The 144,179-nt window shown below is 38.0% G+C and overlaps 2 protein-coding genes and 1 pseudogene across 4 annotated transcripts; 2 read left to right on the forward strand and 1 right to left on the reverse strand.

Moving 5' to 3' along the window:
• Window positions 1–69,160: 69,160 nt before the first annotated feature.
• Window positions 69,161–121,461, reverse strand: MTX2 (metaxin 2). Of its 3 annotated transcripts, none has more exons than XM_036421504.2 (10): window positions 121,185–121,461; window positions 101,174–101,221; window positions 100,160–100,206; window positions 83,182–83,254; window positions 79,833–79,909; window positions 78,329–78,421; window positions 77,782–77,820; window positions 77,262–77,387; window positions 75,196–75,272; window positions 69,161–69,615 (listed from the first exon to the last, which is right to left on the reverse strand). In XM_036421504.2, the coding sequence occupies exons 1-10, from the start codon at window positions 121,222–121,224 to the stop codon at window positions 69,432–69,434; spliced, it is 804 nt and encodes a 267-aa protein (XP_036277397.1). In that variant the 5' UTR covers window positions 121,225–121,461; the 3' UTR covers window positions 69,161–69,431. The 3 variants fall into 3 exon arrangements, with proteins under 3 accessions (XP_036277397.1, XP_036277398.1, XP_036277399.1); XM_036421505.2 differs by lacking the exon at window positions 121,185–121,461 and adding an exon at window positions 108,828–108,979; XM_036421506.2 differs by lacking the exons at window positions 100,160–100,206; window positions 101,174–101,221; window positions 121,185–121,461 and adding an exon at window positions 85,437–85,461.
• LOC118709444 (40S ribosomal protein S29-like) lies at window positions 91,415–94,989 on the forward strand. Its single transcript, XM_045575291.1, has 2 exons — window positions 91,415–91,628; window positions 94,978–94,989. The coding sequence occupies exon 1, from the start codon at window positions 91,440–91,442 to the stop codon at window positions 91,608–91,610; it is 171 nt and encodes a 56-aa protein (XP_045431247.1). The 5' UTR covers window positions 91,415–91,439; the 3' UTR covers window positions 91,611–91,628; window positions 94,978–94,989.
• A 19,026-nt stretch (window positions 121,462–140,487) lies between the features above and the next one.
• Window positions 140,488–140,587, forward strand: LOC118710090 (annotated as a pseudogene).
• The last annotated feature ends 3,592 nt before the right edge of the window (window positions 140,588–144,179 follow it).

A 144,179-nucleotide genomic window follows, 5' to 3' on the forward strand; every position in this document is an offset into this window, starting at 1 on the left:
ATTAAACATGGTCAGGAATTAGGGGAGGGACACCATGAGCTGCGAAACCACCTTCCCTTATGTGCACTAAACTCTAGACTTGTATCCTGTAAATATCTACCATGTGATTTTGGTTGTTTTTTTTGTTTTGTTTTGTTTTTTTTTAATTGAGTTCAGAGAGAAAAGGAGAGAGAGAAAGATAGGAACATCAATGATGAGAGAGAATCATTGATCAGCTGCCTCCTGCATGCCCCCCACTGGAGATCAAGTCCACAGCCCAGGAATGTGCTCTTGACTGGAATTGGAATTGAACCCTTCAGTCCACAGGCTGATGCTCCATCCATTGAGCCAAAGTAACTAGGGCACCTTGGTTGTTTTATATCTACCAATGGTAAGAGCTTATATATATATATATATATTTTTTTTTTCAGAATAAGCTCAAAATCATTAATAACACCTGCTTTTATGCAGGCTTTTATAATTTTAAAATTCTTGGCCCACATTATTATTAATAGTAAAAACCTGTCATTTGTTGAACACTTACTTTCTCATAGTAAATTACCACTTGTGATGTGCTAACAATGTGCTAGTCCGGGGCTAATACACATACAGAGAGAGAGAGAGAGAGAGAGAGAGAGAGAGAGAGAGAGAGAGAGAGAGAGAGAGAGAGAGAACGAGGTTTGTATTAGTACCAAGTTTTTTAGATCGTTTTAGGAATAAGGAAATATATAAATAAAGTAAAATAATAAACACATACAAAACTGAAGTGCTATCTCACATATGGACTTATTTGACCTTCAGAAGACCCTGATGAAATCATAATTATTCACAGGCAACAGACAAGAATGTCAGGGCCCAGGGAGAGAGTGTCTGTTCCCCACCTATGAACTATGATAGGATTCTCAACTCTGACTGCCTGCACAGTGCTCTTTACAACATTAAGCCAATAGAGCTTGAGTGAAACTATTCATAAGAGTATTTCTAGATTTGCCTACCTTAGATAAACTCAGCTGTAGTTTATAGGATCAGGAGTAACTGTTCAATAAATCCTTGCTGGGTTAGGTTTTTGTTTTGTTTGTCTATATTGTTTTGACATGAAAGAGGAGGAAATGAATGAATTAGAGTACAGTTTAATCTGCCCTAATTTAAAAATTCAAAAATTAAGTGACTTAATTTCATTGTACCTAAAAGACTAAAGTAGGAAGAGCAGGAACTGGAGGGTCGGGGGGCAGTGCTACTGTCCTTCACATGTGGCTTCCAGTCATGACCATTCCCCAGCCAGAGGGAAGGAGAAGAAGAGATGTTTAGGGCAATCAGCTTAAAGATCCATAATTCATACAATCGCACTGCAGTTTACCTCCTATTGGCCCAAATTTAGTCACATGGCCACAGATACTGCAAGGGAAGCTGGGAAATCTACTCTCTAGCTGAGCAGACAAGAGCCCACCTAAAACTCAGGGGGTGATGTTACTGGAAGTGAGGAGGGGAAATGGCAATCAGGAGGGGAGTAGCCATTTCTGACACAGGAATGTTTTGACATGTTCTTTCTTTAAGCAATCAGGATTTGAAGAAAAAGTTACTGATTCTCAGGCAGATCTAGGTTTTCTGGGGCCTAAAGCCTACACAATCCAGGAGGAAGTGGTGTGCGGAGATCATTTTCAAGAAAATAATACAAAACTATCAAACTCTGGAAATGCTACAAAAACGTATGACCTTAGGGTCACATTGCTGGGGTGCTCGCAGGGCACTGCCTGGTCTAGAGGTTGAGCAGCTTAAGCCTCGTTAGCTTCAGGTTAAACCGGTTTATGCCTGTAACAGCTGCCTTTCTCAACAACTTGTTCCTGCAAATTTATGAACACATAAAGCTGTGACTTTGCCTCTGAAATAAGTGGCTGAGTCAGTGTCGGAGACAGCCAGTGAGATTTTCACAGTAGCCAGCTCTGTCAGCCTGCAGCCTGGCACGCCAGCTGGTGCTGCAGAGGCCTTCAGTGAGCCACACTGACCAGTCTGTCTCTGCCGGCCATAAATGAACACAGCCAGAACCATGACTCATAAAAAGCAAATGGTGCCCTGGCGGGTATCTCAGTGGTTAGAGTGTCGGCCCACATACCAAAGGGTAGCAGGTTTGATTCCCGGTCAAGGGCATGTGCCTGGGTTGTGGGTTCATGCAACACCCCTGGTCAGGCACATGCAGGAGGCAACCAGTTGATGTGTCTCTCACACAACAATGTTTTCTCTTCCACTCTCTCTGAAAAGCAGTGGATTTTGCTTTCCAGAGGAAGTGGAAAAGCAGAAGAGCAAAAGGTGATTGTTTGTTTGCTTGTTTGTTTGTTTTGTATAATATAAGCCGAACTGGAAGAGCTGCATCCCACTCCTGACCAGCACTGTGGCCTTTGCAGGACAGAGCAGCTATCTGCTACAGGCCTCAGGTCCAAAATCAGTAAAGTGAGGAGCAGAGCGGGACCCTGCTCGGACCTGCTGCACTGAATGGAAGATTCTAGTGGAATCTTAGTGAGATGTGCCCTGACCTGCTTCACCTCATGGGCCTGAGCCCAAGGAAAAATGATCTAGCATGAAAATGGTCACTTAAGCTGAAGCCGGTTTGGCTCAGTGGTAGAGCGTCAGTCTGCGGACTGAAAGGTCCCAGGTTCGATTCTGGTCAAGGGCATGTACATTGGATGCGGGCACATCGCTGGTAAGGGGTGTGCAAGAGGCAGCTGATAGATGTTTCTCTCTCATCGATGTTTCTAGCTCTCTATCTCTCTCTTTTCCTCCCTGTAAAAAAATCAATAAAATATATATTTTTTAAAAAAAATGATCACTTAACCATTTGCCCAGAGCAAATAACTAAGTACAGCAGATACCAGTTTATTTAATAGGGGAAGGAGAGCTGGTTGTATCGTCCACTCCTCCTGAAATGCAAGCATCTCCCCTGGGCATTTCCAACCGTGCACAGTTCAAAGGCTCATTCGTTCACTCATTCATTTATTCCATGAAGATGTATTTGCTATGTGCTTTATGTAGGTAGGCCCACGGATGCGGGAACAGACAAGAGAAGGGCACACACACACAGTGAAGGGTGGGAAGGGCTGTGCCAGGGTTGTGCGCAGTGTCCTGGGAATGGGCACGTGATCCCGGACTGGGAGGGGTTGGAGGTGCTACATCAGGGAGGATATTTCATGTTAGTCACCGTGAAGTTTATTTCTCTCCTCAGCTCACCAGGCTGGAGCTACCTCTTGCTTTTCAGAGTAGCAGGTACACCAGCCGCATCCCCCACATGGCACTGGGTATAGCCTTACCTTAGCCCCTGTGCAAGGACACTAATATTTATTAAGCACCTATTTTAAGTCAGTTTACATACACTTTTATTTAAAATCATTGTTTTAAAAACTCAGTGAGAAAGAATATCCCTATTTTTTTAGATAAGAAAACTGAGGCTTCAAAATTATAAAGCTTAGGGAGTGTGTCCAGGCTCACATACCAGGAATGGTGGAGTGAGGGTTTGAGCCCAGTAGTCTCTGACTGCAAAGCCAATATACCATCAAATTATCAGACTTACTGGTACTTTGCTTTTGCCTCACAGAGGACAGGTGGCAACTATTTGTTAATAAGGTGACTATTTGTTAATAAGGAACTTTCTGCTGCACCATCAGCCTCACCGGGCATTTCTTTGTGGGCCTGGTTTCTCCTGGTTCAGACATCCCTAGTCAGCATGAACATGTGGTGAGCTAAGTACCTTAGCAGCAGTCATTAAATAAAGATCAATTGATAACAACTTTGATCTTAACCACATTTAATAAAGAATTTTGGCAATTAAACATTCCAGAACATTGTGTCAATAAAAGACCAAGCCTGCTGGTAAACCTGTGCTCCACACTTTCAGTTCTGAAGAAGAAAACCATGAATATTGGAAGTTTACACACACACACACACACACACACACACACACCAATAAACTGATTTCTGTGTTGACTGGCAGCTATGTGATTTAATTTGGCTAGTTGCAGTGATACCAAAAGCAAATTTTCTTTTTACCAAATCCTATTATATATCTTATTACTGGGGCATGGAAAAACACTACCTAGTATTTCTTACTTAGTGTTCTTAGAAGAGAATCATCTATCTTCCATTCTAAACAAAAGCAAGTAGGCATGTTTTTTAGTTAATATTAATATCCCAGCCATTAAGCTCCATGTGCAATGATGGAAATAATATATAATAGATTATTGAAAATAAATAAAAATATTTTCCATAGCCCACATGATATATATACTGTTCTCAGCACCAGTGTTAGAATAACACAACTCAAAGCTAAGGATTTTGTGTCTATGCACAAAACCCAGTGGTTCTTTCTTTTGACACTTTTCCAAATTATCTTTTTTTAATATATTTTATTGATTTTTTTACAGAGAGGAAGGGAGAGAGATAGAGAGCTAGAAATGTCGATGAGAGAGAAACATCGACCAGCTGCCTCTTACACACCCACTACCGGGGATGTGCCCACAACCAATGTACATGCCCTTGACTGGAATCGAACCCAGGACCTTTCAGTCCGCAGACCGACAGTCTACCACTGAGCCAAACCAGTTTTGGCACTTTTCCAAATTCTTATCTCAGCCAACTTCGCATTAAATATTTAAATAATTTATTGTCACAGTCACACTTATATTGGAATCAAAATCATTTTAAAAAGTAAAAATGCTTTGCACTCTCTAAGATTCAAGATCCTTCAAATGTTAGAAACCTAACATAGACTGATAGATTGAAATTTTTCACATAAAAAATACATATGTGGTGATGTAAGCCACAACTAGCAGACCAGAAATAGCAGGATGAATTGAAGAAGCCAACTACAAAGATAGAACCCCACTAATAATTTAAGCAAAAACAGGTAGTTATTTCCCAGTTTATTTCAACATAAATAGGACCTTTTAACTCAAACCCAATACAGTGTAATCCTTGCCTAGATTTCATGAAGAGAAAAATCACTCCACTTATGCTTTTTCAGGCATGGGCATTTTTATTTACCTTCTTTAATGAACCCTAGAATCATAGATATCATGTAGTTCTGCAAACTAACTTTACAGTTGAAGACCTAAGGCAGAGAGAAGCAAAGTGACACATCTAAATTCATAGCCCATTGGAAAAAGCAAGCTGAGATTCCAGTCCTTCAGATCAGGTTCCTCGGCCTTGGCACTATGAATGTTTTAGACCAGATAATTCTTTGTCATAGGGGGCTTGGTGTGTCTTCTTATCCATTGGATAATGTGCATCTCCTCTGAGCCTTTTATTTGTGAATAAATTGATTCCAGACTCTCAGCCATCTCTAGTCTACTTCGTTTGATAGTATCAATGTGTGTGATAAGATATTTATCAACATCCTTGGCTCTACTCACTCAGTGCCAGTAGCACCCATCTCCCCGTTGCCACAACCAAAAGTTTCTCCAGACTTTGCCAAATGTCCCCTGGGGGGAAAAATCACCCAAGTTGAGATCCACTGCTCTAGACTAACCTTGATTTGTCTACTGATTCCTCAATCCAAAACCAGCCCCAGGTATGTCCAGTCTTGCTTTAGGAGTGTTCATGGCTGAGAAGCCAGGCTTTTTCTTGGGAGGAATAGTGGTATGATGGAAGGAGCACATAGGATCAAGCACCTGGCAGATTCGGGGTTGAATTCTGGCTTTGTCACTCACTTGGACAATATTCTTAATTTCTCTGGTCCCAGCTGCCCCTTTTTATTTCCTTGGTTATAAGTGGGAATGGCAATGCCTGCTTCCAAGGTTAAGTTTTAAATAAACAGCCTGTGAAAAACCATGACTCAGTGCCTGGCACCCAAGAAAAGCACAGTAATGTTAACTCCTTCCTGCTTTGATACTTCTACCTTGAACCTTCCCAGTAATCACTGTACCAAAACTACTAGAAAAGAGCAATTATGGTAGTGCCTTGGTATAGATCTTGAAGGCTCAGGTTTGGAAAAGCTAGTCTATAGTGGAGAACTTTATGACCAACTTTTCCCAGAAAATCTCAGTCTCCTCAGAGAACAGTCTACCTGAATTCTAGCTATTGGTGAAGCTAAGCCAAGAGGTAGACAACCAAGTAGCTGGGATCAAATTGAGAGCCAAGGGGCAGAAACATGCAAATAGGTAAGATTCCGGCCCTGAGTCAGAGGCCTGGTAAATGAGTCCTGGGTGAATTTTTCAGGGTGGGGAGGAGGTTGGAGATTGAGTGACTCCCCACAAATTACAAAGATCTTACTTCTCCAGCAAGTCTTTCCAGAACAGAAGTTCCTTCCTTTTGAAAGCCTTTGTCAATGTTAGAACTTCAAAACATGTTGAAAACATGACTACCAATTATCTTTCATGGAAAATATCTGGAAAAACTTTACTACACATGGCAAGGCAACATGATTCTCAAAACAACTCTTTAGAAAAATGATTAATGTTTAGTTAAAACTTCCAAGTCTTAAATTTTTATTTAGCTCATGATGTCTTATTAACTGTTGGATAATGTCCATCTCATTCTGAACCTATTATTTATGAATGAACTGATTCCAAGCTCTGAACTATCTCCATTCTACTTCTCTTTGCAGTACCAATTGAAAACATGTGAATAATGAAAAATAAAAATTAATCATTTAATTAAAATTCTTATGTCCAATTCATTTTCATTGCTTTTAAATTTTAACATTATATTTCAATATATTTAAAATGCCATGTACTTGAAGATATCTATAACAGCTTTATCTGTGATAGTACCACCAATCAATAACAAAAACCTGGAAACAACCTAAACATCTTATATGGCTTGAATCTTATATTGATGTCTTAGCCCCCAACACCTAAGAATATGACCTTATTTAGAAACAGGGTCTTTGCAGATGTAATCAAGCTAAGATGGGGTCTTTCAGGAGGCCATAATACAATATGACTGTTTTCTTTATAAAAAGAGGAAACTTTGACCCAGATTCACACAGCACAGAAGGAAGACTACGTAAAGAGACACAGGAAAAATGCCACGTGAAGATAAAGAACTAAAATGATATCTACAAGCCAAGGAATTCCAAAGATGTGCCTGCAAACCACTCAGAAGCTAGAAAGGCAAGGAAGGATTCCCCCACAGGTTTCAGAGGGAACATGGCCCTGCTGACACCTTGATTTCGCACTTGTAGCCTCCAGAACTGTTTTAATTAAAATAAATTTTTGTGTTTTAAGCCACCCAGTTTGTGGTGCTTTGTGTGGCAGCCTTAGGAAACTAACACAGTGTCCAATAAGAGAGGAATTAATTTACAATATATCAAACTCAGGAAATAGCTTATGACCACTAAAAATTATCCTGTAAAAAGATTTAATGGATAAATGTTTATTATAGGATAAGGAATAAATGTTATAGATGATGAAAGAATAGGTCATAAATGGCATGTACTCTGAATGTAATAATATATCTGTTACTGGGGTGATACATTGCAAATATTAAACTCATGTATTGAATTAATATATCCCCACATTAAAGCCTGTCCACTTGCAGCCTTTTCTTCCCAGACTAACCCAATATGTTTATTGTTCCAGGGAGGGAGGATCTATTTCTAAGTAGCATGGGTGAGGGGTGTAGTCAGAATAAAGAGGCTGTGGGTTAAGTAAGCCTCAGAATCACTTTTATTTTTTCTTTAATGAGAGGTTCGTTTTGAAAGTCAGACAAAGTTGAAGGAGAAGAGAGTATCTAAATAACAAAATGCTCTTGTTGAAATATCAAAAGTGAGCCATGAAGACCTAGTTTTTTTGAGAGAGGTTCCTACCCCCCAAGAAGAAGAGGGGAAGCTTGTCGGATATGTGGGAAGGAAGTCTGAATTGAAGGAAGGCTTTGGCACCACCTCTTTTTTTGGACTCTCAAAGCTTATACATTGGCCAACACCAAACCAGAAGCTGCCATCAAATAAATTCTGGGCCTCCAGCATGAGCAGTGAAAGACAGGCCTCCCTGACTCACCCTGGAGTCAGTGTGGCTTGGATGGGACCCAGAAGTTCTTGCATCCCCCTAAGGGAAGACACACATGGTAGCAGTTGAGAACCAGCTGGGGGCCCACCAAGGTGAGAAGCAAAATGGAAGGGCTAGCCCAGCGGCCAGAAGAAACTTGTAGCAGAGACTCAAAGGGCCACAGCGCCAGGAGTGGCACCAAGTTCCTATGGGGGACCCCTGGCCTTGTCCACCCAGACAGAGGCTATCCCAGCTGTGGCCTCAGTCACGGCTGCCAGCCAACACTCACCAGGAGGCCAGTTACAACCCAGAGGAAACCAGCACACCAACAATTAAATCAGGGACAAGTAAGGATCTAAGAGGCTCTAAAGACTCGAGGACTCTCCTGCTATCTCATATCTCATACAGCCAGATCCTTTGAGAGGAGCGGGACAGGAGCAGGCCTGAGAGCCCATTCTATCTGAAGCATCTGAACATCTATAGAGACTTCAAATGGTTGCCTGACTAAATATATCCATTAGCAAAAATCTAATTTTTCAAATTTTTCTGCTACAAAGAAAAATGAAAATTTGTGAGGAAGATCAAATTGGTCTTATGTAAAGCATCTGAGTATATTATGAGAAAATGTGGGACCCTAATACATGGGTAAGTAGATAAAGATTAAAAGGAAATACTCAAAATAACAATAACTTATTTTTTAAATATTTTACATTGTTTTAAAGTTTTTTTCAATCCTCACCCAAGGATATGTTTTTATTGATTTGAGAGAGAGAGAAAGAGGAAGGGGTAGGGAGAAAGAGAGAGAGAAAAGAAAGACATAGATCAGTTGTCTGTCTGATCAGGAATCTAACCCACAAACTTTTGGTGTACGGGATAATGCTCCAATCAACGGAGCCACCGAGCCACCAGCCAGGGCTACATCGTTTTACAAAAAGAACATCATGTCTAGCCCCTGTCTCTGAAAAACTTTCCACAGTTGCCGCATACAGTGTATTTACATTAGGAATCTAAATTTTTGGAAAGTAAAACTCATTCCAGTCAAGTCCTGGTTCTCATATAAAGGCTTCAATAAAGTAAAAGATGCAGGGGGGAAAAAATTTTTCCTTTTTTAGTCCTCAATTCATTCAACTTTCCGAGTCGTCTGAGAATGAAAGAGGGCAGAGTAATAGAAATAGCTCAGAAAATCTTCCCAACATCATTCATTCCCACTCATCTGCTGATAACCTGCAGATATCATTTGTGAACAGCAGTTTTTCTCAGCCAAACATGTTCCCAAGAGCCCGTAGAGCCGCCACCCAGGTCCTGCCCCACATCTGCGACCACTTTTCCCTTCACACACTTTTCAGAGCTCACATGATGTCTCCCCAAAGTAATTCCAACATATGTGAAAGAACTGTCCGCGTGTTTTTGTTTCTCACGTCTCTCTTGCTCAGAAGGAAGGCCAGCTGTCCCTTGCAGGTTGCCTGAGAACAGGGTCAGTCTCATGACTGGAAGCGCTCGAGGCATGTGGTTTGAAGGGTGCGATGACAGGGCAGTCTTCCTCCCCAGAAACATCTGCTCCCTCTGTGCATCAGGTGCCCGGAATCTTAGCATCAGGGACTCATTCCACTGGTCTTTCAAATGCCCCTGCTTTCAAGAATTGCTTCTTAAAATGAATCCACTAACCAGCAGAAATAACACCTTCAACATTTGTCAGCTACCACTCACCCACGGTTGATCAGCCAGCTGTGTGCAGGCCCCAGAGGACAGGAGCCAGGGTAAGTGCTGAATAAAAACAGAACCACCCAGTAAGTGGGGAACAGAAGGAAAAAGAAATCTAGAGATGACTACCTCACTCTTAGAAAGTAATCACAAGAACAACAGTTACCATTTTAAATGGCCTCTCTGTGCTTGGTACTTTAATACTGTACCTTATTTAATTTTCATAGCAATCCTTTGAGATAAGTATTTTTATCTCCAGTTTACAGATGATTAAAATGATGCTCATCCCCAGTCAAAGCACGTATGGGAGACAACTGATCAGTGTTTCTCACATTGATGTTTCTCAATCTCTCTCTCTCTCTACTTCTCTTTCTCTCTTTCTCTCTCTCCCCCTCATAGTACCCCCTACCCACCCCACTTTCTCTCTCCTTCTCTCTCAAATCAATAAAATATCCTTGAGTGAAGACTGAAAAAGTAACAACAATGTAATTTTCTCAAGGTCATCCAAGTTGTGGAACTGTGGTTGGAACTCAAGCCTGCTGATTCTAAAACCCAGGTTCTCTCCTCTATTGTGTGTGTGTGTGTGTGTGTGTGTGTGTGTGTGTGTGTGGTGTACAGGTACACAGACACTAATGGTAGATTATTTAAAGCAATTTGTTAAAAGCATCCACCCTGGCACTTCTACTTTTTGAATTTTTCTAAGTTATCTTAAGGGGAAAAATCATATATAAATACAAAGATTCTGCTAGAACATTAAGCTACTTAAGATACTCTAATATTCAATGCTGGGTGATTAATTCAAAACAGTATGTTATTCTCATACAATAAACCTGTGAGGCAACCATTGAAATGATACAGAAGGTAATGGAATGAATCTAAGAGTTCACAGTATGTTGCTAAGTTTGTTCATGTGTTTGTTTTCAGCATGTGTTCTGGTTACTATTGCTACATAGCAAAGCACTCCAATTATTCCATTTTGTTTTTCTTAAAAACTTGTAGGTCAGGAATTTCCGCTGGGCTCAACAAGTCAGTTCTTACTTGAGATCTCAGGTGATTGCAGTAAAAGGAAAGCTCAGTCATCTGAAGGCTCGCCAGCCCAGACTGGATATCTAAGTGGCTGTCAGCTGGGAATGAGCTTGGGCTGCAGGCTGCAGTGCCAACACGTGACCTCTTCATGTGGGTTGGCCTCCCTTACAGCGTGGGGGCTTCAGGCGGCTGAACTGGTTGCATGGTGACTCAAGGCTCCAGCACAGGTATCAGAGGAACAAGGCAGAGCTGAGTGTCCTTTTTGACCTAGCCTTGGAAGTCACAAAAGAGTCGCTTCCACCACATTCTATTGGTTGGTTATAAGTGAGTCAGTCCCAAGCCTACTTGGGTACATTGAGAGAACAATGAAAGGAATGTCAAGTAATTTGCTACCATTTTTAAAAGCTGCCCTAGCATGTTACTAATTTCTCTAATATAGTTGTATTTTTGTTAAGTTGATGTGTGGCAGGCAAAAGATTATAAGGACATAAAGAAATTATTACAAGTGTTCTCTGGAACTCAGATGAGTTTCATTTTCATGTTTTTTTACCTGAATTTTTATATTGAATCTTTATAGATGTTGTGATCAGAAACAAATCAAATAAAAAATATTTAATTTTAAAAATTTGAAATGAACTCTTAAATGATATTTTATCTCCATAGTCTTCACTAGCTAGAAACTTTCCCTCATATATCCATCTTCCAAAATCACCACAGAGCAATCTATCAAATCTATAAAACCCTTGGGTACAAATTGCACATGAGTTCATACTTGTTTCCTTTCACATTCATGTCAGTAAATCTCTGTGTCTTAGACCACCAGTTACCTGACTTGCCTAGCAATCCATAATGAGCCTGAGACCACAGTCAGGGAAGGATGCCGTCCAGAAAGTAATCATGACCAAAGCATCCTCATACAACTCCTTCAGGAAAACTCACAAGGACCCCCTAGCCACACTCTCCTGAATATGGCAATTTTTTTTGGCAGCTAGTAGAAATTTTTCTCTCTCGTGGAACAAAAGAGAGATCTCAAATCAATTAGTAACATCAGCTTTGAGATTACTGGGGTGGAGGGGGAGCGGTGGAGAGGGTGAACGGGTCAATTGGCTAAGTCCACCAAAAATAATAATACTGCCTCTCAATCAAATGTGTGGTTCATGACTGGGATGATCCGTTCATTTAGGCCTCCTTCAATGCCAATACCAATTGCTGCAGACAGAATGAACAAATGTCTTTTATTTTGTGCATGGAGGTATGTACTAGACCAAAATATTCACAAAAGTCTCAGAAGCTGGACCGTATTACTGACCTTTTCTTATTCTTTCCTTCTCTCCTGAAAACACTATTAAAAAACTAAGGTCACCAGCTGGTGCATGCCATCAAGAAGTAAAGAATTTATGGCAAGAGTCCTATTTAATTACAGCTCAAGAAACTGATCCTATGGTTTTGCAGACCTTATTTATAAATTTTATTTATATCCCCAACTTTCAGGAAAGCAAGGTCTATTTCACAATCCTGCCAAAGGTCAGAGATCTGCCCCTGATGTTAAACATTAAAGGTGTTGTATAACATAGCTAAACAGATTACAGGCTGGTCTGCAGACATGGTTTTCTTCTCCACACAACCACAGCTCTTCTTCCCTGACAAAGGAGAAAGAGCTCCATTCAATACACATCTCCTTCCGGCCAAGAGGACCTGTCTAAAGAGTGTGTACTTAATTCAGACAGCCGTGGGGAGCCATTGAGGGCTTACCAAGAAGGAATGACATGATCTAAAGTATACCTTAGGGGGATTAAAGCTGAAATTAATAAAATAGAAAACAAAACTGCATAAATTGGAAAACTGATTTTGTGGAAAGACTAACAGAATAGGTAAAACTCTCCAAAGCTCGATTAAAAGAAAAAAAGAACAAAACAGTAAAATTAGGGACATGAAAAAAGGGGCATAATAACAAGTTCTAAACAGGCTAAAGTATTCTAATAGGATATTACATAAAAATTATAGTGACATGTTTGAAAACCTAAAGAAAATTCCTAGAAAAATACAAATGTTTCTATTTGATCCTAGAAGTAACAAATGTGATGAGACCATGTATACAGAGAGGTAATGATGAGCCTCTATTGGATGAACCCAAAAGACATTTTTGCACGGGAGATTGTTTATATGGAATAAGAAAGAACTGGGTGAAGGTAACTCTTATTAATATGGCCTAATTGAGTGAAAAAACTGATTTCATGCCCAGGAAACCCCAGAGGAGGAGCTCTGAAGTGGAGCTGAGTGTAATGGGGACCAAACATGTCTACCCAGGGATTAATCTACCAGGATGATGCCCTGGTATGCATGAGGAAAATAGATTAGATTTCTTTTTATATTATTTTAACTTCTAGACATTTGAGTCCTTTTATGTGTAAAATAGATTAGTGCTATAGTACAAATATACTGAGTATGTGTATAGAAGGGTGTATACTCAATATTTTTTCGGTAATATAGATGAGTAACCAAAAGCATTTAGTGGTCTATCCACACATTAGGACACTCCTCAGCAACAAAAAAACTAGGAAACAAACAGTCCCAGTTGAGCACATTGTAAGGCTTATATTACTAAGAAGATGCAATTTCAAATTCTGTGACAAGTACATAGATAGTAAATAACAACAGCATTTTTTAAACAAACAATTATAAACTCTAGCAAAAACAAAATATTAAACGAAGTGGAAAAACTTATTAAGTTACACTACATGGTTCAATACATGAACAGCATTTGCATATTCATAATTATTTAAACACAATGCAAGTGATGGCATAAATAAAAGTATTGAGTGGGTGAAGACATAAGAAGGTGTTTGCATTATGGGACAAGGCAAAAGAAAGGTAAAGTTTCATCTTCCAAGTGAGAAGTCCATGTGATCGATCGTGTCTGACTTTGGAAAGTATCTATATGAGTATGAAATAAGATAGTAAATCCCAAGAAGAGGACCATTATGTTTGCCCTCAAGGAGAGTAGACACTCAAGGAAGAGAGATGTACAAAATTTATTTACCATAAATAGGAGACCCAGAGCACATAGAAACTAATTCTGCCTGTGGACTTCAAAAAAGACTTCACAGAGAACGTGGGGCATATTTGGGGGAACTCCCATTATCCACTGTCTCCTTCTCTTCATAGTGGAACATACTCCCTGCACCCTGTCTCCACATTGGGTTTTAACTGAGCACGAAGTCACCGGAGATTCCAGCCTCCCTTCTCTCTAATTAGGACCATGTAATTAAATCCTGCAGGAAGTAACTGTGATGCTTGCAACTACTAGATTATAGCCTTATTTTCTACTAGAGGCCCGGTGCATAGGATTTGTGCACTGGTGAGGGGTGTGGCCTGCAAGGATCAGCCTGCTTCGGAGAGCAGCCACTCATCTTGGTCAGCTGAGAAGCACTCCCCCTGTGGGAGAGCACTGACCACCAGAGGGCAGCTCCTGCATTGAACATCTGCCCTCTGGTGGTCAGTGCGCGTCATAGCAAGTAGTCGTTCTGCTGTTCGGTCACTGGGCTTTTATTATATAGGATTGTCTATGTTGCCCTTTCCCATGGGCTGAGGTGTAGGTGTTAGTAATATTTTTAAAGATCTATTTAGAAAAATATGAGAGCTCTACAATCAATCTTTACACATACTAACTTACTTTGAGTAGCATACCGTATTTTCCGGCGTACAAGACGACCCCCTAATTTTACAGTTAAAACATAGGTTTAGGCCTATATTCGCTGTATAAAACTACTCCCCACTTCAAAGAAAAGACTTATTTGCCGTCAAGATCTGCAGGTAATTTTTGTGTAATTTTGGTCTTTTGCCCCCGATTTTCGGTTGACTTTTTTTCATTTCAAAAGTCGTCTTATACTCCGGAAAATGCGGTATTCTCAAGAAAATACAGGGGTGGACAAAAGTATGTTTACAGTTATGAATAAGTGAAACTGTTTATTTTTGTATCATTATTTATTTATTTATTTATTTATTTATTTATTTATTTATTACTAAAGGCCCAGTGCATGAAATTCATGCACGGGGGTAGAGGGGTGTCTCTCAGCCCAGCCTGCACCCTCTCCAATCCAGGACCCCTCAGGGGATGTTTCCTGCCAGTCTGGCTGCCCCCTAACTGCTCCCCTGCCGGCCTGATCAACCCTAACAACCTCTGCCTCAGTCCCTGCCACCATGGCTTTGTTCAGAAGGAAGTCAGACATCCAGAAGATGCCTGGTCTACCCGGTCTAATTAGCATATTACCCTTTTATTAATATGGATTGTATTATTTATCTGTATTCTATAAATCTACTTTTGTCCACCCCTGTATTTAAAAACAATAAAAGTTACCTGTACAAAGTTGTTTCCAGCAATTTCATTCATATGAGCTTTTTAAAAAGCCCAATTAGTAAATAGATAAGTAAATTGTGGTATATTGTTATTGCTATTATAGATATTACATAGCCATTAAACAATAATGACATATGTGAAGTTATATGCAACAATGTTTAACTGAGACCCAAAAGTGTCAAATAAAATCTAAATTATTTTATTTACTAGTTATAGTCATTTAAAAATTAAGTTTCTCCATTGAGCCGGGACCAGTTTGGCTCAGTGGATAGAGTGCCGGCCTGTGGACTAAAAGGTCCCGGGTTCGATTTCGGTCAAGGGCATGTACCTTGGTTGCGGGCACATCCCCAGTTGGGGGTGTGCAAGAGGCAGCTGGTCGATGTTTCTCTCTCATCGACATTTCTAACTCTCTGTCCCTCTCAATTCCTCTCTGTGTAAAATCAATAAAATATATTTTTAAAAAAAAAGGTTTCTCCATTGAAAAGTATCAGAAGACATATGCAATTAAGTGGAGTTTAACATTAAATGGTTCTTCGTCTTTTTTCTGTAAAATGTTGACATGTAGAATAAAAAATTAATTATTAAAGTTAAAAAAGTACTTCTATCCATTTGTAATCACCTCAAACCTCAGAGTAATAACTTTCATAAGTGCTACTTTTTGTCTAATGTGTGCCAGCAATTCTGCCAAGCAGAATTGCTGGCACACATTAGACAAAAAGAGCATGGTAGAGCCTAATTAAAATCTAGTTCTGCCTCCAAAGTTCTTACTAAAACATCTTTTAATGAGGATCAAAATAACCCATCTTCACTAGGGAAAATATGGAAAGGCACAAATATTATTTAAGAGAAAAAAATCTATAATTCTACCATCCAAAGGCAATCACTCAATATTTTTACAAATTTCATTTTAATAGTTTTCCAGTATATTTTTTCTCATAATTGAATTTATAGACCATACATAATTTCATTTCCTGCTTTTTAATTTAACATTACATCATACTCATAAGCTTTAATGGTAGCATGATATACTATTATATAGATATTCCATCATTTAATTAAACATTCTTGGATGCTGCCTGATTTTTTCTATTATAAAAAGCACTTCAATAAACCTCTTTATACACAAATCAAGCTTGGCAAGAAAATCAATTAAAAGATGAGTGCTTGGAATAAAGGGCATGAGAATTTTTAAGACTCATATTGAATATTACCAAATTTCTTTCCAGGAAGGTTATATCTATTCAGCAGTGATTGAGAGCGTTAATCTTACAACATCCTTCCTGTGACAAGTATCATCTTTGAATCTGCTAACAGATAAGTGGAAATTTAGGCATACCATTCTTGTTTGAACTACAGATGGAAGTTGCTTTCTCACATATTATTTTTAAAATGCAATATTCTTCTTCAGAGGTTATGCTAATTCCCCTGAATTATTCCAGTGTTAGGCACGTCATGAAGCAATCATAAGCCCTTGAGCTTTCTATTACAACATGCTGCCTCCTCAAATAAAATGCATCTGCCATCTTTAGTTCATTTATTCACCAACCCATCCATGCAATCCTTAAACAAACGTGATAGAAAACATTTTGACAAGTATTGCATCTTTTTTATTTTTTTTTAATATATCTTATTGATTTTTTTTTTTTTACAGAGAGGAAGGGAGAGAGATAGAGAGCTAGAAATGTCAATGAGAGAGAAACATCGACCAGCTGCCTCTTGTTCACCCCCTACCGGGGATGTGCCCACAACCAACATACATGCCCCTGACCGGAATCGAACCTGGGACCTTTCAGTCCGCAGACTGACGCTCTATCGCTGAGCCAAACCGGTTTTGGCAGTATTGCATCTTTTTTAAAATATATTTTTATTGATTTCAGAGAAGAGGGAGAGAGAGAGAGAGATAGAAACATCAAAGATGATAAAGAATCATTGATCAGCTGCCTCCTGCACACCCCCTACTGGGGATCAAGCCCACAACCAGGGCATGTGCCCTAAACTGGAATCAAACCTGGGACCCTTTCAGTCCACAGGCCGACATTCTATTCACTGAGCCAAACGGGCCAGGGTACAGACTCTCTCATAGTAGGATGCCTTTTATGGACCAGTCACATTTTATTTGGTCTTTAAAGAAACTTAAGGAAAGTAAACCCAAAAAAATAACCCTCCTCTTTTGCTTTTCTTTGTCTCTCTCACCTCATTTCAGAAGAGTAAAACATATTACCAAGAAAAACTGTTTTTGAAAACAGTGGATACTAAGCAGTTGGTACAACCTATAGCTATGTAATTACAAGCTGTGTAAGGGGCTACCCAGTTGTGCTGATATTTAGTTATTCTAGATTCTCTTGGAACCAGCTCCAAGCCTTGAGGAGATCCTAGTTCAGAATCTTTCTGATAGACAGATAAGTAGATAGGTAGGGTAAAGAGTTTATAGGAGATGATGATGATGATGATAGATAGATAGATAGATAGATAGATAGATAGATAGATAGATAGATAGATAGATGATAGATAGAAAGATGGCCTCTGAAATATCAATAAATGATCATCTTACTTTCTAGTTTAATAGCTGTCATATCAGTCTCAGCATGTTCCAGGGTTGATCTCTCTGTAAACCCACCACCTGCCTCAAATCTGCCAGAGAGAGCAGATTGGTGCAGGCTAACTCTCCTTAATCCATGGTCATTTCCTCTGCAACATCATGAAAGCATTATTTATATTTATGTGCATGTGTGCTGGTGGGGATAGGTGGGTTGGCAAGTATTTTGTAAGCCTTAAAGTGCCACAAACCAATAGGCCTTCTAGCCTTGTACATGTCTTCAATCCAAGCATGTACACATTTGTTCACTTAGCAAATATAATGGGTACTTAGCATGTGCTATATTTAAAACATAAAACAAGAAATAAAAAGGATAAGGTCACTTTCCATGTGTAAGGTCTTTGCACAGTGCTTACATTCTAAAGGAGAAAGACAACATGAGGAAACAAATGTATAAACAAGAAAATGTCAGCCTATGATAAACATCAATAGCAAGATATAGTAGAATAACAGGGGTGTGTGGCCAGTTTAGAACTCCTTAGTACGGATTTGGCATTCCGCCTGAGACCTGAAGGGTGAGAAGATGCCTAAGAAACAACCATGATAAACCTCCAGGGATGAGGGTCTCGGGCAACAAAGAGAATGGGGTCTGGAAGACACAGAGGGTGGACCAGTGTCGCTGGAATAACATAGGGCTGGGCTAGAGAAGAACAAGATGCAGGTTGAGAGGAGGAGAACTTATCTTCTATGAGATCCTGTTGAAGGGTTAGACTTACCTTTAGGAGCTATGGGAAAACTGAAAGGCATTAAGTGTGAGGGGGACATTGGGGACAGACACAACCTGATTTATATTTCTCCTGCCTGCACGGCTCTCTCCCTCACCTCATTTTTTGCTGAAATATAACCTGGCCAACAAGACCTCCTCTCAGCACTTTGTTTAAAATTGTGAACACTGGCCCTCTGCCTTTACCGCTCTCATCACCCTTCTTCTGATCCCTTGAAACTGCTTGACTTTTTTTTTTTTTTTTTTTTTTTGAGAAGTTTAAGCGTAGTGGTAAGATTTATAGGAGTGAGAATAAATAATACACCCTTGGGTTCTAGGGAGTGGGCTGGCTCTAATAGCAACTGCCTCCATCTTTTCTTTTTCCAGGACACTTAGCACCTTCTAGCACACCATGCAGATAAACCCAATTTGCCTTTTATGGTCAGTCTCCCATGTGACTATAAGTTCCAGGAGGGAAGGGATATTTGTGTGATTCACTGAACCACCCCAAGAACCTGGAATGGTAACTGGCACATAGTAGGACCTCAGTAAGCACTTACTGATCAAATGAATGTTTGCCCTAAGGAGAGTAGACACTCAAGGGAGAGAGAGTTTACATGATGACAACAATTTAAAATAATAAATAAGTAGCATGGTCATATTTCAAACCATGCTATATAGTTATTTATTACTTTAAATTATGATGATCTGAGTAATAATAAAGGATGATCTGAGAAAGCCACACTTTCTCCACAGCAATGGAAGAACTTGGATGGGACACTTCAGTGCCTGTGGTCATCACTCCATTCAATCGAGTCAATGGCAATTTTCTTACGGTATAAACAGCCGGCTTCTTCAAGGGGCCAAGAGCTGCCATGTGTTAGTCGGTGGGTCTTTACTCGTGCTGGCGTGTCATTTTACCTGGATTCTCGCAAGGGCATGAAGCAATGTGCATTTTATTGCTTGTGACTTCTTGTGCCTTACCATATAGTCCTGCTGCCAGTAATAATAAAGGGACCACAAAGTCTATTCATTTGCTGGAATGCACTGTTCTGTATTTTGCAGATGTAGCTATCAATATTGCTGCATAAATTCACAGAGGTATAAAAGATATCTAGCTACTACAGTTATGGAAGCTTCAGGCACAGATAATATAGAAAACTTGCAAGATTATTATATTTTATATTTATTATATAAAACATGCTGACAAGTTCTGCTTTTGTACCTCATGATTACACATATACTAGAGGCCTGATGCACAAAATTTGTGCATCTGGCTTCCCCTCTGGCACCCGGGACCCAGGCTTGCCTTGCAGCCCTGGCTGCGTCGAAGGACGGAAAGATGTCCAGTCTAATTAGCATATTATCTTTTATTATTATTATTGATTCACAAGTAAGCCAGGGTCATAAAACAGGATGAGGATGACAAAGGAGCCACAGTAAGGGTCACAGACAAGTAAAAGATGGACACCTAAGAGGTGTGGTCAGGACCCTCCTTCTGTGAAGGCCATTTTGTTACCCAGGGCCTACTTTTTTCCTCTGTGAAAAACAGAAAACGTTCTTGCCATGCCTCAAGATTTCTGGAGCAATCACCCTATATAAAATTATAATCCACTTCAGGATCCCAAAGAATTTCATGAATAGAAACTAGAATTTTCAGAAGAGCACCATGAGGGTTCTGGTCCCAAAACACAGCTACTGATTTGTTAATCACAAGCATTGCTCCACCTTCCTAAGAATCCTCTGCCAGGGGTGGTGGCTGCCCAAGGCCATACCCCTTGTCTTTCCCTTGAGAACCCCCCCCCCCCGTTACTCTGGCTTCCATCCTCCCTCAGCCACAGAGGATGAGTCGTGGTGGCCACAATGCTGGCCAGTGAGACACAGCATCTTCTGTGGGGCTTCTGAAAAGATCTTCATCACTGGGAAAGCGATCTGAAAAGAAACAACCTCTTCATGCCTCTTGGTTGTTTCAGTTGAATGAGGTTATGTCCACGCAGTGCCTGAGAATGCGGCACCATCTCACACACAAAAACAAAAGACAAGCTGGCCCAGTTTGGCTCAGTGGATAGAGTGTCGGGCTGTGGACTGAAGGGTCCCAGGTTTAATTCTGATCAAGGGCACATGCCCAGGTTGTGGGCTTGATCCCCAGTAAGGGGGGGTGCAGGAGGAAGCCAATCAATCTCTCATCATTGATGCTTCTATCTCTCTTTCCCTTCCTCTCTGAAATATATATATATATATATATATATATATATATATATATATATATATATATGTTTTAAAGACAAGCTGGAATGTTGAAAATGGCTCAGCAGAAATATAGGAGAATATAGGTTCATGATGATGTCCCACACTGTGAATTTTCTCTCCTGAAGCCACTCTGCTTCTGGACTTCTTGATATGTACAATATAAGAATAAAGCTCTTTACGGGTATAATGATGTCATAGGCTGGATAATGCCCCTAGAGATGTTCTGAACCCAATCCCTGGCTTCTGGAAATTTAAGTTATAAAGCAAAGGGGCATTAAGGTTGCAGATAAACTCAAGGTTGCTAATCAACTGATGACTATCCTGGATTATCTGGTGGGCCCACAATAATTACAAGGGTCCATAAAAGTGGGGGAGGAAATCAGAGAGAGGACCAGAGAGATGGCAGTGTCAGAAGGACTCAGCAGGACATTGCTGGGGTGAAAGACCCACAAGCTAAGGAATGTAGGCAGCTTCTAGAAGCTGAAAAGGTATTGAAACATATTCTCCTCTAAAACATCCAGAAAAATCACAGCCCTGCTGACAGCTTGACTTAAGCCAGTGAGACCTATGTTGGACTTCTAACCCACAGTACAATAATAAATTTGTCTTGCTTAAAGACACTAAGTTTGTGGGAATTTGTTATGGCAACATAACAAATTTGAACACTAATGTGATGACCATATACTAGAACTTTATTGACCAAATATAAGCAATTCTTAGAGAGGAAGGAATGTTATTAATAATTTGAACAGAAAAATAAGGGTAAATTGCAAGTATCCTGGGAACACCTCACTTTATTGTTTATATCACTATGAATTGAGTTTTCTGATATTTGTGGCCCAGAATATCCTAATTACAGTGAACATACCAATGCATTCCATATATTGGCATATATTCATTTTTTAAATGCTTTAATTTTAAGACATTAATTTCAATACACAAGCATAGAGCCAACATCACGGGAATTAGTAGTTACCTCAACCAAACACCAGCTACACATGTGAAGGGCACCCTCATAATATGGTGAACCCAATCCCAAAGTCAACTCAGAGTGTGGAGGGAGGGAAAGTGAGGAAGAACCAGTCCCCACTTTCAGAAGTTGGTCATTAAGTCGGAAAGGCAAATGTCACAGAAATTAAGTGCTTGATGAGCTGATTTATAGAAGGAGCTGTTTCTTGGCAACCCTCAGAATGTTCCTATGCCAAATTGTTTTATTCCCTAAAAGCCAAGGGAAACAGAAAACTAGTATTCTCACTCCCTGGTATTCTCATTTCCAGAAGACAGGGATTGTGTCCTTACCACTAAACACAGTGAAAATTCCTTCCCCAACATGAGCTAAAAGAAACAGAATGCAAAGGTTCATCTTGAAAAGCTCGGTAAGAAAGGATTTGGCGCATAAAAGAATGACAGTCAACTGTTGAATGCAGAAAAATATATATGTATATGCATTAGAACCTCACTTAAAGAAACTCTCTTTAATGCAACTCTACCTCTATGCAAGCAAGTAAGGATCAGCAACGGAATGAGCTTAAGGGAATTTCCCTTTGGCATTTCAGTGGAGAGCAGCAGCAGATTTAAGAGGCATACAAAACCTGAGGGAATTAACTGAGATTATCTGTCTATGAAGTAATGCAAGAAGAAAGAGGTAAGTTCAGGGGCTCCTGCTTGGGAAAGGAATTCCATTTCCTGGGATCACTGAAGCGGTGAAAGCCCTGCACACAGAGCCATCATTCTGGGGAGGGATCAGAGGACCCGGCTGCTGTGGCCAGTCTGGGCATCCGTGGGAGAGTGACTCCACTTACCAGCACCATTTCCTGCATCGGGAGGAACAAGGAAAGATGAAGGGAGAGTCTGTTGGTTTAAGATGTATATAGGACGAGACTCAACCTCCCATAAAGTGACAGAATCTGTTGGAAATCACATATGACTTTTTCTTTTAATTGATTTGTTCAGGTGTATTATAAAATGCTTGGAGAAAAGCCAACCACCCTTTGAAGACAGAAGGCAAGTTCTGCAAAAGACTAAGCAACTTAGGGAGCACGCTGCTGAGGCTGTGAAGCTGGGTTAAAGAATACGTAGGTAGCCCATGCAAAATAGCATTTATAACAGAGCAAGCATGTCCATGGGGAACAAGACACCTGGAATTTGGCGTTTGATGTGCCTCATTGCTGTGAGAGAGGAAGCCAGGGAGCATTAAGGATATGAATTTGATTGGTAGAGCAATTGAAGATCTGGTATAACCAAGGTGTCTAATTGAGTCAAAATGGTCCCTTTTATCCAGCTGAACTGCCACGTGCACCACCACAAAAAGAAACCACAGTTTCCATCTAGGTAATGACTTCTTCACTTTCATAAAGAAAAATGGCTCTACTCCATTCTGAACCTTCCTCAACCCTCCATAGCTTCCAACCATTGATCAAGAGCTATTAACTTGCTCCTGCTTCTGAAGTATCCTTCCAATTTAGGCTTCTCTCCTTCCTTCTTTCTCTCTTTCCTTCCTTCCTTCCTTCCTTCCTTCCTTCCTTCCTTCTTTCCTTCCTTCCTTTATTCCTTCCTTCCCTCATTCATTTTATAAACATGTGTCAATATCCCAGAGTGCCAGACTCTAAAGGAAACTAAATAAGATAAGTCTGATTCACATCTCCTTAGGCAACAAAATCAAAAAGATCATCCCCATTTCTTCAGACTCACCTTTTCCACGTTTTGCCCCATTGCCCTCCAAAAGTCACCCAGGGCTTTATCAACAACCTCATTGTAGGCTTTCTTTCCCCATCTGATCTTCATATGGGTACAGTGTAAATCTGGCTCCAACCCCAATTTGTCTCCCCTACCTCAGAGACCCAGTTAGATCCTCTTCTGCTCTGCAGAATAAAGCAACACCTCACTTTGGTATTGCTCTAACCGGAAAATACCCTCCCCAACCACTTCTACTGATCAGGTTCATCTTAGGAGCCAGCTCAAATCTTAAAAGATCCAAAAAGTTGCCCTTGGCCAGCCCCACTTAACGCATCATCACTCTCATTATCTGTGATGTACTCTGGACATATGCACATTTTTATCTTCTCTTGATCAGACGTTGCTATTTAATTGTCCCATGGTTCTGTGTTTGGCTTCTGCAAAAATTTTCCTTTTATTTCATAATCTCAAAGTACCTAGTACAGAACTGTATTCATAATGCATTTAAAATTTTGTTCAACAAATATTTGCCTCATCATTAATTAAATGTGGAAAAAAAAGAAATTTTCCTCTTCCTTCCCCAATTGATCAAAGTGTTCTATTTACTCATTACCATAACAACAGTGATATTTCAGACTCTCACAGGCCAAAAACAAACAAACAAAAAAAAAAACGCCAAGAGTCATGTTGAGCTCACACTGTCTTCTATGCATCCCCTATGACCATAGCCAAACGCTACTGCTCTGCATGCACCACATTTTCAGAGCCATATTCTTCCTCTCAGTCTCCACAACCAAAGTGTCAGCCCCAATCCTGTCTACTCTAATGTCAGGAGCCCATCTTCAAGACTTGGAGAGAAAATCTGTCCACCTCATCCACCAGACTTGACTCAGCAAGTAAGACAACTTGTTGAGTTGGCAAGTGCATCTCAAATGAGGAGCACCTGGGACAATTTCACTCCCATGTCTTCACTTTACATGGCACTTTCAGGAGCAGCCCTGAGTGGCAGGTACTCTCACCTGTGGCCTTTGGAGCCAAATGGGTCTAGTTTTGCAAGCCAGGTCAGGCACTAGCAAAGAGTGTGAAGTGGGTAACATTACTTACCCTCCCTGTGTCTCAGTGTCTTTATCTGTGAACTGGAGATAATACCACCCGCTTTGCAAGGTCAGTGGGGGCACTAAATGAGACAGCCCATGCCAAGGTTGTCACTTTTTAACACGAATGCCCTTCCCTCTTGCCCTGCTCGGCCACAGCACCTACCCTACCCCTGCTCCTTTGAAAGTGTCCCAGTGGCTTCTCTCTGGCACTGGCCACGGTTTTATTTTCAAGTATCATGAAGTCCAATCTAAACCACTTCAGCAGAAAGGGAATCAATTGGGTCACAGCTGAAAAGTCTAGGGTAAGACCCATATCAGACACAATTGGACTGGGCTCAAGGTCTCCAGGACGCAGCCTGGGCCGGGCTCTGCTCTCCTTCGCCTGCTGATGCCCTTCTCAGCTCCACATGGTCCACAAGGCTGTAGGTCTTCCTGCCTCCCAGGTTCAAGACCAGCAGGAAACACCAGCCTTTTAATTTTTTTAAATCTTTATTGTTGAAAATATTACATATGTCCCCCTTTTTCCCCTATTGACCTCTCCTAGTCCACTCCCACCCCCATTCGAGGGCTTCACCACCTATTGTCCATGGGTTATGCATCTATACATACAAGTTCTTTAGTTGATCTCTTCCCACCCACCCACAACCCTTTTAATCTTGACTTTAAAAAAAAAAAAGGGGGGGGGGGGGTTAGATGAACTGGGATTGGAATAACTTGAACCATGGACCCATCCCTAAGCCAATCACTGCAGTCAGGGGATACAAGCTGGATTGGCCAGGCTAACAAGCCACACCCATGAGAGGTACCACGTTGCTGCACATCCTGAGTTTAGGAAATCTTCAGTTAAGATGGCAGATCTCAGGTTTGAATTGGGGTGGTCGTTGGAGTCCAGATTGTTAGTGTCTGTCTGAGGGCCAGGAGAGGGATACTTCTGAGCAAAGAAATGAAAAGAGGATTTGGGAGATCCCAGAATGACTTTTTGCTCAGTCAAATTGTGTTGATTTGGGTCATGGTTAAGTGCACAGCTTCTGGGCTGACTGGGTCCAAATCCTGGCTCTGCCACTTCCTAACTTGACAAGTTATTTCTCTGAGCTTCTGTTTCCTCGTGTATGGAAAATTATGAACAATAATCGTCATCAGCAAGTAAAAAGCTTATGACAGTGTTTGGCTTTGTAAGTCCTCCGTAAGGCTTCTCTGTTAATGGAAATCTTAGGAAGAGAGCGCCCACAACCCTGCCAAGGGCATTAACACTGAACCAACCGCAAGTGGGTGACTAAAGCTACATATGGAACCCTCTTTGGAGAAACAGTGAGCCGCTGAGTTTCAGTGGCATGCTGAGTTTCCAATTTCCCTGTGATGTAAGCACAATAACTCTGCATTGTACTGAAAATGTAATTACAATGCACTTCAAATAAAAATCAAAAATCAAAAAGAAAGGGTGGTCATTGAACATCCTACCCCCAAGTGCCTTTGTTTACTGAGTTCTTACATGGACGGGCATCTAACATGCACTTCATTAAACCAGGAAAGCTAGGGCCAGGCTAATTGCATACCTGGGAGCAGGATTCATTACACAGGCCCCTTAATCAGATGGCGAGCCTGAGTGATTCCCCTTGGAAGGTGACCTGACTAGTATCTGAAAACACTCAGATGTCCCAGCCAGGTTGATGGAGGGCAGGAAATGTAACCTTTGACCAGGCAAGTGGTAACAATGTTGCCCTTTCTGCAACCAAGAACCAAAGGAATTAAAATTGAGTCCGTCACCAAGCAGATTGCATTTAGGGTCACCTATAAATCTCTCAGAAGCATTTACCAAAATGTTTACTTTTCTTAGTAATTTAAAACGAATGGGGCAAGCCTTTGTACCAAACATTGAAAACAGAAACTTGGTTCTGTCTTCCTGGTCCCAATCCAGCAGTCGGTCTTCACTTCCTCTCCGAGCACTCGGCACTGAGCACCTCCTCCACATGATAATGATGCTGCAGATTACAGTTAATTCCTTCACAAATTAGATATGTTTCTGCCCCTTCCGCTGAAATGATTCTTCGGTAATATACGTATGTGGATGACACTGAATTTTGTACCAACGAAAGCAGAAATGACGACAATTTGTTTCATGTAATTTGCTTTACATCTCCCTTTGTTTTGCACTTCCCTTTTAATAACATTCAGATTGTGTTTTCTGCAGTGCCACCAAGAATCTGAGTGGGACGCCAGGGACCCAGTTCTGTGGTTTTCCCTGTTTGCAGTTATGCTGTTTACTCTTTGGAAGGGGGTGGGGTGTCGTGGAGGGAAATGTTCTTTTACAATTAAAACCAAGCAACTGTAAGTCTAAAAGCAACTCAAACCCAATTTTCAGCTTTATCTTGTAGCATAAGGTTTGATCAGTCCAGGGTAAAGATGTAGGTGGAATTGCAACTGACTTCTGACCTTTCTTTCTCAGATGCTCAGCATTGACCAGGATTACTTAAGGCCTGATGCAAAGTAAATGCAGCTTTCAGAATGCTTCCTACTTTGACACTACATCATGTTATTCTTCTCAAGCAACGTATTGATTTTAAAATTGGCTTCCTGACGTCTAAGTAATTGTCAATTTTTTTAATGGAATTCCTGCTTGCTGCATACCCATTCCTTTTTGTGTGTTTCCCCTTCTCTGGTGAGGGACATTTTGAATTTCTCAGAATCGTTCTTGTGTTCTTCTTCTTTTATTTTTTTTTATTTTTTAATCCTCACCTGAGAATATGTGTGGGATTTTTTATTATTATTATTGATTTGAGAGAGAGAAAGAACATCGATATGAGAAACATCAATCAGTTGCCTCCTATACACACTGTGACCAGAAATCAAACCCATAACCTTGTGGTGTATGGGACAATACTCTAACCAACTGAGCCACACCAGCCAGTGCCATTCTTGTGTCCTTAAGATAAGAGTTGACGTAAACCAATGGAGTTCTGACCTAACCCCAGGAACTTTCTCTGCTTCTCCACAAAGAGCACCTCAGCTCTCCCTGTGTTCATGCTCCCCCTGAACATTAATTCAAAAATCCACGTAGCATTGGTCCACTTGTAAGAGAGATGATTCTTTGCCCTCATCGAGCAAAAATTTCTCTCTAGGCTGTGCCTCATTGTTAATCGTCCATTCAGAAGTGTTTCTTGAGTGTTGGCAACATCCTCCTTAGACCCTGGCAACCACTACCCCTGTCCTGGGCTGCACAATCTGGAGAGCTTGCTTTGGCCCATCCCCCATTTTCTAAGCCATGCTCTTGGTACCCAAGACCCCCAAATCCCCTGTCCAAATGGCCCTGGAGGAGGAGGCAGAGACTAGCTGTGGCTGGGTAGAAGAGGATAGAACCTCAGTGAAAGGCTGGATTGTTCAAGGTTGGGAGAGAAAGAAGGGTGGGGGGACCAAGGTCCACGGCCTCCACTTGCAGCTTTGCCTCTGGTCCTGCATGCAGGGATTGGATGGTGAAGGAGAGGGACTGTCCCAGCTCTGCAGAGCCTCCGCCCCAAGTGGGGAGACAGATGGGGAAGAAGTCATTGGAAGGGTGATGAGTTCTGCAAATGAGAAGTACAAGGTGCTTTGAGACCCTCTACTGGGGGACAGGGAGCCAGACTTGTGTGGGGGTGAGTGGAAGAAAGTAGAGATGTCTTCTGTGAGAAGTCCTACCCACAATTTCCTGTGTACTCAAGCCAAAATTTTCACACTAGCACTCAAATGTGCAATATCAGCAACTTTATTAGCATAAGTCTAAGGGGCTAAAGTAACATTCTCTTTCAAGAAGTCTTTTCCAATTTAATTCACTTTTTTTTTCAAGTTCCCCTTAATTGACAAATATACCCTTTTCTCCTAACAGCTGCTGAGTAGTGTCTTAAGAGCAAGATAAGATCCATTTTTAAATACAGAAATCCATTTTTTTTCTCATAAACTGTAGAGTATAAAGTCTGCACCTTGCTACCCATTCAGGTGTCCCTTGACTCCCAGCTCTATGACCTTGGGCAAGTCCCCTCATCTGTGTCCTGGAGAGAACACTGTCTATCTCAGAGGCTGGCATGAGAGATAATAGGATGAAATATTTAAAAGCAGGAACCACAGAGCCTAAACTGTAGAATGAGGTAGGTTTTGGTAATTGTTAGTCATACTTCTCTGTTCTCCCATTAATCTTATAAACCCAAACTAGTTTCAAAAACTATATATATATAAAATTGATTTTTTACAGAGAGGAAGGGAGAAGGATAGAGAGCTAGAAACATTGATGAGAGAGAAACAACAACCAGCTGCCTCCTGCACACTCCCACTGGGGATGTGCCCGCAACCAAGGTACATGCCCTTGACGGGAATCAAACCTGGGACCCTTCAATCCATAGGCTGATGCTCTATCCACTGAGCCAAACCGGTTTTGGAGAGCCCAGCCAGTATGACTCAGTGGTTGAGCATCCACCTATGAAGCAGGAAGTCAGGGTTTCATTCCAGGTCAGGGCACATACCAGGGTCGTGGGCTCGACCCCCACCCAGTAGGGTGTGTGTAGCAGCCAGCCAATCAGTTCTCATCATTGTTGTTTCTATCTCTCTCTCCCTCTCCCTTCCTCTCTGAAATCATTTTTTTTTTAATTTTGAAGGAGAAATAAAGAAATGCTGATTCTTCGTTCTCAACAATACTCTGCTTCACTTTAATGCTAAGAAGCCATGATTATGTTTTCTACAAGGATAGATACCTAATAATAAATGCACACATGCCTATTTAGAGAGAGACAGAAAGAGAGCAAGAAAGCTGCTCCTTCAAGGCAAACAAAAATATGATTAGGGGAAAATATCATCATTCAGATTTCTGTTTTATTTGCTACTAGTTTTGTAGACAGAGAAATGGATTCCTGACCTGGAATGGCAGATTTGGAAAGAAACCAAACAGAAGTCATTTGGTGTTGCCAGTGGTAAGGGCTGTAAACAAGTAAGCAGATGTGGGAGTGATGAGCACCGTGACACCACAGATTCCCTGCGAATGTGAACACTCCCTCGCCTTCTGTTGTTGTCTGGAGTGTAGATACTCCGCATGCCACTCGTTCATCTTTGTTCCTCACCAGCCTTCTACCTTCTAGACTCTACCTCTTAGTTTTACTAAAAAGCTTTCCAAAGATGACGGTCTGGGATAAAGAATCAAACCCTGGAATTATCTGAGCTCCGGCAACACGGAAGACATAAAAATCCACGGCATCATAGCTCTCAGTGGGTTGATAAATAGCACTTTTATCCTCACCTTGGGTTTCCGGGGTGTTATGGTAATGTAACATGCCACCTTTCTTTATTTACTGTCCCTGCCTCCTTTTATTTATAGGGACTGACAAAACCAGACATCTATATTTTTTGTTTTGTGTGGTTTTGCAGGGAAGGTGGATCTATCAATGCACTGTTTTCAAAATAATGTAGTAAGTGCAGCCTAATAAAGGTTTTTTCTAAAGGCAGTGTGACTACCTCCATAAAGTAAATTTAAAGATAAAAGCTGTTTGGAAGTCTGTTTTGAGTTGTTGAAAAACATAATGGATGCAATAAATAAAATGTTAGAAAAAATTTTTATATAAAAACCCACATCTATTCACACACACACACACACACACACACACACGTCCACTTTCATACCCCCTTTCTCCCCGCCCCCCCCCCACACACACACACACATTCAGCTGTTTTCACTGTCTTCTGGACAGTTTTCATTCTATGCATGCATTTCACAAAGCAACTTTATTTTAAATGCCATTAAAGGTTTTGCTTTCCGAACTTATATCCCCAGTTTTCTACCGTACAAACAAGTTTTGTTCGTTTACTGTGAATCTATATAATTTAATTACTATTAATGGCTTCAGTCACAATGATTTATATTTTGCTAATCACTGCCTTCTAAAGAATTCAAAGTTTTAAAAACAGCACCTTGGATAGCTCATAAGCCCTCCTGGGGCAGTGTTCCGTTTTTACAGACTGGGAAACTGAGGTTCTAAAGAGGATAAGGGACCAGCCAGGGTTATTCTTAGCAGATCCAGGACTGCAACCCCAGACCCAACCACGGCTTTCTGCCCAAGCACAGCTGCCTCCTGACAGCCCCCAGCATCTCTGCTCCGTCCTGAATGGATGCTGCAGTGTGGGGAGGTCACAGAAAGATAACGTCCTACTGCTTAGTTTTCCCAATGCAAGTGGACCAGGCAGCCGCTACCTGCTTCTAAAAAAGGCTGGTTTGAATGGTACGATCCTAATCTGACTACTCAGAATGTGATTACTTTTCTACTTTTGAAAAACTCTTCTGTATTTCACGGGAAGCTGAGCCCGGGGTACTAGGTCCCACACAGTTGCAGTCCTGAATATCGCACGGTAGCGCCGGAGGCTCTGTGAAGATGGTATGCATCTTTGTGTAAATTTTACTGCATCCAAGTCACATCAAAGGACTGGGCCAGGCCTCTCCTGGAGGTAGCTCCCGGGGGTACCTCCTGGTGCTTTGGGGTGAGACAGGGGCCTGCAGGGAACTCAGAGCTACGTGACTTCTTCAGAGACATGGAGTCAAACCCAGAAGCCAAGCCGTCTATACACCAGCACGATCCTGGGCAGCTGGATCCCACGCAGGAAAGGTTTTTCTCTGGGCTGACAGGGCTCGTGCAGTTCACACAGTCACGGGGCACTGGGAGGGCAGATGGCAGCAGGGCTGGCAGATCGTGGGAGTGCCAGTGGGTTGCCATTTCCTTGAGGGCCAGCTGAAAGAGTGGTCCTCCTTGCTGGGGCTCCCGCCGCCCAGCTGTCAGCCAGGGAGCCGGGAGCACCCGCCCCACTCCCCAGCTGGCCAGGAAGCCATCCTGGGCAATAATTTTTTGTAATGGCTGAGCACAGCTGCCTTTGAACTTGACAACCTGGTAATCTGCACTAGAAAGGCCCGGATCCCTTTACAAATCCCTCGAGCCCCCAGCCTGGCCATTTGTTTGACTGGTTGCTCTTAAAGTTTCACATAATTTTCAACATGTTAAGCCACCACTTCAAGAGTATTATTGAGTCTGAAGGGAAAGGCAGCCCTGAGCATGTTTTCTTTGCCACTTTGCCCTCCTCCTTTTCTTTCACAGCTCACCCACCGGGGCTGGCAGGCATAGCATTGGTCTCGAGATTCTGTGCTGCTTTGCTCACTTGAAGGATCCATCTGCTGAATATCTACAGAGGAATCAGCGCTGGAAGAAATGCTGTAATAAACACCTACGTGCCAATGTAGACGACTCTTCATGAAAAATAGTGATACAGCGTCATGCGTCCTATGAGAGTTCACAAACACACAGATGGCTGCTCCAGAACAATCAAGCGTTTGTCAGGAATGTTAGACAAAGGAAGTTTTATGTTCACTCACTATTACTGCTGCCAGCACCATCCATTTAATACAGAACTTGCAGATCCAAAAAGTCATCTTATTTCTGCTTTATGAGCAATACTGCACTCTGTGTGTGCTCCTGGAAATTGACATATATAATCATATGCTTAAAAATAGGCATTTCCTTCTTAGTCTTTCACACAACCAACATATGATCATAACTATTCCATGAATCATATGTATATTTATTAAGTATATATAATCTACTAAAGAAAAGCAAAAATTGTATAAAATATGATCTAATTAGGACTCCTGAATCATTTCAGAATTTTTAAGCTATTCTTATTGTGTATGTTTTTACCACTTCTAATTCTTTATGAATTTAAAGGCAACAAAACTTATCTGAAGTCTGATGCAATAAAAAATATGTGGAATATGTCAGAATTGTGTTTTTCTTTTTTTAAATGGTTATCATTTTTTTGGCACTTCCTGGTGCTTTATAGATCTAAGGCATTATAATCTTTTATATTCTATCCAAACTGACAACTCGCTTTGTGCCCAGTATAACTCTGCTTGAAGAATTCTCTAGTGGTGAGTATTTGGCAGCATTATTTTTTATCTTATGTACTGATATTTATGACAAGACTGAGAAATGTGCAGGATAGCCAAATTCCTTACTTAGTCCATACACACATTTTATTCCAAAAGAAAAGTAATGTTTTTGCTCAGGCTGTTTTGCAAAAGACCTAAAAAGGGAAACATTATGCAAAATGTGTTACTATTCCTTTGAGTTTGGGGGGAGAGGTATAAGGGATTGTAATAAACATATATAGTTATATGCTTAAAATGGGCATTTCCTTCTTAGTTTTCCACCCAAACAACTGATCATAGGATCAGTTTTAAAATAAACTAGCAATCTTAGCATAAACTAGTTTGTGCTTCTAGTAGCATCTTAAGTTTGAAAGTTCCAGATTGAAAGATAACCTTCCTAATCATCTTTTTCCCGAAAACATTTGTCATGGTCTCTCACTGTGGAATCCTGGGGGAAATGAGTACAATTTCCCTGATCCCCTTATGATTGCTAGACCTTACTTTTCACAGCCCATGTTCTAAAGGCATATTTGTCTTTTTTCTTTAACTTATCCCCATCAGGTATTGAAGAACAGAAATTGTCCTCCAAGTAGACAACGTCAAGGTAAAATGGTTTAACAACTGACCATACCACAGGCCAATTGTTAAGCTAGGCCTCCCTGCCCTTTTTACTCTGCTGTTAGGACTCAATCCAGAACCTTGTTTAAAGACACAAGTCAGAAGGGTGGTCAGTGTTACTTTGATTACTGTATTTGTCCTGGTGATTGAAGGGGTAAGTGAAAATGAGGACTATTTCTGGAGCCCTTAGCAGAGAAATTTGGATTGTACTTCCTATGAAGAAAAAATGTGTTGAATACCGAGGGGCATTATATCCTAAACTGACAACTCTTTTTGCTAGTGGCTTTTTGCACAGCAAATATTTACTAAGGAATCCTTTAATGATCAAAGGGTGGTTTTTTTTAAGTGCCAATATTCTCAGGACTCAACAAGTTCTGACAATTACGCTGTATTTATCCACTCGGGCTGCCATAACACAGTATCACAGAGGAGGTGCCTTAAATGACAGAGATTTTCATTTGCACAGTTCTGGAGGCTGGAAGCCCAAGGTCAAAGTCTCAGCAGGTTTGGTTTCTTCTGAGGCCTTTTTCCTTGACTTGCAGATGACTACCTTCTCCTGTATCTTCACCTAGTTATCTCTCTATCTGTGTTGTTTGTGCCCTAATCTCTTCTTCTTATAAATACACCAGTCATATTGAATCACAACCTGCCAATATGACCTTTTACCTTAATTATTTCTCTAAAGGCCCTTGCTCACATTCTGAGGTACTGGGGGTAGGACTTCAACATTTGAATTTGGGAAAGTTACACAATCCATCCCATAACATATGCTTATGAGAAATATGAGGTAACTCTTAAGTGGTAATGTTTGTTTGGTTATTCTTAATGTTCTTACATTTTAAATGCAATGGTGACACTAAGTCACTTATCCATCTATGTGGTGCGGAAAGACACAAGACTTAAAATTCAGGCAAAGTTTAGAAGATTTTCCTGAGACTATTAGTAGAAGTACTTATCCTGTAGCTGTGAGATACAACATACGCCTGCTTGTAACAGTAAGGGGTCCAAGAGAAATTGCAATTTACCTGACATGTTTATATGTAGCCTAGTGAGGTCAAAAGAATATTGTGGTAGAAATCAAAAGGGCTGAGTTTTACCCTGATGAGAATTGCTCAGGGCACTTGTGGCTTCTTTCCTCAGTAAAGGGTAGCAGTTAAGAATAAACTTCTGGATGAGAGAAACCAAGATGGCGACATAAGTAAACACCTTAAATTGCTGCTTCATGCAACCACTTCAAAACTACAACTAAAAGACAAAACGGACATCATCCAGAACCACAGGAAGGCTGTCTGAGTGAAAATTCTACAACTAGAAAGAAATGGAAAAGCACACTGAGACTCACAGGAGCTGCAGAAGTAAAATGCAGAGGTATGGAGGCGTGTGCAGGGAAAGGGCTGGCAACTGAGGACGCAGTTGTCTTTTTCAATGGGGAGGGAGACACAAGCTCCCAACTGCTCTGAACTCCAGATCCATGAGTGACTCTGGGGACCCAGACTTATATGGGAAGAAATTGGACTGTCTGGCTTTGGGTGGAACTCGAAGGCAGCTTTCTCTCAGAGGTGCTTATAGAGATTACCAAGGGACACTAAGACCCTGGGCCTCTTAAGGCAGGGCTGAGGATCAGCCATAGCTGTTTGCTCTGCCCTGTTGATTCCCTGAGACCCCGCCCCATCCAAGCTGTGCACAGAGTCTTTTACATATGAATGGCTTGGCCCTTTGCAATCTAAAATTACCTAACAAACTGCAGCTGGGTCAGAGAGTGCAAGAACTTCCAAAAGAAGGCCCAAGGCCCCACAGCAGCTTACATTGCTTCACAGCTGGGCCTTATCTGGGCACCTCTAAAACCCAAACAAAGAAGAGGAATCTGTAGATTTCTCTGTAGCTCCTGCTCGATGGCCTCAGGCAGAGGCTAAATTTGCACCTCCTTGGAGATCCAAGAGCCAATGTACCCAGTGGTCAGAGTGGGACCATCCATATTACAACTCCTCAGATCCATAGGGACACACTCAGGGGGCAGACTCAGTGAGCACCAAAACCCCACTGAAGCAAGTCTTGCCCCATAAGGGTGTCTCCAGCACAGCTGAACCTCACAGCCAATTGGCATGGAGGTCAATTCCTCCCAGTGATACCAACAACAATCAAGGCTTAACTACAATAAGACTGTGCACACAGCCCACAAAGGGGTGCACCAAGAGTGTCCACCTCAGGTAATTGGGGAGGCTGAGCCACTGGACCCTATAGGATACCTAGCACACAAAGCCACTCTATGAACACAGGGAAGCAGCCAAAATCCAGAGACAAAGAAAAAAGTCACAAATGACAGAAATGGAGGAAAGCAAACTACTTGATATAGAGTTCAAAACCACGGTTATAAGGTTTTTCAAGAATCTTCTAGAAATCGCCGATAAATTTAGTGAGACCCTTGAGGATATGAAAAAGGACCAACAATAAATTAAGCATACACTGACTAAAATAAGAATAATATACAGAGATCCAACAGCAGACTAGAGGATTGCAAGAATCAATTCAAAGATTTGAAATATGAAGAAGCAAAAAACACCCAACCGCAAAAGCAAAAAGAAAAAAGAATGCAAAAATATGAAGGTAGTGTAAGGAGCCTCTGGGACAACTTCAAGCATACCAACATCCCAATTATAGGGGTGCCAGAGAGAGAGAGCAAGATATTGAAAACCTATTTGAAGAAATAATGACAGAAAATTTCCCTCACCTGGTGAAAGAAATAGACTTACAAGTCCAGGAAGCATAGAGAACCCCAAACAAAAGAAATCCAAAAAGGACCACACCAATACACATCATAATTAAAATGCCAAGAGCAAAAGACAAAGAAAAAATATTAAAAGCAGCAAGAAGAAAAAAAAACAGTTACCTACAAGGGAGTACCCATATGACTGTCAGCTGATTTCTCAACAGAAACTATGCAGGTCAGAATGGAGTGGCAAGAAATATTCAAAGTGATGAACAGCAAGAACCTACAACCAAGATTACTCTACCCAGCAAATCTATCATTCAGAATTGAAGATCAGATAAAGAGCTTTACAGACACAAAAAAGCTAAAGGAATTCATCACTGCCAAACTAGTATTATATGAAATGCTGAAAGTATTATATAAAATTATTTAAGAAGAGGAAGAAGAAGAAAAGGTAGAGATAAAATCTATGAACAACAAATACATATCTATCAATAAATGAATCTAAAGATCAAGTAAATAAAAAAATCTGATGAACAGAATAAACTGATGAATATAATAGAATCAGGGGCATAAAAAGGGACTGGACTGACAATTCTCAGGGAGAAAGGGGAATGGGGGGTGCAGGAAGAGACTGGACAAAAATCATACACCTATGGATGAGGACAGAGGAGGGGGGAGGTAAGGATAGAGGGTGAGGTGGGAACCAAATGGAAAGGAGCTATGTGGGGTGGGGGACAACCGTGATAATCTGAACAATAAAGATTTATTTTTTAAAAAAGAATAAACTTCTGAGGTCAGATTACCTAGGCTCAAATTTACTATCTATTAGCTGTATGATCTTGAGAAAACTACTTAACTTCTCTGTCCTTCTGGTTCCTTCTCTGTAAGAATAATATAACCTACCTAAAAGGCAGTGAGATTAAATAATGCTCTATCTCCAATGCACTACAACAATGTCTGTCATGATATAAAGCTCGAGTATTTACCATTTTTATTGTCTATAAAATGCAAGGATTGAATGAAATACTTTTTAAGTCTTTTTAGACTCTAAAGCTAAGATAGTAATGTTGTTATTATGTTTTATGATTTTCAAAATTGCTGCTTGGCACTTGCCCACCAACATTTGTAGACACTATAGCACCTCAGGAGTAAATTCCCTTCATACTCTTTGCAATAAATTAGTTGTTTTATACTTTAGAGAATCAAATGCTCTGTCCATCACTTTACCAGAAGCTCCTGAAATTACTCTGTATCAGTTCTTCAGCATAACACAATTTTCCCTAAAATGCAAATAAGGTAGTTTTATATTGCTTTTTACTGTATTTCTCTGTTATGTTGTAAAAGTTTTTTCCTTTTACTCTCATAATGTTCAATATTTTATTGCGGGTAGGGGAAAGTCGTAGCATTTTTCATGCTCATATCGAGGATGCCAAAGCATTCTATTATTAATAAATATATCAGACCACTATTAAGGTCCCTTTCATTTAGAAAATCAAGCATTCAAAGACACTTCAGGATGTGAGGGCGATCTGGCTGCGACATCTGTCCCCCATTGATCGCCAGGGTTGATTCGGCTGATCTGGCTGGCTAGGCGGGTGTCCCCCTCCTCCCTCACCGATCCATGTGCATCCCTCCCGAAGCTGTGCGCTCGGTCGAAGAGGACGACTTTCCCCCAAGAGGAGAGGACCGGTCTTCGGTCAAGGGTATATGAGTAGCTGCGCTCCCCTGCTATTGTAGAACCTCCAAACAAGCTCTCAAAGACACTTCACCCTCAATTACAGTTCTTCTATGGAAATTGTTTGGCAATTTAATTGATAATTAAATAACATGATAGGTGAACCATGGACTGGAAAGATGAGGAATAGTAACTATTAGAAGGCAATAGGAATATTGTTAAAAATATCGATTCCCAGATCTTTCTTTGGAATTCTTGGGTGGGGCCAACGACTCTATTTCAGTGAGTGACCCACGCTATCCTTAAGGAGAGTCAGGTTTAGGAAACACTGCAATAGTCCAGAGATTAGATATGTAGAGCCAGCCCTTGAGAAAAGAACAAGGTGGAACAATATATGAAGCCAGTATTATCTGAGTGCCAAAATAAAATTTAAAAATAGCACAAAAAAGAGCCTATAATCAAATCTCTCTCATGAACTTTGATACAAAAATCCCCAACAAAATGTTAGCAAATTAAATCCAGAATTATATAAAAATAATTAAACAATACAGCAAAGTGAAATTTATTCCAAGTATTCAAGGCTGACCCATTATTCAAAAAGTCAACAATGCCACCTAACAATTCAGCATGCTAAAGAAGAAAAGCACATGATTATATCAACTGATAAAGGAAAAGCATTTGATAATATTCATTCATGATTAAAAAAAAAAAAAGACTCAGCAATCTAGAAATAGAGGAGAACTTTCTCAACTGGATAAGAACATCTACAAAAAATCCACAGCTAGCATTATTCTTTTTTTTTTTTTTTTTTTTTTTAAATATATTTTATTGATTTTTGTACAGAGAGGAAGGGAGAGAGACAGAGAGCTAGAAACATCGATGAGAGAGAGTCATCGATCAGTTGCCTCTTGCACACCCCCTACCGGGGATATGCCCGCAACCAAGGTACATGCCCTTGACCGGAATCGAACCCGGGTCCCTTCAGTCCCCAAGCCGACGCTCTATCCATTGAGCTAAACCGGTCCCGGCAACAGCTAGCATTATTCTTAATGGTGAAAGATTGAATGCCTTTTTCCCTAAGACTGGGAACAAGGTAAAGATGCCCTATGTTACTGCTCTTAATCAACATAGTTAATTTAAAAAGTCAGTCTTGGATGGAAAACAATCATTAAAATTTTAGGAAAAAAAAATTGTGACCTAATGCTAGGAGAAGAGTTCCTAAACTTGATACTAAAAGCACAATCCATAAAAGGAAAATATGATAGATTGTACTTCATCGCAATTTTAAAATTTTGCTCTAGGAGGAAGATATTTGCAATATATCTGATGGACTCTCAAAATTTAACCATAAAAATCAAACAATCCAATAAAAAATGGACATAAGACACAAACCAACATTTCACCAAGGAGAATATACAGATGGCATAAATGCACCTGAAAATATGTTCAAAATCATTTGTTATTAGAAAGATTAATCCTATATTAAAAATAAAAAAAAAAAAAAAAGCCTAGGTGGCGTCGTGCAAAGGCATCGTCACAAGTTGGCTGTCACAACGTTGTCACAAGATGGCTGCCACAAGATGGCCAGCAGGGGAGAGCAGTTAGAGGTGACCAGGCCAGCAGGGGAGGGAAGTTAGGGGTAACCGTGCCAGCAGGGTAGGGGAGAGCATCTAGGATGATCAGATTGGCATGGAAAGGCATTTGAGGGTGACCATGCCTGTAGAGGAGGGCAGCTGGGGTGATCAGGCTGACAGAGGAGCAGTTAGGGGATGATCTGGCTAGCAAGCAGAAGCAGTTAGGGGCAATCAGGCAGGCAGACAGGCAGGTGAGCAGTTAAGAGCCAGCAGTTCCAGATTGTGAGGATGTCTGACTGCCGGTTTAGGGGTCAGACCTAAACTGGCAGTCAGACATCCGTCAAAGGGTCTCAGATTGGAGAGAGTGCAGGCCGGGTTGAGGGACACCCTCCCCCCCCATGCAGGAATTTCGAGCTCCAGGATTCTAGTACTACAATAAGATATCACTACGCACCTATCAGAGTCAATGGCTAAATAAAAACGGCCAAAAACTGGATTACTCTTGCATTGCTGGTGTGTCTATAAAATGATACAACCACTCTGGAAAACAGTTTGCAGTTTAAAAAACAAAAAAACAACAACTATATAGGGAATTACCATATGGCCCAGTAAGTATATTCTTGAGCATTTATCCCAGATAAATAGAAACTTGTATTCACACAAAAACCTGAATGAGAGTGTTTATAATGGCATCATTCATCATCGTCAGAAATTGGAAACACGCACGCGCGCGCACACATATACACACACACACACACACACACACATGCATAACTGAGTGCATGTAAAACTGGTGAATAAGCTCTGTGGGTTGTACCAATGTCAGTTTTCCTGCTTTTGACACTGTACTCTAGTTTTACAAGATGTTAGCATTTGTAGAAATCGAGTGAAGGGTACATAGGACCTCCCTATATATTCATTGTATGCAACTTTGTGTGAATCTATAATTATTTCAAAGTAAAAAAAAAAAAAAAAATCAAGAAAATAAACCCAACTATTTTTACAAAAGCTAAAGCATTCAGGAGTGTCAGGTTGGGGGTTGGGGTTTGGGGATGTCTTTCACTCTTTACTTTATATACTTCTATAATTGGTTGAGGTGAATATATAATAAAGGTGCAGATCTTGGCGGGGAGAGGCGGGGAGAGACACAGATTTCTCATTGAGGAAGCCTGGAGTAGAACTTAAGAATTTACATTTTTAATCAGTTTCAAGGTGAGCTGATGCTGCTGGTCTGAACCCACACTTAAAGAAAAAGGCTCCTTAACCTAGTGGTTTGATAATTGCAAAACTAATCTGAGCCATCATTTCAAATTTCACAGAAGCCATTTCTCTCAAATATACAAATGTAGACAAATAGTTCATATAAAATATCTTTCAACTCAAACAAATGGCTACTCGACCTGGTCCTGGAAAATGAATAAATAAATTGACTCAAATTAAAATGAAATACAATCAGTCTGTACAGGGAAATATCCCCATCTAATCTGTATCATAAAACGAATCAATCCTCTGAAACTCTAGACAGAAGCAGCCTTTATAAAAATCTCCTGCTCGCCCTGAGCGTGGTCATCCTGAGCCTTGTATTTTTATATCTACCTACCACCCGAAGAAGGGATGCCCACATCTCACAGATGGAAGCGGAATGTAGCTCAGTAAGTAAAATGTCACTTTCTTTTCCAGTTCCTTTCTCGGTCACATTTCATACCCTCTTCTCCGAATGTTTATCACCACCAACAGCCATATTTCTGTTTGAGTATCTGGCAAGTGACTCCCTGCTGAACAGGCAGGGAGAAGCCCCATAAATCAGCCCTGCAGTCCACATGCTGCCTTCCTGCCAGTCGTGGACCCTTGAATATTCCTCAAAGCTAAGTACTTCAGAGCAGCACTCTTACAAATAAAGACCCAATTACTCAAGGCTGGATGGCATTAGAAATACACCAAGTCCCCAAGTTATAGGAACCCTGAGGGGCTGTGAAGTCTGCCCTTGGCTTTCAAGAGCCCTCATCAGCGCTGACCCAGAGAGTTTAATGGAAACACACCTGTCTGCGATGCCAGCCTTCTCAGATGTAAGAACAGGATACCCACTGGGACACCAGGAGAGGCCAATAAAGTACAAAATCATGGGTCTGTAATTATCTGTAAGAGATCATGGCACTTCAACATAAGGAAGTTTGACATGTTTGTCACACTCTCCTAAAAATAACACAATTTGAGCTGAACAAATTTTTCTGAATATTGTCACCTTCTCACAATTCAAAGTATGTTCCTCAGAGGAGCAGCGTTGCATCACCTGGGAGCTTCTGCAAATGAGACTCTCCAGACCCACCCAGATCCACCAATCAGAGTCTACGTGGTATCAAGATCCAAGCTGACACCTTGAAGTTTGAGCAGCTTTGGAGGAAGGTAGCCTAGTGCTCATCTAGCACTGACTCAGACACACACACACACACACACACACACACCTTCCAGATCACATGGTAGATACTCACTCTTACAAATCAGCAGGCAAGGATCACTAGACTTTTAAGAAACACTTCTACAAAAGGGGGAAGGGAGGGAAAGAAGGAAAAAAGAAAGGGAGGGAGGGAGAATGGATTAGATGGACAATGTAGATACAATGTAGAGGCAAAACAAAACATTAAAAAAATCAATATTAAAAAATATTTTAAAAATATGTTATTTTTAAATACATATTCAAAAATCAGGAAGAGTTCTTAGAAATTATAACCACTGAAATGAGGAGGAGGGAGCAACAGAATGACTGGAAGACAAAGTTGAGGAAAATTCTTAAAAAGATAGTAAATGTATGACCGTGAAGGAAAAAAGATGAAAATTTACATAATTTCTTCAGGAAGTCCAACTTTGATTATAGCAGCTTAACAAAGAAAATACAGGGAAAGAGATGGGGAGGAAACTATTGAAGAAATAACAGTAGAAAAGGACACTGAAGAGAAAAAACATGAGATTCGTATAAGGGGGTTGAAGAATCCAACGTAGTAAATAAAAAAGGACTGATTTCAAAGCTCATAGATATGAAATTTCAAACTCTGGAAACAATGAGGAGATCTTGGAGCTCTGATATAAGGCCACACACAAAGGATGGCACAGGAAACCTTAATGGCAAAATTGGAAATTAGAAGACAATAAAGCAATGCCTCCAAAAGGCTGAGGGGAAATTATTTGCATACTAGAATTCTATTCTCAGCCAAACTGTTGAACACATGTATGGATAGAATAAAAACATTTTTGGAAATGCAAAGACAAAAAATGATCTCCTCTGCATTTTTTTTTTTTTTAACTAGGAAGCTAATAGATTAGACACTTCCCAAAGGAGTGATAAAACAGGAAAGAGGAAGACTTGGGGTCCAGGAAACAAGGGATCAAGCACAGAGAAAGGCAAGGGAATGATGGTAAAGGGGTCTTCTAGGGTAGCAGCCATGAGCCAGTCTAGTCTAGAGCAAGGTGAAAAAGGCATCCTGGAGAGATGTAGCTAAGAAAAAACTATCTGATTTGTTTAATTGTCATCAGAGAAATATACCCCTTTGGCCCAAGATTTGGGGCTAAACCAGAACAAATATAGAAAACTAAGCAAATGAAAAAGAGAGCTATTTATTTCAGGAGAAACAACAACATAGACAATAAAGAAAAAGCTATCGTATCATACAGCTCTGTTGTAAAAAATAATAATAATAAATAATAATAAAATGTACTTAGTCATAGACTCTGAATATTTATCCTACCAAAATAAGTGAAGGTGTCAGGGAGGAACGGACCTCATTATTAGATGTAGAAAAGTAATAGGTAATACCTAAAGCTGAAAAAGAATTTAATCAAAGGGTAAGGATGTTATTCAGAAACACGATCGCAAATACTAGAAGAGCAAGTTAGAAGACAAAAGTGGTTACACTGAAGAGGTCTCAGGAGAGAAAGACTGAGTCAGCGGCTGCTGCTTTTAATTTTAAGCCTTGCATATAATTTTCCTTTCAAAATTGTATCTATAATATGTACACCTTTTTTTAAAATATATATTTTTTATTGATTTCAGAAAGGAAGGGACAGAGATAGAAACTTCAATGATGAGAGAGAATCATTGATCCGCTGCCTCCTGCTCACCCCACACCAGGGATTGGGCCTGCAACTCAGGCATGTTCCCTTGACTGGTTCATAGGTTGATGCTCAACCACTGAGGCAGGTCAGCCAGGCTATACCTTTATAAAAGTTTAAAAAATAATGGGACAAAAAAAAAGCAGAATCAAGATATCAAAACAAGCCCATATTTTAGAATTAGATGCATTTATGATAGTGAATGCATATTTCATATTTAATTACAAAACATGTTAAACAATCTTTCAAGTGTTACAATTTCAAGTTAATAACATTTTTTTAAGGAAGAAAAATGAGAGAATTCTAATGGAATTATATAGCCACAATATTAAAAAGTGCTTCTTAAGACCGTTTCAAAACATTAGGTACATTTTAAAATCTTAAGTATGTTGTATTTTTAAAATAACACACATCAATCACTCTTTTCCGAGTATGAGTTCATTGAGAAACAATTCTGAGTAGATGGCATAGTACAAGATCTCCAGTCCACAGAGGTTTAAAACATTTATCCCCCGTGTTTTCCAGATGTCTATGTGGTAGAATTCTTCATTGATTTTTTTTTTCAATTCACTATTTGAATAGTTTTTTCCATTTGTAAACATGAGTATCCAAACAGTAGCTCACAACACATTTCTGTGTACACATATAAACATTTCACTGGGACAGAAAACTGCACTTCATTCAAACAACAGATTAGGGATAAAATAGTAGTTTTAAGGTTGTTTCTGACATTTAAAAAGGGTGAAGTGTTTTTTATCCCTTTGTTGCCTGTTGTATCTCTAGATACCTAATAACTTTGAAGAGAAGATCCCAGCATGTTGTATGCACTGAAATCTCCTCCAATAGCAAGGAAATATTTTCCTTTCTATTTTTCATTTCTGGATGCTGACTACAGTCAACAATATAATTGTGTTCTTGTATTGATTTTCTCATAAAAATGTATCCTTGTTAGATTCATTACTGAGTCACCTGATAAAATTTCATTGTGTTGTTACCACTGCACTGGAAATGCTCTTGACTCGATGAAAAGAATGACTTTTAAGGTGAAGACGAAATTGCGTTTAATGCAGAATTCCAGAGAGTGTCATCCTTACTTGAAAACTAATCATCAGGAACTCCCACCCTCAAATCCATTCAGTATTATCCTCTGCTGAGAAGATGCACTGCACCATTCTAACTTGACCTCAATTTTCCAATTTTAAGAAAAGATACATTTCCCACTTTAAACACTTACCCATTGAAAACTTCAAGTTCTTCACAAGAATCCTGGTTCTCTGGTGGGGGCTGTGCAGTGCACCTCCTCTATCACGCTGGATAGACTTTGGTGGCCTGCACCTGGTTAACGTAAATTGATTTTGGTTAGAAGATTTGTTAGAACAACTCAAGTCGAATAGTGACTTTGTGTGTGTAGTGTTGCACAAATATATAATCCATGGTTCTTTTTCCTTTTTTTCTTTGAGGGATTATAGTAACAAGTCCTCCTTTTTACTAAGAAATACTAAAATATTCTCTTTCATTTTTACCAGAATTCTAGGCTTCCCGAAATTCCCAAGCTTCCCCACTGACGAAACAAGGGAGAATATTTTTTTAAAGTTTATTAAACCATTATAGATTATTTCTAAGGAGTCCAACTAAAAAGAAAATAGCTAATACTGTCACTTAAAAATTTGATATGACATAATCTTACAAGATCATTTACTTTCCAGTTAAATGCATCTCAGCCTGTGCCATTCCTGATGAAGTGGATCGTGGAGATTCTGTTTTAAAAAATAAAATTTTCTTCTTGGTGGAAAATACTTTTAAAATCAATTTTTCGTTTAAAATTAGAATCATTGTTAATTTTAATTAATAAAAGTATTCATAATTCCGCATCCATCAGATGACAGCAAATTTATGAATAAACTTAATTTTAAAGATTAGGACACAAAACTAGCACTTTGCTACATAAAACATGGTGTCAGATACCACCACACTTCCTAGTTCAGTCTAATCTGAATTAGAAACTATTTTAAACCCATCTTCTTATTTCTTTAAATCACATGCCATAACTCAGCCAGCTCACTAGACACTGCTAAGAAAAAATTATTAAATAGAGAAATAATTCATAATTAGCATGTCAGTTGCATATGACTGGATGCTTCCCGGGACTTAAAATAACATGTACACTAAACTGTGCTTTGTAGAAGGTTAGTTTGTTTAGCAAATTTTTTTCTCCAGTCTAGAAATAAGAGCCCCGTTCTTGTCTTGATTCTCCGAGCTCTTCTTACAGGTAGCTCACTGGCAAGGTTTTCAAATAATCCGACTTGGCTCCTAACTACCCATTGTTTTTGGCTTAAACTGGAGTAAGGTATTTGTATATCTGCAAGCCTTGGTTTCCACACTTAAAAAGTAAGGACAAGGGTCTGTGCAAGTTCAAGGGAATCAAGAGTTCAAGTTGAACTTGATGCTAAAAAAGGATGACCAGGTACTTAGCAGTTTTCTCCACAAATCATTTTGAGGGAGTTCTGCCCACAATAACATCCCACTTGGCCACTGCATTACATGTGTGTAAACAAAACTACTCTTTTAAGCTAGTCTTAAAAAATATTCACTTAGGGACTTATAAATAGCATATTTTTATTCATTAAATCATTTTTAAAATAGGCTGTGGATGAGGACTGAAACATGCTTAAGAAAACATTATTCATTCTGCAAAAGAGTTACTATGGCCTAGAATGCAAACTGGCCACTGGGGACTGTTGGAAAGCCACGAGCAGGAGGAGGCAGAGGCCATGGCCCTCCTCCCTCTATGACCGCTCGAACCCCCTCAGCCTTGGCCTGTCCACTCCTGAGGGACCGAACACTGAGGCCTTTGCAGCCTGAACATGACAGAGATGTTTGGTTTGAACAGGGCAGAAAATCACAAAACTAAAAACAAATTTGCTATAAGGGAGGAAAAAAGTGCTTTGCTCTCCAGATTTTATTTTAAAACATTTATTCAGGCTTCCCTATGATTTCAAGTCCCACCGCCCAAAGGCATTAAACTGAATTGAAGCTTAATGGCCTGAAAAGTTGCCTTTTGAATTAAAGCACATCCAGTTACAGAGCAGGGAGGGAGGGCATCTGCAACTCATCTGAAAACTCCATCTGATCCTGGACTTTGAGGACACAGAAAGAGCCAGAAGAATACAGTGCTTTTAAGTCACAGGGAGCATATGATTTCGAGGAGCTGGGTTTCTGTACCAATGCCTACTTAAGGGGCTTTCCCATTAGTGAAGAATAAACGATAGTATTGAGATGTTTAGATGGGCATGAGGAAGAAAACAACAACAAAAAAGCTTTTCCAGATTCTCTTCTCACTAAGTTATTCACTTATTATGGAGGCAAATTCTACAACCTTTCATTTTTTAGGTAAATGGGGCACTGTTCCCAGACAGTGGGCTCCAAAATAGAATGATATTCTGGATACAGGTAGAAATGTTTAATGTTTTTATTTCTGTGAGCTACTTTGACCATCTTTCTAAATGTTGTGTTTGGTGTGTGTAAAACACATGTGACATCATTTAAATAAATAAATGCACTTATATTGGGGTGGTTAATTAAGAAAATCCAGAGACAGCTCCTCTAAATATTTGATGTGAGTCACAGTGAAGTTGTTCTAAATCTTAGTCCATAAAGAAATCCCTTGAACGCTGCAGGTGCAATCCGCACAGTTCAAAGAGCCTGATCAACAACAGCTCCCGCTGGGTTTTCTGTTATTGCATCAGGATCTTTTTTGCCTTCCTTAAAAAAAAAAAAGTGCTATTCTGCATTAACAATGGGACTAATTTAAAAAGTACAAATAGTTGAGTCCTGTGCAAATCTGCAAATATTTAGTATCAACTATCACTGTAAAATATGTATATTTATGTTAGTGCAAAAGGAAAAAAAAGCAACTCTGACATGATCATGTTGCACTGGACATCCCAGTTATTATGGTAGCATAGATTATCTCAGGAACAGCAATATGCTTACTATAAAAGTGAACATTTTTCAATCTGCTATTTTTGGAGAGCTATTTTTTGTCTCTATAAGCAGGATATCAATTATAACTTTCTTTTGTTGATTACCTGTATTTCCTTTTTTTAGTGTAAGTTGCCTGCATGGTTATTTAGCAAGTGGTTCTTTGGAGGTAAGAGAAATAAAGCAGGAGCAGAGGAAAACTTCCAAAAAAAACTACAACTAAAATTCTCCAGGGGAAAAGAGAAAATACTGCATCCATGAAACAAGAAGGAGCTATAAAAACAGAATAAACAAGGATGAACTTTTAGGGGGGAAAATAAAAGAAAGAAAATATAGCCAAAATAAAAAGTCCAGTAAGAGGACTGGGAGATAAAGTCAATATAATCTTCTAAGGAAATAGACAAAGAAAATTTTAAGAAAATTTGAGTATCAATGTAAAATATTAAACAGCTGATAAATAAAACAGACAAAAAGAAAATGATTAGAAGACAATTCTCAAATAAATAAGAAACATTCCCAGAACTGAAGTTTATAAATCTGAGAAATGAAAGGCCCTTTGAGAATCTACTATAATCAATAAAAGATGTTCACATAAGAAATTTTAGATCACTCTGGATAAAGGGAAGATCCTAATAGCTTCCAAATGAGAGACCCGGCACATACAAAGGAGCAGGAATAAGAATGGCATCAGACTTCTCAGAAGCTACATTGGGACCTACAGAACAATGAAACAATGAAGATCACATTCAATTAGCATTTCATAGCCAAACTATCATTCCAATGTGAGGGTACAGTAAATATATTTTAAAATGAGATGAAATCATCATTTCTCATGCCCTTTTTATCTCAAGAACCCTTTTTTGGAGCAAAACAAGCAAGAGTTAAATATGCACTTTAGCCAGTTTGGTTTAGTGGATAGAGCATAATAGGCCTGCGATCTGAAGGTTCCCAGGTTTGATTCCAGTTAAGGGCACATGCCTGTATTGTGGGCTCGATCCCCAGTAGGGGTCATGCAGGAGGCAGCCAATCAATGATTCTCTCTCTCTCTCTCTCTCTCTCTCTCTCTCTCTCTCTCTCTCTCTCTCTCTCTCCCTCTCCCTTCTTCTCTGAAATAAACATACATATATATATATTTTTTAATATGAACTTAAAGGAGATAGGGAATCTAATGTAGACAAAAGGCAAGGAGAATTCCAGGACCACAGGCCTCTGGAGCAACTTGACTCAGATTAGAGCAAGAAGATCCAGGGTCCAAGGGAGATATTTCCAGGGTGAAAGTCAAAGGAAGGGTGTAGGGGGAACCTGATAGAGTGTCATATAGGTTAACCGTTAGGGAAATTGGACAGAGAGACATAAAAGGGTATGGAAAGATCTATTACTGAGTACAAAGAAAACAAATCTAATGAAAATCAAGAAAGTAACTCTGGGGAAAGTGAAAACTTATATGACAGAAGTTTTATATGGGCTCAGACAAGAATAATGGTAGTCATAGTTTTAGAAACTCTGAAATACTAATTTAACCAAAACTAGTGGGAAGAGACTGCAGGGTGGTGTAAGAAAGCGAAGACCTCTCTGTCAGAGTTGCAAAGGTGGTGAGTAACACTGACCACTCACTCTTATTTAGAAATTGTGGAAGTCATACCAAACAACAAACAAACAAACAAAAAAGACAAAAGAGCTGAAAGCAGTTGAAGGGTGGAAAACAGAGTTTTATTACATAGTCAATGAGACATTTCCTCTCCATGGGAAACTTTTATGACTTTTACCTAAAGAAGAACACCAGTTCTGACATTCTACTACAAAGTGCCTTAATTCTGTACTTTAAAAAGTAGATTGTCATGTTCTTGTTAAGCATTTAATATCAAAAGGCAAAGACATTCCTTCCATCCTACCCACTTCATCACAGGCCTGCCAAGCCCTCTATGCCAAGATGTTAATGGACCAGACTAGACACTACACTGGCCTGAATAAAACATATACTATCTCTAACCTGCCAGTGAATTCTTTCAAAAGTTCCTGGGCCAGTTGTTTGAAATAAGAGAATTTTTTTTCTGCATTATCCCTACCCTAGGAAATATGTTTTAGATTATTATTTATCACAGGATTCTGGATTCTGCTCCTTGGGTTGAGGAGGAGGGAGATTGGATAGAGGGAAACAATAAGTTAGATGTAGGTTATTGTTAAGACTGAGCTTTTGTGTCAGATGGTGGTTTCATGGAATCTTATTTACAAAATTATATTTATGAAAAAGTAAACAATAAAAACTGGGCCATTAATAAGAATATGTCATGAACCAAAAATTATTAAGTCGTTTCTACATATCAGAAACCCAATGGAGACAAAAATCTGTTAACCCAGAATTCTGTTTAACTCATGATAATTCAGATGGCACATTTCCTATATATTCATCAGTTACATGCAATGAATATTTATTAAATAGCTCCTAAGAAGTAAGGCATTAAATAGGTCCTAGGTTTGAAGTAATAAATAAAGGTAGGGCCCAAGACCTGTGGGTATTAGAGAATCACCTTTATCTTTCAGAATTCAGAAATTATATTTAAATATCTAGACCATTTCAAAGGTTTTTAAAATATACACACAGCAATTCCCTCAAACATCTCATATAACTATTAACAAAAAGGAAGGCAACAGTAAAATGGATTAGAAAAAGTATATATATATATATATATATATATATATATATATATATATATATAGTTGTTGACACTTGTGAAAGTAGATTTAATTGGAAGTTTAAAAAAAGTCCAAACAATTTTGATAATGCTAGTCCTTCCCTTTCCCTTGACACGCATGCCTTTGAGCACTGCTTTATGCTTGTTAGTCAAGATTAGGGACATATTTAGGTCACAGATATACTGGGTACATGTTAATACTTAGAAAATAATTGAAGTCTCTAGATTCTCTCCGCAAAGCAATATTTTCCCATAATTTCTTGATTCTTCGTTTCCAGACTTTATCTCTCATTCTCTTGAGTTGTTTTCTTTCATTCTAAAAATATCTCTGAGTGCCTTGATTACAAAACAAGTTTTAGCCCAGAGGGATTCTGGTTTAAACCATACTCTCTACAGGTCACAGACCACACACACACTCACCCCACATATACCTGACAGCTGCACAGTCAGCAGTCTCAAACCTGAAGTTCATGGTCATACATCAGGGCCAAGGCTTCACATGGGCTCATTCAGAGAAAATACACTAACCCTGAAGTTAAAACTTTGTCAGGGGATGGGACTGTCTGGTTCCTGGTCCCAAACATATAACCTCATCCCCCAGAATACCAATGCTATAGCAAGGTAGTTAGAGGGAAGAGCGAAGAGGGACAATTTCTCATTATTTGAGAAACACTAACATAGCACTTACTCTTTGCCAGCTCTGTTCTAAGTGCTTTACAAATATTAACCAGTGAGGTAGATGCTATTATTCACATTGAAAGATGAAAAGATGGAGGCAGAGAGGTTAGGTAACTTGTCTAAGATCACACCACTATAACATGATGAATTTAATCCAAGCAGTCTGGCTCCAGTCTATGCTCTTAATTATGACTCTCTCCAACCTCCTTGAGCCTATTCTCTGCCTGGGATAATTAACAATCTGTTCTCATTGTCAGAAGAAATAAAGAGTGTGTGTGGGGAAAGTGCTTGTGCTAAACCCAGAATCTACCTTTACAGGCAGGCAGAGGAACAGCATCTAGAACAGGGGAGTCAGGGAAGGAGAGTGTGGGTTCAAGATCTGTAGAGTGAGAATCTGGTGCTCCTGGCCAGAATATGCGTGGGGAGGATAATGCTGGTAGCCAATGTGGAGGGAGGTGACTCCAGTCCTGGAGGCCATTCATAAATAGGAAATAAGCCAGAAGTAGAGGTTAAAGTCTGTCTGGACTGATAAGAGGTCTCTGGCTATCTGTGAATGTAGCACACATTGGAAAATGAGCCAAATCACTGTCATCGGAGAAGCACATAAATAGCATTAAGACCTTGGCCTCTTTTCCTATTCAACTCAGTGAATGTTCATGAGGAAAGGATCACATTCAACAGAATAAAATAAGGATATGGCCCAGATTTTTCTCATCTCAATGAGTCTTTACATTGAACTTGACTGTGGGTGTGACAGGCATGAGATGTTCAGAGGGGACCTCAGCCACCAAGGCCCCTTGAGAGCGCTGTCAGCACAGCCTGCAAGACTGAGAGCCGCAGGGATGCTTGGAGCCTCCACCATGTGGAGGGGAAAATAAATGGGGAAGGGGGAGGAGAGCAAAGCATCCAATATTAGTCAAGATAAAAGAAATCCACAATAGGAAGGTCGGCCACTCTAAGAATAACTGTCCTGCAAAAACAAAACCAGGCCAAATATAACGGCTCCTACCTCAGCCAAAATCATCTGCCTTTTGAAGTTCGTGTTATGTTCCAGCTTTGTTTTGTTTGTTTTTCTCTTCTTTATCCCCTGCAGGTTCTTCTAAGGTAGGCCAGTCTCTGTGAGAAGATATATGTGAACAAGGTTTCATTTGGCATCTGTTTTCCAACTATTAAATTTGAGGTGGTTATTTTTAGAATAAAAGATCATTTAAGAAATAATTAGGTGCCCATATATGATACAGACTAGATGGTTTTACATTTTTTTATGGTTATGTCTAAAATAACTCAGACTGACTGAAAAGTAGGAGAAAATAATGTAGATTTGAAGTTTATCAAAAGGACCAAATATTTAAAAATCAGCAATATAATGTATCTGTGTGTACCTCCATCTCCCCATTTGCATGCTGCACTGTCATTTGCAAAACATGACTCCCTTGACCCTCCCAGCCCCCAGCATGAGCAGCTGGGTTTCCGGGAGTGGTGATGTGGTGATGGATTTGCTATGATCCACCCTCACCCTTCTCCCGTTTCCACCCATGATGAATGGACACCATTACAAGATGGTGACTGGGGTTAGGAGTGCACCTGGGAGAGCTCACCTCGAAGGGGAATCAAACGCTGGACCTTGGCCCCTTTTGTGTGATGCTTTACCCCTACTGAACCAATCAGGAAAATAAGGATGCTTATCACTGGCTTGCCAAATGGAAGTGCTGTGAGAACGTATTTTTTTAAAAAGAAGGAGAAGGATGAAGAAAGATGTTAGGAGCTTTGCTTTCACAATAAAAAGAAAAGCTTTACTTTCAAATGTCAGCTAATATTACTATAAATCAGGAACTGAGGCAATGGCATAAAAGCTGTTTCTGTAAGTCAACAACTGGCTAGAGACAATATGTGTCTACAAAATAGGTTTTGTAAGATCATGCTTATTTTAGAAGCATCAATACTAAGACAGCAGTAATGGAAAGTGTTTTTCCCCTTAGTTTAAGCACTGCTTGAATATGCATTATATCCAGCCAAGCAATAACTGAACAAATTCCTTTCTTGAATGTCCCCAAGTTCAAGTATATGGCTCCGAGCACACCACAAGCTTTATAAAACAGCCTAGCTTTAAGTGTACAATAATCGCTCATTTCCTGGCCATTAATTCAGACATCATGCAATCAGTCAAAGGCATCCATTTTCCTCTGCTGCTATTTTGGGGACCGCTGCCCTATTGTCATCCCTGCCTGAGACCCCTGACTTAGTCGTCTTTTAATTAGAGCCACCAAGAGTGACAGGCGGAGCCAGCCTACTGCGGGTGATCCATCACATGGCTCATTTTGCTCCCTGGCCTCTTAAATGACAGTGTATAAACAGGACATCTTGGGTATCAAGATAGCTGCTTAAGGAAACAGAAGAACAAATGGTGACCATCTTGTAAGCTCCTTCCCTGTAAGCTCTAGTCTAGGGCTGTATTTACTGACACAGTATTTTGATTAATCATCCAAATAAACTTTACCAATGATGATGCTATCAAAGATGTTTTCTCTAAGCTTGCCCTTAAACAAATTGATGTCATAACCTAACATTTGTCCAAGGTATTGATTCATATACTTACACTGATTCATATACTTACACCATATACATATTAATGCAACTGCTTTTTAATTAAATCCTTTCCACATTGGTCAAGAGCTATAGTCCCAGTCCTAGAATATAAAATTTAAAAATCAACTCAATACTGGTAGGTCCTTTCTTTGTCATTATAGAAAGCACTACAAGTTAGCCTACAGAATGTTACTATTCTAGGTAATAGTAATTATCTTTTCTAGGTAAAATTAAAGGAGTTATTTATGCCTGCTTAAATATGACCTTATTTTTACAGAGAAAAGATATATAAGACCCAAAGTTATGTTAGGTTGGAACTCAACTCTATACCTATGTGGTGAGCCAGAGAAATGGAGTCCAGAAGTGATGAGGGTCAAGAGGTAAATATTTGGTATTACCTTCTTGGGCTGTATGATTTGTCCATACCTGGGAAGGTGCATGAAGTTTTGGTCCTCACACTCAATATCTACACATGGCCAGAAAGTTAGATGAAAGGCAACTAAAATAATCATGTGGATAAAACAATTAAAAAAAAAAAAAAAGGAAGAGTTAAAAAGTTAAGACTCCCTACCCAATAAAGCCTAAAAGGAAAACTGTATTAAAGCCTATGAAATTAAGATAAATAATGAGTAGGCTACCATGATATACTTGCTCATCAAATCCAAAAGATCAAGTTTTAGATGAAATCCAGCCAACCAGGGCATTTCACATTAATCCCAAACTTGCAAAGGCCTTGGAATTTGTATTTTAACCTCCTAACAAAGGCCTTGGAATTTGTATTTTAACAAATGTTTCAGACGGTTCTTATGCTTAGGCAAATTTGGGAATAACTCAAAGTAGAGGCTGCAAACTCCTAGGGTGAGTAATATTAATTGCAAAAATATTAATTGCAAAACTGTTCCGCTGTTTGTCTTACATGTGCCAATTATCAGTGCACCGGACAGCTCGGATCCCCCCAAAGGATAGCTGGGGCTGTTAATGGATAACACAACTGACTCAGAGCTCACCAGCCTCTTCAGCCCAGGGAGACAATAAAGGCTCAAGCAACAGTGTTTGACAGTGATGAGGTCAGCCTCCTTCAAAGTGTACCTGTGGTTTCCCCAGGTTCTCTCACAGGAATGTGTTCATTTAAAGTCTTCTCAAGCCACAGGCCGTTCAAGGCAGTCACCACATGGCAGCTGCAGGTCCTGGTGCCTCCTGTCCTCCTCTCTCCCTCTCTCTCTCTCTCTCTCTCTCTCTCTCTCTCTCTCTCTCTCTCTCTCTCTCTGTCTCTCTCTGTCTCTTTCTCTCTCTGTCCTTCTCTAAAGCCCTGTCCTTCCTTTAGACTTCAGGACCACAATGGCTGGAGGAAAGGGCTGGGGCTTGTGCTACATCCCCGTTCCTGGCTTTGCTCTTCCAGGACTGCACTGCTAAAGGCAACCCCCCTAAAAAGACTTGATTTTTACCTGCTTGTCAAAAATTTTATTTTCATATTCACAAGTATCACTTTAGGTACTATTCCCGAGCACATAAAAGAGGTTTTTAAATATGTTTATTTTTCAATTACAGCTGACGTTCAATGTTGTTTTATATTAATTTTAAATATACAGAAGCGTAGTGGTTAGACCATTATATAACTTACAAAGTGATCCCCCGATAATTTTTGCACACATCTGGCACCATGCACAGTTATTACAAAATTAGTGACTACATTCCCTATGCTGTACTTTATTTCCCATGACTATTTGTGACTGCCAATTTGTACTTCGTAATCCCTTCATCTTTCTCACCCAGCCCCCTAACCCCCTGGCAACTCTCTGTACCTATGAGTCTGTTTTTGTTTTGTTTGTTTATTTATTTAAAAGAGGGAATTTAAAAAAATATCTATAATATAAATTGTTGTGTCAAATTGCAGCTTGATGGCATTTGAAATACAGAATCAGTAAAATAGCGGGGCTTCTGCATCCTAGGAACTACTGGGGAAAGAGCATGTCTTTCCTGGCATTTGCATAAGCCAATAGCAAATGGAAGACATTTACAGCTTAATGAATATGGTACATAGACGCTTCTAAAATGTACTTGCATTCCAATAATCTGTATTAAGTGAATATGTTCTACGTAAGAGCTCAGTTAAACCAGAATCATAAATACAACTGTTTCACAAACCAAATCTAAAACTCCAAAGGTTTAGAGTGAGTGTAGAACCTTCTTTAGTGTGAGTCAAATTTGATCCCTTGTAATTTCGCTGCTTGCTAAAACTATCCACAAAAGGCAAGGAAAGACCCCAAATCAATCAATGACAGATACTGATTTGCTACACAGAGAACCCTAAATAGTCTGAAAAGTCTGGAAGGACCCTTCCTGGGTAAGGTAGACCAAGAGAAGTTTCTGCTGGGCAAAACATTCTGTTGCTAAACAAGTTAGACATTCTGTTTACAACTTAATTAAGTTTACTTACTAGTCAACATCAGGGTCAATTTATGGCATCCACGTGGCTCCTCGAGAGAATTACATGAGTTTCATAAAGGAAAAAGAAGCCATCGCCAAACAGAGCCATACCCTGCTCAACCTGTTATCCTCAAAACCCACATTGCCCTCATGTGATGAGTGTGTGGATCTTTGATAATGATAATTCTCCCACTCAGATGCTTGTCCAGGAATGGGGTGTGCTCACCCTATCACTCCTGTTTCTCCATATGATGAAAGTCTGGCCACTTGTGATGTGGACCCTTATTTAGAAAAGGGAAAAGTTCTCTAAAGATGTCAGCCCTGGCCGTAGGTATTGATCAACCACTTTTCATTATTCAACATTTTGTACTACAAGACCCTTTTCAAAATAAATTATGAGACAATATATTTGTTCATCTGGTGTGTTTTGGGCCCTCGACATACATCAATGTTATTCTCTTTTTCCCCTTCAATTCATTGGATAATAGATCTTAGTGTTGAAATGCTTCTTTCAATTAAACTTGCAGTAGATCTAAAGATTCAGGATTGTAAACTCATTACAATGGGAGTTACATAGGAGAACAATACCACTGCTGGTGGCCCTGGGTATCCAGACGTAAGGGGGGAATTCCTTATAACAAGTTTCAAATTTAATCTTTGTATGAGAGCATTCAATTCCTATGAAGAAGATAGAATCAGACATCAAAATGAAATAAAAGGAACTTGGAACATGTAAAATCAGTAGTGGTGGAATATTTAATAAAAGCCAAATATTGGACTTGGACCTGGAGAAGAAGACTGTTTCTGTTGTGACCCATTGGAGGTGAAATGGGAACCCCCAGTCCCATATGGAGCCAGACAACAGAAGGTGTCCCCATAACCCAGCTCAGACTGTGGTGAAAAACAAGCTTGGGAAGTCAGGGGAGGAAGGGAGGATGTTCATCCCCAGAATATTTTACATCATCATTTAAGCCCAACAACTAAGGTTGCCCTATTTAGCAAATAAAAATACTGAATACTAATTAAATTTATAATTTGGCCAAAACTGGTTTGGCTCAGTGGTTCATAGGTAAATGCTCAACCACTGAATCATACTGGCTGGGCTTTCCAAAACTGGTTTGGCTCAGTGGATAGAGCATCAGCCTGAAGACTGAAAGGTCACAGGTTCGATTCTGGTTAAGGGCATGTACCTTGGTTGTGAGCACATCCCCAGTAGAGGGTATGTAGGAGACAGCTGATCAATGTTTCTCTCTCATTGATGTTTCTAACTCTCTATCCCTCTTCCTTCCCCTCTGTAAAAAATCAATAAAATATATTTTCTTTAAATTTTGTATTTTGGATAAGAAATAATTTGTTAGTATAAATACAATATTTGAGACATACCAAAAATATATTCTTTCTTTATCTGAAATCCAAATTTAGCTGGGCATACCACCATTTATTTTTTTGTTTGTTTGTTTTTGTATGTGTGTTTTTGTTTTTGTTAATTCTCATCAAAGAATATTTTTTCATTGATTTTTAGAAAGAATGGAGGAGAGAAGGAAAGACAGAGAGAAACGTTGATGTAAGAGAAACACTCAAATGCACACATTTACACATCAATTGGTTGCCTCCTGCCCACGCCCTGACCAAGGCCCTGGCCAGAGAGGAGCCTGCAACTAAGGTACGTGTCCTTGACCAGAATCCAGCCTGGGAGCCTTCGGTCCATAGACTAATGCTCTATCCCCTGAGCCAAACCAGCTAGGGCTGGGCATACTATAATTAATCTGTTAGCTCTACTAGTTCACTGCCACAAAAGGAGACCACGTTTGAGTCTAAGATAAGAAACAAAATTTGAATTAATTTGTCTGGTTCAATATTACCTGAAAACCAAGAATCCTAAAGCAGAGAACAGAGATTTGGTACAAAGGAAAACCTCTTGTTTTTCCCGTAAAATAGAAGGACATTGCATGTTGTGATGATGGTTTTATTTTTGTTAAATTTCCTTGAGTTAATATAATATAAAATCATAATCCTTTGCATTTGTAGTAGCCTGGGGAAGTAAGAAGAATGTCATGCCTATGGGAGTTTATGTGCATTTCTAACAAGACTACGTGACAAAGGACCGAGTACACACCACAGCTGTATTTAACAAGGGAAGAAAGGATTGTCAGTCTGGCCCTTATGATCGAGATGGGCAACCTTAAGGTGGGTTTACTTATTGTTTGGGGTTTAAGGTTTGGTGTGTCTGTAAATGTGTGCAATTGAGAGTTTCTCTGTTATAATAGGGTAAATATCAGAGAAGCATTGAATAGTACCCTGATAAAAACAAATTATTTTTAAAATCCATGATAAAAATTTATATATATTTTTTAGAATGCAGAATACATATATCTCTTTTTATAATTAGCAAACTGTAAGGACACAGAACACATTTATTAACTTCTACTAAAAATACCAACGTGACTCAAGATAAAAAATTATCATATATAATTCATTCCCAAATACACAGACTATCTTTGAGACAAAGGAAATTACTCAGCCACCTTCTATACTTCTTAGGTATTCTGATGTTTTTTAACGTATATAAAATCCTATTCTTTCTCAGTATGCATCAGGAAATCGGAAACTGATTCCAAAGCAAAAGTAAGATTGAACTTCTTTATTACACACATTAGTCTCTATTTATCTAGCAATCTCTGAAGCTCAAGAACATCTCTTTGTTTTTTATGTCCCTGCAACCTGTCAGTGCTTGACTCACCATAGGTGCTCATAAAGTTATGCTTAGTGAATGAATCAATGATTCCAACAAGAATTTTGGAAAATAATTCAATGCTAAGAAGTGTCAACTGCCTGTTAGCATAGGTTTTATTAGGTAAGATTTGAAATGAGGTGTATGTGTGTTTTAATCTCCATAGTTGGGGTCTAAGAAAAGAGATGTCAAGCCCTAACTTGGCTTTAGATTCCAGCCCTAAGATCTCCAAAAGCCACACTGGCTTTCTCTGCATCCAGGAAGGTTGCTTCTGTGGGAGCAGAGCAGCAGAGATTCCTGCATCTGTTCATCTCTTTAAGGAGACTGACCATGAAAGCAGGCAGCTTACTTAATAGCTCTTGTTACAAATACCATTATATTAAAAAAAATTATTTTATTCCTATATAATCTAACTCCAAATAAAATGAACTATAAATTAAATGTGAATTTCTTCCATAGCCCAGTGATGATAACGCTGAGGTGTGTCAATGGCACACTGCAGAGAAGGAACAGGGAATGAAATAAACCATAGCCCTCTCTACCCACACCTGCATTACTGATGCCTTGGTAAAAGACAAGGGAGAAAGGAAAGAGAGAGTATTATGCACTCAGCACTATACTAAAAAGCATCATGTACTCATTTTACAAATGAAGAAACTGACTTTGCAAAAGTAGGAAGCAGCAGTGCTAGGATTTGAACCCAGATCTGACTGATCCCAAATGCTGCACTTGGGTAAGGTATCATGATGTTCTCCTTATACCAAGGGCAGATGGCTGGCAGCAGGCCATCACTGCTAGTGCCTAGTCAATTAGGTACACATATCTGACTATGAGTGGATAAGGGGTGTCATTGCCTATTTGAAAGGACAGCAGATAATTCTATTATTTTATGGAATGAGAAGCGCCAAAGTTAGGATGAATCAGTTCTCACTAAAAATTGCAATGGAGCACACAAGATCAGATTAGTACAAAAAGAATAAAATACATGACTTCTTTCATTGTTAAATTTGGATTTCTGTTCTCTGCATTTTTCATCCTCGCTTGCTGAAACATCAAGGTTAATGTCTGTTAGGTTCCAACTCCTGAATGACCTTTATCCCAATTATCCTGCCCTGCTTCAGAAAAATTAACCTTCAAAATTCCCCTGAAATGGAATTTTCCTGAAGATCTGTATCCCAATCCACTCACTTCTTGAGTTAAATATGCTCAAATGCCCATGCTGACAGAAAAGGTAAGATTTCCTTCTTTTTTATAGCTGAGTAGTGTTCCATTGTGTAAATGTACCACAGCTTTTTTATCCGCTCATCTCCTAAAGGGCACTTGGGCTGCTTCCAAATCTTAGCTGTTGTAAATCATCTGCAGTGAACATAGAAGTGCATGTATTTAAAGCTGATACAAGTCATCTAGAATCTAATTCAACTCCATGGCGCACAGAAACAATAGGAATGTACTAGTATGTGTAGATAAGATTGTGAGTTCATTATTGTTGAAGCTGGGCAATGAGAACAGGGAGTTCACTATATTATTCTCTTCAAATTTTTGTTTAAATTTGGCATAATAAAGAGTTTTTTAAGTACCATATGTGAATAGTCTAAAGTAAAAGAGAAATCAAGATCTGGACATATGAGCTAAAAATAAATGTCATGTACAAGAGCGAGAAGACTTGGTAAAAAACTACAACTCAGCTTAAAGAACAACATTCTAAAACTCTATGCAAGAAGTTAATAAGAAAATAATATTTGATAAGACATGTTTGAGGAGACATAAATAATCAATCACATAATAAGGCCATGAAGTTCCTGGAGCTGGAAGAGGAAAGCAATACACGGACCACAAGGAAACATGTACCCAACTAGAGCAGAGGCAGAAAATGGAGACCTCAGTCTGGAGAAAATAGTTAGCAAAAAGTAATAGAACAATGAGGATCTGAAACCAGGAAACAGACAGCAGAGTGAAGATGATGGGATAAATTATAGAGATAATTCATAACAATAGTTGGCAGTACTTGATGTTGGGATGAGAAAGAAAGAGGAACCAAGATGATTCAATTCAATACAGCAAGTATTTACCGAGCATGATTTAGCCTGACATGGTCTCAAAGACCTGTAGTCTAATGGAAGAGCTAAATAATTAAAACAATTTACTATATACAAGTGTTTCATAACAGACATCAGCATGAGAGCTGTAGGAGATCACAGACAAAGGAGCAACTAAGTAGATGGATATTAACTGAGATGGGGAAACACCGGAGGAGCAGCAGTTTAGAAAGGACTGTAGGATTTGAGATGCTTATGGGACATCCCATTGAATGGGTTCAATAGGAGGTTAGACATAGAGTTCATATATCAGCATATAGCCAACGACTTCTAAAATAAATGGATTAGTTAAGTGTGCTGGAAGACAATTTTTAAAATGCCATCCCTTTATATTTTGGGCCTATAACTATAATTTGATTTTATCAACATCTTCATTAAGTTAAAAAAAAAATTATTTAAATCTTGCCTGAATGCTAAGTAAACAAAATTCCGATTTAATGCTACTGTAGAGTTTTGCCTAAATCATCTGAACCTAATGTCAAATTCCCTGATGCAGCATTTAAGTGCATCATTTAAGACAAATTAAAACAATGTCTTTGTAAATGCTTGCCCCACTGCACTTATCAGTACAGATATAAAACAGCAGCCTGATAATGGCTACCTTCGGTGAAAAAAATGTTACTTCAAAAATGGAAATGCAATAAATCTTTGCTTTAAGGACTGCGTAAGAGAAGACAGATGCAGCTCTGAATGGAGGTAATTTTCCAAATGAAAACAAATCATATTTCTCTTTAGAACTGTTTGTACTCAATTGCTGAATGCCCTCCCTTAGAATTTATTGTTTTCTTGCAAAGTAGGAAATTGTGAAACTGTCTCTAAAGTTCATTTATCAGTTGGTCCAAATATATGCACAGAGCAATGACTCTGAAGTGTCTACATTTGCTATGTATGGTTAAGCTGTAACACACAAGTTTTCAACATCCGTTGACATCATCAAGAACTCAAAAAGCAAAAAGTGCCATATGGCATAAAGTTTGGGAGATATAGAAACAAGAGACTACACCGTCTACTATTTAACCGCCACTTACAGTTATTTCCTTAGGTTGAGAAAGAAACCCCATATTACCAATATACAATATACAAAACTTAAGCAAGCTATGAGATATCCTTGAACATTTGCATATTAACGTCTTTAATTTATTAGAAAGGTTCCTAGGATGAGCCATTTTCATCTTATACCTGTCTATAGATCGTCACAAAGAGAAATGAAAGTCTATGTTCTCCAAAGTCAGCTTGCCAACTTGAACAATGAACTAAAGGTGAGTAATGGTATAGAATAGATGGAACGGTTTGTTTAACTACCACCTCCCAAAGATACGGCGTGGAACACTGCCTGGAGATCCCCGTCCCCTGGAATGCGCGTTTTTATTTTTATCTAAGCCACGTGCATGATACAGTACATGACTACACATAATCCAATTCGATTTGTGTTGCCGCGGTCCTCCGGAGAACAAATCTGAAAAATGACAACGTGTGAAAGCTTAGCGCAAGTGATAGAAAACGGCAGCGGCACGGTTCATATCTTAAACTGACAGACTGATGGTGATTATTGCAAGGACAATGCCCTGCATATGTCAAGCGATTTGCAAATAATTTATGTCACCTTCCCCTCCGTTATTGTTTTTGCGGAGGACATAAACGGTGTCACCAATATTAAACTGTCTTGCAAAAAAAAAGAGCCGAGCTCAGCTCTCTCCTCTTCTGACAAAGCAGAGCCATCTGCACCCAGACAAACATGCATATGGCCATCATTTGTCCAACATCTTACACAGTGTGAAGGTTTTTCACTTGAGATGCCAACCTGGGTGGCAGATGATGTATGTGTTTCCCCAGTCCTGTGATTACCGGGCCCGCGCGCCGCGCCGAGCTCTCACCTCATCAGTTCCACCAGCTGCGGGCGCGGCGCGTGAGGCATTGGCGGCGGGATGGCTTCTGACACGCCGAGGGGGAGGCGGCCTGGTGTGGACATCCGGCTCCGGATCCTGTCCCCATCAGGGTCAGAGCCTGACCCACCGACATTGGTGTTGGTGTATAGATTTAGGACTCCAAGACGGCAATTTGAAAACCCAAATGAATATATTTTGATAAAGGAGAAAAGCAAAGGGCATTCGCTATCCCCCGCTCAACGGCTGTGCCAAATGCCTTGTAAGTGGCCCGAGCATTGTTCCTGGGGAAGAGGGTGCCGGGGAAGGCATATGGGTTGGCACCGGTGGTAAACAGGAAAGGTTACACCTGCAAGCAGAAGGTGTCAACAGATGGGTGGATTTGCCACCCCTGCAAAATGACATGACAAGGCAGCTATCCTACAGACCTGTATGGCAAGGTTTAGGGACTCTTCAATAGGATTTTCTTTTATGTATTGGTGTGGGTGTGTGTGTGTGTGTGTGTGTGTACACATATACAGAGGATGTGAGATCCTAAAATGCAATTTCAAAACCATGAAGATCTTTTCTTTTTAAGAGCTCTCCAGGATCCAGGCATGTGATCCAAGGCAGAATACATTATTTCTCTCTTCCTGTGAGCCTCTGTTTTTGTTGGGGGAGGGAGAAGAAGCAATAGAGGAGAACTGAGTTTAAAATTGTCCCAAAGGGATCTGTTTAGACATCAAATAGCTCTTACAAAAACCACGCATTTTGATGAATTACGTGTAAATTCATTAGAAACATATGGACTTAGTTTCCTGTAAAATTCACATGGACATAAAATATCTCCCTGAGCTCCTTTATTCAGTGACGGGTGGTCGAGGGACTAAAAGAAGACATGTGATACTTAGTTCTTGTCATAAACAAAACACTTTTCAAACATGGACTTTGAAAATTCAACCAAATACCTAATTTTATTACCCTTCCTCACCCCCACTGATTTTTAGAGAGAATGGAAGGGAGGGAGAGCAGGAGAGATGTGAGAGAGACACAGACATTGGTTGCCTCCTGCATGAGCCTGACCAGCCTGGATTGAACCTGCAACCCAGCTACGCATCCTTGACCAGAATTGAACCTGAGATCCTTTGGTTTGTGGGCTGACTCTCTAATCACTGGGCAACACCATTCAGGGCCAAAATATGTAATTTTAATTAAAAGAAATAATTGTTCAAAATAAATTTATTAAGAAAAAAGTCTCTGTACTTGCCAAATTGAAAATGTATCCCACCTAGGAGCGGTTATGCTTATGGGAGTGAGTGAAATATAAGCCATCAAGACCAAGAAATTGAATTCTCTCAATTGCAAATAACAGGCAGTCAACATTATCTCCATCAATATTTGCCACTTCTGATTACCTGCAGTTCTTTCAATTAATGACAAGAGGGATGAAAATGGAACATACATATGTTAATAATAAAATTATAGAAAAACAAGCATGATGGATTTTGTGGATCTACATTTGGGGAGTTTGTAAAATGTGGCCAGCAGCCCCTTAGGAACTTAACTTGACAAGTTTAATTTACATCTTAAATGAGCATTGTCAAGGTTGGCAGAGGCAAATAACATCCAGTTCCCCCTCCTCCAGGCTTTTTGTTCTCCTATATCTTAACAATATCAACTATATGGTTATTAATGGTCTCTTTTATGTACAGGTTTTTTGAGAGATTCATTAAATTAAAATTGTGAAAATTTAGTCTTTCATTTATTTTTTTTTAATATATTTTTTATTTATTTCAGAGAGGAAAGGAGCAAGAAAGATAGAAACATCAATGATGAGAATCCTTGATTGGCTGCCTCCTATATACTTCCTATTGGGGACTGAGCCAACAACCCAGGCATGTACTCTGATGGGGAATCAAACCTGTGATGCCCAACCATTGTAGGGCTAATGTCTTTTAAAACTGTCAATGGGGGGGACAGGAGACATATGTAATACTTTCAACAATAAAGAATTTTTTTTTTAAAGAGAGATGTCATATATAGTAGATAGAAAGAAAGAGAAAGAAAGAAAGAAAGAAAGAAAGAAAGAAAGAAAGAAAGAAAGAAAGAAAGAAAGAAAGAAAGAAAGAAAAATAGAAGTGCCTACTGGACCTTTCCATTTGGATGTCCAACACAGCATATCTGAAACTGGCCTCCAAATTGTCAAGGTCTCATGAATTTCTTTTCCATCAATTATACCTTTTCTTCCATTGAGGCTCAAAATCTTTGATGCTACTTTCTCCTTCACATCTGATTAGCTATCAGCCCTGTAAACTTTTCCTTTCCAGTTTTTATCAGATCTGCCCCTTTATTTCCTTTTCCTTGGCAATGTTTCTGATCCAAGTGCTCATTACCTCAACTCAAATTAATGAAAAGGCTTTTCATGTTTGCTTTCTACCTCCAGGAGGCAGATGACACATCACTTCCTGATCAATCCTTCTCAATGGCCAATTTAATCATATCTTATTCTTCTCTCCAATAAGAATAATATTTGGGATTTGTGGGATGCTTAAAAATCCACAAAGCGCTTTCATATTCATAAATCTCTTTGATCTTCACACCAAGCCTGTGAGGTGGGCTGAATAGGTATGGACATTTCTGTTTTGTAGATGAGGAAGCTAAAACTTGCAGAGGCACTTGCCTGGGGCTGTACAAAGCTACCAGTTGAAACAGAAGTCCAATCCCAGAACAATTTCCATTACACTGTTCTGTCTAGGGTAACTGCATGTTGCCTAAATGTAGAAATTACTTTAAGTACACTCAAGGTCTATTGGAATCAAGTCCAAATTTACACTTATAAGATTATGTTTCATGGCTATCCTACAGAAATCTTCTGATCCAACTGCATTGATTTACCTACTGCCCAAAACTGTGCAGGGCACTCTTTATTCCTATTGTGATCTTCTACTAAAAGTCATCCCCTATTCAAAGTCTACCTACCTACCTTTAAAATGCAATTCAGTTTACCTTCACCATGAAGCTTTCCAAAACCATTCCATTAAATGTCAATAATTTTTTCACGTTTAAACTCAGTGTGATTTATTTTTATTTTTATTATTTTTTTACTACTAATTCAGCCTTCATCCCCTTCTGAGACAATACCCTTCTGGAGACTCCATTTGATGACCATGTGTATCAGGTGATCTTTCCGCTCACTGGTGGGAACACAAATGATTTCCAGCCCTTTGTGAGCTCTAAAGATCGTTTTGCTTGTTCTTTTCCAATAGTTCTTTTTGTATTTAAAGGTCATTCTTTATTCTCTTCTGGAATGAGAACAACTACTCCACAAGTTCTTTCCTGACTCTTGGTAGTGTCTTCATATCCATGTGATGATCAACACTCGATTGAAGTCTAGTAGCAGAACCCTCTACAGCTTTCTAGAGTTCTCTCTTTGCAGTTATCTCACCTCTGGTGTTCTGCTTTGTGAATTCTAGCCACCTTCGTCTTCTCAGACTCTGAACCCTTGACTTCTCAACTGAGGGAACCTCCTGGGCTGTTTGGTTCCCCATTCCTGTGCTACCGCCTGGACATGCTCACTGAGCAGCAGCTGGGAAAATGAAGGACTCACCTTGTTTCTCTTAATGCAAGGATCACTATTCTGAACTATTGCTTCAGTCTGAACCACTGTTTCCTATAGCTTGTCTGATTGCTTTAGTTGTTTAAAGGAGAATAAATCCAGTCCCTGTTACTCTCATCATGACAGGAGGTGGACATTCTTAGATAGCATTCTGAAATGTAAAGATTGCTCTAGAAGCTAGAGTAAAAATAAACCTTTCTAGAAGAAGAAGAAGAAGAAGAAGAAGAAGAAGAAGAAGAAGAAGAAGAAGAAGGAGAAGAAGGAGAAGAAGAAGAAGAAGAAGAAGAAGGAGAAGGAGGAGGAGGAGGAGGAGGAGGAGGAGGGGGAGGAGGGGGAGGAGGAGGAGGAGGAAGAAGAAGAAGAAGAAGAAGAAGAAGAAGAAGAAGAAGAAGAACACTAAACAAAAAAACAACAAAAATGAAAATTTACCCTTTCCAAAAATAAGCCCTTCTGTGATATTTAGTTCAAAGTAGAAAAAACAAAATGTATCGACTCATTAAAGTGAAATCTTTAATTTATACACATATAAGGAGGTAATTCAATATTTTAGAGGAAACTTACCTAACCTCTTTCAAACTCATTTTAATTTTTTAAAGGTCACAAAAACCACTGTTTCAGTAGCCAGAAATATTTTCTGATGTTCTATTAAAATATAAGGCATTTCTCTATTTGTGTGATTTAGTCTCAAAAAAAAAAAAAAAGTGCGATTGGCAACACAAATATGCTTGTAGTCAGAGAGGAAGAGAAGAATAATTGATCTGAGCACACTAGTGCTTTTTTTTTCCCTACATGCTCCACTTTGTATTGGTAAGACCAGATAATGAGTAGCACTTTTTCTTTGTAACAATTCATTAATCAGAGAAATGATCCTTGCTAGTGTTTAGATGTTTTACTTAATTTGGTACCTCTGGCCTGCTGCCCCACTAGTGCCAAAATTATTATTTCTCACCCAGCAGGTGATAAATAACAACTTCAGTCGTGATTAATACCATGAATCCTTCAACCTGACTAATGCAAAAAAAAAAAAAACTTGAGACCTACAGAACAAGTGGGTGATAATTGTTGTGAGAACTGTGGAAGCTCTGCTCAGCTTGTGAGGAATAAACCCACAGGAAATGGAGCGTTTGCTAGCACTCCAGCTGATCCTGGGAGGCTTCATTAAGCCCATCTCAGCCACATTCGCCATTTGAATGCCAGTGTTAGCCTTTTCTCCCTCCCAACACTAAATTTTAAGTATCGTCTGAGAAAAGAAACCACTAACTCATTTTTGCATACATTTAAATATTTATTGAATGGATAAATGAATGGATGAATAAATAATAAATGAGAAGATAGAATTCTTGCCTAAGTACTTGTCATTGTTAATATGGGTCATTTGAGAGCTACATATGGTTATTTCTCTAATAACGCAATTGTGCACAAAAATGTAGTTTTGCTAAAGCCCATAACAATATTAACATTCTCTGCTGGCAAAAAGAAAACGGTTAGTGATGGCCAGTAACTAAGGCCATCATCTTAATTATTATCACAGCAATAGATATCAAGATAGTATATGAGTAGTCAATTAGGCAGATGGTAAAGGAATATGTATTGTTTGAAGAGCTTCTCTGGATATTTCTTGCCCCCTGAGAAACTTCTTTAAATGGTACAATAATATTTTAAGTCAATGGATGGTGGTCAACCAGTTGAATATGATTTACAGGTGTGTTTGGCAGACAAGTTATTTTGAATTTTTATGTTATTTTAATGCTTTAGGTGGAGAGATGCATTCTCCAGTTTGGCACAGCCTGCTGCCCCACTATTCCTATTGTCTTAATATCCAGTCTGTCTCCCTCTAATCACCATATGCCTGACTTCTCAAGTAAGTTTATGATCCCTGACTAAATGGGGTGGTGTTAAATACCGACAACCAAGGTGGGGGACCCAGGGAGATAGAAAATTAGCTTGGATTGAGACATGTGGCTTTTTGATACAAGGTGGGTCAAAAATAGGTTGACAGTTAATATTGTAAACCTCCTTTTGCCCCATCCTGTATATCCAGAGATTTTTCAAGAATCACAAATTATGTAAACATCAATTTCTTCAGTTAAAAAATATTTTACTACATGGTGGTTTAATTACGTTTACTTGATAACTAAAAAATCTTTTTGCCTAATCCAAAGTTCTAAAGATTATCTCCTCGTTTTTTAGAAGTGTTATTGTTTTAGCTCTTACATCATTTAAATGTATAGTCCATATTGAATTAATTTTAATGGATTGCAGGTTGCGGGGCTGATTCCCAGTCAGGGCACATACCTACGTTGCCAGTTCAATCCAGGTCGGGATGCATATGGGAGGCAACGAATGTATGTTTCTCTGACTCTTCCTTCCTCTCTCTAAAAAAACAATAGAAAGTGAGGATTAAGTATACATATATGTAAACCTGTTATAAAAATTGTGCGAATATTTAAGTATATATAATAAACCTGTCATAAAAATTGTGCAAAACCAGGCAACTTGGGATGTTTTTATTTTAATAATAAAATACATTACAAAATTAGTTCATGGAAGCTATAATAAACAGCACTGTAGTCCAAAGAGAGAGCCCAAAGCTTATGGGGGATTTAGACTAAGGAGACTGTAATGTGCGCCTTATAGTGTATAGATTTATAATCTTCTACAAAAATAAGCATAGTGTTCCTTAAAGGCCAGAGAGCTGCCCGACTGCCTGCGTTTGAATCCCAGCTCTACCACTTATAACTCTATGACCTGGGGCAAGGTATTACCCTTTCTGTCTCCATTCCTCTCTTTTGATTTGGGGATAATAACCTTTGCAGTGTTTTTGTAAGGATTAAATGAGTTAAAAATGCGTGCATGGTACCTAAAAATACAAAAGTAATATTATTATAGAAATTATTTTTACATCTGACTCTTCATAGCATCCCTGGTTTTATGTAAAATATTAGAAAATTTGAAAAGGATACAACATATAATCCTTAATGCTTATATATAAGCTCTTATTGATACTTCTGTGAAAACTATCCTTTCTCCCCCTCAAAAAGAATAAAAAAGCATTAAATATTATCTCAAAGTTTCAACAAAAAAAAAAAAGATCCTTGAAACTATCCCTTTATCAATATAAATTATAGCTGCTCTGATTAAATGTTTTTAAATTTAATTGAGCTTATTTTTATTCCTTTTTATTGAATTTATTGGGGTGATACTGGTTAACAAACTTATACAGGTTTCAGGTGCACAACTCCACAACACATCATCTGTACACTGTATTGTGTGTTCACCATCCTAAATCAATTAACCTTAGACATGAAGAATGTTCTTAAATGGTCATCTGCTCAAGGCTTTAATCACCTTGTAATCATTCACATTTTCCAAGAGTATACTTATTAGGAACATTTTTCCTATGACCATGTAGCTAGCAAATTAATCTTGGGCATAGGAACACAAATAATTTGCCTGAGAAAAGACATTGCTTACTCCATGAATAAAGCTCAGAAAGTGGCTCTCAGAAAGACCAAGTAAATACAGAAGCCATATAGTTGTTTAAAGTTTATTTTTATGTGCATACAAGTTTCAAGAAAACAAAACTTTCAAGATATAGAGTATGACATATCAAATGGATTCATTAGAATTATTTCAATTTGTACAGAAACACCAGTATAAAGTACATGTACAAGATACATTATATAATTTTTTGAGGTTTCAAAAGCAGTGTTTTGGTTTTAAAATGTTGATACCATTCACATATCATTCAAGTAACATATTTCAAGTTAAAATTTTTAACAACAACTAAATTAACACATAACTCTAGGACAATCTAAGAGATAAGCTGCCTTTAAAACGATCTTCAAAATAGTGCTGTTCAATTCTTCTACAAAAAGCAAGAAGGTTGCTATAGTTTTTCACCTTCTCAGAAAGTTCATCATTGGTCAATTGTGTGGTAAGAATGGTGTACAGATGGCCAAATACCAGTGCATCTAGTTCAGTAGGCCTAAAACGAAAGTAGAAATGAGAGTAACATAGTGTTTAACTTGTATGGTAGGGTATATACTATTTTTAAAAACATATTATTCTTCTATTTAAAAGAAAAACTCACAGAAAGAAATTCTACCCAACTTGATAGAATTTATTGTTTTAACTTAGTTTGTTATAAGATATGAAAAATAATTTTAATTATGATTTGCTAGTGTGTGCCTTGCTTTTTGAAGTAGTAGCATTACTTTAATGTGTTAAAATTATATTGGTATGACTGATCATATTCATCTTATTCATTAATTTGTTCACTAGATAAATATAGCATGTCGCCAATGTGCCAGAACCTTCCCTGGTGCTAGAGAGATAAAAACAAGAAAGATATTCTAAGACATGGACACAAATTACACAACAGAATTTAGTGAATGTGTGAATAGATGCATAGACAAAATGTTGACAAAGCACAGAGGATTTCGCTGCGGTGCAGGACAACAAAATAATACCTGATTACCCAATCATATACTAACAATATATCATTTTATTTTATTTTTTTTAAATATATTTTATTGATTTTTTACAGAGAGGAAGAGAGAGGAATAGAGAGTTAGAAACATCGATGAGAGAGAATCATTGATCAGCTGCCTCTTGCACACCCCCTACTAGGGATGTACCCGCAACCAAGGTACATGCCCTTGACCGGAATCGAACACGGGACTTTTCAGTCCGCAGGCCGACACTCTATCCACTGAGCCAAACCGGTTTCGGCCAATATATCATTTTAATTTGACCATTTTTAAAGTGATTTAACTTTAAAAATGAAGGTGGTTTCAACAAAAATTTTTCCAGGGGGTTTCCCTATAAAAAAATGAAATTTATCTACCTACGACTAATGGTCTACATTATATTAAGATAACCATGATAATTATGAACTAACTAGAGGCTCGATATATGAAATTCATCCAAGAGTAGGCCTTCCTTACCCAGGCTGCGGGCCCTGGCTTTCTTCTGGCACTTCTAATTAGCATATTATGCTTTTATTATTACAGATTACTGTTATTAGTCCTATAGTGATACAAGTTTTTGAGAAAACATGTGTTAGTCTACCTAAATTGAAAAAATATTATAGTAATCTGGTTTAGCAGGATAGATTTGGGGGGTGGGGGGGGTCCTATCAAATCTAAATCCTAAAGCTACTAACTTACTTACTAGCTGTGGCCTTAATCACTATTGATAAATGAGCTCATGCAGTTCCATGGCTTTAAATGCCTCTATGCCACTAATTCCCAGATATTTATCTCCAGTCCTAATCTTTCCCCTAAACTCCAGAATCATATATTCAATGAATCAATAAAAAGGTGGTAACACACTAAAACTGTAACTAACCCTTCCCCATTATACTTCAAGTTATTTAAAGGTAACACTGCACATATCTTGATATCCCCAGTTCTTAGTAAAATATCTACGGATCTGAATCAATATTTGCTGAATGAAACAAAAAGAAAGCATCTTGCCTAAGTTGTGTAAAATACTTAACTTTTCAAAGTCTCTTTCTCTCTTTTGACATATTCATGAAGTTTTCATAAAAGTCAGATGCACAGTTGATGGCCATGTTTAAGAGGGAATACAATAGGATGGTTTTTAAAAACAAAAACAAAAACAAAAACAAAAACACACAAGTGCTTGGACTTAACAGAAACATAATTATATCACTATAAATGGACTGACTATCAAGGGGGTACTATCAAGGGGGTGAGGGCAGGAAGAGATTAACCAAAGAACTTATATAAGCACTAGAGGCCCAGTGCATGGATTCAAGTACCAGTGGGGTTCCTTGGCCTGGCCTGCACCCTATCGCAATCTGGAATCCCTCAGGGGATGTTGGAGAGCCAGTTTTGGCCTGATCACTGCAGGCCAGGCTAAGGGACCCCACCGGTACATGAATCCATGCACCAGACCTCTAGTATGTATATAAGATCTTTGGTTAATCTCTTCCCCTCCCTCCCTTCCCTCTGAGATTCATCAGTCTAATCCATGTTTCCACACCTGTGGTTTCCACTCCTGCATTGAGTGTCTACCCCCTGGTGGTCAGTGGACATCATAGCTACCAGCTGGTCAGCCGGTCATTTACGCTTTTATATATATAGAATAGCCCATGGACACAGGCAATAGTACAGAAGGCCTTGGTATGTGTGTGTGTGGGGGGGGGGTGGTCAATGGGTGGAATAAAGGGGACAGCTGTAATACTTTCAATAATAAAGATAAATTTTAAATATATATTACCCACCCACCCCCCCAAAAATAAAACCAGATCTCTAGAAAGAACCAAGGATGTAGATCAAGCATGTCAAGCTTGCAGCCGACAGGCCACAAGCCTCATTTAAATAAATTGTAGCAGGTGGATAAATGTAGAGCCTTGGCACTTTGTGAGAAATAATATAAACATCAAAACTTCCATATCCCTAAACACATTTCTCAAAAGATATATCTTATCTTACCAATGCAAAATTTATTTTTCAAATCCTTTTTTATGGTGAACTACCCTTTGCTTCTTATTCTACAGCCATAAAAAGGTGAATATATTCCCCGGTGCAACTCCCAGAAGTGTAGATAGCATCCTTATCAATAAATGCTCTGAATGAGTTGGAAGTATAAATGTATGTTTAACCTGGTATGGTCTAGAAATGCCTCTGAAGTGTTAAAAATGTTCTTAGTTCCAAATATACGTCCACATAACTCAAAAGGTGCAGAACTGTATATGGATAACAAACATACAAAAATTGATCTGAAGTTACATAAAAATAGCTGTTTTGTGGCCAGTTATTCTAGAACAAGCATGTCAAACTCAAAGGCTAACATGGGCCAAATAAACAATATTTAAGCTTATGAAGGCCACAAAAAAACAAAAGCTTCAATTTTCATAGAAATAGGTTTATTTCAAAAAGTATAGTATAAAAAAAGAACAAGAGCAATGATAAAATTAATGTTTTCTTTCTGACACTTGGCATTTCTTCTCTGCTACTGTCTTTCCTGCTTTGGGAGAAATCTTGTTCACAGTGATTACTTTCAAAACTGACCCAAGGTGAATGTCAGTCATTCTGGGTCTGACAGGAGATTTATTTCCTTTTATAATTGTAAATAACTGTTCATACTGTTATACTGGCTGGGCTGCAAATATATTCGTTGTGGGTTGCATGCGGCCCATGGGTCACGAGTTTGACATGCATGCTCTACAACATCTAACAGGAAGTAGAATATAATATACCAAGTCAAACAAAACACACACACACACAAACTAATGCACATCTATTGCCATCCTTACAAATTTCAGCAATTACTTGTATTTATTAACTCTGACATATATAAATTACCAATTTTCTCAAATCTTTCTTCTTACAAAGTATTCTTATAGCAGTGATTAACATAACTATATATTATTACTAAAACTCACAGAATTATGCATATAAAAGTGTCAATTTTACTATATGTAAATTATATAACAATAAACTTAACTTTAAAAAAGCAACAAACTCAGAAAAATGTTTGCAACTCATATGCAAGACAAGCACAAAAAATACATTTTACCCAATATTTCTACTGAAATATTTAATTAAGCCAAGATCCTTAAGTACTTACCATTTTAATTACCTTTCCTATATCATATGGACAGGAAACATAACATTTGTACCCTTCTGTTTACTAAGTAGTTGGTGAGTTGTAATTTGGATATATTGTAGATAGCAATTCTCCTACTAAGACTTTTAACATCTTTCACATATATTATTGCATTTATCTTTATAGACTTTTTATTAGAAAGATATCCCAGAGTGACAAATACATTTTTAAAGTCCTAAGCAATTTGTTGCCTTCTTATTATTCTTTCCACATTTCTGATGGTTTGCTACTCTTCTTTCATGTGAATATTAAAATAAAACAGCACTGTAAATGTGAATATTTTCCTAACATCCCACATTTAAATTGTTTGCACTCATCTTTTTTGCTTTACTTATTATGATTCCATACTTTTCTTTCTGTCTCAGTCAGTCTAGTTTCAAAAAGATGAATTTGTCCGAGTGTTCCTTAATCTTTCTTTCCAATTACACCACTAACTTGTCATGTCTTCAGACAACTAGAAATAACCCACATATCCTTTCTTTAAATACTGGCCACTAATCTTTAGAACAGTCATTCAAGTTTGTAAATCAAGCCCCTAGCCATTAATTTTTTCTATATTTTGCGTTTGGATATTTTTGAGCTATTTTCCCTTCATTTTCTTAATGGGTGATTTCTTAATTGAATAAATCTCAATAAAATCCTATTCCTTCCAGAAACTTTTCTCTTAAGATTCCCAAGTATAATTCTTGCACCATTTCTTCAATATACTTCCCTATCTGAATATGAAGCTATAGTTTCAAATTTTACCATTTACTTAATGGTTACTAGCAATATTTTTTTCTTCTTAAAACCTAACTCCTTTTCCAATTCCTCATTCAACTTAACCTAGCTTTAACCAACTGCTTCTAGCTAACAGACTTTGTTTGGAAAACAGACCTGCAAGGAGGTCAAAAATATTCTGGAATACTATAACTCTTTCTTGATTAAAATATTTCTTGATTTAAAAAAAAAAAAAAAAAAATATATATATATATATATATATATATATATATATATATCTACTATTTCTTCTCCTTTATTAAAAAGATCATATGTAAATATCACTTTAAGAAAAGTTTTATTTTTTCATTCCAAGTCTACACTTGAAGGGAACTAATGACCAAGTAGTCTTTGCTTAGGTATCTTAACAGATCACACATCATCAATCAAGATAGCGTAATGCCAATTTTGTTTTTGTTGCATTTCAGAAATATGACTCAAGATGCTTAAAAGCTACCAACACTATAGTTGAAGGAATAAAAATCCACATGTTTTAGTATCTACCTTATGTTATTTACAATATTTTTCAAATTCATTTTCTTCTGCCTTTCCACCATTTAAGCTTCTTTGTCTTCTTTTCCCAATTACTATTCTTGCTGCAAGATCTCCCTCAATGACCCTTTTTCCCTTTCTCTCATCAAGTAAAGCTATTGGGCTTCTTTCATGAGCTCTCTCAACAACCCCAGTAGGTAAGCAAGGAAAAAGTTTTATTCTAATTTAAGAGGGTAAGGAGAAGACACACAGGAGAGTCAAGAATAGAATTCAGGGCCTCTAACTTGGATTCCAGAACTATATGTCTTGACTTAAGCCAGTACTCTTTTCACTACTCTTCTAAAGTAAAAGTGCCTGTGATAGATAAAGAAATGAGAAAAGCCACAACAAAGTGCAAATACAAGTTACCTTTTCCTAAATGTAATTTTCTTGCATGTTAATATTAACTAAACAGTTGGGTGAAATTAAAATTAAAAACTAAACCTATTCTTTAATCACAACTGTTAAGGAAAAATGTTTATCTAGGTAAAATTATTTCAAATATGTTCTATCCACTGAGCCAAACCAGCCAGGGCTCACAAATATTTCTTGATAAAACAACTTATCCATGATAAAATAAGTTTGTAACCTAACAATATAGACAAGAAACTAACTTTAAAAAAATAAAATTTCTTACTGCTTATTGAAGAAATATGGTTGTGTTCCCAGTCTTTGAGAAAGAGCTTGACAGCACTGGTCAACATCTTCCAAAACCTAATATAGGCAACAGAATCCAAAGAAAAGTATTTAAATTAGCAAAACATTAAAAAAAAAAAAAAGTGTCTAAAACTATTTATAACAGTTTATAACAAAAATATAAATTTAGGTAATCTTACCTAATAGAAAAACATGTAAATTGACTGTACCCCTGTTATGCCCACAGCCAACCAGAGTGAGTATGCAAATTAACCCAATGAAGATGGTAATTTGCATACATACCTGGGTCATGGGAACCTCCTCAGCACCCAGGTCACTCCCAGCCAGCCATTGAGCAGAGGCTTTGGGCTTAGGAAGGGGTCAAACCTACATTTGGGAGGGCAGGACAGGGAGGTTCCCCTTTCCAAGCCTAAAGCCTGGGGCGGAGGTTTTAGGTTTGGGCAAGGGCCAAGCCTGGGGGGGTAAGGTTTGGGGGTGTGCGGGGGGAGATAAAATCAATGGAAACATATCCTCAGGTGAGGATAAAAAGAAAAAGAAAGAAATGTCATATCCTATGAAAGACACATCTTAAAAATGTTTAAAGAAAGTTGTCATTTTTTCATGGTGAAGGGACTGGAGTCTGTGTTGATGAAAACACCTTGGCGGCTGCTTTGACTGGCAGTGGCTGCAGCAGCGGGGTGATGGGGCTGGCGCCTTCCCCCGATCAGCCCGGTTGCCTCCCACAAAGGGAGGCCAGACTGCTGCTTAGGTCTGCTCCCAATGGGGAGCGGGCAGGCTGGGCTGAGGGACCCCTCCCCAGTGCACGAATTTCATGCACCGGGCCCCTAGTCTTTTCTAATACTAGTATATTTAAATTTGACAATAGGTCACATATAAAACATAAATAATATTTCCTACAGAAGACATGCAAAGAAAATTTGAAAGCCAATTTACTTTAAATGCAAGTACAATTAAGAATTACTATCAAGAAAGTTTTTACCTTAAAACTCTACTAGTACTCCCTATAAAAACTGTTTTTGTTGAATCCAATGATTTTACAAATATTAAAAAACCTGCTTCATAAAAATGACACTGCTCACCTACCATGAGCAAAAGCATTTCAATTGTTTTTTCACTAGTGGAGGTAGATTTTTTTTGCTCCATCCCTATTAATTTATCCAAGGTCCCTTATGGCCAATAGCACACATAAGTGAGTTTTCTGGCTAGAACTGGGATAGCCTTATAAAAGAGACATTAGCTCTAGCTGGTTTGGCTCAGAGGATAGAGTGTCAGCCTGCAGACACAAAGGTTCCAGGTTTGATTCCGGTCAAGGGTATATGCCTGGGTTGCGGGCTCAGTCCAACATACAGGAGGCAGCCAAGCAATAATTCCCACTTATCACTGATGTTTCTCTCTCTCTCTTCCTCTCCCTCCCTCTCTGAAATCAATAAAAAAAAATAATAATATTAATAAAATAAAATAAAATAAAAAAGATGTTTAAAACAATAGACATTAATTAGTCTAATGATATTTAAATTCATGACCTTGATAAGATTTATATTTTTTAATCTTGCTACTTCAGTATATTTAAGACCAAAATATTAAAAATATATATATTAAGCACTGTATTTAACAGGATGTTTTTTAAGCCCTGATACTGCAGATCAATATTTATTGTCATAAAAGATGCCCACAATATGTTGTTAAATGGGAAAAACATCAGGTTATAGAGTGATATAATATGATCCCATTTAAGGTAAATATTATTAAGAGATACCTAGAATAATGTTCTCTAAATAGTTAACGGTGGCTATGTCTTGGTGGCAGTATTTCAGGCCATTTTTATTTCCTTTTTATTAACTTTTCTATATTATACAGTTTATTTTACAATCAGCATGTGATTTTTATAAAATTACTTCATGTCAAAGAAAATAAGAGCAAATGTTTGTTAGTTTTGTATTATATTGGGATTTTTTAAGGACTATCAATACAAAAAAAAAAGCATTTAATACTTTAAAGGTTTATCTTAAATGCATTAAGGGTTTGTGAACTTCAATCTGAACTGACCTGGTCCAGAGTCTTGTTACCCCATCCAATAGCTTTCATCTTGCGTTTGACTTCCCACTGTTTCTGATAGGCCAGAATACGATTCAGAGGCCAAGGGTAAGGAGATCCATATCTAGCATGTGTGATCTAAAGCAAAAAGATTTTGTTAAAAACATGATTCTTCCTAAAAACAAAGCCTACTTTTCACAAGTAGAATTCTAAGGGAATCACTGTCAGAGAACACAAATAGAGCAATCTGAAAAAAACAAAAAAATACAGAGCTTGCAATCTAAAAAATTAAAATTTTAAAACATTCCTTTTAAAAATATATAAACTTTTATGTACTTCGCAACCAGTTATATCAAACAATGACACATAGCTTCCCTAAAATGTATGTGCAAGCAAAATTAAAGTAAGTGAAAAACTATATCACTAATGGTATAAACCACAATGTTTCATTTATGAGCAGGGACTTACAATTCTGAACAAAAGTATTTTCTCATTAAATTTTAATTAAGATAAATGCTGCAGAACCACTCACCTCCCCTACTGTAGCTTCATCACACCACTGGAGATACAACTAGGAACAAAAGAAATAGTCACAAAAACTTAAGAATACAAAAAAGAAAATGGATAAAAAGTAAGTTATTTCTTGCCACGGTAATTTTTTTTATAAACCAACTTTAAAAATGTCACCTATATGAGGGGCTTTTATCTTACATATAAATATAAAATAATTATATATAATTATTAAATTTAATGGTGGAACTTAATAAAAAGATTTCTTATTCATATAGTAATATCTCCAAATACCATTATTTTACAGATATTATTTAAGTACACTTAACAAGGCCAAATAAAGTGATAAGTAAGCAAGAATCACTTCTTTTTTCAAACAGAAAAATCAAAGTGAAAAATGTCAGGCAATTTGTTCAAAGATAATGATCAAATAATTTGGGTAAGCATCCTAGCTTTTAAATTGCTTGACTATTTTACTATTTCTCAATAACTTTAAATAACCCATAAAAAAACATTATCTTTTAGGAGAAAAAAAGCTTATTTTTAAGGCCTATTATTTTCTATTATACCTCTGCAGTCAATAGCATATTGTTGACTAATTCCATGTAGGCTTTCATTTCGGCTTTTTGGACTTCATCCAACCCATCACTAAGAGAATGGCCCTAAAGGGAATTTAAAAAAATTTAAGAGCATCATATTAAATATACAAAAACTTTCAGTTATGTTACTACCAAGTAATATAACATCAATCCTTTTACTGCAAATGTCCAATGGATTAATTTCCAAAATATTTCCAAAAAGAAAATTATTTTATATCAAAACTTTATTATATACTCTATGGCTACAATATATTAATTAGCCATATTTGTCATTATAAAATGATTCAATGGATAAAATTACGTTATCAACTATTTCACAAAAGAAAAAAATAACAATGGTCTATAAACATTGTTACTTTTTAGAGACTAACCTAATTAACAATAAAATAAATACCAAAAGATTGACATGCATTACTTACAAATTGGTCAAAGATAAATAAAAGTAGAGGGAAATAGATACTAATTTTTAAAATCTACATTATATATAGTAATGAGTGAATACATAAAATGATATAACCTTTAGTTCAATCTGGCAATCTGTTTTTAAGATTTTAAATATGCATACCCTAACATCACTATATTACTCTTAGGAACTTATTCTAAGGAACTAACATGACTATATTACTTAAGTTCCTTAGAATAAGTTCCTAAGAATAATATAGTGACGTTAGGATATGCACATGACTATATTACTTAAATTCCTTAGAATAAGTTCCTAAGAGTAATATAGTGATGTTAGGGTATGCATATTCTAATCTGACAAGTGAACAAATGTGTACGTACAAAAATATTTCTTGTAGCACTTAATAACAGCAAAAAAATTGGCAACTTACAACTAAACATCGATCAGTTAAGACAATAAATTATAATATATCTAAATTGTAAAAAATATACAATTTAAAAGGGTAATTTAAATATATATGTAAATTTATATATATATATATACATATTCATTACTATGGAAAAATTTCTAAGCATACTGATGATTTTAAAAGAAGGTTGCAAAATAATTAATAATGGTATGATCTATAATTTTCTATATATACAAAGAAAAAAGTCATGAAGGGTTTCCCCAAAATGTTAATGGAGGCTGTCCTTTAATAACTATTAAAATTTAAACTGAATAATTCAAATGAATAAATTAATATATTCAACTTCTAAACAGATCCTATATCTCCCTTCTTAAAGGTTAATTTGACATTTTTCAAAAACCTAAGTTTTCATTCATGCCAAAATTCTCATAAGCGTAAGTTACAAAGTTATCTACGATTTTGTAAAAATCAAATTACCTCTTTTGCCAATGGTTTTCGTTATTTAAAAAACTTGCACTTCAGAAATATTTCTCCAGTAGTTTATACTGGCATTTTCTAAAACTAGGTTAAAATCAATGTAAATGTTCAAACATACTTAAAAATGGTGAATAACTTATTTAAGGGTAGCTGTAATCAAATTCATTTGGTGTCTTTTTTATTACCTTAGCTTTAACGAATTGGACTATTGGACCAAGTTCTGATACTACTTGATTTCCTACATGAATAAAAGGTACTTTACCTGTTGGAAAAAAAGAAAAGTGTGAAAACACTGTCAGTATAGGAAAGTTTGTGCTAATAAACAGGAAACTAACACAAAACTGAGATATGTTTTATTAATACAGAAAACTATAACTTTTGAAAATTATAGTTAAATGTGTATGTTAAGTTCTATAAATTTAAATATTGATTATTTACTAATTTTAAAATAAAAGACAAAAGAAATATTTGAATTATTTAATAACATAATTCTCACTTATGTATAACAGATCACAATAGTCCCTTTTCAGCACTAACAAATCACTCTATAGTAAATATTAATTATTCAATTACATGAACTAAGCCCAGATACTGGTTCATGACCACTGATAGATTTCAAAGAAATTCAACTGGGCCTTCTTTTCAATCCATATTTTAAAATACATTTAAGAAGACTTCCTTTTGTGTCTTCTACTTTCAAGTCTGATATTCATTAAGGTCGATATATTAAGTACATAATGGTGTATTAATAAATGTCTTTGAATCAGAAATTAAGAGAATTAACAATTCTTGAAAGTATGTTAGTTTATGAATCATAATATCATAATACAAAGTATGCCTAACATATATTGGGGGGGAAAAACAAGTAGGATACTTATAAACACTGGCTTTTCTAAATAAATGTCATGTTAAAAAATTATTTCATTCCTATAAGCACTAACAGTTGATGAAATTATCAGAGATGATAAGAACAAAATATTCTCCAAGTAGCAATAAAGTTTACCCCCAAAACTAGAGAATAAACTTTGCTGTCAGGCCTAGTTCAAACAGAGTTCACATTAACAGCAGGCTTCCTCATGGTCCTTTTCAATAGACTCACTCCTCTCTGGCTCAGTTAGCCTGAGGGTAATGGATGAGGTGCAAAGCACCAACAAAAGCTTCATATGCATCCACAGGATAACACATTACAAAGGAGAGTCAGGCCTCTTAGAACACAACTCAATAGATGTATTTAGAAGACATATTCATGTTACCAACACTGAATTCTGCATTCTTTTCTTCTACTGTTTTATAAATCTTGCAATAAAAGAAAATAATTTCTTATTTGGATAAGTATTAGGGCATATTGTTTTTAGTGCAGATCCTTTGAGATAAAATAATCTTAGAATGAAAACTATTTATTTATGAATGCCTAGACTGAAGGGTATTTCTGGGGTGTAACATTTTGAGAGCAAAGTGTATTCCTCCTTTTCAATAACCAGTTTGGAGTTCTTGGAAGAAATTTCATTTTATTTCTTTTCTTAAAAACATTTTGAGCACTGTAGATTCTGAAAAAAGGAAGCAGTGTTAATAAATTAAATACTTATATATCACGAATTATAAAAATATACTAATATATAAAAAGCCAGGGAGTCGTTATGACCAAAACAACCAGATGGCCAACTGAACAGCAGGCTGCATGGGGCGACAAGGCCGGCAGGGGGATTAGGGAGGGAGGACTAAATGACTGAACAAGCAGTCGAACTCAGATTGGAGAGAATGCAGACTAGGCTGAGGGGACGGACCCCCACCCTATGTACGAATTTCATGCACTGAGCCTCTAGTGCACATGTGTCAAACACAAGGCCCGCGGGCCAAATCCGTCCCGCCAGGCCTTGCAATGTGGCCCGCACCGCACTGTCATCACTGCACTCCGCTGCGTTTCCATCACAATGACAGTTTATGACTGTTCAGTAAACCATTCGGCCCGCGATTTAGGCTGGATTTTAGATTTTGGCCCCTTCTCTGATTGAGTTCGACACCCCTACTCTAGTGGCATGTGCTCTTGGCTGGAGTAGAACCTGGAACCCTTCAGTCCACAGGCTGATACTCTATCCACTGAGCCAAGCTGGCTAAGGCGCAAAACACAGTTTATATCTTATATTTTCTTTTGAAAATGTACTAAAATTTAATCACTCATAAAAGCTGTAATTATTCTTGAATTATTATTATTATTGTATTATCTTCCCCATGAATATCTGTGAACTTACTTTTGCCCCACCCTCTACAGAGTATTCATATAGAATTTTAGAATTTTCAGTGTGTATGGAGAGAGCATCTTCACAGCTTTTGAAAATTATTACTACCCTTAAGAACATAAGATGGGGGGGAAAAATGTTTAACACAAAGTATCATTACAATGAAGAGACAGGAAAATATTCCCCTAAAAAAAAAATGTAACACACTTATGCCCATCAGTTACATTCAACAAGATTTATTCATAAAAGTATTACTATATGCTACTATTGCCCCAGCAAAAGCAGTTATAATAATCCATATCAATTCTATCTAGCATTTATCAGCTTTGTGTCATTATCCTAATAAAGAGGGGGATATGGAAATTTACCGTCACTCAGCCACAAAGATGGTGGCACCCATAGCCACAAGATGGTGGTGCCCAGTCCTCTCAGCCCCGCCAGAGTCTCCCCGTCCTGGGGGGCGGCTGCTGAGAGCAGGCAGCGTGAGCAGCAGAATGCTTGCTTTGTCCAACTGGGCCACAGAGGGCCTCTGGGCAGCAGCCATGGAGCAGTGGGGCGGGGGAATGCTTGCGCCATCGTCCCAGTGACGAGGCAAGCGTCCCCCACCTGGCCACGCAGGGCTTCCGGCCAGGCTGAACGCGGAATGCTTGCATTGTGGCAGGCCAGGCTGAGGAACTCCCTACCCTCCCCATACATGAATTTTATATTAAAAATATCTAATCATCCTTATTTAAAACTGTGCTAATACATGACACATAGAAAAACAGTACTGGTTATGAAAAATATCTGAAAGGATAAAATCTTAATAGAAAGTATTTTAAAACTTGTTAAAATGAAAAGAACTAAAAACCAAAAACATTCAGAGATGACATTAAGACCTATGACAAGTTAATTTAATTATTTCACAATTTCTCTTCTTCCATATTTATAATGGGACAATATAATTTAGAGAAATCTGTTTAATAAAAAATGGATCCATCAATATTAAAATTTGTTTTGTGAAGAGGGAACAGTCCTGTGTAAAAAGGACTGGCAAAATCTAAGATTTTGTATTTTCCTAAAATCTACTATTTAAAACAATTCCTTAACTTCCAGTAAATATTTCTGACCACAGAGCTGAAATGCATATACAGGCCCACCACAGTATTGTCAAGTTTGCAATTTTACTTTATAAAACCATAGGGAAATTCTTCAAAGAGTAAACAAAAAATATAGGCATTTAAAAAAAATCTAGGTGCAAATTGGACTAGCACCAAGTTTGTTAATGTATACTAACAGTAGAGAAGAAGACACTTACCAGATGGAGACATATATTCTGCATTTGCCCTACAAACTACTTTGATAGGCAGATTACACATTTGCAAAAAGGCCTGTAAATCAAGAGAAATACAGTAAGCCTAGGGAAGTATATGCATATTTGAACACAACTTTTTAAAAACTTTCCTAAACTTAAGTAATCACATTTATATCTATTGAAAGTGAAAGATTTGTATTCCAAACAAAAATATTTCCCTACTGAAAACCCAGTGTGATGTAGACACCAGTGAGTGTATGAAGTTTAAAACATTTATACATTTAAGAAAGGAAATGTAAATTATCCACATTTATTTTACTGTATTCATTTATATAAGTCAACAATACTATACATTGCTTTAATTTTCTTTAATAGATAGCAAAAGTCCAGTTATTATAAGGTATTGTTACTTAATTCTACTATTCTTTTTTGTCTTAGGATAAAGTTCTCAAAATGTTATTTCTGCTATTTTAAAGTTTTCTCCAATAATACTAAATATCCTAACATGTAGTTTTTATGCTCATTAATCACTTAAAGATATAGTTTTATTTTTACTTTGTTTAAAGTAACGAAAATTTTATAAGCAACTTAAATATCTAACAATAGGAAATGGGTAAATTATTTATGATAAATCCAAACCATGGAATATTATACAATTTTAAAAATCACACTTTTAAATAAAGAATATTTTACGACAGGAAAAATATCCACATTATAATACTAAGTGAAAAAATATAAAATTGTATTGATGATATATACTAATTCATTTTTAAGTGTTTTTAAGACATCAATAAACTCTCTACCAACATACATGCCTTCTGTTAGATTCTCTCCACTGTTTTTTATAACACTCAAAGGTTACTCCCCTTGTTCTCTCTTCTATGACATGTAGGTTTCTTTTTCTCCACTCACTATATTTACTTATGTTCTTTCTATAAAAATGTTTAATTAGGATAATCATCCTATATAATAAAAGGCTAATATGCAAACTGTCCCCTCTACTGGGAGTTTGACTAGGGGAGGGGGCTAGCCTGCCAACCACCCAGAGCCTCTCCCCCCAGCCAGCTGTGGCCCCTACCCCTGGCTACCCCACATCAGCCCCCCCACCCCGAACAGGGGCAGGGCCAACTGCTGGCCTCCCGTATGCCCTTGTCCTCTCCTCCCACTACATCCCAATCTAGACAGGCTAGCCCGACATCACCTATCCACAAATTGCTCCAGGTCTCTAGTCCTATATAATAAAGAGGTAATATGCAAATTGACCATCACTCCAACACACAAGATGGCCGCCCACATGTGGTCAATGATGGCCATCCCATGTGGACACAAGATAGCCACCACAAAATGGCAGCAGGGGAGGGCAGATGTGGATGATCAGGCCAGCAGAAGAGGGCAATTGGGGGGGGGGGGCGGTTACCAGGCCTACAGGGGAGGGCAGTTGGGGGCAACCAAGCTGGCAGGGGAGGGCAGTTAGGGGTGACCAGGCTGGCAGGGGAGGGCAAATAGGGACAATCAGGCCAGCAGGGGAGGGCTGCTAGGGGTGACTGGGCTGGCAAGGTAGCAAAGTTAGGGGTTACTGGGCCAACAAGGGAGGGCAATTAGGAGCGACGAGGCTGGCGAGAGGGCTGTTAGGAGTGACCGGGCCAGCAGGCAAGGGCAGTTGGGGATGACCAGGTTGGCAAGGAAGGGCAGTTAGGGGCAATCGGGCTGGCAGGGGAGCAGTTAGGCATCAATCAGGCTGTCAAGGGAGTATTAGGGGTGATCAGGCTGGCAGGCAGAGCAGTTAGGGCAATCAGGCAGGCAGAGAGTCGAGCAGTTGGGAGCTAACAGTCCTGGTGGGATTGGGCCTAAACAGGCAGTTAGATATCCCTCAAGGGGTCCCAGATTGGAGAGGGTGCAGGCTGGGCTGAGGGACACCCACCCAAGCATGATTTTCATGCACCAGGCCTCTAGTAGATTATGGTTTTAATTACCACATACAAATTAGAAAACAAAGTTTTTATCTATTTCAAAACTGAGGAAACTATTATAAATAACAGTCAAATATCAGTTAAGATAAATTAATAAATAACAAGGATAATACTTATCATATATTAAGTCTATTAATAGACCAGCTTATCCTAGCCAATAAAGATTTCTAATAGGGGTTGCCTATTACAATTCCTTCCTCAGTTCTATATTGGAAATCAGTCTTAAGATTCTTTCAAAGCAGTAAGAGTGTTCAACAGGGATTATCTCATATTAAGAGCCCTATTTACCTAAAAATATGTCAATTCTCTTCTTTAAATCTGTCTTCCCAAAACTCTAGTCTTCTAGAAATGCTCCTCTTTAAAAATAAACCTCTGATCCCTCTCTACTTATACCCTCTGATTCCTGCATTACTCTAAAATTTATATCTACATGTCTGATGTCATCAAGTAAATATAATATCTTAGAGAAGCAAGGAATAGATTTGAATTTTTGTAATCCTGTCACCGCTCCAACCGCCCTCATTTTCCTACAGCTACCATAAGACAGTGCACTACTTATACTAAGCATTCAATGCTTAGTGACTGAGCCAACCGAAGCTCTCAAGAGTTTATTGTGGCAGAGGCTCAATTATCTCCCTATGTATGTTTCCCCTCTTTCTCTACAGTGGTAGAACCTATGATGTATATCTTCACACATGACTGCCTGAAATAAGAACTTTTATTTCCCAGGCTCTCTTGTAACAGGGTGTGGACAGTCTAAATTCTGACCAATGGGATTTAAAGTTCTAGGCAACTGCTGGAAAGTTTCTTAAACAGGAACCATTTTTTCCATCCTGTTGACTAGAATGTGAAAAGGATGACTGTAGCCACAGCAGCCAAACTAAATCATTAAGTACAAATCCAGTGTTTAACATGTAGTCACCAAATCTAGATTACCTGGATTTATAAGAAGAAAAAAAAATCCATTTGAGTTTTTTGTCACTCACAGCCAAAACTTAATCCTAACTAATTCACCAACAATTACTGTTTCTAAGTTTAAGTACTACCTCAGCCAACCAAAAGCTAATTCCTCTGTGTCGCTGTAAGTGTATATTAACATTCCTCTAAATACCATAATCTGCACTCCCGATTTATAGTAATAATAGTGAGCTTCTTGACTGACCTCTAAGTATAGACTAGGGAAGTGGTTCTCCAACATGGTTGGCATGCATCAAAATCATGTGGAAGGCTTATTAAAACACTGTTTGCTAGGAAGATAATTAGAATAAGTTTAAATGGCTCTTTCAAGAAGAGTAGTGAGGAGAGAAGGCAGGAAGGATTAAAAAGGTCAACTCCCTTCCATTATACATGCAACAGCACTGATGGTAGAGAAAGGCTGAGCTCATTAAAACATAAATAGAAAGAAAAAGTGAAAATAGGCTGAAATTACAAGAAACAGGTAGAAAAACTGACATGCAAAATCCATGAGAAGGAAAAAAGGAATGGAATAAAAGCACATGTGGAAAGACTTTTGCCAAAAAACAGGACACTTTTTCCACTATCATATAAGGAGTGGTCGGAAACAGTGATGAGAACTGCAGTATAATAAGAAAACTAAAGGGTGCTCATATTCCATAATTAACAGAAGGAGAAATCATATGCTAAGAATGAGGAACTAAGAGAGAATTGAGGCCCCCAAAAGAAGAAAGAAATCTGAAAGAATTGCTTATATCTCCTCAAAGGTCTAAATAATATTCAGTTGTTAGTTAACAGTCATAATATATAAAAAATAATAAATGTGATATACTGCATTTTGCTATAATACATGCATAATGGCAACTATACTGATCAATATTCCAGAAAGCTGTATTTCACAAAAATGATTAAGCAAAATTGTAATGTTCTATAACCAAAGCCATACTTCCAATCCTGTGAATTTTCTCCTCCTTTACTATAAATACAAACTTAATTTTGTCCAATTTAACATCAATTTTGTCCAATTAAGGGCTAACTCTGGTTAGCCAAATATTAGTTTTACAATATTTACTTTAATTACTCTTTATCCCTGATTCAAAATGTTTTCTTAATTAATCTGTACTTCACAAAGAAGTCTGATGTCACAAACACAATATTTTCATCCAAACTTTCAAAATACAAAACATTACTATGATTGTGTTCAAGAATATAAAAATTCTAAAACCAAACCAGACTTTGATTCAAACAGTATCACCCCTTTCTCTTGTAGGATGAAAAAAAATCCCCAAAACATTCCAAAATAGTATTTTCACCTTTCATTTTCATTTTCAATCCCCTACCAGCACTCCAAATACTCCAAATAAAATAGGCTTGAAACAACCTAAAACACATTTTACTTTCAATCTAAAATTGAAATCTGCATGTTTTCCTTATCTAAATCCAAAGGAAAATGTAGTTCTAATTATAGTAAAAATAAATAATAACTTAAGATAACTCCCCTAAATCCTATAAATCCTATTCGTCAGTTGGATATTTTATTCCAAACTAATTCAAGTGATTGACAATATAAAGTTTTTGAGTCAAAAACTTACTACATTCTATCAGAATAATGATGTATAAACTGTGCTGTCCAATATGGTAGCCACTAGTCATCTGTGGCTATTTAACTTAAATTTAAGTGAATTAAAGTTGAATAAAATTTAAATTCAGTTCCCCAGTCATACCAGCCACATTTCAACTGTTCAAAAGTCACATGTGGCTACTGGATATCTATTTATTGGACAACACACAAAACACACACACTCATATACCCCCCCAAAAAAAAACACCAGAACATTTACATCATCACAGAAAGTTCTATTGCACCCAGTGGGTCTGTAACAATGGTAATCAGTGCATTAAAGATATCTTTGCAAAAAAAGAAGAAAAAAAGACATGTTAGCAAGAGAAAACAGGAATAACAAGCAACTCCACTCTGCTCTCTTTTCAAAGGCCTGAAGATGCTAAGGTACAACTATATTTTTTTAAACCAGAAAAGCATGTTCTATTGAAAACTGAGAAACCCAATCTCAAAGGCCACCCCATCTCTTTTATGGACACAGGTGACAGAAGTATGTACAGAACAGTATCATCTTTGTCAATACTTTCCTGTAGGTCTGTAATATCAAGGTGTTAGAAACTGATATTATACAGAATAAAAATACAATCACGGATAGTTTTATCTTTGGTGTTTTCTATCCCCTGCATCTACAGCCCACCAAGTGAAAAGCCAATTTAACTGCCTGGTTAAAATAAGCAGCTTTGCCAGGACCGGTTTGGCTCAATGGATAGAGCATCAGCTTGGGGACTGAAAGGTCCCGGGTTCGATTCCGGTCAAGGGCATGTACCTTGGCTGCGGGCATATCCCCAGTAGGGGGTGTGCAAGAGGCAGCTGATCGATGACTCTCTCTCATCGATGTTTCTGACTATCTCTCTCCCTTCCTCTCTGTACAGAATCAATAAAATATGGTTTTTTTAAAAAAGAATAATTTAAAATAAGCTAAGAAAGCCATCCAATGAGAGAAGTATTATCTTCTGAAAATTTGCTGAGACATGAGTGACATGAAAAAGCCACTGCCAGCAAGAGTCCTTTAAAATCTCAACAACTATGGCTCAACCTTCAGGAGATTAAAAATAAGTATGCAGGTCTCTTATAATTAATGTAAGTAGGAAAGTAGAATAGCATTAATGAGAAAATCAAACAAAAGCAATACATCTCAAGTATTATGCATATCTAGTTTCTTCAAGTCTTTTTTCATGGAGAAATATACTAATAATATTCCAGAAAGAAATGTAGGGAGGAAATTAGTGAAATTAAGTTCAAAGCCAAAAAGTCATTCATTTCTTTTACAGAAAACAATAAATATGACAGTTCCTGACAGAAACAAGGAAATAAAATCCAAATATTAAAAACCTTAAAATATCAAATATTATTTTATTTAATTGCATTATGGCTTTTCAAAAAGATAACTAAAAACGGTTCAGAAAATGGTGAAAAGGTCTCCACCCCAGCTGAATGGAAACACAGCCAGCCAACAACAGGCCTGCTCTGGTCACTACATTTACCCAGTGAAGATGCTGCCTCATTAAGATGCTATTCTTACCATAATTTAGAGCAAATGACTCTCTGTTGCTGACTCATAAGCCATACCACTATTATGACTGGGTGAACCATTAGCACATCCCCATTCCTTAATTGTCGCTGGATAAGTGCCTTAGGAGAACTTAATGGATCCTAACAAAAGATAGATTTAAGAAGCAAGTTGTTTAAATGGAAGAAGACTACAGTATCTTTTGAAAAATGAAAAGTCTCTGCATCAGTTTTAAGAGTCAGTATAGAACAAAAAGGAATTAATAAAGCAGAGCCTCCCAGTGAGACATCTCGCAGTGGAGTCTTAGCAACTGATTGTGTTAGCTTGAGAAAGTTTCTTTATCTCATAAGCATTGATTTCTAAAATGAAAATTTATTAAGCAGAATAATTGAGGTACTGTATGTAAAATATTATTTAAAATCAAAATAGCAAAATTGTACACTAAGATAAAAATCTCTAAATAGATATTTAAAGGATAAATGAGGCAACATAACCCAAAGTACTTTTCTAAAGAGCAAGTGTATGATTTCTGTTTTTATTATGTATCTCATATAATATAAACTCTTTCTAACAAGGCAAAAACAAGTGAATAAGGATACTGACATAAACTTTTACTTTACAAATAATTTTTCTAAGCAACACACTAATGAAACTGATAAAAAGCCTCTACCTCCAGAATACATGCTCCATTAGTACACAATGACTATGTATGTCTACCTTATCCACTGTGTTAACATTGGCATACTAGTTTCTCAATAAATATTTGCTTAATGAGTAAAATATTGTTATTCATAATAATAAATGCAAACATAACTTCATAGATAACTAGTAATATACAACAAAGCTCACTGTTCTTTAAAAATTAAATGTGGGAGGAACTGGGGGATGACATCTATGATACTCTCAACAATAAAAAATAAAAACTCTGCAACCCAAAATTGTGCCCTCTCTCAACTATCTTGAACTTCTTGAACTTCTAGTCTCCATAACTAAGAAATAAATTTCTATTGTTTATATGCAAAAAAAAAATAGTATTAACTCCTTTTAAATTCAGAGGATTTTTAAAAGTCAACAATATAAATATCAATAAACAGATAGTGTTTTAGAAAACAGTAAAAGGAATTCACCTTAAAAAAAAATAGCTGTGCCGAAGTAATCAGAAACTACAATTCAATAAGCATAAATAAGCTTTAAATAAAACAAATTTGTTGCCAAAACATGAAATGCTATTAAGAGCAAATCAGAGGACCTCCCATAGTACAACTCTCACTTGAAAACTATTCCTGGAATATTTGATTCAATTTTAGATACATCAACATCTGATGGCTGTAGGAAAAAAAATCAAGTATAGACTAAAAGCAACAAAAAATAATAATCAGAATAGGAAAAGATACAAGCTTTCCCTGTTAGAATAAATAAAAGTAAGTTGTAGGGTCGAAATTAAGGAAAAGAGATGTAAAATAGGCAAAGAAAGGAAAAGATTAATTCTTGTAACCTAAGAACCTAATGCAATACCAGTTGCATGACTGGCACTCAGTGAATAATTTGGGAATAAAGAAAAGAAACTTTCCCCCCTGAGGTCCTATAATGAATGTTTTAAAGTTTTGTTAGTTACAGATAAAATAAATATTCCCAACTGAGAAGAATAAAAACAGAAAAAAATTATTAGGATATGCTAAATAGTAAATGGCAAGAATAAAATGTATACCTTTCATTTTAATAAAATAATGGTAACTCAATATTGAATCATTTACCAATGAGCAGTAATAATGATTTTCTTTCCTCTTCTTTATTCCAAAAACAAAATGAGCCTTGGTAAAATGCATAACAGTATTCTTTAATTGAACTTAAACAAAAAATTCAACATTGTTTCCTAATCCTATATAATAAAAGCCTAATAAGCAAATCCACCGAACAGTAGAACTGATAAAATGACCGATCACTATGATGCGCACTGACCACCAGGAGGCAGATGCTCAATGCAGGAGCTGCCTCCAGCCTGCAGGCCCCAGACCAACTAAGGCGGGTACCAGCAGGGGCCCCCAATTGCCCTTCTGGTCACCCCACAGATGGGCCCTGATTGCAGGCCAGGCCTAGGAATCCTACCCATGCACCAATTCATGCATCAGGCCTCTAGTAAAGATATAAAAATAATTCAAAAGTTTAAAGAGCTTTCCTTTTGCCTCATTGCTACCCAGTGAGCAAGATGGGTCACCAGCAACTCTACTGGAGCCACCCGAGGAAATTCGGCCAGGGCTCTCGCTCTTGCCGTGTCTGCTCCAACCACCATGGCCTGATCCGGAAGTACGGCCTCAACATGTGCCGCCAGTGTTTCCGCCAGTATGCGAAGGGCATCGGCTTCATTAAGTTGGACTAAGGGAACTTCTGTGAATGGGTCATTGAAGACATCTATCTACCTTACAACAATGCTATCTCTTTGTACATAAAATAAACACTTCAAAAATAAAAAAAAGTTTAAAGAAATTATATTGAATAAGTTTTTTAAAGGCTGGGTGCTTTATAATAATTAATTTTGTGGAATTTAAAGAATTATAAACATAGCTTCTAAAAAGTATGTGAATCACATTAACAAAGTTATCCAAATTCTAAGTAGTAGACAATCAATCCATTTTTAGTTACAACAAGGTAAACCTATCCTGACAGCAGACCTTAAGTTTTCTTCTTTGGGACAAAGCTTTTATTCATTTCATAATTAAATTTGAAATATTTTATGTAAAGATTCACCAAGGACTATTCTAAAGCATGCAATACCATTTTCAGGACATAAAATAAAAATGGTTCTGAATTTTAATTCATATCTTGTTTTACTAGGACACAAAGGAAAACTATGATGACAACTGAAGAATTATTTTTCACTTTACTGAAGAGGCATGTTTTAAAATTAAAAACCATGAACAAATCTATCTACAAAATAATTTTTATATCAAACAGCTGCAGATCCTATAATTGAAATAATATATCTAATGTTACAAATGAAAAGTGTTAGGTATCATTCTTGAAGTGACAGATTAAGTACCTAATCCAGTTAAAGTAATAGCCATATTTGTGGTTTAACATAAATTAAGACTTTAATTATATTTGTGACTATTTTAAACAAAATAACGAACTCCTTTGTACCTGGGAATGTAATTTATAGCAAAGCCAGGTTCATTTTCCAAACCAATCTATTTCACACTGCAGAAGTACTTTGGTATAATGGTATAATGTAATTCTTATTGTAGAATGTTGAAAGAATAGATTCACTAAAAGCACAGAAGAGGTTTGAAGATAAATGAAGATGCTATTCATTCAAGGGTAATTTCATCTTAGAACTATATGAAAGATGTTTCACTCACACGAGTAGTGTATGGCCTCAAATTTAAGTGTATTTTCAGCTCAAATACAATGCTGCTAGATCGATTATGTTGATACTGTATATCTAATAATGAAGAATTCTAGCCTTTTTCTGTTTAAAAAATTGACTGTCATTTTTCTCATCTTACTGCTGTCTTTATTACTCTGTTTAACAGCAACAAATTTTGAAATTCTGCTTGCTATTTACTTTTTTAAACAAAAAAATATACAATTGATGTTCTTACTTGTAATCTCTCAGAATTACAGGAGTATGATCTTTTTTTGCTACGTTAAATAGATATTTATATTAGCAATCCAATACCCACATAATCACTTTACATTATTTCACTAATTACTAAAAATAACAACTCTCTTATTCACCTAATTCTATTTTGAATATTCTTCATTTTCACAACTCTGGTAAGATTAATTTAAATATTTTATATAACAATAACATTTATGAGCTGATGGATTAATATTAATGAAAATTTTTTATTCTGCAAAATTCTGTTTGTAACTTAAGTTTTATATATTTAAATTATTCCAGAGTATAAGCATAAATCACAAAAAAATGCTTTTTATATGTTTGGTATAGAAAAGGTGATGAGGATAAAATATTCAATCTGAAAAATCTAAACTCAGTGATATCAAGGAAATCTCTGCGGCCTCCATTTTGCTCATTTTAGAATACTGAAAAGGATTTTACAAGTCCCCTGATGTAACAAATGTTTACCAAGTTCTCTCTACCCCTCAGTTTTCCTTTCCTTCTCCTAATCCTGAAAGTAAATACAGAAGCCTCATTTTTCAGAGGATGAGCAAAGTGGGAGGGACGAGCAAATGTTAAAAAACTAAAATTTAGCACTGGTCAGGTAGGCCAATTGGTTAGAGTATCATCCGATACACTAAGGCTGAGGTTTTAATCTCTGGTCAGAGCACATACAAGAAGCAAGCAATAAATGCCTAAATGGAACAACAAATCGATGTTTCTCTGTTTCTCTGTTTCTCTGTTTCTCTGTTCTCGCTCTCGCTCTCCTTTCTCTCTAAAATAAATGAAAAAGTAAACTCAAATTTTCACTTTATGAAATGTTAAGATGTCAATTTTTAAATATTTTCTATAAAATATTAATTCTCTATTAAAATATATCTACTGATATCATTCTACTTGTATTTAATTTAATCAGATTTAAATTAAACTAAGACAAAAATTGCATACAACCATAAACAACTTGTATCCAACTAAACTGAAAATTGAAACTCATTTCTTTCAAAATTCTGCAGGTAAGCTGTCCACTGTGGCCATATGCTATGCAGCATTTTCATAATCACAATGCAACAACTGACATGCAGTTCCAAAGCAAAGAGAAATATTCCTCCTTCTGTTCTTCCCTAATCACTACATTAGGATATTACTATTTTAACTATTACACCAAAAACAGGTTTCTTTATTTTTAAATACATTTTTTATGTATTTCAGAGAGGAAAGAAGAGGGAGAAATTGAAACATCAATGATAAGAGAGAATCATTGATCAGCTGCCTCCTGCAGGTCTCACACTAGGAATCGAGCCTGCAACCAGGGCATGTGTCCTTGTTGGGAACCAAACCTGGGACCCTCCAATCTGCAGGCTGATGCTCTATCCACTGAACCAAACAGGGCAAAAAAGTTTCTTTTTAAATTAGCTTAATATACACTAATCAAAATCTTCTCTAAAATGGACTAGAAAGTAACATTTTATTATATAAAGGCATTAAAAATATGTATATAAATCTTTGAAGTCAAAATAGGCACTAATTCAGCATTTTTAACATCATTTTTCTATTACTTTTACTTTTGTCCCACTTATTACCAAACTTCAACTCCACGATGACTCATAATATAGGTTAAGACTTCCTTTATCATGTTTCAAAGATCTAAAAACTAAGAAATGTCTTAATGTCACATCTTAATGTAATCTATAAGAATAAGATATAATTAGCTAGGAAATGTCAGAAATAATTTTTGAATTAAATGCGCGCATATATATGTATATGTGTTTGTGTGTCGACTGGGAGATTGGGAGATCAATCACTCGCTATAATGTGCACTGACTACCAGGGAGCTGCACAAAATGAAGAAAGACCCCAGCCAGTGGCCAGCAGCCAGAAAAGGGAGGCCCTGGCCAGCAGCCAGAAGGCCCTGAACAGCCCTGATCACCAGGTAGGCCTAAGGACCTTACCCACACACAATTTGTGCACTGGGCCTCTAGTCTATATATATAAAAACCTAAGCAACTGTTCGACCTTTTGACTGGTCACTATGATATGCACTAACCACCAGGGGACAGAAGCTCAATGCACAGGCATGGAAACATGGAACAGATTGATGAATCTCAGAGGGAAGGGGAGGGGGAAGGATGGGAAGAGGTTAACCAAAGATCTTATATGCATACTAGAGGCCAGGTACATGGATTCATGCACCATGCAGTACCTTGGCCTGGCCGCCAGCTGTTCCCCCTCATTCTGGCCCCACTGCACCTACCAGCGGGCTCCCAGCCAGTCAGTTCTGATTGGGAGAGGCTTGTACTGCTGTCGTGGTGCTTGCCAGCCATGAACTCTGAATCTAGCACCTGTCCCGAGGGGGGTAGGGAGCCCAGAATGCAATAGGCCCTTTGGGCAGGTGGTGGGATACCCTTGCCAGCCCGAGATTCATCCCCCTCACATTCATGCCAGTTGTCAGGAGCTACCAGGAGGCTGCTTTTATAACATTTCTTCCTTATAGAGTGTCTAGGGAGGGGCAATGGCCACAGTGCCCAAGGTCGACTTCCAGGAGACCGGTGGTGCTGTTGGAATCATGCCAGTGGTGCCGGTCCATCATTGCCTGGCCTGTTCTCTGGAAATTGGACCTGCAGGACTACTGAGGGAGAGAGTGGCTGCTGCCAGGCTGGTGGGCTGCCAGGACAGGTTGGTCAGCTGAGCAGCACTCCTGCTGTGGGAACACACTGATCACCAGGGGGGCAGCTCCTTCATTGAGCATCTGCCCCCTGTGTTGAGCATGGTCATTGCACTTCATAGCTACCGGTCATTCGGTTAACCAGTTGCTTAGACTTTTATATATATAGATATCTATTAAATAACTAATTGGTTAGGTTAGGGATATGAGTAGACACAGAAAATTATTATCAAAGTTCTTTTACCAATCAATATAAGCTTAATTCCTTCAAAGTGGAAGTATTATAAAATGGAAAGTTTCTCTCTCACTGTGTGTGTGTAGTATGTTATATATATGTATATATACCTAGTTACATGTATGTATGTATGTACATATGTATATATGTATATATCATGAAAAACAGAGAAACACACACTACACTAATACTCACTATATTCAACACATGAAATTATTTTATGACCAGGCAAACACTTGAGGTAATACCAATACTTTGTGAATGAGAAAGAAAAACGAATCTAAGAGGAAATAACAGCCATGAGAAAAAAATTTTATTTTCTTTTAAACTGAAATCATCAAGGTTCCTTTAATCAAAAATATCTAACCACTTAGTTTCAGGGCTATAATAAATGCCAACTCTATGTGGTAAATAAAATTTAAATTTCCTGATTGCTTAACTAACAGACTATTAAAATATATGATGTATGATATCTGGTATCTTCTAGTAAATATCCAGTTTATGGATATCTGTCACATTGTTTTGATCAATTTTATACATTTAACTGATTCTTCTAAATGCATGCTGGTCCACTATATAGATGAAAATTACTCCATAAAGTTTACATCAGATATCTGGAAAAGTCACATTTATAGTCATGGCTACTATCAGCTGTCAAGCCAAAGAATATTGAAGAAAACCAAGAATTTTTAATATATGCTGGTTAATTTATCATCTAAGTGACATATGTAGTATAACAAAACAATTGAAAATGGTTAAGCAAAATTCTGCATTTTGAAAGGTCCATTTTTTCCTGGTTTTATTTTTAATTGCAACTATGATTTGAGAAGCCATGGTGAGAAAGCAAATTAACAGGAACCATAAAAATAGAGTTGCTAAATAAAGTATACACCAAGATTTTTTCCCCCTCCCACAGATTATTTAAGGCATTCCTTTTTTTATCGCTAATATACCAATATTTTAATTTGCTATGAAAACTAATTAAGCCATCTATCCCAGGGTTTCTCAACATTGACACTAAGTATATTTGGGGCTGGATAATCCTTTATTATGGAGAGGTTGTAAGATGTTTAAGAGCATCCCTGGCTCTTAAACATCTTGCACATGTGTCAAACACAAGGCCCGCGGGCCAAATCCGTCTCGCCAGGCCTTGCAATGTGGCCCGCACCGCGCTGTCATCACTGCACTCCGCTGCGTTTCCATCACAATGACAGTTTATGACTGTTCAGTAAACCATTCGGCCCGCAATTTAGGCTGGATTTTAGATTTTGGCCCCTTCTCTGATTGAGTTCGACACCCCTATCTTAGAGCATCCCCTACCCAGTAGATGCCAATAGCACTCTTCCATAACAGTGAGACAACCAAAAATGTCCAAACATGGTCAAGTGTCCCCTGTGGAGTTGAAACCTCCCTTAGTTAAGAACCATTGGTGTATTCCTATCCAAAATACTTTCCTTAGTGAAAATTATTTCACTATTTCCTAAACTACTCTTCTTTGGGGGTTCCCAAACAGCTTCAGCAGAGAGATCAGTAAACTTCCTAAAACCATATGCAGAATAGTCTAGGTATGTTTTTACTTGTGTGCGTTCACTGGAATGTTTCATCAGATCCTGAAAGAGTTATCCCAAAAATGGCAATTAAAAAAAGGTTAAGAATTAGTGCTTCAACTAAAATATTCCCTGTTCCCTGAACCATCTTTACAAGGCTATAAAGATTGAAAATACTAGTTTATACACAGCAAATAATTTATTGGTACTATCAATTACTAGGTAACATTGCTTTTCCGATATGTACAAACCCTTCATTCAACAAATATTTACTAAGTGCATTCTATATTCTAGGCACTATGTTATTAGTATTTGAAAGCAAAACTTAAATTCTATTTTCCTTACCAAAAATAAATAATTTTTTTAAATTAAATAGCAGTATAAAATCCATATTTATTGTCTATAGCCAACTAAAATGTTTGCTTCTCCAAAGTTAACATAAGAAAACACACTAGTTATAATGCTAGTGCCTAAAGATAAAATAAAGGTAAATAAAATAAAATAAACATAATTTATATTCTAAAAAGATACAAATCTTCAAAAAGAAACTTAAAGATACTCAGACTCATACAAATAAGCTACTGTTCAATACATTTCTTTTCATCTCTCCTTTCACTATCTTAAATAAAACACAAATGTATTGAATGATATACTATGTATTAGACATAGTTATTAAGCCCAGAGGATACCAAGTGAATAAAGAAATATAATGAGATAACCAAGTGCCTAACATCATGCCTAGAACACAGCAAAAGTTCACAGTTCCTTTTCTTCCTTTCTGTCCTCAAGATGCTCACAGTCTCATCTCCAATAAATAACACATGTCTTACATTTCTCTTTTAAGTTATCTTTTAGATGCTGGACAAAAAAAAAAAAAAAATCTTTATAATTCAAATTATGTAAGCTAACTGAATAAACAGCAGATATGTAAAATGTTTGAATAATTATAATTCTATAACCTACATGAACATTTCTTTCTTTTGTTAAAGTAAATAATCCCCATTTACTTTATTCTTCCTATATCCTATCTTCCTATAGTACAATTTAAAATTTATAGGACCACTAATATTTTTTGGATTATACATCTGTGATATACAACTTAAAGAGCTATTGCATTCAATAAGTGGCAGGGGGATAAACACTAATGTAATCAATCCTATATAATAAAGAGGTAACATGCAAATTGACCTTCGCGTCCTCACAAGATGGCTGGCTGCATACTACCTGGTTGCAGGGGGGTTAGTAAGGGACGACCAAACGACTGAACAGCAGGCTGCTAGGGTGACCAGACCAGCAGGGGGACCATGAGGGGTAACCAGGCCAGCAGGGAGGAGGGGAAGTTGGGGGAGACCAGGCCGGCAGGGAGAGCAGTTGGGGGTTATTAGGCTGGCAGCGCGGGGGGCAGTGAGAGGTGACTAGGCTGGTGGGGAGAAGGCAGTTGGGGGCAACCAGACCAGAGGCAGGGATGGCAGTTAAGGGTGACCAGGCCAGCAGAGAGGGGCAGTTGGGGGGCGACCATGCCAGTGGGGGGAGGGGGAGAGGGAGGAGAGGCGCACAGTAAGGAGTGACTAGGCAGGCAGGCAGATGAGCACTTAGGAGCCAGTGGTTCAGGATCTGACAGAGATGTCCTCCAAGGATTGGAGAGAGTGCAGGCTGTGCTGAGAGGCCCCCCACCACACCTCCATGCATGAATTTCATGCACCAGGCCTCTAGTAAGTATATAAAAAACTAGAGGCTCGGTGCACAAAATTCATTTGCAGGAAGTGGGGTGTCCCTCAACTCAGCCTGCACTCTCTCCAATCTGGGACCCTTTGAGGGATGTCGAACCACCCGTTTGGTCCGATCCCACTGGACGATCTTGTGGTGGCCATCTTGTGTCCACATAGGGTCAGCCACTGGGATTAAGCCTAAACAGTCGGTCGGACATCCCTCTCACAATCCAGGACTACTGGCTCCCAACTGCCCTCCCCTACAGGTCTGGTCCCTGCCAATTGCCCTCCCCTTCTGGCCTGGGTCCCCCCCAACCACCCTTGCCTGCAGACCTGGATCCCCCCAACTCCTCTCCCCTGCAGGCCTGCCCCCCCCCCCAACTGCCCTCCCCTGCAATCCTGGTTCCCCCCAACTGCCCTCCACTGCTGACCCTGTCACCCCTAACTCACCCACAAATGCCCTCTTCTGTAGGCCTGGTCTCCCATAACTGCCCTCCCCTGCAGGCCTGCCCCTCCCCCCAACTGCCCTTCCTAGCTGGCCTGGCCTCCCCAACTGCCCTCCTCTCATGGCCTGGTCACACCAACTGCCCTCCTCTGCTGGCCTGGTCACCCCTTACTACCCCACACTGTCTTCCCCTGCAGGCCATCCTGTGGCAGCCATCTTGTGTCCACATAGGAGCAGCCATCTTGGGTCTTGGTGTGATGGACAATTTGCATATTGCTCTTTTATTAGATAGGATTATTAGAGAAGAATATGTCTGCTTTAAGATTATCAAAATGTTATAATGAGTATAATGAGAAAATGATGCTTTAAAATATGTGGTGAATAAATCTTCACATATAAGTTAGAAAGTAATCTGGTGTCTGTAAATATCACCCCAAAAAAATCAACACCATCATATCTAGCCAAAAGCAAAACTACTAAGAAACAGAAGTAATTTTTTATAAAAAGAACAAATAATAAAAATGTTATGTTTATTTTATATACTGACAACAAATAACTGAGTAATATTATATAATAAACTTACCCTTCACAGAAGAGATTATATTATTGTAAAACACAAAAATTCTAAACAGAATGCATCAAATTATCTGGGGGGGAGGGGAATTTCCAACTCAAAATGAAAAAAATGTTACATTATTTATATATTTACCTGCACAGCAAGGGAAGCTGCATTGTCAGAAAGCAAAATTTGCTCCCCTGTGGAAATACAATAAAAGGTTTGAGTAAAAAGTGTGATTGCTAACCAAGTCAGATATACTTATATTTTTATTTTTAAAAGCTATTCTTATTTTTAAAAAGATAAAGCCTTTCAGTAACATAAATATTAAGTTCTAGATCAAAACTAATTATAATTTTGATTGTATTATCATTGTATGTAAACAAGACTATTTCCTCTAAAACTGATTATCACATTTTTATCAGCAACATATAATTAAAATCACTCACTTAAAAACAAACTCATTTTTCAAGTTTTTAAGATAGTCTTCTTTTCATTAAAATTAAATATATTTTAAAATTAAGTACTATTTGTATGTACTCAAACCTCTCTAGTTAAAAATAAAACTATTTGAAATATAAAACCAGCTTGCAGTTCATATTGCACAGTGCATCTAAGTCTGTCACACAAAAGAAAGATGACAAGTTCACTGCAATAAAAATTCCATGCTTAGAAGACCAGGGCTGCTGCATATTAGTCTTCATTACTTTGCAGTCTTCTGACAACTGTAGCAGGCTGCTGAGCCCCAAATGGGGTCCATAATGTGATCTGATGATATATGAAGAGCTGCTAAAGGGAGCCTGAACATCCTGGCCTATACATTTTAACAGTTCCTTTTTACTGAGAGCCCACTTTACCACAGGACTTCAAAAATCTGCTGTGTCAGCTATTGGTGCAGTAAATCTGCCAACTGCTCCTGCAACCACATCATTTTACACTGCCTACAGCAACCAATATAATGAGTCAATAATAAACTAAGGACCTGAATAGTTGGTTTACACTGGCAGACACAAGTTTAGGCAAAATCTCCTAGACAAATTACACAAGAGAAGCCCTTTTCTTTATGTTTTATGTTCCCCTTGCAGTAAATTATATTATTGAATGAATTTTTTTGGTAATAGATATATTTTGATGCAAGGCCATTTTTAATTGTGAACAAGTTCCTACCTTTCAGTTGCTGATATAATGTAGCATTTTCAGGCCAAGGTTCTACAGCTGTGAAAACAAGGCAATGGTAATTAGGCACATAGGGCAAAAACATTTGAATAAGCCACCAAGTTAAATAAGCACATGCATTGGCCTAGAGCAGTGGTCGGCAAACCGAGGCTCGAGAGCCACGTGCAGCTCTTTGGCCCCTAGAGTATTCTAACGCCACTTCTTCAAAATAGATTTGCCTAGGCTGAAAACCGACTTCTGCGCATGGGCTTGTGCACAAGGTTTCAATCGCACTGTACGTGCGCGCCTGCACGTGGTATTTTGTGGAAGAGCCACACTCATGGGGCCAGAGAGCCGCATGTGGCTTGTGAGCCACAGACAGTGGTAGGCAAACCATGGCTCGTGAGCCACATGCAGCTCTTTGGCCCCTTTGAGTGTGGCTCTTCCACAAAATACCACAGTCTGGGCAAGTCTATTTTAAAGAAGTGGCATTAGAAGAAGTTTAAGTTTAAAAAATTTGGCTCTCCAAAGAAATTTCAATCATTGTACTGTTGATATTTGGCTCTGCTGACTAATGAGTTTGCTGACCACTGGCCTAGAGCATTTAAAGTTAATTGTCAAGTTACCTGAACTATAGCAACTACTCACACTACCTTAGATTCTATGGTAACCTGTATAAGTAGTTTAGATAACATTTTAAATGCATGTTTGATTTATTGTTTGGTGGTAATTTATTTTTTGTTTGTTACGGGGATAAAGTGGAAGGTATCTTGCCCAATCGAAAGTAAGAATTGAAAAAACTAACATAGCCTATATGCTACTATTCCTTTAGCCTCCTTCAAACACAGACATATCCAAAATGTTACTCATATAGATATAAAAAGATACTGAATTCTGATTCACTATTAAAACAATAAAGAAACAATATAATATTTCATAGTAAACATTTAACAAAGTAAATTTTCAAACAGACAACAATGCATGAAAGAATCAAATATATCTGTATGATGTGCATGTTGCTTCATAAGCTGGTAATATTTAAACATATAGTGAAATCCTGGTGTATTTTAGAACATTTCATTGCCTTGATCCCACTACCACCACCCCACAAAACTAAAGGAGAATAGTATGATGAAGCAAAAAGTACCTACAATGTCAAAGCTGGAAAAGCTAATTTTAGGTCTAAAGTCAGGTTTGACCTTGACTCTTAACCATTCATCTACAGAAGACTCTAGTTAGCTACAAAAATATTAGCAACTTAACTTGGGAAAAGCACTAGATATAAATTCTGTCTAATCAACAGCACTTAAGAAGCAACATCTCCACTGATAGAATATATAGGATTTATGTAATTTGTTGAATTTTCCTTTGTAAAAGCCATAAAACATCAGAATCTCCAATTCTAGCATAGTAACTACATTTACTCTCAGGGAAAATGTAAGTTAAATACATGAAATTTGATAATAATTAGTATTTTCTTATTCTGTTTATAATACAGTTTCTGTGATATAGCAACAAATTATCACTTAATATATAACTCTACCTGAGTTTTTTAAAGAAATGTATGCATATGAAGTATTTTTTTTTTATGAATGATCATTTAAGATGCACTAAAACAGTCCCAGGGATAAGGTGACTCCTTAATTTGCTTTTATTTACACTTTAAAATAAAAAGGAAAACGTAATAGTAGTATTATAAATTGTAAATGCTTTGTTTTAGTTTGGGCTACACAAAATTAAACTCATACTTAAGGGTAATACCATGAAATCACCAAGCAAATAATGAACATACATAGTTTTATATGCTGTTACCCACAACATTATACATACACGTAAAGGCTACTGAGTTTCAACTCACATACCAAAAAGGCAGTGAAACTAAATATTATGTTATTGTAAACTTTTTAACAAAGTAAAATTGCAGTAAGAAACCCAATTAACCTATGTAACACAGTTTTATAAAAAGTCAGGGAAACAAAACAAGCTGACGTTAGCAAATTACTCAAAAATAACCTTTTAGGATAAATTGTATGGTCAGCACACCTACACTGTTTACCTCTATATGAGAAACAATACAATGAGGTTCATTCATTATAAGATCCTACATCATCAAAGATTCAATTGTATGCATTATATTAATATTATTAAAGCAATAAAGCATAGAAATAAAATTTACAAAAATTTCAAAGATGTTGAAACTAAGTGGACACAGTGTGTTGTATACACCTTCTGTATCATGTTGAGCGTATATAGTTGGTGTTCATTGTGTGTCAAAAAAAAAAAAAAAGGGCCGAAACTGGATAGAACGTCAGCCTATATCAGCCTTAGGCTCAATGGATAGAACGTCAGCCTGCAGACTGAAAGGTCCCGGGTTCGATTCCAGTAAAGAGCATGTACCTTGGTTGCAGGCACAACCCCAGTATGGGGTGTGCAAGAGGCAGCTGATCAATGATTCTCTCTCATTGATGTTTCTAACTCTCTATCCCTTTCTCTTCCTCTCTGTAAAAAATCAATAAGATATATTTTTAAAAAGAGATATTTTGGTTAAACCTACTCTATTCCCTAAATATTAATATTAGCTAATCAAAATGTTATCTAAACTGCCCTGGCCAGTGTTGCTAAGTGGTTAGAGCATCAACCTGCACATGGAAAGGTCCTGGGTTAAATTCCCAGTCAAGGGCCTGGGTTGCAGGTTCAATCCCTGACCTGAGTCAGGGAGCATGTGGGAGGCAACCAAATGATATGACTCTCACAACAATGCTTCTCCTTTCGCTCCTTCTGTCCCTCCCTGTCTCTCTACCCTCCCTTCCACTCTCTAAAAAAAATCAATGGAAAAAATGTCCTTGGTACTGAACTTAATATTATCAACTATGTTAAAGTAATAAATGTTTTAATTAAATATTCTGATAATTTTAACTGCTTGTTAGCTGTTTTGTACACATATGAGACATAGATTTAAATTTTTATAAATGATGGAATAGCATTCTCTTAGCATTAAATACATACTGAATATAATTTAAATGTTCTCTGTTAAGTCAGAAACTATTTCACTACTCCGCAGTATCAAGTTCTCATATAAATAATAAGTTATGTTGAGTTATTTTATCATCAACCCCATGGATTCTTCAGATCTATTATAACAGACATATGTGAAAGTAAAAGAAATGTCGCAACATATTGCCTAACTGCAAATAAGAACAAAGAAGTTGCCTACAAATACCAAAAGCTCTGCTATTAAGAACCAAAAGCTGAAAATGGGGGTGAAAATGCTATGCTTTTCTTGATCCAAGATGCAAACTATGTTCCAACTCAAAAATTATTATTGAAAAGAAATTCTTGGAAAGTAACTGCCAAAACTATCTTCACAACTAAAGCCTACCATTTAAAAAGAGAAGGCAATAAGGCTGACAGAAACCTATATAATCGTGTTATTTTAACAGCCTGGAATTCCAGTGCATCCATAGACCAGGTGGCAAGAGATGGTAGATGAGGCAGGGAATGACTAGCTACCTATCTCAACCATGAGCAGTTGAGAGTATAGAGATATCACTGATTTAAATGTGTCACCTATGTAAACCAGCTCAAATAATTACATTTTAAGCATGACATGGAACAAGAAATGACTAGTATGTTATTCGATAGAGTATCCAAAGTGAAAATCCTAAGTTGTGTAGATCTACAAATCAACCATACAGATTTTTATCTAGAAAATGAGCTCTATAACTGCCTTTATAAGGAAGTCCATGAATCATGAACATTATTACCCACACATAGCAAAGTACAAAGCCTATTTCTTGGTTTGGGTAATATTAATTAAAGCCTTTTTATTAAGAATGCCTGTTATATGAAAGACAAAGTCCAAAAACACAACTTCTTCCCTACTCCTCTTCCCAAGGTTAGGCAAGTCAATGCCCACCTCTGCTCCTGACCCTCCGCAACAGATTACAAACTGAAAATTATAGTGCTGACAACAGACCTTAAAAATCTGTAGTATTTAAAAAGGAAAATATTTTAAAACAATAAAACATTTTCATCTCATACAAATTTTACTTCAGTCAACCCAAAATGTTTTAGACCACAGACTAAATCTTTTTATTTTTATTAAATTTATTGGGGTGACATTGGTTAATAAGATTATATAGGTTTCAAGTGTAGATTTCTATGATACATGATCTATATATTGCATTATGGGCCCACCACCCAAATCCAAATCATCCTCTGTCACCATATATTTGACCCCCTTACCTTTCACTGTCCCCTATCCCCTTTCTTCTTGTTAACTACCATAGTGCTGTCTAAATCAAGAGTGAATAAAGTTTCAAAATTCATCATTCATATTTTCAATTTCTACCAGCAAAAGTATACACTGATATGCCTTTTTAAACCTGCCTTAGAGAAGGGCCAAACTTAGAATAAATATAGAAGGTGTAGCTAAAAGTTTCTTTAAAAAAAAAAAAAAGGCCGGGAACCTAGCCAGTTTGGCTCAGTGGATAGAGCGTCGACCTGCGGACTCAAGGGTCCCGGGTTCGATTCTGGTTGAGGACATGTGCCTTGGTTTCGGGCACATCCCCAGTCGGGGGTGTGCAGGAGGCACCTGACTAATGTTTCTCTCTCATCAATGTTTCTAACTCTCTCTCCCTCTTTCTTCCTCTCTGTAAAAAATCAATAAAATATATTTTTTTAAAATAAAGGAAGACTGGTAGGAAATGGGGATTGAGAGAGAATGCTGTCTAATGCTGTCAAGGAGCCAAGTTACTGGTATTATTAGAAAAAAAGTAAACTTTATGCTTAACATACATCAATAGTTTGTGTGGCTCTTAAAATAAGCATTAGAATTGTCAACTTGGCCTTACACATAACTCTCTCTACTCTCTGACCTCATCGTAATTTCACTCCACCCACTCTGTACTCCAGCCACACTGGCCTTCATCTAGTTCTTGAATGAGCCCCATTCCTTCCTGTCCTACGAGATTCATTTGGTCTGTCTTCTCTGCCCTGGAGCAATCTGCCCTCACATGTCTGCTCAAACATCACTTCCTCGGGTTGGGCCAATTTCATGGACATGCAACCTGAGCAGATCCACAGGCCTGCACTGAGAAAGGCTCCACCCTTGGTTTAATGTTGTGCTCTCTCAATCCTGGAATACTTCTGAACAAGGGGCCTCTCGTTTTCATTTTGCACCAGGCCTACAGCCAGTCCTGTCTTCAGGGAAGTCTTCTCTGACCTCCCTGAATAGTTCAAACACTCTTTACAAGCTTGAAGAGCATGCACACTCGGTTATACCACTTAACACAGCCAACATTTTGACATAGAAGTCAGGACTATTTGATTGTTTATCTCTCCCTAGAACATAAAACACCATAAATCCCCATGTCCAATTTTTGTTACCACTTCATCCCTAGAACCTAGCACCTACAGGCAATCAGTAGATGTTGGCTGAATAAATGTTTCCTATTCACTATCGTTATTATTATCAATCTGTTGCCATTTAGGCTAAGAATACAGCAGAGAAGATTAGGAAACTACACAACATGCTCCAAAAAAGAAAACTTTACCCAAAAAACTTTAATACTACAACCAATAACTCAACTGTAAAAATATTAAACAGCTGTCTGAAATAGTTGGCAAAATTTAATTCTATAAACTCACCTATGCAATGACCCTTAACATGAAAATGTTTATATATTTTATATCAAATATATAGTTTTCATGAGATATTACTATTACAACCTTCCTAAAACTAATATACTAGTAAGGCCCTCAATCAATGATAAGTAATCTCACTAATCCCCTTTCCACACTCTACAATCAACCCAGGATCACCACCTTTAAATCTCATGTCCCCATCAATAAAATATATGAGCATGCAGACCCAAATAAACTTAGAAATCATATGGTTGGTATTCCTGAGCTAATAAATCACATCCATTATAAAACATACACAAAAAATGAAAGTAGAGTTTTTAAAAATTGAAATCCAAGTTCTAAGAGTTTAGTCCTGAACTTTAAAGGATTGTCTTGCACAATGCAGGGTGTTTTTACCCCACCCCACTTTGGAAAACACTGTTCTAGTTAAATAATTACCTTTTTGAAATTTTAGAAGAGAACCCAGCCATTCAGGTACCCTTGAACAAAGTAGTACTATTAGTATCCTCCTCTATTTTAGTAAAATCCTTTTTTGACAATAGAAAAAAGTTAGAAAGAATTTACACAAATTAATGGGAAGAAGAAGGGATATCTGCCTACCTTATCTACCTATCAACAGGACACTCATATCCTGTGAGAGCACTTAAAATTTCCCCATACATTTTATACTTTCTCACATTCGTGACTTTGCTCAAATTATTCCCTTCTGTCCAGAACACTCCTTCAGCAGCACAAACTTAAATCCTATACCTTTCTCAAGATAAAATGCTACCTCCATCAAGAAAGCTTTCCTTAAGTTATCAAACCTAATTTCTCCTTTATCTATACTGTCCACAGCAGTTTGTACTTGTCTTACATCATAGATTACTTTCTACCCTCTTCTATTATGTCAATATCTTATCTCCCTTTCAAGACAGTAAGTTCCTAAAATGTGAAAAATTCCTATGGTCCTGAGATTATTTATTAAAGACTTGGATTCTCAATTGCTCCAAACTGAATATGGCATTGATAATAATACATGCCAAAATATGAAATTCAAATTAAGCAATATTTCAGTATTTTTATCTAAGTATCATTTAAAGCTAATACCTTTATTACAAGAGTTCCAAAGTAAAATTACCCACCTTTCAGAAATTTATTCTTTCACAAAAAGAAGCCTATTATATCATTTTCATACCAAAGCAACAATTTAAGGTACTCTTCATGACATAACTGCATAACAAGGTTTCTCTCCAATTAACATTATTAAAAGTCTTTTACCTACTTAGTGCTTTACTTACTTTCCAATTTGCCCAAGTAAAATGATTACATTTAGTATCTCTTTTCCCAGTAGCAAAGGTTATGCTTCTTATTATTTCAATCTTCAATGGAATTCAGAGGATTTTTTTGTTGTTTTTTTTTAATATATTTTATTGTTATTTTACAGAGAGGAGAAAGGGAGAGAGATAGAGAGCTAGAAACGTCGATGAGAGAGAAACGTTGACCAGCTGCCTCTTGCACATCCAATGTACATGCCCTTGACCTCTTGACCCCTTGACCGGAATCGAACCTGGGACCTTTCAGTCCGCAGACCGACGGTCTACCACTGAGCCAAACTGGTTTCAGCTACAGAGGGTTTTTTTAATCCAAATAAGTATTTTTAAATTTTTCAAAGAAACTTTCTCTAGTTCTAACAGCATTTATGTTGGAGAACAAAGTTTAACAAACAAGAGAGAGGGGATCTATATGCTTGGACTTTTTAAAGTCATAAGATAAACTTAAAAATGCCTAAATAAATTAGTGTTAAAAATGTATACATTGTAAAGCAACACCCACAGCCCAATATATATTTGCTTCTCGTTTAATTACCTTTAAGGTACCTACTATTTTTAAGTTTTATCAATCAATACAGTAGAAAGAAAAAAAAAAGAAACCAATATTCTTCACTACTAATCCATTATAATTTTAGAGAAATGACTACTGGCCAATAAATTTTAGGGATATATATACCCCTAGATGTCTTAAAGGTTCTTTATTTTACCTGAATTATTCTTTCAAGTATCAGGTTGAGTGACAAGTCATTGTGATAGCAGATGATCTCTCTATTCCATTCAATTCAGGGTACATCAGTGTGAAAGTGCTATGGCCTAATAAACAAATCTAATTCCCAAGTCCATCTCTTGATGATCTAACCTAAGAGGACAAGAGAAAGGCCATGAAAAGAAGTGCGCCAGATTGTTGTTGGTTTTTAAATTCTGCATTCTTAATGTACAACATGACTCCTCTGGCATATGAATGTAGGTAAAGACATAATTTGTAGAATAATAAGCACTAATATTACATGCTGCTTCAGCGCTGTCATATTTCTAATCCATCAAATTGATTAATGTTATAATAACTCTACACAAACCTATCATTTGTGCACTAATGAAATAAACTACAGTTTATCCTTAGGCAACTGGGTCCCAAAAGCTCATAGATGTCATCTCTTCAGCTTTCAAAGATGATGTAGACAGTGTATATAAAAGAGTAAGAAACATGTATAGCCTACCTCCAAATTTGAAAGGCTTTCTGCCAAAGGTGTAAATACAAAGACTACTAATATAACAAATGCTCAAAGAGCCTGACAGCTCTTAAACACGGACAAGTTATGGCCACACACAAAGAGAAAAGAAAAAAATAATTTACTAGTTTGACATTCATACTATTCTGATGATCTCAGTGATAACAACAGATATTAATTTCAAAACATAACAAGTTTTAAACGATTATGATATGAAGGCCTCATTTAAAGTAGATTTTAAAGATGTTTAGACTTAAAATATGATAATATGTGACTTTATTAAAACTACAATTTTAAGAGCTACTTATTAAATTCAGAAGCAATTCAAACTGCAAACTATAATACAATTCAAGATAACACTATATCTCAGATATCACTGATAACAAAATGATTGAATAATGATGCCCCTGAGCGGTTTCATAGGGGATGTTTAAAGATAATATTACACAGGATATGTTAGGAGAAGTGACTCTTCCCACAAAAGGAGTTTAAAACCCATCTTCCATCACCTCAATAGTCAGAGAGCAATGTTTATGTCAGAAAGTGGTTCATGTGAAAAAAATGGAGAAGTGCAGTGCAACACTGTCATTTCCATAAACCTAAAAATAACCAGCAAGTAGCATTATGTATCATTAACTGTAAGTCTACTGTCTTAGTCCATTTGGGCTGCTTATAACAAAATACCAGAGACTGGGTGATTTATAAACCAAAGAAATATATCTCTCACAGTTCTGGAGGCTGCAAGCCCAAGATCAGAATGGTCAGGTTCTGGTGAAGATCCTCTTCTAGGTCATTAACTACTGACTTCTTGCTGTGTCCTCACATGGCAGTAGGCAAGGGAGCTCTCTGGGGCCTCTTTTATAAGGGCACTAATCCCAATCATAAGGGCTCTGTCTTCATGACCTAATAACCTCCCAATGACCCCACCTTTTAATAGCATTACCTTGGGGAAAAGGATTTCATACATATATTTGGGGGAAACACAAAAATTTAGATCATAGAAGTTACTTAAAGTATATACTGGAAACAAGTGCAGATACAATGATTACAGACTATGTTAGATTGAAATAAGGGCCCTGAAGCCCATGGCAAATAAAACTTATTCCATAAATCCCTCATCAATATCCTCAATCATCCATTCATTTGTAACAAAGTGATAAACAAAAAATTAAAATGGCCGAAGCCGGTTTAGCTCAGTGGTAGAGCGTAGGTCTGCGGACTGAAAGGTCCCAGGTTCAATTCCGGTCAAGGGCATGTACATTGGTTGCGGGCACATTCCCAGTAGGGGGTGTGCAAGAGGCAGCTGGTCGATGTTTCTCACTCATCGACGTTTCTAGCTCTCTATCTCTCTCCCTTCCTCTCTGTAAAAAATCAATAAAATATATTTTTTTAAAAAATTAAAATGATCCTAAGTGAGGGCACATGAATGAATAGTAAAGAATTAATTCTATATTAGTAATAGAGAATTAAGGCAAATGGATTCCAATTATGACCCGGCAGGCAAGCAGGTGAGCGATTAGGAGCCAGTGGTCCAGGATTGTGAGAGAGATGTCCGGATTGGAGATGGTGCAGGCTTGGCTGAGAGGACCCCCCCCCCATCCCGTGCACGATTTTCATGCACCGGGCCTCTTGTCTTTTTACAAAATATTAGTAAAGTCATTTACCTATGATACAAAGATAACACAAAAAAGTAAATAATACTTTATATTGTCTATAAACTACATTCCATGATTTCTAAAATATATCTCCCTTTCTAAAATATTTATTTTAATATTAAGATTATTTTATCTTCACCAAACCACCACCAAATGTTACACTACAAGAAAATCAGTACAAGTATATGGCAAGAAGGATAAGTCTGTTTTAGGAAAAAATACATCAAGAACAATTCATAATCTCAACTAAAGAACAAACATCAATTACCATGCAGTTAACTTTACATAACTAGTTTTCATCCACTAACCTAACCAGAATGCTAAATTGATGAATAGTAAAAATAACAATGACAATGTCTAATGAAAAAAATAATAGTAACTTTTGTTTTTACATTATTTGTCATGGTATATCCTTTAATTTATAAGAAAGTTAGGAACATTGCTTATAATTCATGATGCCAAAATATTTTCCTATAACATAATGATTAATTGTAAGAAAAGAAGGTGGATAAAAGGCCAGATCACTAACACATCATCTGTCAATATTATCTCACAGAAATAAATTCTGGAGTAATGATGGCCTCTTCATGGCTAACAAATGATACAATTTTTTTGTATGAAGTTACAGTCAGTGCTCTATTTTGACCAAGTAATGAAATATGACCTGAAGGGGAAAATATTTAAGGATACTGTATTCACTGGGATATACACAACTATATACAACAGTCTTTTTTTTTTTTTTTTTTTTTTTAATCCAGAGGCAGGTTAAGTCATAAAGAAACTTCTTTGACATAAGAGTTCTTGGAGATGAAAATACATAATAAGCACAAAAACACAGCTAAGTGTATAAGCACAATGAAATGCTTTTTACGGTTTCTATTTTGCTAACACAAGTTACAGTTAATGGGAATTGCCATGGTAAAATGATTGTTTTTTATGAAATGAACCTTCTTTATTACTAACCAATCAAATTTCATTTTTATTACTGATGTAGAAAAGTCCAAAACCATGATTCATTAATAGAAAATACAAAAATAAGAAAAGTGTTCAAGAATAGAGGATCATTTACAAAGCAATAAAAAATTAAAACATGCATTTCTCTTACTGGCAAGGCAAATAATTCTACACAAATGTCTATAACTGAATTTGCTGAATATTGTAACATTTCTGAACGAAAAATGAGAAGCCTGAAATTAATATTTCATCCTCCATTTGGTATTTTAGTCCATCTGAAAGGACTAAAATTTTTAGTCCATGTTAAGAAGTTTGATGTTTTCTTTCAATTTTCACTCAAATATAGAAGGCTTGAGCCAATAATAATAACTCAAATGTCTTCATAGAAATAAGAGTGACAAATTTTATGGGGCACCCATCACCAAAACTTTTAAGTTAAAAACAAAAAGTCATTAAATTTTAGAGTATAAAATGTTAATAAAGCACACAAGAAAATTAAAACTCGTATTATGTTTAACTATGGACTATTTGAAGATCAAAATAAGCCTTTCAAGTTTTCCAAAAGGCAACAAAACACTTCCTCTAAGAATTTGGCTTCCAACTTATTCATGAATATAAGTATGATAAACTAAAATAGTCACAATGCTCTCAATAAATTGTACTTTGCCTCTAATCTGAAGTATATCCATTTTTTGTCTTGGTTTTGCTTCTCCATCTGCCCCTTCACATGTGGCAAAGTGCTAAAACTACGGTATAATATGAGACTATTCATATAGCTAAAATAAATCAAAAAAGATTCTCTGAAATGTAACAGCCAGTTCAATAACTTCTCACTAATTCCTCAGTGCCTTCCTCCATACTGGAGGATCCTCAGAATACTGATTATAAAAAAAGTAACAAAATATCTATTTTCAAGAACAAATGAATTAAATGCATTGTGTTATGTGGTTTTTTTCCTTCAATTATATGTTGCAATCATCAGGTTCAGATATTTAGACATGCAGATTTAAGAGCCCTGATTATCATTTTCTTCATTTTCAATAAACCGTGTGAACAATAGCATTAAAAATGAATTTTAATCTATGTTTTCCATTTCTTTGCACCTCTAGAACCCTTCTGAATGCTTTTCAAGTCCAGATTTCCCAGTACTCATGTAGAAATGGGATGAAACAGAAGCACTTTATTACTGATATAAAAACAAAAACTTCTAAACATGCCTGTTTTGATTATAGTTACTTTCAATATTTTGACATATGGATTCCATGGAACCTGTAAAACTACTTTCTCAGATCATACCATAAACTAATGCTACCACTAAAATGAAGTTATTTATATATATATATATATATATATATATATATATATATATATATATATTTTATTGATTTTGTACAGAGAGAAAGGGAGAGAGATAGAGAGTTAGAAACATCGATGAGAGAGAGTCATCGATCAGCTGCCTCTTGCACACCCCCTACTGGGGATATGCCAGCAACCAAGGTACATGCCCTTGACCGGAATCGAACCCGGGACTCTCCAGTCCCCAAGCCAACGCTCTATCCATTGAGCCAAACCAGTTTCGACTAAAATGAAGTTATTAATAAATTTAAATAATTAAGTACCCACATGCCCACAATGAGATAAATGAAATATTCCATTCTTCTATTCTCATTCTTTATATAGTTTTGAGCTTCTAAATAAAGAACAGACAGATATTGTCTTGATTTCAAAAGATTAATAATTACAGTATGACAAAATTAACCAATATGCTTAAAATATAACAAGGCACTGGGAAGTAATAAGATCATTCAGAAAAGATGGTAGTGTATGAGTTAACAAAAATAAAAGCACTTTGGCCGGAACTGGTTTGGCTCACTGGATAGAGCATCAGCTTGGAGACTGAAGGGCCCCGGGTTCAATTCCGGTCAAGGGCATGTACCTTGGTTGCGGGCATATCCCCCGTAGGGGGTATGCAAGAGGCAGCTGATCGATGACTCTCTCTCTCATTGATGTTTCTGACTCTTTATCTCTCCCCCTTCCTCTCTGTACAAAAATCAATACAATATATATTTTAAAAAAATAAAAATAAAATAAATAAAATAAAAGCACTTTGGACATTTTCTGCTGTCTAAAATTACTCTTAAACAATAAAAGTAATAATAGAAGCTATCATGTATTGAACACTCATCAGATACTACATGTACCGTATTTTTCGGACCATAAGACGCTCCAGACCATAAGACGCACCAGTTTTTAGAGACGGGAAATGAAGAAAAAAAAGATTCTGAAACAAACAGTGTCCTAAAATATTTTATGTGCATTAAAACCCAACATCACAGTCATAAACACATGTAATCAACCCTGTAAAGTAAACAGCAGCATTTAGAACCATTTTAGAGCCGGGCAAGCACACAGAGACCACACAGAGCCGGGCAAGTAAAAAAACTTTTTTTTTAAAGTATATGTGTAGGCTATATTTGGACCATAAGATGCAGGGACTTTTTCCCCCCACTTCTGGGGGGGAAAAAAGTGCGTCTTACGGTCCGAAAAATACGGTACTAGGTGTTTAATATCTATACTAATAAAAGGGTAATGTGCACATTGGTCAGGATGCCCTCACAGTAAGGACTGGCTGCATGGGCGACAAAGCCAGCAGAGGGATTAGTGAGGGACGACCAAACGACTGAACAACAAGGCTGCGTGGGGCTACCAGGTTGGCAGGGGGGTTAGCGAGGGTCGACGAAATGGCCGAACAGCAGGCTACATGGGGCAACCAGGGGGGCAGGGAGGACAGTGAGGGGCAACCCGGCTGGCAGAGGGGAACAGTTGGGGGCAACCAGACCGGCAAAGAGGGGCTGTTGGGGGCAACCAGGCCGGCGAGGGGGAGCTGGGCAGTTAGGGGCGATCAGGCTGGCAGAGGGAGCAATTGGGGATAACCAGTCTGGCAGGAGGGGCAGTAAGGGGTGACGAGGGGAGCGGGGGAGCAGTGGGGACAACCAGGCCAGCAGGGGGAGAACGGGGCAGTTAGGGGCGACCAGGCCAGCAGGCAGGGGCAGTTAGGGGTGATTGGGCTGTCAGGGTGGGGACAGTTAGGGCCAATCAGGCAGGCAGGCAGGTGAGAAGTTAGGAGCCAGTGGTCCTGGATTGTTATTCATATTCAACTGACAGCGATCCTGGGCATCGGGCCTAAACCAGCGGTTAGACATTCCCCCAAGGGGTCCCAGATTGGAGAGAGTGCAGGCTGGGCTGAGGGGACACCCCCCCACCACCACCCCTGTGCACAAATTTCATGCACCAGGCCTCTAGTATATTATAAAGTACATTATCCCCCCTTTAAAATAAGGAAACTATAGCCAAGAAGGGTCTGCCCAAGAGCATAAAAGAATTGGCAGAGATGAACTTAGAACTCAGTTCTATCTTCCTTCAATGGCCTGTTCCTAACCTTCATGCTTCCTTACTTAAAGGAGCTTCAATTTCTTCATCTGTAAAATAACAACACCTATCTAACAGAATCAAATTATTAATATAAGCAATTATGTATATAAATCATCTAGCACAGTGGCTCAAAAAGAAACACTTACTCTTAATATACTAGTAGTAATCAGATAAATGTCAGCTAAGTTTTTAAGGCTAAAATTATTTGGCACTAATAAATCTGCCTCTGCCGAAAAAGACTCAGAATATATTTATATCTATGACCTATACCCGTGGTCTGCAAACTGTGGCTCTCAAGCCACATGCGGCTCTTTGGCCTCTTGAGTGTGGCTCTTCCACGAAATACTATGGTCTGGGCAAGTCTATTTTGAAGAAGTGGCGTTAGAAGAAGATTAAGTTTAAAAATTTTTGCTCTCGCCAATACCGGTTTGGCTCAGTGGATAGAGCGTCAGCCTGTGGACTGAAAGGTCCTGGGTTCGATTCCAGTCAAGGGCATGTACCTTGGTTGCGGGCACATCCCCAGTGGGGGGTGTGCAAGAGGCAGCTGATCAATGATTCTCTCTCATTGATGTTTCTAACTCTCTATTTCTCTCTCTTCCTCTCTGTAAAAAAATCAATAAAATATATTTTTTAAAAACACAAAACAAAACAAACAAACAAAAAAACTCCTACCACTTACTTAATTTGTGGACACATCAGTAAACAAAACAGGAAAATGTACCCTGCCCTAAGAAACTAAAACAGAACAAAATAAATAATTAAAAAATTTGGCTCTCAAAAGAAATTTCAATCATTGTATTGTTGATGTTTGGCTCTGTTGACTAATGAGTTTGTCGACCACTGACCTATACCAAAATTCTTTTTTAGTAAAGACTAGAGGCTGGATGCACGAAATTCATGCAAGAGTAGGCCTTCTTTCCCCCAGCTGCCGGCACCAGCATCCCTCTGGCACCCAGCACCTGGGCTTCCCTCCAGCCTCCAGCAGGTACTGGGGACCCTGGCTTCCCTTGCAACCCTGGTTTCGTCTGGAGGGATGTCTGAAAGGAGTCTAGTCTAATTAGAATAATGTTTTATTATTATAGATAAATATGGCTGGAGTCTATCAAATGTATAATGGTTAAACAAGTATCTTAGAATCATTTGGTATAGGAGTAACTTTAATAATTGTAATAACTGTAGATGTTTTATATTATTGAAATAAATTTTGTATTCTATTTATAAATAACTTTAAAAGCTTGACCAAACATATCTTCACATAGGAGATTAGAAGCAAAAACCAGAAGAGAAAAACTGATAAACAGTTAAAAAAACTATTATGAACAATTATTGGTTGCTTAAAATATGCCAAACGCAACACACAGCATTTTATCTCTCTTCTCATCGTTTTAATATAACATATAATTTATATTCACTATTTTACAAATAAGAAATTTGAGGCTTAAAAAGGTAAGAATTTGCCCAAGGTCACACATTTAGTAAGTAGCTGAATAAGAGCCCAAATCTGATTCTTACTCCAAAATTCAGACAGTGCAACAAGATGAAGGAAGTTATCAACACTACACAGATGCCTCCTGCTTGTGCTCATCACCTCTCCTTCTGTATGTACCTGATGGCACTGTGGAGCCCTAAAGTCAGGAGCCACTCTTGATACAGGAATGGGCAAGTAAGTCAGGCCTGTCCATCATAGTACACCATCCTTTTGACAACACTGACTGCTCCAAATGTGGTCACACGACTCACATGGGCTACTTAATCCTCCCCTTGGATATATTCATACTCAACTGACAGTGAAAATTAGAAAAACAAAAACAAAAACAGAAAAACAGAAACTCAAGTAATGTACTGGAATACCTTGCCATTAAAAGAAAAAACGCAAGTCAAAATATATCCAATAAAATAAACAGGCTGTTATAAAAGATTTTCACCCAAAGATAAGGAGCCATGGGTCAGACTGTTAGACCTCAAAGGGAGGGTGGGGATAAAAGGGAGAGATCAACCAAAAGACTTATGTGCACACATATGAGCCTAACCAGTGATCAAGGACAATTGGGGGGTGGGGGCATAAGGGGGGGGGGGATTGGAATGGAGGGTTGAGGAAAAATATGTGATACCTTAATCAATAAAGAAATTATTTTTTTTAAAGATTTTAAAATTCATTCAATATGCAGTACTGGTTTTATCTTTCTTCTAAAGTTCTAAATCTACCATATAACAATCTAGCGGCCAAACCACTAGTTCGAAATTCATACTTTACCATTCCTTTCCATGTTACTGAATTAAAAGAACAATTCAAATTCCTTTTTCATTTTAAGAAACTTATCCAAAGAAACTACTCATTAGATACAAACATTTCTATGCAAACACTTCTTATACAGAGAAAAATCACATATACCTGTGATGGCTTTACGATGCATCAACTTAGCTAGACTGAACTTATATTTGCCAGAATTCCCTTTCTACTATATTTCTGATTAGGGTGAGCTACAAGGAATCTCCTCTCAGACTTTGGGAAGACAGAAGAGGCAACAGTCATTCTATAGCATGTAAAACACCTCTGAGTTTTTCAAACTCACGGCTGTGAAGGGATTCTACTGATATAATTAAAGTTCCTTAATTATCTGACTTTAATAAAAAGGGAGGTTATCCTGGGTAGACCCTATTTAATCAGTTGGAAACCCTTTAACAGAGGCTCTAAGTCCTCCCAGAGATCAGACACTGCAAGCAGCAGCTGCTACATGTGCTCTCTCCCTCCTGAATTTCCCATTCCTGCCTGTCCACCTCGTGGGCTTAGTACTTGGTTGGTCAACCCACAGAACAGCATAAGCCATCACTGTGTGTGTGTGTGTGTGTGTGTGTGTGTGTGTGTGTGTGTGTGTGTGTAGATACAAAGATAAAGATAGAGATATAGAACTCCTTCTGCTTCTGCTTCTCTGTTGAGCTGACTAATACACACCCTACATACTCATCAAAATAAGACTAGACAAGTAAAATCTGATTTTATTATAATGAAATACTATGTGATCATTTTAAAATGATGTATAACTCCTTCATAGACATGATATATGACAAAACAGATTACAAAAAAGTATGCATATTTTACCTTTATGTTTGTTTGTTTTTCAATATTAGGGAAAGAGAAAAGAAATAGCTTTGCTTACCAAAGTTTTAATGATGAGGATGGGGTTTTAAAGTCTTAATCTGGGAGTTTTTTAGGCGATCCTTACTTCATTCTTTTTATATTTATTTGGGGGAGGGAGTTGTTTTCATTTTCTACAATGGCCATGTATCATAATTTTTCAGAAAAGAAATAAACCTTTCTCATTTGAGAAGAGAAAATGTCAGGCAGACTTTTACAGGTTAAAATGTGCCAAAAGGAGTTATCCAAGCAAAGCGGACATTTTAGGCAGAGGACAACATGTGCCAAAGGTGGACAAAGTTTAGGAAGGAGAATGTTCAAGGAAAGGAGAGACAAGAGATAAGGCTAACAGGCTTGGACTAACTAATGGAGAATCTGGCATGATCCCTCCACCTACTGACCATGGGTAACTAATGAAGGTATTAAAATAAGAGGATCACATTTGCATTTTAGCAAATAAAAATAAAACAACACAAAACTCCACTGTGGCTTGCAGTGTGGAGACTAGACTGGAAGCAGGGAAACCGATTCAGAGATTACAACAGTAATCCAAGCAAGAAAAGCAGTGGAGATGGAGAGAAAAAGCCAGTCACGAAGGAGTAAGAACTGAGAGAACTTAGTGGGAGACACAGTGGTAGTAGAGACAAAAGCGGTTCACTTAAACTTGGGAGTTCAGAGAAGGCCTCCAAAAAGATGTCCTTATGAATAAGGCTCCCCAGATAGCACAGACAGCATATAGGCAAGAAGTCTTTAAATGTATCCAAAAGAAATATCAAACATTGTGGTGGCTCACAGCTACTGAAAGGAAGAATAATAAGCAAAGTGTTAAATACATTAAAAACGAAAGCTCTGGGCTACAAAAACAGATTCATAGTGATTTATTAAGTTAAAATAGGACTATGTATATATATCTCTCAAATCTCCTGAGGTTGAGCTCTTCCAACAAAATCATATTACTGCCAAAAATAGAAGATTCAGAATTGTTGGATTTGAGTCACACTTCAAGTTAAACGCAGGGTTTCATATAAATTATTATTTTTATCTGCCCCCCCCCTTTTTTTTACTGCTTGCCAAAGTAAAATCTTTTAGATCTTTAAAATTAGAATCACTTAAATTACAAAAGTAAAATATTCTCACTAGAACAATTTAAACAATTCAGAAATATAGTTCCTCCACCTTCTACCAATGCCCTACCCTGATTACCCTTGAAATTACTCCTTAAAATTAGTTGAATATTTTTCTATGGTTTTTTTGTTGGTTTGTTTTTTGTTTGTTTGTTTACATATACACGTTTACACCGAATTTATTTATTTAACAATAATGGGTTGATACAATATATATTATTCTGTAACTTGTTTTTTAATAAGATCATCATAACTCAAGCCAATATATTCAACAAGTGTGCCTCTTCATTTATAGTATCTGTAATTATGTGAGCATATGATTTGATATATAATTAGGACATTTCTGGTTTTTTGCTCTTACAAATATCATTTTATATTTCTTTTATTTTTCTGTGTATTTCTTTAAGCGCTGGTCCTTACATTTCTATCAGATTGAATCCCCTGAAGAAGAATTTCTGGGTGTTATGTCAGTCCATCAAATCAAAGGTGTTTCTAAAAAGAACACGTAGCCTGGCCTGGTGGCTCAGTTGGTCGGAGTCCCTCCAAACACAAGCACAGCTGCAGGCTCCATCCCCAGTGGGATGCATATGGGAAGCAACCCATCTACGTTTCTCTCTCACACAGATGTTTCTGTTTCTCTGTCTCTCTTTTTCTCTCTAAAATTCAGTAACAAAGAACAAATCCTCAAGTGAGGATTTAAATATATAACTTTATTTAACTCTAGTCGGTGTTGCTCTCTGGTCACACAGAAGGATTAGATTCCAGGTCAAGGGCATGTACCTGGGTTGCAGTCGGGACAAGGGCAAGGGCGGGAGGCACCTGATGGATGCACAACAATGTTGTTGTTGTTTTCTTCCTTCCCCCTCCCTTCCTTCCTCCCTCCCTTCCTTCCTCCCTCCCTCCTTTCCTTCCTCCCTCCCTCCCTTCTTTCTTCCCTCCGTCCCTCCCTCTCTCTAAAAAATCAGATCAAGAAAATATCCTCGGTGAGAATGTTTTAAAAAGTATTTAATAAGTATTTTTTTAAGTACATGTGGGTTTAAAGATGCTTCAGGGAATCCTAGAGACCTGGCATATGGCTATATTGTGTCCCTTGGAGATAAAACGGAAACTTCGGTGACCCCTCAATGACAGAAGGTCACTAGGACGACTTATGGGCGGCAATCACCTTACACTGGAGGTCTCCCCGAGGAGGCTGCCCCCGCTCCGGGCCCCTGGTGGCCACGCCCCGCCCAAAGCCAGCCCCCCTCGGCCTCCACACCCCCGCCCCGGCCCGCCGGGGAGCCGACAAAGCGCCGCCCCGGAGGCTGCCCGGCTCCCGCCGCGGCGAGGTGACCTTGACCCAGCGTCTCCCCTCAGTTTTCGCATCCGCGGTATCAGGCTCGTTGGTACCCCGCGCCGCCTCCTTCCTCAGGCCGGGGTGCCGCATCTCAGGCCGCCAGCCCGGGGGGCAAACTGCAGCCCTAACCCTCGCGCTGCTCCCGCCACAGGCCCGCGCCGCCCCCGCCCACCCCGCGCCCCGGGCCACGCGCGCTACCTGCGATCTGCGAGACGAAGGCTTCCGCCACGAGAGACATGTTGGCCGGGCGAGCCTGCGCCCGCGGCTCCCGCTCCCGCGGCCCTCCTCGCCCTCCTCCGCGGCCCCGGCGGCTCCCGGCGGCTCCCGGCGGCAGACGGGCCTGGGCCGGGCTGCGGCTCGGACTCGCGAAGCCCACCGCCGCGGCGACTGCGCCGGCGTGGACCCCAAGGTTACCGCCAGCCCGGCGGGCACTTCCGGCGCAGCTGACAGCGGCGCGCGAGCGCTTCCGGCGCCCGCCCCGCCCCCGGCTCCCAGGGCTCCGGGCGCCCGGTGCTCTCAGCGGGCGGCGGGAGGCGTGGGGGTTCCTGGCTCCCGGGGACCCTCGGCTCCAACCTGGGGCGTGGGCAGGGGGACCCTGGCAGTTTTTAGTGCCTTTTCTGTAAGCGAGAATCTTGTAAACAGCTCCCATTTTTAAGGGCACACTACTAGATACCGGGCACTTACCAAAATATAAACAGCATTCTATTTCTTTTCATCCTCTCAGCTACCCAATAAAACGCCACTGTTATCAACATTTTACCGATAAGAAAACAAGCTTGGAGGCTTTAAACGTTTGCTCGGGAAGTCTGCTCTTAGGCCCAGCTTCACATTCATGTTAATTTCCTCTCTTCTATTATACTGCTAGGTTGATTAGCCCATGGACAGACATTAGTGTTTAATTATTCCTTAATTCAAACATGCTTGCCAAAGAGAAGGAGACTGGAGCAGCACCTAAGCTGAGAGACTGTGCCCTTCAACTCTATACACCGCAAATGAGAGTAAGAATACACTAAAAAGAAAAGAAAAGAAAAGAATACTCTAGTTTCACACACTTCTCCACTTTGGGGGGTGAGAAGGGCAGGAAGAGAAGACACTAACTCCCATAAGTGACTTTTTAACCCCTTAACTTGATAACTTCCAAAATAGGTATAAATAATTAAAGAAAAAACAGAATATGTTACAAGTTGAAAAGTGGAACAGACTAAAGAGATCATCTTCTGGGCCAAAGCCCTCTCTCACTGATGAGAAACGCGTTCAGAGGTGAAGTGGCTGATTTTAAATCACACAGTAGGTCAAAAAGTCAGGTAGCTTCCTAAGTTTTTGCAAAGGAAAAACTAGTATTCTAAGAATTGCTGTCCATGACACAGGATATTTAGGAAATTATGACTCCTTTCTGTTTGCTTCCATAATTCTAAACCTCTATTACAATTTATTGATCATATTTCTACCTGGTTCACTAATGTATTAGTCTCATAACTGATTGCCAAAAACTAAGTGACTTAAAACAACAGACATGTCTCCTAGGGGCTTCAAGTCCAAAGTCAAGATGTCCACAGGGCCATGCTTTCTCTCATGGCTCATGCTTTCCCTGCCTCTTTGTAACTTCTAGGGGTTGCCAGAAATGTTTGGCCTTTCTTGGTCTAGGCATATCACTCAAATCTCTGTCTCCATCATTACATTAATTTCCCTGACTGTCTGTGTCCACATTTCCTTTTCTCATAAGTCATTGAACGAGGGTCCACCATAATACAGTATGACCTCATCTTAACTTATTTTCATGTGCAAAGACTCTGTTTCCAAATAAGGTCACATTCATAGGTAACAGAGAGGCTTGAACATATCTTTTTTTAATTTTATTTAATTTTATTTTAATTTTTATTTTATTTTATTTTATTTTATTTTATTTTGCAGGTGTGGGTGGATTCTGCCCACTGCACTAAATATTTTTTTAATGTCTTATCAATATTTGCATCACCTTCTGCAATTAAAAAAAAACTAGTTGAATTAAATTTAAATTTATCCCAAAATTTACATGAACAAAAGCAGTGTTTTAGGAAGCAGAGTTTTTTTTCAATGGCTGAGATTCAGAGTTGACCAGAGGCTGAGAAAATAGGCTTTTCTTGTTCATGCTGAGAGCAGTAACTGATAGTAAAGAGTATGCTATGCCCAGTTTCCACATCATCACCCCAGGGGTGGTACTGACCAAGATAAATTAACTGTTCCAGGTATTTGGGTGTCAATTGAAAGAAAGTTTTCGGTTCCTGTCTGTTCTCTGCACAATGGGGAATTATATATAACCTGTACAAGGGAAGAAAATCATCAGCTATTCAAGTACTATTACCAGGTTTGGTTGGTTACTATTTAAAAATGGAAGATAGAGTATTTTGACTATTTTTGACACATGCAAAGTTTTTTAGATTTCTTTATATCATAGAACTGAGCCAGAGCTTTTAAATTTAGAATTGAACAGGGGAAAACAAAATTCAACATGTCCCAGGGGCAGAAGTGAGCCCCAAAATGGAAGACAGGGGCAAGAGTCAGGGACTGGGCATTCAGGCAAAAGAACAGCAAGATGAGAGGCAAAGGAGAATACAGCCTTGAAATGTCAAATGTCTATGGCTTGATGCCAGAGATGGCACATGAATGAAGGGGCTGGCTGAAAATTACTGGTTTGGGACTGACATCAACTCTCTTCTACCAAGGTCTTGAGAAAGAAACGGATCTGCTTGGGGCACTGTCTTTGCTCAAACCATTCTTCATTGTAGCCAGGGAAACAGAAGCATCATCGCCATATGGATTCACTTTTTCTCCCTGACTGACGGTTCCTTTGCTTCCCACACAGGCTAATTTAGACTGGAAAGAATCTATAATGTGGGAGGTCTTTATTACTAAAAATTAAATCCAATAAAATGCAGATGTCCTGATGGTACCCACAAACAAGCTGTCTTTGTAATAAACAGCCAACTGGAGAAAATATATTTATGCATCTGTATTAGAACAACTGGCAGCTTTAAAACTGAAGATCTGTTTAAGATCACCACAATTAAGGAAAATACAAGAAAACAAGCCACTGGAATTTCTAAGAATGAGGTTATAAAACAAAAGTGTTAGGGAATCCATATGTTTCTAAAAGGATAATCACACAATAATTTAAAATGAAATATTAATGCATAACACTAAGAGCCTTATTGTTTGTCCTAATAAAATCACTTATCTTGCAAAACTGTACCATCAGAATATTTTTATGTCTGTAACCTAGATTTTATATTACTATATTAAATAGAAAATATACAGCTATCATGATGAATATATACTTTATAAAGATTAATATACTAAGGCATTTTATCTGCATTTCATTTTTCTCTGACAAAATTTTAATATTTTAAATGTAAATATTTTCTATTTAAAATGCCTGCAAGAGAAAAATCTGGACTAAGATTCTTTATACTATTTATAAAACCATGACATAATAAATTCTGAACTGTAATATTTATGACACTTTCTCTCCCTCTCCCCCTCCTTCCTACTTCTATAAATAAGTAAATAAATAAATAAATAAATAAATAAATAAATAAATAGTGACTATTATGGGAAGTGCTCTGACCTGTCTACTACATCCAAGCCTTATATAATATTGGTCTCATTGACTTTTAATTGTACTGCTGAGAACCTATCTTAAATCAGCTTCATGTTCCTTGGCAGAGAGTCACTCTGAAAGTATTGATAATAATGACAGAACATGTGCAGACAGAACAATATCCAAAAGTTATTATTTGATTGTATGTCCTTATTTAAGACTGCATACAAATGGGCAAGACACATATCATTGGGCAACTACACTGCTTAATACGAAATGATATGTTAAACAAGGAGAAACTGGCAAACTTTGTAGACTGGCTGCAGACACTCTTGCTTTTTGATAATGGTTTGGCATTGGTTTTACACTATTCCTGACTTTAATGCTGGATGTTGGGTGCCATTCAATGCTGGTGGTCTTGATCCAGCATCTAGAAGGGTTCAGAAAATTGGAGAAGGAGCCAAAACCGGTCTGACTCAGTGGTAGAGAGTCGGTCTGCGGACTGAAAGGTCCCGGGTTTGATTCCTGTCAAGGGCATGTACCTTGGTTGCGTGCACATCCCCAGTAGGGGGTGTGCAAGAGGCAGCTGGTCGATGTTTCTCTCTCATCAATGTTTCTAGCTCTCTAGCTCTCTCCCTTCCTCTCTGTAAAAAATCAATAAAATATATTAAAAAAAAAAAAAAAACCTGGAGAAGGAGCTGTGCATAAATAAGAGTCCAAAGACAAAACATAATGTTGAAAGGCATTATAGGGAGTCAGAGAAGACTTAGTTAAAGGAACTAAGTTCTCCTCTTCTCAGGACCCCTTGCTTTTTATTAACACAAATTGCCCTAAGGCAAGTAGAGATATACACATCAAAGGGTAGGGTGAAGTACAGGAGCATTGTCAGATTGGGGAATTGCCTTAGGCTCTTCAGGTGTTTGGCCAACAGGAGGCAATAACAGGTAGATTGAAATGCCCTGAGCTGTCTGGCAGCAAGAATCATCCTTTTCAGGTTTGGGGAAATGCCGGTAGTCATCCCAGATGATTCAGCCCTTGCTTAGATGCTGAAATTGGCTTCTCATATTTTACCCCACGCCTGAGAAAAAAGAATCTGCCTACATAATGCACCTACGTAAGTATATAATAATTGCACATGTACAGAAACACATATATGAAAAAGAATCTCAATATCTTAAAATGAGATGAAGACAGAGTGAATAAAGATACTTCCTAAGAGAATAAATTTCAAAATAATAATAATAACTTTTCCTGGGTATCTAATAACGGTTTAAAGATCATATAAGTTGCTTATATTTTTTTTCTTATGATGACCTAAAAGTATATCTCTCACCTTTTTTTAATGCCCATTTTCGTGTTGAAGTGTACATTTACAGCAAGACATAAAGCTTTTAGAAAAAGAATGCATACTAGGAAACACTTTAAGCTCACCAGCCCTGCCAGATCATGTTGCAGCAAGAAAACATATTAAAGAAAGCGGAAGTTGGGTTAAAAAGCATTATAACAGGCTTTAGATTAAAGTTAATATCATATTCTCTCTCATCGATGTTTCTAACTCTCTATCCCTCTCTCTTCCTCTCTGTGAAAAATCAATAAAATATATATTTTTTAAAATAAATAAAAAAATAAAGTTAATATCATAACTTTCCCTGTATTTTTAAAATTTAAGTTCTTGAGTTTTAAAGCATGCACTCCTGATAGACAAAGGTTTGTCCTATTTTATTTGTTTTTAAATTTTGTGTTGATTGTTAGACTTATAGAAAAGTGGCAAAAAATGTAGAGTTGCCATATACTCTCCACTCAGTTATATCTAATGCTAATAACTAATAGTAAAATATAATTTGTATTTTATGTAAATACAACACTCTATTTGCAAATGTAATGCATTGTATTTATAAAATGCATGCATATTTATAAATGTAAAAATAAAATTACTGAAACTAAGAAATTAACATTCATGTGGTACAATGAACAAATCTAGACCTTCTACTCATTTCTCCAGTTTTCCCACTCACTTCCTCTCTCTTGTCCAGGCTTCCACGCTGCATTTTTGTATTTAATAAGTACATTGTGGAGGATACATTGAGACTATACAAAAATCTTCTTTCAGATCATACTTTTGTCCACTAATTTTAATATCCATTGATGGCTCTTGCCTGTAGCAATTATTAATTTGGTGTTTACCTAATGATGATTTTCTATTTTTATCACTCTTCCTACATTTATTAGAATTCTACTGCAAAAAAGAGCTATGCCTTCTCTCTTTTATTTATTTATTTATTTATTCAATTACTTATTTGTATCAGTATGAATTTTATTCTATCCTGTATAATAAAAGGCTAGTATGCAAATTGTCCCTATGGGCAGAAGTTCAGTTGACCAGGAGTTAGACATGCGCTGACCACCAAGGGGTGGGGTGGAACATGGCAAGCATAAGTGATGCAGTGCTGGCAGCTGGCAGCAGTGGAGGAGCTGCCAGCCCCAATGGGCCCTGATGAGAGTGGGACCATGGCGGGATGGTGGAGCAGGAGAGTGGGTGGTGCCAGGCCAAGGCAGGTGTGAAGGGAGGCCCCAGCCAGTGACAGTGGTGGGCAGCCAAGGAAAGGGAGTCCCCAGCTGGCTGGTAGCCAGCAGCCACTAGAGACCCTACCCATGCACAAATTTTGTGCACTGGGCCTCTAATTTGTTATAATCCAAAACTATTATTGTTAATTTTATTACTCAAATGTCCCCAGATCTGGCTATCAGTACATTTTCCAAGTTGATTCCTGTATATTTTCAAATGCCCCTGTTATTATTTGAGCATTTTCTTATTTCCTGTCATTAGAGATGTTCCAGGCTCATTTTGTGTTTTCCCTGTTCCAGCCATGGAATCAACCATTTTCCAAGAAACCCTGGTTTCTTTTGGTGAAGCATAGTATTTAGAAACCAAGATCTGGATACTTCCAGTGGACAAAAGTAGGAAATATATGTGTATAGTAACACCATGTTTATTTCTACAACTATCCGTGTGTATGTATATGTGTGTGTGTGTGTGTGTGTGTGCATATACATATATAAAACCATGAATTTATATTGATAATTTCCATTTTTACCCAACACCACAGAATTCATTCTAGCCTTCCCCACTTTTGTTAATCTTCCTTATTGGTAACTTCTTTCTCTGGCAGTGAGAAACCTGGCTTTCATTATCCACAATGTATTTTCTTATTTGTTCAATCATAGTATATGCATAAAAAAGTTACAAAATTGCAAACCCATATCCCCAAGAGAAACAAATTTACTAAATAGAGTACACTATTTCTATGCAGGATTTTTGGCTTTAGCTTTACAATGTATAGTCAATAAATTATTTTCCAAAGTTAGGTTAGTTCTTTTCTTCCATCCCCACTTCATGTGATTAAGTTATTCATTTAATACACTTAGGTTCATGTATGGCTCTTCATGTTCCATTTGAGGTTCCTTCCAAGTCCTGGCTGATTTTAATTATTCATTTGGGGGGCGAGGGGGAGCATGTAAAACATTATCATGGTCCTCAGAGTCAAAGCAAATAGAAAGACATACTCAGAGAAGTGTGGCTCCGCCTTCATTTCTATTACACAGTCTTTCTATTCATTCCCATCCACTCCCTGTAGGTAACCAATCCCCTTCTTTCTGCTTTATCCTTCCTGCATTTCCTAAGCACACAAACAAGCAGATGTTTACTTTCTTAAACTCTCCTTCCTTTTTACACGAAGTAGTTTATCTTCTTCAATATCTTTTCTTATAAGTTTGAATGTTATCCTGGCTATTCTTACATGTATACTTTTCTACATGAACTTCAATATCAACTTGTACAGCTCCATAAAAACAGCTTGCTGGTATTTTTACAGGATTAGCATTAAATCTTCAAATCAAATTAAGGAGCACTGACATCTTTATAATGTTGACTCATCCTATCCAAGAATAGAGGATGTCTTTCTATTTGTTCAGATCTCCATTTTTGGTTTTCAGGAGTGTTTTGAATTTTTCACATTTAGGTTTTACACATTTCCTATTAAGTTTATTCCTGGGTATTTAATCACCTTTAATGTTGTTAGAATGTGGTTTTCTCTAATTTTATAAACTTTAATTGGTTATTGTTTAGTATATACACAGAAAGGGGTGCATGTTGTAGGAAGAGAAGTGTAGACATGATTTTCAGTTGGCAGCAGAATATACAAGTGAAAGTATTCTGGAGGTAATTTGAGATGCCTAGAGCTAAGAGGGATAGTAGGATTAATTTTTTTTTTTTAATGCTTTTATGGGTGATGATTGAAACTAGGAGATGGAATGTGACCCCAAAGAAAAAGAATTTAAAAGAAGGAAGAAAGGAAAGAAGGAAGGAAGGAAGAAAGGAAGGAAGGGAGGGAAGAAGGGAGGGAGGACCATGAGTTGAGGCCTGAACCTTGGAGAATACTCCTGTTAGGTTGGGACACAGAGACAAGATAGGAGAAACATCCAAATGAGGGAAGTCACAGAGGCCAAGAAAGAAGAAAGATCCAGAGAGATAAAGTGGGCCTCTAGGGCAGAAGTGACAAAGACAATGAAGCCTGAACAAATGCCATTAGATGCAGGTAATTCTAGTGTTTTCCAAAGCTTCCCCAGCCTTCTAGTTCCTTCAGGATGATAATATGTATTGTTCAAAAAGTGTTATGGGGATCAAATAATTTAGAAAACACCAGATTAATCAAAGCTAAATGGGTTTCTTTACTGCAGAACTTTTCAAAGCTATTAATATGTTCCTATGAATTATGAATTTTCATTAAAGAGAATAGCATACAGATTGCTACAATTTTTTAACCAACTAACCTTAAGTTTTCTTAATCCATCTTTTTTTCCAGAAGGATTTATTAGGATGAGATGTATCTTGGAACACACTAGGAAATTTGAAAGCACACTGAAAACCAATTTTCCTTAGACTCCTACTGCTCACCTGCCTGCCTTCCTGATTGCCCCTAACAGCTTCTGCCTGCCAGTCAGATCACTCTCTTGCCAGTCTGATTGATGCCTAACTGCTCCCCTACCAGCCTGGTTACCCCTAACTGCCCTCACCTGCAGGCCATCTTGTGGTGGCCATCTTATGTCCACATGGGGGCAGCCATCTTGTGTGTTGGAGTGATGCATATTACTCTTTTATTAGAGGCCTGGTGCACAGGTTGGAGCCAGCTGGTTTGCCCTGAAGGGTGTCCCAGATCAGGGTGGGAGTTCCCTTGGGGCATGGGGTGGCCTGGGCAAGGAGCCTGTGGTGGTTTGCAGTCTTCCCCTCCCCCTTCCCCCCCCCCCCTCCCCCCCCCCCCCCCCCCCCCCCCCCGTGACCTAAGTAGAGGCCCTGGTATCTGGGGTTCATTTATCTTCTACAATTGAAACTTGGTAGCCTTGAGTGGAGATCAAGGCAGGCGGGGGCTGCTGGAGCTTGGCTTCCTTCATCGCTGGGGTCAACTCAAGCCTCCTGCTCTCTCCAGCTCTGTGGCTACCACCATTTTTGTTGGGATTTATTTATCTTCTATAATTGAAACTTTGTAGCCTTGAGCAGAGGCCAAGGCAGGCCAGGGTGTGCAGAAAGCTTGGCTTCCTCTATTGCCAGGGAAACCCAAGCCTCCTGCTCACTCCATGGCCACAGCCTTCTTGGTTGGGTTAATTTGCATACTCACTCCTGATTGGCTGGTGGATGTGGCTTGTGGGTATAGTGGAGTGATGGTGAATTGGCATAGTACTCTTTTACTAGATAGGTTACAGAGAATCCCCAATTTACAAACAAGTTGTGTTTCAAACTGTCTTTGTAAATTGGCTGCTTGAAATGCTGAATTCAATTTTCTTCAGAAGTCAGATTATAAATACTGGTTAGATTTTGAAGCAGGAGTCCCAGAAGTCTATTCAGCCCTTGAAACTGAATCAGTTTCTTGAATTCAATCAGTACTTGAATCCAAGTACTAATAGTACCAGCTCAAAAACCTATAGGCCAAACTTTATGCTATCCAGAAAAAGCAAAAGGATAAATATTAATTTATTCCTCTCTTTTGATAAAGCAATTGTTTCCACTATTGGACAAATTCCTACTTAATATAACAAACATTTACTGGACAATCAGTAAGTATCAAGTATTCTTGAAATACAATTAAAACAGATACATCACTTCGACTCATAATGTCCTTCATCTCTACCCCTTCATGTATACAATCCTCCCCCATTTCATCATGCTCTTCTCCCTGGGCTCAAAGTTTCTGACCTGGTGACTGGGTTATTGGAGGTAGTGCCATTCACGAACATGGAATTGCCAGAGAAAGGATAAGTTTGGTTTGGTTTGGTTTGGAGTTCTTTTGTTGCTGTTTTTGTTTGTTTGTTTTGATTTGTTTTGTTTTGTGATAGAAGTGGTTTCTGCTTTTGTTTTATTTTCTTTGGGAGAGAAATAATATGTTGGGGACAGATTATATATTATATTAGAACTTAAAGTTTTGCATGCTTGTGGGACACCAGGTAGAGATTGGCAGAGTGAAAAAAAAATAAGGAAAATATACTTAGCACTTATCTGAGTAAGAAGTGACCTGGCCAGGTAGCTCAGTTGGTTAGATAATTGTTCCAATAGGCTATGGTTGTGGGTTTGATCCCTGGTCAGGATAAACATACAAGAATCAATCAATGAATGCATAGATAAGTGGAACAGTAAATGAGTCTCTCTCTCTCTCTCTCTCTCTCTCTCTCTCTCTCTCTCTCTCTCTCTCATAAATTTAAAAAACTATTTTAAAAAAAAGATATGGACTGGACCAGAGCTAGAGGTTTTGACATCCATTTTGATAGGTATAGGTTACTTGAAAGTTTATTTTTTAAGTGCTAGGCTATGTGATCTAGCTTTTTATTTTGTGCGTTTTTTTTTTCCTTGAGGGCATTTTAAAACAGCAACTAGCCTGCTCCCTTAGGGCAAAATCCTTTCCAATCCAACTTTATTCCCCATAAAGACTCTGCACACTATATGGATTCAATAAATATTTATCCATTGTTCCACTGTGTCAATGTTAGACTTTGAGACACATCAATAATTTCCCTGGGGTTAATAAAAGTAATTGTAAACAGTTGGATAGCCTGATGTACCACAAGCTGGCTAACTATAGAAATAATAGCTACCACATTTGCTAAAATAACAGCTAAGCTGCTATACACAATTTGGGATTAAAGACTCAGTAAATAATAATATTCTTTTCTGCCATACTGACCCACTCATTATTCCAAGACAGGCATTGAATATGTCTGCTCCCACGTTTCTGATAACTCCATTTATCACACCTGGAAAGACCTGTCACTCCTCGTCAGAGGTCCACACTCTTCTTTTTGTTACCCTCTCTCAAGTCCCATTTGTGAAGGGCTTCCTGAGCACGCTGGCCTCAGGTTATCATGCCCACCCAGCACACATTACCCGGTTTCCTCGGTTTTATCTATCTAACCCACCTTCCCAGCCAGAATGAAGAGGAATCTTTCTAATTGGTAAAAGATTCCTTGCCGAGCCCAATATGGTAAAATAATAGGTATCCCACAATTTGTTGTTGGTGATGATTGAAGCATAGGCACCAAATAAGTCATCGATCCATAGACTGTTAGAGTTGAAAGGAAACTGGGAATTCTGTGATCTCAGCCTAACCTTTTAGCAGGCATTGGGCTTTTGTCCTCAAATTAACTACATAAGCTAATTGGAGGTTTCTAACTGGGAGTCCCCGGACAGCTGCTAAAATGAGGTCCTCTTGAGATGAAGAAGGTCAGAAAAAAATAGTCTAACCAAACTCTCTTATTTTGAAAGTGAACAAACAGAGTTACAAAGAGCCAAAATTATTTTTCCAAGGTCGTACAACTGATAAAGTACAGTAGAGTCTAGAAACTCAGCTCACTGACCCTTACCCTGTGTAATGTCAAAATATTCGGAGGCTGGTACCTTAGTTATATTTCCAATATAAAAGACATACACACTTGGCAATTTTCCCTTACTGCTTTCAATAATAATGTTTTGAGTTCAAAATCTACCAAATAATTGAACTACGTAGATAGTGGCTGAATAAAAATTATCCTTTAGTTTAACAACCAAAATAACTTTGCACTTAAAGGTGTTTTTTATAGTTATTACCACTGACGCTTAATTCCAAATGGAGTAAAGTAGGAGAAAGATTTCAGAATGAAGCTGCTTCCACTGTTCTAGCCTTGTTCCCAACTCCCACCAGGGCACAGGTGCTATGAGTGACTAGGTCCCCTAAAATACTTTTATAATATAGGCCTGGCTTCTTTGATGTTGTAAAATCAAAATGCTTCATTTTGTTTTGAACATCCTAGATAGAATCCAATCAATTGTCTTAAAATATGAAGCTGTAAAATGGGGTAAGCTAGAGCACAGTCAAAAAGAGAATTTATTACATAAATGTGCACACGTAGCTTCCATTACATCCTCTTAAAGCTCTGTAATGGGAGTAATCAATACCAAAATTGAAAACCATTTCTTTGACATCTATGCTTATTAAGAATTTGGGGGTACTACCTCAATAAGAAAATATACTTAGCACATATGCAGGCGTCTTCAAACTATGGCCCGCGGGCCACATGCGGCCCGCAGAGGAGTCTGATCCGGCCCGCCAGGTTTTTTGGGCAGTGAGCGCAGCCGAGGTGTTACAGTAGGAATTAGTAGTTCATATAGTCCGGCCCTCCAGCTCTCTGAGGGACCGTGATCTGGCCCCCACTTTAAAAAGTTTGAGGATCCCTGTTAGAGGAATTAGCTTTCTTGCTCTTTCTCTCCCCCCATCTTTTAAACTAGCAATAAAAAAAAAAAGAAATGTGAATTTTACTTTTCAGACAATTTATTCAGTCTTGCTATTGCTATATCTCCAGAGACTAGATTTACATTTTGAAAAAATATACCCTACTCAGCCAACATATCATAGATACTGTGTAATGACATGTGGGAATATTAAACTTTGCCTTCACTGGCAACCCAATTGGCATATTTAATTTACATTGCAGATGTTTTAAACTGATGCGTTTTGGAAATATTTGAAGTATTCTTAAGACACTATTCTGAGGTTTCTGCAGTGGTCCACTTTCATCTTGTGAAGTTCTTCAGACAATAGGATACATACAGAGATTTCCCCAAGTATGCCTTGTTGGGGGGGTAGGGGGGGGGCAGATTAAAAGAAAGAACAGTTCAAGTTGGCATTATCCAAAGCTTCCCTGAGGGGTCTGCACCTAATTCCTTTTTGGCACTGTTGCTTTGGCAGTCAGTGAGCTTTGCGATACCCATCTGATAAAACCATTCCTGTTCCCAGACTGCTTCGTGCAATATAAATCGTTTTAATGCCTGGTATTTATGCAACACTCATATTTATAAAGTACAGTATAAAATTTTAATTTTACTTCTGAGCACATCATGTTTTGGCTGCGCATTATCCAGAGGGCGATGCCCCATGATAGCAATTACTGCCTGAATGTGCGGAGATGGCTGGTGATCCCATGCAGGATGGTGAGCGCGTCCAAGGGGCTCCCCCTGAGCAGCGTTCTTTCACTCCAGACCGCTGGCTCTTCTCGCGGAGCTGGCTCCTGTGTACGCCACTGGCTTCTCAACTTGAGCGCAGGCCGGCTCTTGTTTTAAAGAAGCTGCCTACATCATCCGCCGCTAGTGTTTGCGAGGGGCCCACTACCGTGCTGCATGCTTAAAATGTGGGATTTGGAACATTTTTAAAGCAGAGTTTACATCTCTCCTATTTCATCTCCTTCCTCTATTATGGAGATAGCAATACTTTCCTGATCAGGCTGCCGTGAGGATTCAATAAGAGGAAGTGGATAGAACATTTTCCACAGTGTCAGACCCCCATTGGGGTGTGCAATCACATTCTCTGAACTCAGTTGGATTAGCCAGTGTTGAAATACACACTGAAGTATGCCACAAGTTGTTGTTGTTGTTGTTATTCACTATTAAGCAAATCATTGTTTTTAAATAGTTTGAAGAATATGAGACAATAAATAAAATATATGGTATATTTGGTCAAGTCAAGGAAAAATATGTAGATATAGTGTGTATACTTCAAGAAACCCAAAATGCTGTAAATTATTGAAGAAATGAAGTGATTTGGCAGAGCTGCTTCTAACATTGAGAGAAAAAAATATTCATCTCACATAGGCATCACTCCAGAGTGACTATCCCATTTACCTGTCCCTGAGTTTGCCATCTGTGGGAGCCCTGTCTAGAGTGCGCTGGATGTTCAAGGCTCCTCTGGGCATGGAAATGCCAATCAGGATATTCAAGACTAAGTTGCTGTATGCAGGTGCCAAAGGAAAGACACAGCTATCTTACTGTATGTGCACTGTGCAAGAGTGCCCTTCTATCATATAACCTAAAATAGTGGGGTCACTATTTGGAAAGAAGCTTCTTTTGTCCTAGTTGGTATTCAAGTATGTTACTGACTAGCAGGTAGCTAGCTTGGCTTGGAGGTGGCTGTGTAGTGTGGCTGTAGCTCTAAGGATGGCTCCTGTAAAGCTCCTATGTTGGAGGCTATTGCTATTTTGTAGGAAAGATATATTGCTACCTAGCCAGTGTAAGGCTACTATATGGGACTTCACTTTGAAGAACTGTTTGGTCTAATGGTTCCTTGTTAAGATGGTTAATTGGGCTACTATAAAGACTGTCTTATACACCCACAATTTCTCATGTCTTCTCCGTCGAATACCCAGGAGTCCAAGGAGGTCCAGTCCCTGGCAGAGGGACTCAGACCTGACAACATCCTTCTATTTGTATTGTCTGTCTACTCTGTCGATGCCTACCTTGATATCCTAAAAGTCATGTTTATTAGGTAAATATCACAAAAGCTGATAAACACTAGCTGCAACAGGTTACTCCTGAATCTTCCAAGGAATAGATAGGTTGGCACAGCTAAAACAGGACTGTCTGTAAATCTGCTTGGCTGTCAAAAGAAAGAGAAGAAGAATTGTACAGGAAGTGAAAGAGTCAATGAGACAAATTAAAGGAAATAAAGAATTCTGGTGTGGATTGAACTGACAAGCTCAAGAACAAAATGATAAAGACTTTTAATCACTTCAGAAAGTCTATAAAACTGTATTAAGTACAAGAACTAGAAGATGTTAATAATAAACCTTATCCCATTACATAAGAGACAAAATTAATTGCCAGAGCTTCAGAAACATCATCTCTGTCATATATTGTATCTGTATTCAATGTTCATACTGAAAACTAATTGGAAGTCTAATGAAGAATTTGCTTTGCTAGGAAAGAATGATCTTTTTAATTAGTCAAATGATTTCAAATATGTAAGCCCTTTAGACCCCTGTAATTGCCCTGAGGACATGCTTGGGCTAATCTGCCATAGGGTGAAACACAGGAAAAGATGAACCATCCCACCAGAGTCCATCCTAGATTAGATAACTAGTGAGTGAGTCCTAGCTGAGCCCAGAAAAATTGCCAGCTAAGCCCAGCAAGGTCAGAAAAATTGCCCAGCCAACCCCACCGCTCAGTCCCTCCGTGGATAATACCCCTTACAGTGTGGGAGCTAGGGCAAGTGGGGAGACCAGGGAGGTGGCTACTGCAATATGCCATGCTGACAGCCCCCAAACTCCTAATCAATGCTAACATCACAAAAAGAGGAACACCGAGGCAGTACGCGCCTTCTGATGTGATGCAGTAGGGAGGCCACATCTCTTGGAGCTGTTTTCCCAAACAATAAAACCTGCTCTAACTAAGCATCCAGATCTAACTACCAACTTACAAGAAATACAAGAGACAGAAAACATGTTAAACAATAACAGGGGATGCAATCAACAAAATTTAGACTACAGAAAACTTTTATGGTACAAATTACCTGGTTTCTTCAATGAACAAGGGGTAAGAAAAAAAAATAGAGCCAGGGGTAAGTAGGCAGCCACACAAGTCAAATATAAAATTTTTTAAAAATATATTTTATTGATTTTTTTACAGAGAGGAAGGGAGAAGGATAGAGAGCTAGAAACATCGATGAGAGAGAAACATCGACCAACTGCCTCTTGCACAACCTCCACCGGGGATGTGCCCGCAGGGGAGGGATGTGCCCGCAACCAAGGTACATGGTCTTGACCGGAATCCAACCTGGGACTTTTCAGTCCGCAGACCGACGCTCTACCACTGAGCCAAACCGGTTTCGGCCAAATATAAAATTTTTTTTAAAAAGACCCCACATTTATGATGCAAACAGGGAAATTTAAGCAATAATTGGGTACTTAATAATATTAGAAATTTCTAAGGATTTTTAGGTGAGATAATATTGCGGGTACTTTTTTAAAGTTCTTATAAAAATACATACTGAAATATTTATGGATTAAAAAATACAATATTTGGATTTGCTCCAAAATAATTTAGCTCGGATGGGTAGAAGTGGAGGTATAAACAAAACAAGGTTGGACATGAATTGATCATTGCTGAAGCTGTTTGATAGATACATGAGAGTTTATTTTATACTACTAGAGGCCTGGTGCATGAAATTCATGTATGGATTAGGCCTGGCCTGCAATCAGGGCCCTCTTCTCTGGCTACCAGCAGCTGGCCCTATCCCCCACCTCCCAGTTCCTGTTCGCCATAAGGCAATGGGAGCCTGCCAGCCAAGGAAAGAGACCAAGAGGTGGTCAATGTGCCTCATAGAGACTGGTTAAGGGATCATTCTGGTCGATCCACTATTAGGGTCCATTTGCATATTACCCTTTTATCATATAGGATTCTCTTTACTTTTGTCTATTTTAGAATTTTTCCATTTTAAAAAGTTTTAAAAGCATGTTGTTTTATTTACATACAACAAATGACTGGAAAAGGTTCATAAATATAGCTCTTTTTATGATTGACAAACCCTGCTGTTACAAAAAGCCCTTCTCCCTTTGAAGACCTTTGTTCCTCTGGGAACCCCCAATGACATTATTAATGCAAAATTCCCCTGAGCTAAAAAGTGGCTCTAACTCAAGAATGAAATTGGAAGCATGGTGCAAAAGCATATGTACAATGCATGCCTGAAGGCTATTGTATATAATTCAGAGTATGCTCACTGAATGACTATCCTTTTTAATTAGCCAGCTTTTAAATTATTAAAATAAAATCATGTTCCTGGTAAATAATAATAATAATCCCAATAGTACAGAAGATGGGGAAAAGGTGGAAACGTTTTTCTCAAACCCTGTCTCTCTCCCAGAGGTATGGAACCACATAATTAACACACTCTGGAGTATGCTTCCAGAAATGTTCAACACATCATCATGGTGTGTGTGTGTGTGTGTGTGTGTGTGTGTGTGGTGTGTGAAAGTTATTTTTAGGAAATATTTGATTAAGTGCAAGAATGATCTGTGTTTTGGTTAATTTTATTATAAACAGTTATTAGTGAATATATAATATATCTTAATTTGGAGCAACACTTTTATATTTGCAAAGCTGTCTACTCATACAATTTATCCATAGCCTTCATGTCACATGATTTTCCATGACATTCTAATATAGTTATTTATGTTTTTATTGGTCATTTGAAAATACAGCTGAATTTTTCACCCTAATATAAAAGAAGATATATTGAAATGAAAACTAATTAATGGTTAATTTATTATTGTTTCTTTTAAAACCTTTCAAATTAAAAAAAAATGTTTAGATAGATTTTTTTTCTGGGGCTGTTATGGCACTGTCTCACGTCAATAAAGTAATACAAAACTTTAATGCGTAAGAAGATTGCTATCTTTGCTTATTCCTATGCCATCTACCGTATTTTTCGGACCATAAGACACACCGGACCATAAGACGCACCAGTTTTTAGAGAAGGGAAATGAAGAAAAAAAGATTCTGAAACAAATAGTGTCCTAAAATATTTTATGTGCATTAAAACCCAACATCACAGTCATAAACACATGTAATCAACCCTGTAATGTAAACAGCAGCATTTAGAACCATTTTAGAGCCGGGCAAGCACACAGAGACCACACAGAGCCGGGCAAGTAAAAAAACTTTTTTTTTTTAAGTATATGTGTAGGCTATATTTGGACCATAAGACGCAGGGACTTTTGCGTCTTATGGTTCGAAAAATACGGTACCTCAATTAAGAGTAAAAATGGTTATGTTATAGATACATGCAAAATAATTTTCAAAATATATTCAAATTGTGAAAGTAGCTCTTTTATATTAACCTTTTTTTCTTACATTGTAAGGTTCGCATCAATAAACAAAAATGTTTCAGTCTCAAAAAAATTTTAGTCTATTGATTTTTCTCACAACTAAAGATGAGTCTCAAATGAACATTGACCACAGCTTCTTTCTTTCCTACTTATTAATTTGCTTACGATGTTACAACATTTATCTCAGGCATGTGTTACCCATTATCATGTTACCTTCCAATGTTACCCCAGTTGGCATGTGATCATTTTGTTTGTGCTCTTCCAGTGATTACTGATTTTTCAAATTACTGAAAAATGCCAGATAGCTCTTACTTTGCTTACACGCAGGGCTGGCGTCAAAGGTGTGTGACCTATGTAGTGGTCACACAGGGCCCCACATTCTGGGTTAAATGCTCTGCTGTCACTGTCTGAAAGTTCATAATAATTTTGTCTGTGAACTTGTGTTTTGTGAGTGAAGTCCAGAGGGATAATGGCATGAGCAGATAGATATCATTGCGTCTGTTGCTCCTTGCCACCCCATTTGCATAGGACATTCCTGATGCTGCGTGAGCACAGAATTACAGTGCACCCAACATGACAGTTCAGCCGGACTCAAAGCAAGTAAAGGTCAGCATTTCAAGGAGTGAAATAAAACATAGTCAACCTAGTTTTTGCAGCATTTCCAATGTTCTGGTAAGAACAAAATATATATGCATGGTATGAGCTACAAAATACAAATTGTGTAATTTTGGTGACTCCTCATACAAATTAAATGTTCTCATATTTGCATTTAAAACTGGCATTCCACAATTAAAAAAAAAGAATGATAAAAATTATGCCAATAATTTCGGATTTTTAATTTCTCTTTACGGTGTAAAGCATGAAATAGCAAAAACAACACCACCATGACAAGTCAAGAGAGAAACTGGAGAAAAGGAAAAAGCTTCCATTTTAGTATCTTTTATGCCACTTTTTTAATCCTGACTTGCCCCACATTTTCATTTTGCACTGAAACTCACAAATTCTGTAAGCAGTACTGGTCATGTGTGCTTTGTCTGCCTGGAAAGTCTTCCTGCAGAAAGTATCTGTCTTCCATTCTGAAGTCTTTAGTTCATGCTTGCAGCTGAGGTCTGGCTGGAGAAAGGACATCTTTATTTTGGCAAATGGGCAGAATTGGCAAACAGAAGTAGCAAAAGGAATCATCTTGTGACCTGAAATCTAGTCTGGTAAAATGCTTACAGTCAATGATCTGGTTTTGTTTGGTTGCTTTTTGTTGTTGTTTTGTTTTGCTTCATTGTGGTTTACAGCTGTGAGTTTTTCACATTGAAGAGCAATTGTCAAATATTTTCCTTCATCACCTTTCTTACAAAAGCTCCAGACTTCCCACTGCTGTCTTGTTGGGAATTTTCTTTTCTTCTAGAACTAGTAGAAATGAGCCATTCTAATCACATGCTGTATTGTTCATTTTTATGTGCTTTTCTGTCACTGTCTCTGATGGTCCATTTTCTGATTATTTCAATAAATATTTATTGAGGACTAGCTTTGTGACAGCCACTATGAGAGAATACCAAGTGAAACAGAAAAAGCCGCTTAGATCTAAATGTCCCCCACAGGAAATAAGTGAGGCCAAAATGTGAGGGTGAGAGATCTGGTGGTTCATGGGGAAAGGTTTTTTGTTTTGTTTTTTATTTCCATACAAGCTCGTGAGCTCTATTTTTCATAGTACATGAATCACTCCCTAATAGTGAGTTAAGAATGATAAGTTAACCTAGTGCTTGCTTTGGCAGCACATACTAAAATCGGACCCATACAGAGATTAGCATGGTCCTTGCATAAGGATGACATGCAAATTCGTGAAGCATTCCATATTTTTGTATGGTTTTGTTAACCAATGTCACCCCCATAAACTCAATTTTTTAAACGGTAAGTTAACTTTACCATTGAATAAATATATCGTTGCTGTAGGAAATGGCAAGAAGGGATTGAAACTGACCCATCTGGGAGGGGAAATGCTCCTTTGAAATAAGCCATTGTCATTTTAAGTTGAAATTTCAATTTCTCTGATTTGAAAATCTAAGTAAAGAAATGGTGCTTAGAGAATCCAACCTAAATGAAACTCCCTAAGTCCCAAATCTGTGATTCAGAGTAACTCTACAGACAATGATCAGGAGTCCCTCATGGGTGACAGCTGCTGTTCCACTTCCAGAGGGCATTTACCCACAAGTCCCTGAGGCCTTTGTTCTCAACATACACTCACTCGTCCTCATGCTCCACACCCACAGGAGGAGTGATAACTTGTGAAGTGCTTCTAAGTCCAGGATCTTGAGAGTTGTGCTTGTGGCTCTATTAAAAAAAAAAAAAAAAAATGTTCCTGAGAATGATTTACATATATTTGAATTATTTAATATTGGAAGGTAGAAATCCTTGGGACTAGTTTCATGAAATGCTTGTGGATTTTTTTTTTTTAATCCCAACAGTTCCCAGGTACATCATATTCATCTATTTCCAAACATCTATTTTTTCCTTTTTCCTTGCAATAATACTCATTTTTAGCTTAACACATGGGCACCTGGTATAAAGAGATTTTCCAGGCCCTGACCAGGTAGCTCCGTTGGTTAAAGTAGCATCCCAAAAAACCAAGGTTGCAGGTTAGATTTCTGGTCAAGACACATACAAGAATCAACCAATTAATGTACAAATAAGTGGAACAACAAACTGATATTTCTTTTTCTCTTTCCTTCTCTCCTTCTTCTCTCTCTCTCTCTAAAATCAATCAATAAAAAAAAATTGTAAGACATTTTCCAGCTTCCCAGAAATTAGGTATGGCCATATGACTGTTATTTGATGTGATATAAGTAAGGTATATGTATCTAATATCCATCTATCCTGTTGGCTGGAATGCAAATGTGACAGCGGGAGCTTCAGCAGCCACTTTGGACCATGAGAGAGAATATTAAAGACAGTAAAACAAAAGACAGGAGGAGCCTGAATCCTTAATGACTTCAAAGACTGCCTATTTCTAGCCTTTTCCATAGAGAGAAATAAAGTTCCATCTTGTTAAAGCCACTATTACTTGGGGTTTCTGTTATTTTCTGCTAGATCTAATCTTAACTGATACATTTTCTAATAGATTCCTGGCTCATTCTGCCTTAGGTGAATTTAGTCTTAATACTGAATTTCCTATCTTAAAAATTATTGCTCCTTCTGCTAAAGGAGCTAAGAAAAGTTGTGCTTTTCACAGTTCCAATTAATTCATTCCTAGTTATAAAATAGATTTAAGTACCTTAACAGCTGTAAATATTAAAATAAAAGAGAAAATATCAATTACTAGAGGCCCGGTGCACAAAATTAATGTATAGGTAGAGTCCTTAGGCCTGGCCAGTGATCCGGGCTGATCAGGTTCCCTGCATCTGGGCTTCCCAGCCTTCTTCTTCCCTGGCTCCCTCAGCGCCTGGTCACCCGCCATGTTTCATGCCACCCCCTAGATATCAGAGCATTGTCATAGCAAGTGATTGAAGTCCCAGTCTCCTGGGTTGAACTCCCAAGAGGACAATTTGCACATTAGCCTTTTATTATATAGTATTGTCTTTCTTCCAAAGCATATTTCTAATTCTTCTAAAACAGTCTATCTATCCTATATTATAATTCTATATTCCTGTATTCTAATTCTATCTAAAGCATCCATCCATAAGCTCACCTTTTGTTTGGTTTCTAATCTTAAATCAACCTACTAGCTTCCACAATTCAATACCTAATTAGCTAACAGTGTTTGTTTGTTTGTTTGTTGTTTTTTAAAGGAATAAGGCATCTGAGTCCCACTTCAAGCCTGGAACACCTCTGATAGAACCATCATTTCCTTTCCTAGGTAGAGCTTGGGAAAGCATTTTCTGTGGTAGCCACTGAAGTTGTTGCTGGAAACAGGAGTCAGAAGATGCCAAAATTGTACAGAGGATCAACTGCTGTGCTTCCAATTCCAAGGACAAGGTGAGAACTAGATGTATACTGAGCTACAGAGTTACTAATGGAGAAAGACTCAGGGGATGGGAAGCACATAATTGGGTCTAAGAGAGAGCACTTTAGTCCAGCAGCAGAGAATCCCTTTACTTAGTTCCTTGCAGGCAAAGTGAAAAAAGTTCCAGGGTCTTTAAAACTCAAGACAAAGCTAAGATCTCAAGCAAATTATTACAAATATAAGCTGGACATGCAAACCAGTTAAGGTAACAACTTAAGAAAAAAATCATAACTGTGATTAAAATGAATGAAAATTAAGGTGCAAATATAGATAATTACATAAAGTAAAAAATTTTTTAAGAAATTCATGAATGTAATCAATTAGATTTAACCTTTAATTTGAATATTTGGGTATCTAGGTGAAAAAGGTGATATTAATACCAAATAATAGTAGCCAATATAAAAGTTACTGTATTTGTAACATTATTTCATTTATTTGCAAAGAACATTTCCATCAAGTAAATCCTGATGTATTTAACATATAAAATTCAACTAACAATAATAAAATACTAATAATGTTGTAAATTAATCATTGAAACAAACCATTCCCAAACAATCTTAGAATATATTAGTTTGAATAACTGTGTGCATAGTTCCTAAAAAAGCAATAGCCAGATTTATCATCTATGGCACTAAATATCCAGAATGCAGCCAGGAAACTCTAGTAATAGATTGTGAGGCTCAGATAGAGACTTTCCCTTCCTGTTCTCTTCAATGATGTGATTTGGAGAATGGCTTCTTACCCTTGAGAGATGAAACTGGTTTAGCCACAGAGCTCACTGCTCTGTCCTCTGTTTTATTTTCCTTACTGGAAACTGCTTCTTTGCACAGGGCTAGAGAGGCTCATCAGTGATGGGAGCACCTGTACCTGCAGGAAAAAGGACCAGAATGGGGAGCTGACCCAGTCTATCAGACATCTAGAGCTACCTGGTCTTATTTGTGTCCCGGAGAGTAGAGAATGCTAAGCAAGCATCAGTTCTAATCTGATATTCTTTTTTGCCCCAAGGCTAGATTCAGTGTTTAACACCAAGGCAGGCAAAGTAACAAACTCTGAATTATTAGCAGGAAACATAAAACAAAGTATTTGCTACATGTCACCTTTGTACTTGGTAATCAATGGATATAAAATGGTAGATATCAATTCTGCCTCTGCTTACAATAAAGTGGACAAAATAAGGAACAAATGTGTAATTATTTTTTGGGGGTATCTGTATCCCCCACTAAACCATATGTTTCATGACAGGAGGGATTGTATCATATTCAATGGCTGTCCATCATATCCCAGTCCTTGCCCACTCAATAAATACTTGAATGAATAAACATACACTATTGAAGTAACAATAAAAGACAGCCTCTACATAGACATGTACCAAAGGGAGGATAGAGAATTAAAACTAGGAGCAGTTAAAAATGTGAAGATAACTAAGTGAAAAATGCCACTGGGTTTAGAGGCA

The sequence above is a fragment of the Pipistrellus kuhlii genome, unplaced genomic scaffold (assembly GCF_014108245.1).
Source record: "Pipistrellus kuhlii isolate mPipKuh1 unplaced genomic scaffold, mPipKuh1.p scaffold_m20_p_7, whole genome shotgun sequence".
NCBI lineage: Eukaryota > Metazoa > Chordata > Mammalia > Chiroptera > Vespertilionidae > Pipistrellus > Pipistrellus kuhlii.

What these genes read in the sequence shown, in the direction of transcription:
- LOC118709444 (XM_045575291.1), top strand. Translation starts at nt 91,440, where the DNA reads ATGGGTCACCAGCAACTCTACTGGAGCCACCCGAGGAAATTCGGCCAG.
- MTX2 (XM_036421504.2), bottom strand. Translation starts at nt 121,224, where the DNA reads ATGTCTCTCGTGGCGGAAGCCTTCGTCTCGCAGATCGCAG. An exon ending in TCCAATTCGTTAAAGCTAAG is followed by an intron (nt 78,422 to 79,832) that starts GTAATAAAAAAG and finishes AATTCCCTTTAG; the next exon opens with GGCCATTCTCTTAGTGATGG. An exon ending in CCATATTTCTTCAATAAGCA is followed by an intron (nt 69,616 to 75,195) that starts GTAAGAAATTTT and finishes CTTTCGTTTTAG; the next exon opens with GCCTACTGAACTAGATGCAC.